The following is a 130,960-nucleotide window of genomic DNA, read 5'->3' as shown; positions in this document are numbered from 1 at the left end:
CACCTAGCGGATAAGGCTTGGGAGAGGGAATGGAGTTTTGATTGGTAGTACCAGTATTTTAATTTGGGTACAGTTTGCGGAGGCAGCAGGGCTATTTAGTCTGTTAGGCCTCTGCTCATATACGTAGCTGTGACGGTTGTTTCCTCCCAACGCTGAGTAACGGAATATAGAGAGATTTTGTTGGATTTTCTGAATAACCGCTGGTGATACACTGGTTTTAGCGAATTTTGGTGCACGAGCTATCAAGTGATCGCCGTCTTGTGGACAGCTTCCGTCGTAAAGTTTGCTGTGGTAAATCCAGCATGAGCCTGGCAGGAGAGAGAAGTAGATTGGTAGGTGCTGAGTTTTTGGGAATCGGTGGAACTCGTATCCTCTCCATGTTGTACGATTAGTGGTCTCGGCTCGCCCAGAGGTAATTGGGTTGTTAGCCGTTTTGTTGAAGTGGTTTGGTAGTGGTTGGTGTGTGTGTTGAAAGCCTCAAACACATATTCCTAGTTGTTGTTTAAATACCACTATGTTACAGCGGACCGAACATTGGCTCGAATAAATACGAGTTGTTTCACTATATTGTGATAGAGTGCACCAGTAATTGAGTGGATAAGCGACGAGAAAATAAAGGAACCATTTTACAAGCAGCACGTACCCAAACAAAAACTTGATTAGCAAAAGTGACGAGTGGCCGAATTCAAGTAGGGAACTTGGCGGGTCGTGTATTGTCTACCCCTGAAGAGGCTCAGCATTGTTTTAAATTGTCACCTTAAGGTGGCGATTGCACTGAGTTTTTGTTTAATTTTTTTATTACTTAATTTCCGTGTTGTGGGGGTGTAGTATTTGATGGCCCTCGCACACTTACATGAATAAAAGTCTATTGAAATACCTAGAGACAATAAGTCAAGTTTTCTTGGGTTAACAAAAACCTTACGTGTACTCAATTAGTATCTGAAGTGTGTAATACATTTTGTGAGAAAAGCATATTGTGAAATTCAGAGATCTTAAAACCACTACGCATGACAAAAGTATGCACCGGTATTTGTAAGGTTACCTGATCAAAAGTTTATTGATTGAGTGGATCCACACTATTGATGTGTCACAAAATGGATAAACACCAGCTAGTGGAAGTCAGTGCGGCTTATTTTACTTTTATGTTACAGAAGGAATCAAGTTAGGAAGAACATTCGAAATTGGGATTTGTGATTGTGTTGTTCTTCAGTTAGGTGCAATTACTCACAAAATTTAACTAGTGAACTATTGCTGGACAGTTAAATACTTGTTCCAGAATTATATGAGACTGTCAGAACACTATTTCGTATCTCATACAAGCAGTTTATCTCCGAATAGCTAAACCTGATACAAATGAAAAGAGTTCAAGGTTTAAATAATGAAAAATTGTACCAGTTACTTATTTTTTCTTGCTAATCACAGTACTTTTCGGGAATTTATTCCCATTTACAAGTGAATTTGTTTACATAAATATTTTTGTGATGTTTGTGTGTATGATTTTCTGCCTCTCTTGCACTGTGACTGCCTTTTTGAGGTCACAAAGTGTAACATCAAATAGACAGCTACAAAACTATAAAAAGGCAGAAAATCATACATACAAACATCACAAACAATATTTATGAAAACAAATGCACTAGAAAACGAGAAATTTTCGAAACACATCACACTAGGCATGAAAAAAATAAGTAAATGTTGCAGCTGTGCATTATGTAAGTCATGAATGACACAGTTGGAAGCTTTCCAAAAGCATTGATTACGATTAACGAAATTATTAGAGTGTGTACCAGTTACAACCAGAACGATGATAGCCCTTTGGAGTTTACCTACTGATGATTTGCATAAAAGATTAATTTAACTCTTTAAACTGCAAAGAAGAGTAATTTAACGCTTTAAAGTTCACCATTCATCAATAACCTCAAGGTATCAGAAAAATGCAGTGCTTTGGTAGAAGGACCACAATATTTCATTAAGATAGATTTGAAATAGGAGTATAATTTTTATTTTTATTCATCAGCACACACCGCTCTGCACACTACCAATTCCTACTTCAGACATGTCTCGAGATCGTATGAAACTGCTGGTACAAAATGCAAACCAAGTGGATGAGCCACCTGCGACTCAACCCTTCCTACCCAACCTTCTCGCCTCGCATGTAGCATATATTCTAAGACTTCGGAATTTTGTTATACGTTTAATCAAGTGTGATTTCCAGCTCATTGCCAACAGCTCGCTGAATGATTTTATAGATTGCCATCTTTGTATACACTGATTTTGATGTCCAGTAGCTCTGGTCATGGAGGAGTTGCATTTGTAAAATTTATAATTCTCTCTTTTGTCAAGTTCTCCATTGCTGTACACAACAAACAACTTCAAAACATGTGGTTACTTACGTTAAAATCTATTATTCAATATGTAAAAACGTATACTGTTTTCTCTCAAACACTTGATTGTAGTTTTGTCAGTAAGAGAAGTAAGATGACAATGAGGGGGAACCTTTTACAGCAAGAACAGATTCCTGCAATACGAAATATTCTCTACCCTTTGTGGGCAACACAGGCAAACCCTCGGCAATACGTCGGGAACTATCTGTAAAATCAGCAATATTGACAAGCCATACAATCAAATAGCCATCTATGCAGCCACATTGCAATAGTGTTGACCACAATGCTATTGTGGCCATGTATTGCCATTTAATATAGTTCACCTAAGGTAAAGTACAGTTAAAATTTCTGCATCTTAAACTAGCAGCAATTACGTTTTTATTCCTCCCTTGTCACAAATACTGACTGTTTAATCATAATATGTCGCGATCTCAGAAAGTGTGGCCTACACTCGCACCAACCAAGAAATGAGATATATGTAGCCATTTTGATCCATCTACAGGCAAACGTTTCTTGTCGGGATGTCGGGTGGCTAGATCCACTCGAAAGCTGAGCATGGGATTAAATGCTATTCTAATATATATGACAGGGCACTAGGTGGAAGAAATTTTAATATTGCTAATGGTTTTGGGACACGTCGTGCGAGGAGCATAGCCACAGTAAAGATGCATGAAGTGAAGAACTTTCTTCATTTTTTTTAATGAATCAATAGTGGTTTCGTGTGGAACATAGAATAAAAGTCCGTCGATCTTCTGTATTTCTGTTTTTAGGTTTTGTTTCCGATACTTACCGAAAATGAAATCTAAAGATCGAATTACAGACATTCAATGGTCATAAACACTTAAAATATATTTCCTTCATTGCTTTCAGTTTTAAGAAATCCAGTCTATATCCAAAACCTCTCCCATGAGGAGGGAAGTGTGGGATATTTTACAATTTTAACAGTTGCTAAAAGCATCATTTCTTATGTGTCTGTTGTATTAGGTGATTTGCACGATCACTGTGTGCAATCTTTCTTCTTCAAATTTGAAATAAGGTTCTTAAACTTATAGGACAGCTTTTATGCTTCTTACACATAAATAGATTAATAACGTTTACTTGAACATATTTTCTTTTATTTATTTTACTTTACCGTGATGTATTTCCTCAGTCAACTATAAATCACATTACATGCTTCAGGAATCGTTTTAGTTAATAATTATGGGATACCAGAGCTCTGAATCTGAAGTCTTCTTAACTTCTGCCACTGGATAGAAATTCACCCTCCCCTTGCAGGTCTCTTGACTGTGTTCTTTTTCTTTAAGAATGGCTTGATGATGTTCAGCATCTCTGAAATACACAATTCATCCATTCTCAGATACTTACGAAAATCATTGGCTCCCAAATGCTTCAGTAATGGAACATACATTAGCCAATTCTTTCTCCAAGCTTTCTCCTGGCTTTTTTACGTTGTTACCTCTAAAACAGCCAAGGCAACAGCCCCATTTTTATTTTGGTGTAAAGGCAAATGTGATTTCATAGAATGCAGACTCAATGAACTTCAGATAAACAAATTACAACAACAGAACAGCCGTGTAATTATTGAGTACAATCGGTCGGGATGTGTGTAGGCTGCCACGAAATTTGTCGGTCGGCCGATATATTGGTGCACGTGTAGCAGCCTTAGGAGTACAGCTTAAAAATAAATTTGCTGTGAGCTTCAAACAGGCAAAACAAAGCGAGAATACGAAGCACGTAATTTAAACTTGCACATGGGTGAAACAGTGTTTTTCGATTGGCCTCCCAGTACTGACTTTTCATTGGTCAGTTGGTTAGAGATCAGACGCACAGAGCACCAACACATCAGGAGCATTTATCACTAAAGAAGCCCTTTCAAGCCAATGACGCATTGAAGATTTATCACAAATGTCATTCTTTGTAGATTTGTTACATATAAATGTCAGGTAACGACACATCAACAGTAAAGAGCATTCAGCAGATTCTAAGATAAACAATAATAAGTCCACCATTTGTATGTGAACGCTGTAGTCTCGTGGTTAGACACAAGTGTTATGGTGTCAGAGAAAGTGCCATTTTTGTGAGGCCCAGTCTAGCAGTACTCCCAATTTCTCTAACAGAGAGAACGATATTGAAATCTTAACAATAGAGCAAAGCAGTTGTAGAGTAACAACTGTGCACAAGCCTCAGTCCTCCATTAAATTTTTTAAATCGCCGCACTCGCTTCGTTGTTGGCGACTTTAACAGCCACAGTAGCCTTTGGGGACACAAGGATGGTGATGTAAATGAAGGGGTGGTACTGGACTGGGCTGACTGCAGAAGATTAACTCTGTTACATGAGTGCAAGGTACCAACTTCATTAACACTGACCGCCGGAAAAGGGGATATAACACTGACCTGCTTTTGGCCAGGACACAGTGTCACATCAGTGTGTGAACACTGTATCATCACCTGCACTTGGCAGCCAACATAGGCTTATCTAGTTTCAAGTATATGCAGCCATCAAACCACAGGTGATCACATTCCACAGGCGGTTCAGCTTGAAGAAGGCCAACTGGAGGGACTTTGTGGGAACTCTGGATGAGGCAATACTAAGCATCAAACTCATACAAGACCTCATAATAGTTTTGTAGACACTATGAAGAGGTCCTCTCGCGCTTTGAGCCCCAGAAGCTGCTGTAAGATGTCCATTCCGATTATGAACAAAGAATTGACGTCAAAACTACTATAATACCTTAGACTATTTGATGAAGATCGATAAAATATGGATACAGCAAAATCAGGACAGACACTATCCCAGGAATTTGCGAAAGCCAAACAAAATTGATGGACTGAAATAGATTACTAACATAGCTAAGAGTAGGAGAGAAGCTTGGCAACTGCTCAAACAGCTCAGTAATTACCCTGTTGTACCAAAAGTAAGATCCAACATTACCCCAAATGAAGTCGCCCACCAGGTGTTGCTGAATGGCAAAACTGAAGGAAGAAAGGAAAAAATAGGGTTGACCCCGCAACATCTAGGGACAAATGTGCTGTCCGCTAAATTTACTTTGGAATACATGAAAGCTGGTATAGTGTAAATTTGGCAAGGCATCAGGATTGACTACTGCAATTCTAGAATGACTAACACAGTAGCATTTTCCCATTATCTGGAGAAGGACAAGGAACAGCGCCATACTGAAATCCAACAAACCAGCTTTGGATGCCAGAACTTTCGCCCTATATTTATTTTGTACCATCTTTATAGAATCCTTGAAATAATGTTGCTTAGTTGTCTGAGCGCTGTTACTAAGCCACTGATCCCGCAACAAGCTGGATTTAGAGCAAATAAAAGTTGAACAGCAAAAATCCTCAATCTGGCACAGAATAATGAGGATGGATTTGAGAGGGTCTTGATTATGTGAGCAGTATTCATGGGTCTCTCTGCAGCTTATGATACTGAGCAGCATAATATCATGTTTCACAAACTACATCAATTAATGAGAGAGAGGTTATGATTTTACCAGCTTCATTGGAACTCTCCTTCAGCACTGTACATTCTATGTCAACTGGATGGCAAGAAAATCAGATGGAGAATGCAAAAAAGCTGTCTGCCCCAATGTAGCGTCCTAACACCAACCTTGTTTAACATCTGTCATAATGATTTGCCACAACCTCTTAACACAAAAGCTTCATCTATGCTAACCATCAGGCCTTAATATCGCAAGCCAAATATTTTGGAACAGCTGAGAGGCATCTAAAAAATGTTTTTCCACTCTTGCAGCATACAACAAAATAATTACCTGAAACGGAATCTGTCTAAATGTCAAATATGCACTTTTCATCTATGAAACAAAGATGCTAACAGCAAATTAAAAGTCATATGAAGTCATATGCGGTGGCATGAAGATGTATCTCTGTCATAATCTAAAATACCTAGGGACACACTGGACCATGTGCTGACACTTAGGAAGCACTGTCTAAAAAAACAAAAATTATCTGTCTGCAATAACTTCATCAGAAAGTTCACAAGTACGAGATGGGGTGCCCAAGTGACAGTATCCAGAACAAGGACACTTGCGTTATGTTTACCGCTGATTATGCCTGCCCTGTCTGCTATAGTTCTGTTCATGCCAGGCATGTGGATGTTGCCCTCAACGAGACTTGTAGGATAAAATCGGGGTCCTTGACAACACCACTACCTACAAACTCTGGTGGAGAAAGCTACAACAGATATAAGACAGGAACTTGCTGCAAACACAGAGAAATATAAAGTGGAATTAAACGCTGCTCACCCATTGCATGGACATCAACGTTCCCTAACTAGGCTGAAATCTAGGAAGAGGTTTCTAAAAACTTTTGTCAATGATAGTGCATCACCATCAATGGCATGACAAAATCTGTGGACAGCCAGAAATGCAGATATCGCATTATTGCCCCCCACCTACGAAGCCGGGTGTGTAGAACAAAGGATAACATGGCCAAATTGAACTATCTAGGGGATTCATCAACTTTTTGGAATGTGGAACCGGGAAACCACCAAGCACCTGTGCAATTGTCGTCAGTGTCTAGCTGCTGGAGGATCTATTGCAGGCCAGGGAGAATGTCATCAAGATTCTTAATTTTGAGTTTGAATATATTTAGTGTTTTTAATATTTTTGTATATATTACTTTATGTCTCTATCTCACATTTGTAGTATTAATGTTGTGTAGTTGGTCTGTTTCTCTTTCTTGTCTATTATGTATGCAATGCTTTTAACATGAATAAAAAAATAGGTGTCGAAGAAAATGAGTTCATTTCCTGCTACATGCAAGTATTCTCCTTCCCATTTTCGCTTTTGTAATAGATTCTGGTTCTTTCTTATTCATGTAACTGTAGTATGCTCTGCACTATTCAATGTTATTTATGTACAGGATGTTCATTTAAACTGCAGTCTTTGAAACATTTCGAAAACTGCACATTGAGTCAAAAAAGCTATAATTCCAATTTGTTTGTTGTGAAGGGGGACATTCAGTGAAGCCACATTCGACATCCCTTCCCACCCTGTGTGTGGGTGGTGGAGGGGCAACTTTGAAATCTTCAATGGGAATCCACCATTTTTTTTATTGCAGATTACGATTCTATGGCAAAATTAACATACGTTTTGTCTGAAGCATTTTCTTCGCTTTGTCACAGGAGGTGCTGTAATTGGAGAAATAGAAATGGGTACACAAACGTAATTTACGACTTGCCACTCAATGGCCCTTGAATATCCAGTGCCACATGGAAGCCCACCTCCATGCTGTGAGGGTTGGACAGGCCAGTATTTCATAACTTCTAATTGGAAACCCCATTCACAATATTGTATCCCTCCCATAAATCGAACAGGGGAGTATTTGTCTCACCACTGTGGCTGTGGCCTGAGGCTAGTGCTACTCTACTTTTCAAATTATAATGTGTTCAAACTTAGTACTGCCAACTTCAGTTTCCTTAATTATCTACTTTTCAAATAACCATAGACAGGACATACCTGTGGGAATGTGAGCACAGGTATTTCTCTTGTGGTTGACCACGTCTTTGTAGCCTGTTGGCACTAGCTGGAACACCTTATCATTTAAATATCCCCAAAGAAAGAAATCCAGTGATATCAAATCAGGTGACCTAGTTGGCCAGTTAATAGGACGACCTCTGCCATTCCAAAGTCTTCAAGGGTCTCTTACCTCCTGTGCTTCAGCTGCATAATGCACTAGGCAAATGTTATGTTGAAACCACATACGTTGTCAAACGTCCAGAACAACATTCTGCAGCAGTACCAGTAGTTCTTGTTCCAAAAATGTTCGATATTTTCAACCAGTCAACGAGCTGTCGATAAAATATAGACCACTGAGTTTCTTCCCCATGATGCTGCACCATACATTATCTGACCAAGGATGTTGATGGCCAGCTTTCCACAATCAGTGGTAATTGTCTACCCTCTAGTATTGCATGCTATGCCAGTTAACGCTACTATGGTTTGTGAATGTAGACTCATCAGAAAATAGTATCTTTCCACATGTGGGTTGTTTGCATTTGTTGATGTCTCCATTTGCAAAACGCTGTCTGGTTATAGAAATTAAGTTCTTGATGCAGTGACATATGGTATGGATGATACTTACAACGATGCAGTATTTTGACAATACTACATATGGACACGTCAGAATCATGGTGTAATTTCCGGGCACTTATCTGTGGGTTGTGGTGCACTACTTCTAGTACGACTATTTCACAAGAACGAACGAGAGCGAGCTTTCTCCAGATAACATTCGGTGTACAAGTCAACGGCAGCCTCAACATTCCTCCTACATTGTTCATAAATGAGGTTCATTTCAATTGATTCTTCTGTGGTTGCAACATTCATCATTCACTTGCACGTCTGCTCTCCAAATGATAGCTGGGCGTCCAGGCAATAAACATTGCACAAGTATTGCTATCTTTAGAGCCTCTGTCTCTTCTATGCCTGCACGAAATGTGAGATACAGTTGCAGTGTACTGTCTGTTATGATACGTTGTAGGTCCCTACACCACATGGTGGTGCGTCGAGTAGCCCCTGTTCGATATATGAGAGGAATTTAGCGTTGTGTATGGGGTTTACAATTAGAAATTGTGTAATACTGGCCTGTCCTACTATAGGAGCATGGAGGTGGAGCCCAACATGTCATTGGATATTCAAGGGCAATTGAATAGCGTTTCGTAAATTACGATTGTGTAACCATTTCTATTCCTCCGATTACAGCACCATCTGTGACGAAAAGAAGAAAATACTTCAGACAAAATGAATGTAGATTTTGCCATAGAATCGTAATCTACAATAAAAAATGGAGCGTTCCGATTGAAAATATCAAAGTTACCCCCCGGCGCCCATGCACAGGGTGGGGTGGCACGTCTAGTGTGGTATCATTGGATGCCCGTCGAAGACAAACAAATTGGAATTATAACTATTTTTTATCCAATGTGTAGTTTTCGAGATATTTCAATATCATCAGCAAAACTGAACACACTGGTAAGAGCATGCTCTTTAAGCAAAGTATTTCTTCGATTTTATGATTTCTGTCTGATTAAAAAACGAAATATGAAACTCCTGCAAGTGAAACGACAAGCAATGATATTTGTATTCTAGCTTGTTATGAATACTTTGATGTATATTCCTAATAAGTCACAATTTCCAAGAGTGCGAACAGGCAGGACTCTATAACGACTTCTTAACCTGCTGTGAGTGAAACAATCAGCAATGACATTTACACTATGTGATCAATAGTATTCGAAGACCTGGCTGAAAATGACTTACAAGCTTATGGCGCCCTCCATCGGTAATGCTGGAATTCAATATGGTGTTGGCTCACCCTTAGCCTTGAAGACAGCTCCCACTCTCACAGGCATATTTTCAATCAGGTGCTGGAATGTTTCTTGGGGAATGGCAGCCAATTCTTCATGGAGTGCTGCACTAAGGAGAGGTATTGAGGTCGTTCGGTGAGGCCTGGCACGAAGTCGGCGTTCCAAAACATCTCAAAGGTGTTCTGTGGGATTCAGGTCAGGACTCTGTGCAGGCCCGTCCATTACAGGGATGTTATTGTCGTGTAATCAATCCACCACAGGCCGTGAATTATGAACAGGTGCTCGATCGTGTTGAAAGATGCAATCGCCATCCCTGAACTACTCTTCAACAGTGGGAAGCAAGAAGGTGCTTAAAACATCAATGTAGGCCTGAACTGTGATAGTGCCACGCAAAATAACAAGAGATGCAAGCCCCCTCCTTGGGAAACACGACTACGCAGTAACAACATCGCCACCGAATTTTACTGTTGGCACTACACACGCTGGCAGATGACGTTCACCGGGCATACGCCATTCCCACACCCTGCCATCGGATCGTGACATTGTGTAGCGTCTTTCGACACTCCACACAACGTTTTTCTACTGTTTAATCGTCCAGTGTTTGCGCTCCTTACACCAAGCGAGGCGTCGTTTGGCATTTACCGGCGTGATGTGTGGCTTATGAGCAGCCGCTTGACCATGAAATCCAAGTTTTCTCACCTCCTGACTAACTGTCACAGCACTTGTAGTGGATCCTGATGCAATTTGGAATTCCTGTGTGATGGTCTGGATAGATGTCTGCCTATTACACATTACCACCCTCTTCAACTGTCAGCGTTCTCTGTCAGTTAACAGACAAGGTCGACCTGTACGCTTTTGTGCTGTACGTGTCCCTTCACTTCACTATCACATCGGAAACAGTGGACCTGGGGATGTTTAGGAGAGTGGAAATCTCGCCTACAGACGTATGACACAAGTGACACTCAATCACCTGACCACGTTCGAAATCCGTGAGTTCTGCAAAGTGCCCCATTCTGCTCTCTCACGATGTCTAATGACTACTGAGGTCGCTGATATGGAGTACCTGGCAGTAGGTAGCAACACAATGCACTTAATATGAAAAACGTATACTTATCACAAATATTTAGTTATGATTGAATCGTTGACAGCACTTCTGAAAATTCAGTGCTCAAGACACACTTTGCCCCACACAGTGAGAGATAATGAACTTTGTGCAATATATCGAATGGACTATGATGTTATGATGTCTGACAGAATTTTACCATACTTTCCATAGTTGATGTTTTGTGTCTCACTAAATGATATTCGAAGACGAAATATACACTTAATTGTATCAAATAACACTGTTTGCCAATTCAATTATTCAATAGAAATTCTGTTAAAAATTACAGATGAGTTTTGATTGGTTGGTTGATTTTGGTGGAGGGAACCAAACAGCGATGTTATCAGTCCCATTGGATTAGGGAAGGATGGGAAGGGAGGTCGGCTATGCCCTTTCAAAGAAACCATCATGACACTTGCCTGGAGCGATTTAGGGAAATCACAGAAAACCTAAATCAGGATGCTGATGCGGATTTGAATTGTTGTCCTCCCGAATGGAAGTTCAGGCAGGTTTTCAATGAATCTTTATAATACATTAGTGTTTCAGAAGCAGAAGCTGGCATCATGAGCACTCATGTATTGAAAACATGGATCAAGTGTTATTTTCCTCCCCTTCTCACAACTGCTGTGACAAAATACACTATTGACAAATTATTCCCACAATGTTTCACATGTAAACATTCAGTTTCGTTATGTCTGCCATGGTGCTCACAGAACCAATTATTCTGGACTAAGATACAATGCACTTACATATGGTCTTTAGTTGTGGTATTGTCTTTGGAACTGTCAAATGGGTTTTTTTTACTTTTTGTTCTGCAAAACTGTCGTTTAACATAATGAATCACATTTTATGGTTTGTCAATAGCATGTATGGCAACAATTAGAATTATTTAGAATACACATTATTACAAAATTACAACTTTTTGGTATTTCTTGTGAACAGTTGCACTGGACATTAATTGTTGGTTATACAACAGCGATGTTTTCTTTGGAGGTTACATTTTGTTATTAGAAAAATTGTGCATTAATAAGTGCCAATGATTACATTGTTACAGTTGAGTACAGTTAGGAATGTAAACATATAAGGGATATTACATTATGTTGGGGTGTGAATTTGTTTACTATTGGGCCACTTTATGGTTAGTAGCAGGTTTACTGTATTATGTAAAGTTTAAGAGTAGTTATGTGCTCAGTTGCAATTGGTCATTTAGAACCAGCTGAGGATTTAGGGCTAAGTCTTTGTTAATTTCAAGTGCTTCTAGTAGTCTGTTTTTTCTGCCTTTATTGGCTTCCATGTTTCTTTTTGTTTCCTAGTTAACAGAAGATGGTTTCAGTCTATTGTGCTTCTAAATACGACTTCCTATGTGTAAATATGTTGCTCATATTCTGACTGAGTTCTGCTGACATGCATAAAATAGGATGGAGTAAATGAGTCCATTTTTGGTTTTGTGTCGTATATAACAGAAGCTGGTTTCGCTACATAGTGCTGTGTCGACTTTTGTGTATTTGTTACTGCTTACAAGTCTGTGTGTCAACAGCATAATATTAAACGTATTGGTTTTATTCTACTTTAGTTTTGTTTGCATCCTCATTCCTTACTTTCTCGCATTTAATGGAGAACTCCATGTTAACAGGTTTTAATAATACCAGTCTTTAGCTTTGTTACATCTTGTCACGGGATGAGCATGTAGAATGGTGTTGCTTCTTGCCACTGAGTGCCATGATTTCACAAAGGCTTACAGAGTGTGGGTTTAGATGTAGATGAGTATGGTTTGTAGTCTTGGTGACTGGAAATTCTTCCTTGGAAATGCTAAGAATGTGAGACATTTATGCAACTGTTTTCACGTGTTACTAACAGGTACTGAAAACATCATGTTATATCTGAAGTCAATTCAAATGTCTGTGACCTCCATTAGATGTGAGAGTGCGAAAAATGGATGGGTACAAAAATAACATTGAATATGGGCAATACACTTACAATGCATTTAAACTGTGCAGTTCAAACATGGATTCATAAGCAGTAACAAACACACGTGAGTCTGCAGAATACCAAGTGACGAAAACAGCTTTGGATCATTTTCCCCACCCAATATTATGGATGAGAGGAAAAATTAAGCAGAATACAAGCAACATATTTACAGTGGTATTAGAAGAGTGCAATAAACACAAGAAGTCGTGGTCAGGAACATAATTTCCATTTGTTCCACATGTTCGAAAATGCAGTATTGTGTTTTGTAAATAAATTCACTTTACCACTAGACTTCCATACCCACCCATAAAGTATAACTGAACAAATTTATCATATAGTATTCGTACGTCACAAAGCAAGTATACAGGTTATTGCGGTATATTTTCCCGAATTAGAAGGCCACTATGTTGGAATTGTGTGAATAATATATTTCGTGTGAAACAGCTTCAAAGTGCATCACGTTGAATATAATAGACCTCTCTGGTACTATTGTACGCTCTGAGTTTTTGCGCATATAATGAATGTTCCTTGGTTGTTGTTTCAATGTATTTTACCTGGAAGTGCAAATATAGTTACTGGCACTCATTGTGTTTTACTCACTATTGCTTATTCACCTGTGTCGACTCCAGTAGGTTATGGGTCCAGCGATGCTTTTGGAATAAGTATATACATAATATAATAGTGAGAAAGTGTTGGAAAATTCCAAGTAGTGCACTTGCGTAATGTACGAGTTATCCTTACAAGACGAACCCAACTCTTTTGTATTATTCTTTTCATCAAGAAAGATCAAAGTTACCATTAAAACGAGCATGGCACAAATTCCATGGATTGAAAGACTAATGGGTCGCGAAAATTATGCAATGTCGAAATTTGCAGTAGAAGCGTATTTACGTTTAGCCTACCTATGGGATATGGAGGGTGGGACAGATCATAATTATTCAAGTAAGGATAGGAAAGCAAAGTCAAAGTTGATATTACTAGTTGACCCAGTGAATTATGTTCACGTTGAAAAGCTGCAAAGGCGAAAGTAATCTGGGACAAATTACGAAGTGCATTTGAGAATTGAGGTCTTACAAGGAAAGTATGATTATTACGTGAGTTAATTACCAATCAGCTGAACAAATGCAAAAGTGTAGACGAATACTTCAGCAAAATAATAGCCACGTCGACCCGACCGAGAAACATTGGGTTTGAGATCGCTGACGAATGGATACGGACACTGCTGTTGGCCGGACTGTCCGTAAGGGATGCACCTATGATTATGGGGTTGGAAAGCTCAGGTGTGCTGATCACGGGTGACAGTGTTAAAGTGAAAATCCTACAGGATGTAAAGAGTACTTTAAGCTGTCATGTATTGAAGAAAGAAACTGCATCTGCTCTTTATTAAAAAAAAGAAGAAGAAATCAGTGAGGTGCTATAGATGTCAGAAGAAGTTGCATATTGCATCTCAGTGTAGAGAAAAAGTAAACCCAAGGTCAGACGCACAGAAAAAGAGGTACATTGCTGATAGCCCAGAGAGGGAGACCAATAATAAAGGTAAGGCACTCTCATGTTTTTATTCTTTTGGAGATGTGGGTAATCATCAACTGGAATGGATTTTAGACTCAGGTGCATCAGTGCATATTGTTAAAGGCAAATCTCTTCTTTGTGATGTTAAAGATCAGACTCATATGCGAATATCTACTGCTGATGGCAGCAAGCTTCAGTGTCATTTGGCTGGAAAACTAGACATACAAATAAGTGTAAATAGTGAACCCAATATGGTTACAGCACATGATGCTCATTAAGTAAAAAAATGTTGTGACTAACCTACTGTCTGTAGCGGAATTTGTCAAGAACGGAAATACAGTCATTTTTGACATGCACGGAGCAAGAGTAATCAACGAAAATGGTGAAGTTATAACTACAGCAAGTAACAAAAGGAGTATTTTTAAATTGGATACGATCGACAGTGAAAATAGAAATGTCATTCAGAATACTCAGCGGAAGGTCTTTTATTGCACCACAGACTTGAGCACCTAAATAGAAAGAGTATATCTTTAATGAGGGATATGGTAAAGGGAATACAGAATTATAGTGTAACCAAGCACCCTTGTGAGATGAACATAAAAGGAAAACAAGCGAGGCTACCTTTTAAGACTAGTAAAAGTAAATCTACACAGGTCTTACAGTTAATCCATACAGATATATGTGGCCAGATTGAGTGCGAATCTATAGGTGGGAGCCATTATTTTCTTAAGTTTATTGATAATTATTCACGATATACTAATGTTTATTTTCTTGGTTCCTAAGACCAAGTGAATGACATTTTTGACGAATATTGTAATATGGTCGAAAGGTGGACATGAAAGAAGATTAAGATCATCAGGTCTGATAATGGGAGAGAATATATTAACCAGAAGTTGAAGACACTTTAGCAAAAATGGGAATCAGGCATCAAACTACCATAAGGTACAGCCCATCTCAAAATGGGTTGCTGAGAGGGTTAGAAGCATGCTAACTGATCCTGGATTACCAAAAGATTTTTGGGCAGAGGCGGTATCAACAGATTTTTGGGCAGAGGCGGTATCAAGAGCCGCATATTTGAACAACAGCTCACCTACAAAAGCATTAAGGAATAAAATACCATACGAGATATGGGTAGAAAGGAAACCTGACATAAGCAACATGAGAGTTTTTGGGTGTGATGCAATGGCGCACATTCCAAAACAGCTAAGAGGAAAATTGGACCCAAAAGCTAAAAAGTATATTTTTGTATGCTATTGTGAGAATTCAGAGGGCTACCGATTAATGGAGCCATTGAATAAAATGATAGTTAGAAGGACATATGTAATATTCTTTGAAAATAAAAAGGAGTCTGAAGAGGGTAAGACTACTAAGTTAACTGCACCTAGTTCCGAGAGTGAAACCTTATGTGACGAAAGAGAAAGTCAAGAATAGGAAGAGGACAGTCGAAGCAAATGTAGACTATTTATGATGACAATGAGTTTGAGGACGATCAAAATGAAGAAAATAATGTAAGGCGTCCTTCTCGCCTACCAAAACCAAAAGAATATCTGGATTTTGATATGTATGCAGTCCACTCATTTAATGATGAGCCAGCAACACCAGAAGAAGCAATGAGCGGCGCGAACACTCAAGAATGGAAAGAAGCGATGGAGAGAGAATTGGATTCTTTATATCAGAACAAAACCTTTGAATGGGTAAATATGCCAGCAGATAAGAAGCCATTACAGGCAAGATGGGTATTCACTTTGAAGAGCTCCGAAAATTCATCACCAAGATATAAAGCACGACTTGTAATAAAAGGATATTCGCAAAAACAAGGGGTAGAGTACAAAGAAACTTTATCACCTGTAGTCGATTATGCCTCACTGAGACATCTTTTAGCCTTTGCAGCAAAACAAAATTTAACAATTAATGATATGGATGTAGAAACAGCATATTTGAATGGGAAATTGGAGGAGGGGATATATGTCTTTCTACCAAGAGAAGCTATGAAAACCAGATCAGAAAGGAAAAAGATTTGGCGTTTGCGAAAAAGTATTTATGGACTTAAACAGAGTGGACATTGCTGGAATCGATGTCTACATAAAACTCTAATATGAAGCAATCTAAGGCAGATCCCAGTATATACTATAAAAGGGAAAGAGAAGGGATAATAATAATGGCAGTATGGGTGGACAACTTCTTTATCCTGGCTGAAAACGAAAGTCAAATGAGAATTTTTAAGAAACAGCTGCAAACCAAGTTAAAGTGCATGATTTGGGGGGAAGTTAAACGTTATTTAGGTATGCAGATCACTAAGGATCAAGAGAGACAAGAATTGAGAATAAATCAATCATCATATACAGAAAAAATCTGAAAAAAATTTTGCATGAGTGATTGTAAACCCATAACTATTTCAATGGAAGTAGGAGTGAAGTTAAATATAAATGGGACAGATATGGAATGTGATAAGAATGTTCCATATTTAGAAGCAGTAGGGAGTCTGTTATATACATCTCAAACGTCACAACCAGGCATTGCTTTTGCCACTAATGCAGTGAGCAGATATTGCAGAGACCCAAAGGAAAAGCACTGGAAAGCTGTGAAAAGGATATTCTGATACCTAAGAGGGACTTCAAACAACGAATTAAGATACCATAGAGGAGGTAACGCAAAACTAGAAGGCTACAGCGATGCAGACTGGGGTAGTGAATTGGGTGATAGGCACTCCACTATTGTCTGCTGCTTTAAATTAATGGGGAGGCTCATTTCATGGTCCTCTCAAAAGCAAAAAACCGTTGCATTGAGTGCTGTAGAGGCCGGGTATATGGTGCTATCTTACACCACACAGAAAGCATTGTAGCTAAAACATTAATATATGAAATGAAACCCAATTTAATAGTGGAACCCATAACGCTCTTCTGTGACAATAAAGGAGCCATTAACCTAGCTAAAAATGATGTCACTAGTGCTAGTACAAAATTTATTGATACGAGGGTAATCCCAAAAGTAAGGTCTCCTATTTTTTTTATAAGTACAGTACTCTGTTTGTGTGGCAGTTGGTCACACTGTTATCAAGAGTGTTTCACATGCTGTGTTTACTCAACTGTCACGCGTAACGAAACCTGGGCATTCTACTTTACACCTGAGACGCAGCAACAATCACGCCAGTGGCGGCATTCTTCTTCGCCAAAGCCACCGAAATTCAAACAAACACAGTCTGCCAGTAAAGTCATGACAACCGTTTTTTGGGATCGGAAATGGGTATTGTAGGTCGACTTTATGCCCACTGGGACCACAATTGACGCTGACTGTACTGTGAGGCTCTGAAAAAACTCAAACAAGCAATTCAGAACCGGAGAAGAGGAATGTTGAGCAAGGGCATACACATTCTCCATGACAACGCTCGCCCACAAATTGCTCGGCAAACCATTGCACTCCTGCAACAGTTTCAGTGGAACATAAACACCCACCTACCCTATAGTCCTGACTTAGCGGCCTGTGACTATCATCTGTGCCCTGGGTCAAAAGAACATTTGGCCAGAAAGTGATTAAGCTCCGACGACGAGGCGAAAGAAGAGGTTCATAACTTTCTGAACAGCATGGCGAATAGCTGGTATGACATGGGCATACAAAAACTGCCACAGCGTCTACAAAAATGCACTGACAGAAATGGTGATTAAGTTGAAAAATAGCTAAATGTTCAAGCTGTAAACTGATGTAAACCATTGTAGAAATAAACAGGTCTATGTACTTATAAAAAATAGGAGACCTTACTTTTGGAATTACCCTCACACAGGGAACGATTTTATTCGGGACCACATAGAGCGACAGAACATCGCCGTGGAATACCTGTGCACAGAAGACATGTTGGCTGACCTTCTGACAAAACCCTTTGACAAAGAGAAGTTTGAAAAGATTGTGGGTCTGTTTGGTTTAGCTTGTGAAGGCAAGCCACAAAATATATGTTCAAAAGGGGGGTGTTGGCACTGTGTGAACAATACATTTCGTTTGAAATATGGAATATAATAGACCTCTTAGGTTCTATTGTACTCTCTGAGTTTTCATGTATGTAATAAATGTTCGTTGGTTGTTGTGTTCAATGTATTTTACCTAGAAGTGCAACTATAGTTACTGGTACTAAAGGTGTTTTACTCGCTATTACGTATTTACCTGTGTCGACTCTGATACACTAGGAGTGCTACGGTCGACCTCTGTTCTGTATCGTAATATGGGCCTCGGACTTCCGATATTTTGGTGTTCTCTGATGATGAGGATGTTGGTAGACCCATATTAATTCCGCACTTCTACTGATGTATTTTGTTATCAACATTGCCAGATCTTCCACTTTGTCGGAAGATCTTCCTATCAGTCGGAAACAAGATTTCCCTCTGAAATCTTCCGTTTTTTAATTTTGCTTTATAAATTAATCTTTAATGACGTAGTACATGGTACTACAGATATGACATAACACCAATACTTGTATGAATCCTCTACTTGTTCTTGGTAATCACTGATGACCAGAAAAAACAAAGCCAGTTGCAGCTGTATACCATTTGTTTTGCGTTGAAAGCATCTCTGTTTAGGTGGCTACGTAGGATGAATGTTAAATAGTTAATTATGGATACAAGTAGTAATTCTGATGCCTTACTGAGGGTGGTAAGACGTAAACAGGCAAAATACAGCATGGAATATAATATAAAATGGGAAAATCAGACTGGCCATGTGGTTCTAGGCGCTACAGTCTGGAACTGCGTGACCGCTACGGTCGCAGTTTCGAATCCTACCTCGTGCATGGGTGTATGTGATGTTCTTAGGTTAGTTACTTTTTAAGTAGTTCTAAGTTCTAGGAGACTGATGGCCTCAGAAGTTAAGTCCCATAGCGCTCAGAGCCATTTGAACCATTTTAGTTGATTTTGAAAATGAGCCTCTTTTCATAGGTGGTTAAGTAAAAGTAACAGGGTTTCTTTTTTTGTTTACAGTATTCTTCCATGTGTGACCAACACTTTAATTTGACATCCGGAAAAAGTGATGTGAAGAAACATATAACAACAAAGAAACATGTAAAACAATGTAGTACTGTTGTGAAAATTTTTATATAATTGAGTGCCTTCTGTGAGCGTTAAATGAAATTAGGTGAAAATATCAAGGAAGGTGATATATGTCTACCAGTAATAACTGTAGTTGAGCACTTACCCAACCTGATAAAGACAGTGTGTCCAGATTCTGAAACTGGAGGGCAGGTCTGGTGTAAGAGATCAAAATTAACAATTCTTATAAATAGTGCTGGAAGTTGGACATCTATGATTCTGCTGTTTGCATACACAATTCTGAATCTGAGATTTTATTATTGCAGGTAGTAGCGAGCAAGCAGTTGTCGATGGGAGTCAGAAATGGTTAGATCCAGGTTGTGGTTGAGAGAAGCCATGTGATATGAGAGATTGCTGCCTACCATGATTGTGCTTGTACTGCCAGAGGAGACTTTAGTATTAATTGAGAATCTGTTGGTAATCTGACTTCTCGCTGCACATTGTTGTTGATTGCTTGTACACTGGAAGGATTTTCTCAGATTTGTGTATGGATACACTCAGGGCAATATCTGTATCTTTGTTGTGACCAAAAATGTGTTTATTGAGTATAGACATTTTGGAATAATTAAAAGTGTGTGTAAAGTTTGCTGGCAGTTATGTCATATATAGTAAATTAAAAGTTTTTATTGATTTCTTTCATTTTTCCTTACATCATTTAAGGTTAGTTGACCAACCCCTCCTGGATCATTCAATTTCTATGTATAAAAGTATGGCAGTAATTGTTGCAATTAGTCTATGCATTGCACTCTGCATGGATCACAGTATTGATTTTTGAAATATAACTGAAGAAACTGCAAAAAGGTGGGAATTTAAGGAGATGGGACCTGGATAAACTGAAAGAACCAGAGGTTGTAGAGAGTTTCAGGGAGAGCATAAGGGAACAATTGACAGGAATGGGGGAAAGAAATACAGTAGAAGAAGAGTGGGTAGCTCTGAGGGATGAAGTAGTGAAGGCAGCAGAGGATCAAGTAGGTAAAAAGACGAGGGCTAATAGAAATCCTTGGGTAACAGAAGAAATATTGAATTTAATTGATGAAAGGAGAAAATATAAAAATGCAGTAAATGAAGCACGCAAAAGGGAATACAAACGTCTCAAAAATGAGATCGACAGAAAGTGCAAAATGGCTAAGCAGGCATGGCTAGAGGACAAATGTAAGGATGTAGAGGCTTGTCTCACTAGGGGTAAGATAGATACTGCCTACAGGAAAATTAAAGAGACCTTTGGAGAGAAGAGAACCACTTGTATGAATATCAAGAGCTCAGATGGCAACCCAGTTCTAAGCAAAGAAGGGAAGGCAGAAAGGTGGAAGGAGTATATAGAGGGTTTATACAAGGGCGATGTACTTGAGGACAGTATTACGGAAATGGAAGAGGATGTAGATGAAGATGAAATGGGAGATAAGATACTGCGTGAAGAGTTTGACAGAGCACTGAAAGACCTGAGTCGAAACAAGGCCCCGGGAGTAGACAACATTCCATTAGAACTACTGATGGCATTGGGAGAGCCAGTCATGACAAAACTCTACCATCTGGTGAGCAAGATGTATGAGACAGGTGAAATACCCACAGACTTCAAGAAGAATATAATAATTCCAATACCAAAGAAAGCAGGTGTTGACAGATGTGAAAATTACCGAACTATCAGTTTAATAAGTCACAGCTGCAAAATACTAACGCGAATTCTTTACAGACGAATGGAAAAACTGGTAGAAGCGGACCTCGGGGAAGATCAGTTTGGATTCCATAGAAATGTTGGAACACGTGAGGCAATACTAACCTTACGACTTATCTTAGAAGAAAGATTAAGAAAAGGCAAACCTACGTTTCTAGCATTTGTAGACTTAGAGAAAGCTTTTGACAACGTTAACTGGAATACTCTCTTTCAAATTCTGAAGGTGGCAGGGGTAAAATACAGGGAGTGAAAGGCTATTTACAATTTGTACAGAAACCAGATGGCAGTTATAAGAGTCGAGGGGCATGAAAGGGAAGCAGTGGTTGAGAAAGGAGTGAGACAGGGTTGTAGCCTCTCCCCGATGTTATTCAATCTGTATATTGAGCAAGCAGTAAAGGAAACAAGAGAAAAATTCGGAGTAGGTATTAAAATTCATGGAGAAGAAGTAAAAACTTTGAGGTTCGCCGATGACATTGTAATTCTGTCAGATACAGCAAAGGACTTGGAAGAGCAGTTAAACGGAATGGACAGTGTCTTGAAAGGAGGATATAAGATGAACATCAACAAAAGCAAAACGAGGATAATGGAATGTAGTCAAATTAAATCGGGTGATGCAGAGGGGATTAGATTAGGAAATGAGACACTTAAAGTAGTAAAGGAGTTTTGCTATTTAGGGAGTAAAATAACTGATGATGGTCGAAGTAGAGAGGATATAAAATGTAGACTGGCAATGGCAAGGAAATCGTTTCTGAAGAAGAGAAATTTGTTAACATCTAGTATAGATTTAAGTGTCAGGAAGTCGTTTCTGAAAGTATTTGTATGGAGTGTAGCCATGTATGGAAGTGAAACATGGACGATAACCAGTTTGGACAAGAAGAGAATAGAAGCTTTCGAAATGTGGTGCTACAGAAGAATGCTGAAGATAAGGTGGGTAGATCACGTAACTAATGAGGAGGTACTGAATAGGATTGGGGAGAAGAGAAGTTTGTGGCACAACTTGACTAGAAGAAGGGATCGGTTGGTAGGACATTTTTTGAGGCATCAAGGGATCACAAATTTAGCATTGGAGGGCAGTGTGGAGGGTAAAAATCGTAGAGGGAGGCCAAGAGATGAATACACTAAGCAGATTCAGAAGGATGTAGGTTGCAGTAGGTACTGGGAGATGAAGAAGCTTGCACAGGATAGAGTAGCATGGAGAGCTGCATCAAACCAGTCTCAGGACTGAAGACCACAACAACAACAACATTAGCATGTTGCTGATCACACAATTACAGTGGTAAAATGAGGTAAGTTGCCTGTTGGTACAGGAGCATTGCAAAAGAGTTGTTAGTAGCCGTTAGAGGATATATTAAAATTCGCAGTCAGATGGTTGGGAATTGGTTTATTTATAATTTGTGGGAGGAGTAATTAATTTTCTGTTCAGATTTATGTTTTTATTTGTTCTCAATCAGAATACTATCATTGTCAGAAACAGAACGTACATGTCTTTAAAAATATAATTTACCCAAAAGAGTTTGAGTGTGACTGGGAATGAAAGTTTGGCTCAACTTGCTGAACTTCTCAAAAGAAACACATTTTTCCTTATTGTAGATGGGTCCATTAACAATGGTTGTATAAAACATCTATGTATGGCAGAGTGTGTAATAACAAATGGCAAACATTAATGACGACTTCCTTTGATTTATTTCTCTGAATTAAGCTACTAGCAACACTTTATATGGAGATATCGTTACTTTTTTTACGACCATGCCGAAACATGGTAGGTTTTGCTGCAGATGGCGCAAATGTAATGATGGGGGCCCACAATTCATTATGTACATTGCTGAAGAAGGAAATAGCACAACGTTTCACAATGAAATGCATATGTCGTTCATTTGCACTTTCTGCTTCCTGTGCATGCCTCAAATTACCTATGGGAATTGAAGATCATGCAACAAATGTTTACAGCTATTTTCAGTCAAGTCCTATTTTTGTAGTTGAGCTGAGGGAATTTCAAGATTTTGTAAATGTATAATGTCACAAGCCACTACATCCATGTCAAACACTCTAGGCTATTCTTAAAAACTTCTGGAGAAATATGACACTTTAAAGCCCTATTTTACCAATGCCATGTTGAGTAATAACTTCTTGCCTGTGAAACTATACTGCAAATACAGAACGATCCAACAACAAAACTGTTTCTTCAATTTTTGGATTTCATACTACCCTGATTAAAAAATTTGAATCTGAAAATGCAGAGTGAATCACTACAAATTCATATTATTTACCATGATGTAGCTTTTACATTGACAACAATTTTTGAGTGAAAGATTAATACCTTTCTAAGATAATGTTGTGAAACGTTCAGTATAAAAATCAAAGTAATTTAAACTAATAGATGATATTTATTTTGGTGCTAAAACTCCTCTCACAGTAACCAAAACCTAAGCAACCAAGAATTGAAAGATTTCGATCTTCAATGCTTAGACTTCTGCATCGAAGGTGTTGAAAAAATATATAAGAGATTTCATTTGGATGACAATCTGTTGAAGGACTTAGAAGCTCTTGATACTGAAATTGTAAAGAACAAATCTATTTCATCATTGTTTGGACCTGCATCACAGTTTCCGAATTTAGTTGGAGACTACGAATTACAACAGCTGGATACAGACTGGAGAAAGCTGCGAAAAACTGACATTCACATAATCAACACAGTTCCAACAGTGGTCTGGATTGTGGCTCGAGGTACAAAGAAGGGGGCCAGAGAGTCAATGTTTTCAAAATTATCTAACTTAATGATCTCATTTTTGTGTATGCCTCATTCATCGGTTAGTTTTGAAATAATATTTTCTTCCATTGACAGAATGAAAACGAAGACAAGAAATCGATTGACAAGTGGAACAGTTTCAGGACTTCTGCATTCCATATGGTCAAGAAAAACCTACGTCTATTAAGGCTTCAGTGTAAGAGCTGAATTTATCAAACTAATGAATAGTGATATGTAGAAAACTGTACCAGAGGAGATAGATAAATAACCGCAACATTAAGCAGGAAGATCAAACTGGGACAAGCTTATATTTTCAAAGCGGGTTTAATTATAAAATATAGATATAAGAGTTGTGTAATAGTGTGAAATCCTCGTAAACAAAATGGTGTTTAATAATCGTTATCTACTGGCTGCTGATGAACGAGCGTTTCAGAGATATTGTGTAAGTTCATTACAGTAATTTAACGGATTTTATTTCCCTACTATTAACATATTTTATATCGTTATTGAAGCATTTTTATAGCACAGTTATAAAATACTATCTTTTCTCCGCGATCTTCCAAATTTTTCTTAATCTGGGATGACATGCACATCTGACGTGGCGCCACAGCTTGTGGCTACTGTACACACAGGACGCCACAAATTCTATGTTGTTACACAGCTTTCAGTATGGCGTCAATTGAAATCATATTGGCGGGTATGGCCTTAGAGCTGCGAGAAAAGTAATACACAAGGAAGAGGAAACCTTAGTGTTGGACACGAAAATATATTTGGAACAGGGATAAATCAGGAGAAAGAAAAGCATTTATGAAAGAAATAAGCCTCCGGTATAGGTATTTCGAATAACTAATTTTTAGTTTAACAGCTGCCACATCACACTTCAGGGCTATTTCCGCACATAATACAAGTTATACAATGTTTGGTCTCACAAGTTACGAAGTTTATACGACTCGCTTTTTTGGTTATATTTATTAAGTTCATTTATTTTTTCATTTGTGGGATGTGCCATGGGTTTGAGCACACACACACACACACACACACACACACACACACACACACTGGTGCAGAAAATCAAACATAAGTTGCTGTTCTTGTGGTTCTAGAAGCTGGGAAAGTGTATATGCCGACCACTATTTTCATTTTTTTCGAAAATAAAATAAAAACACACTGAAATCGAATGGAGTAGGCTGCAGCAGCAATTATTGCACGATAACTGCGACAGAATGCTTGTGTTTCGAAATACTGTCACCAGGGAGCAATGGTGGTAGGAAAGTGGCTCAATAAAATACAATCAAGCTGAACTTTCTGTGACGTGACGAAAGATGTGTCTCGTAAGTTGCGCCACTAAAAACTAACTGGAGTATGCCACTAGCTATGGCGTCACCTTCGTTGCAGGTGTGAACGCGGCTTTATTAAACCTTCGATTTTATTTTTTTGGATCTGGCAACACTGGTTGTTTTGGTACAAGCACAGTACGATAAGTGTTATCTTTGAGATGTGTACACTGCGTGTGAGAGACAGTGGGAACGTGTTGTTTGTGTACGGGCGAGGAGCACTTGTTATTAATGTTATACAGTAACAGGCTCAGTACTTGTTACTGTGTAGGTGTCAACTTGTGTCCAGAGGTATGGTGCATTTACGCTTTGTTGTTTTTGTTCTTTTGGTTGGCAGTAGCACGTGCTAACTTATGCTGACATGATAGATCTCTCAATATTCAGTATAAGCTTAAACCGTGATCCATTTTCTGTACTAGATGAATAAGTTAAAATTTGCACCTGTTGAACGCCTTTTTCATCACTTAAGGCATCAGATTCTATTTGACGTCACAAATTTTGCTTGGTTTGTTTGGCGCCACATTTGAAAGTGTTAAAAGCAAAGTAATTTATGTGCATAGAAATAATTGCTAGCTTACAGAACTTGGTGTTCAGTCCAACAGTTTGTGGTTGCTCTCGGCCACTGGTTATTACCAAGACGGTTAGCGTTACTTAGCCGTTGGCGTAGTAAACATCGTTTTACAAAGGAAATGTGACACGATTACCAATGAACTGCTAACAGCAGATAACTTCATAGTCCAAGATTCGAGAGAAGCATGCTGTCATCATCGGATCTTATGCTTTAAAATATTACTATTACTAAGTGAGCATAGTTTACCCTCCATGGCCGAATACATTACATCACATCTTAGCATTTATATTTTGAAACTACTACCAAAACTAAGATAACGGACAAGAAGCATTACACAACACTGATGTTATAAATAATGGTAGTAAACAACACTGTCCAACTCTTAAATTTTTCCAGTTTGTGGCTTCACACGTGATGGTATCATGTTGACCAGTTTAGAATTCTACTTGTAGAGAAAAATTGATGTACAGAATATAGTGGCTGTTGATTGAGCACACTCATTAGTCTATTTCAAAAAGAATATTGGCATCCTTTAGTGCCTCAGCAGAATTTCTACGCTTAGTCATTAATGTTGTATCATCTGCAAAGAGCAGAGCATGGCTGTCACATCTTAGGTCATTGACAAATATTAAAAAGAGCAGATGGGCAAGTATGGAGCTGTGTGATTCACAGTGTTCAACTGCCTTTTCACAAGACATTGCTCCCTGGATACAGGGACCGATCACCATGCAGTTTGGTCCTTTCCCCCCCTCTTTAAACCAACTAACTTGGATCGAGACACTTTGACACCAGTCTCTTAGGTAAGATGACAGTCTCAAAAGCGCACACCCTTTATACTGTAAGAGTTAATTTTTCTAATAGTATCTTACAAAAAATTCAATCAAATGCCTTGCTTAGATCACAAAGAACTGAAGCCCTGCAGTTCTTTTCTTCAAATGCATCCACTATTTTTGTTATCACACCAAGCATTTTAGTAAATCTACATTTCCCTCTTCAAAATCCTTGTTGGTTGTCCAGGAACAGGCTGTTGTCTTTGGAATAACACAACAGTTGTTTCGTCGTTATAGTTTCAATCACATTCGCTAGTATAAGTATTATGGAAATTGGTCTATATCTGGCTGGACTGTTACGATCACTTTGTTTATATGCTGGTATTGTCTTTGCCGGTTTAAGAAGTCTGCAAAAATACCAACCCCAAGGCACTGGTTAATGGCAGCAACCAAGGTTTCAGCGATGTCAAATACTGTTTTCTTCAGTTCAGCACACATCATGCCATATATAGGGTGGAGAAAAATTGTGTCATGAAATTTCAACCCTGGATAGTTGATGCCAGTGGGAACCAAAATTACTTATATTGTGTTGGCTGACAACACACAATTTTTAAACTATGCAAATTTGGCGCCATGCATTCCAATTGGCTGTGGGATTGACATCTTACCGGATGCTCCGGACAACACATGACTGTGAATGCTTTGCCTGCCGGAGATCGTGATGTATCTGACAAGGGAACCTCCCCATCGCACCCCCCTCAGATTTAGTTATAAGTTGGCACAGTGGATAGGCATTGGAAAACTGAACACAGATCAATCGAGTAAACAGGAAGAAGTTGCGCGGAACTATGAAAAAAATAAGCAAAATATACAAACTGAGTAGTCCATGTGCAGGATAGGCAACATCAAGGATTCTGTGAGCTCCGGAGCGCCGTGGTCCCGTGGTTAGTGTGAGCAGCTGCTGAATCAGAGGTCCTTGGTTCAAGTCTTCCTTCGAGTGAAAAGCTTAATCTTTTTTTTTTTTTTTTTTTTTCAGACAGTTATTATCTGTCTGTCCGATGCGAGGTAACTGCGCCGTAGTATGGGAACATTGCACCTAAACAAACATCGAAACATCCACAAGAAAACCTAAATCGGGCAAGGTAGTGGTTTTTATCCATTTTCCAAGTGTACAAGTTAGGTGGGTCGACAACATGTTCTTGTCATGTGACGCAGATGCCGCCACCAGTGTCGTATAGAATATATCAGACGTGTTTTCCTCTGGAGGAATCGGTTGACCTATGACCTTGCGATCAAATGTTTTCGGTTCCCATTGGAGAGGCACGTCCTTTCGTCTACTGATCGCACTGTTTTGCATTGCGGTCGCAAAACACAGACACTAAACTTATTACAGTGAACAGAGACGTCAATGAACGATCGGACAGATCTTAACTCTGCGAAAATAAAAAAAAAGTAAACTTTTCACTAGAGGGAAGATTTGAACCAAGGACCTCTCGTTCCGCAGTTGCTCGCGCTAACCACGGGACCACGGTGCTCCTTAGGTCACACATGTCCTTGATGTTGCCTATCTTGTGCATGGACTACTCAGTTTGTATATTTTGCTAATTTTTTTCATAGTTCCACACAACTTCTTCCTGTTTTCTCGATTGAACTGTGTTCAGTTTTTCAAGGCCTATCCACTGTGCCAACTTATAACTAAATCTGAGGGGGGTGCATTGGGGAGGTTCCCTTGTGAGATGGCCCCCATGCTCTGTGGTAGTGCACCAGCCTTCCACTCTTGAGGTGAATCTGCCGGGATCCCGACATACCTATTGTAGTGCCATGATAAGACGTACCGGGAACAAACCCATCAACAGCTGTCAGTTCGCATACAGAAAGTCTTTTACAAATTATGTCGGTTCTGAGAAGGGCCTTTTTTGTAGCTAGGACCTTGTTTACTTAAAGCAGGTGCTCGAGCTGGCAATCCTCGGATGCAACACAAGCTTGGTAATGTCGAACAGTGTTTTGAAAAACTCTTTCAAAGATTCCTGGCATAGGTCTGATGTGATTGGTGGCACGTTGAATGCGATCCATTAATTCCTCTTCATTTCTAGGTTGGTCGTGTCCGGGGGGTTGAACTGGAACCTTGAAGAATCCCCGCAGTAAAAGGTCTGGTGGCGTTTAAATATCCGTGCACAGCATGACTGTTATGTGCGGGTGCTGCAACCGCATGCATAGCCCTATGTCCAGGGGAACATCTTCCAGTAGGCCGGGTAGAGTTTCTTGCAAGGAGTGATGGTAATTTGCCCTGGCAAGTCGAGGAGGTAGACGGACTGACCCAATCAAATGGTCACCCACAGTGCCTGCCAAAATGTTGAGCAAAAATCGTTCCTGGTGTCTGTGGACTTATGTGACCAGAGGATTTCCCCTTGCCTAGTAATGAATGTTTTGAGTGTTGTAAAGGCCATCCTGATGGAAGGTGCAATTGTTGGTAAACAACACAATGGCGGGGTAGTTGGGATCTCGTGCAACATGTCGCAGAAACCAATGGCAAAACCCTAGCCTGTGTTCATTGTCCACCACAGGATTTTGGCCTCGGACAGGGTGGAAACTAAATGGATACTGTCCCGTCATTCCTCAAAACAGTCTCTCCAAATCCAATATCCCATTGTGTTCGAGGTCTTCCGGCATCACCATGATATCCTGCAAGCGAGCCTTTTTCGCCAAGTAGCCGGTGAATTGCTATATATGGTTGCAGGTGTGGGTGGTGTCTTTCTGGGTAATGTTCCTCATACAACCGTCAAGCTTCATGCACATTACCATCGGCTAGTCCATTAATAAAAACCGTATCTCATTGTTCTTCAGACTAATACTGTGCTGCCATGCTTACTGTATGAGTAAATCGCACGTTACGTGTGTGCTCCGAAGCGAAGCTTACATGTGAATACCTCTGACATGAGGTGGAGACAAACAGCAAGACCTAATTGACACGTGTGTGTATCATGTTGGGGCATGACGGGGGGAGGGATGCTTGCATGTGTGAACTCAGACAACCATAACACTGCCCGTCAACCGACGAAGGGCAAAAGGGCAATCCCACGGCCAATTGGAGTACGTGGCACCAAGTTTCCGTAGTCTAAAAATTGTATGTTGTCGACATACACAACATTAGTAATTTTGGTTCCTACTGGGCATCAGTTATCCGGGGTTAAAATTTTGTGACACAATTTTCTATGGCCTTTACATCTTTGCAAATGGAGCTTTTAAAATCTTTCGCAATTTTTACTTTGTCCTCTGGGATCTTCCACCTGGTCAAGGCGTAACTGTTGCTAATGCTTATATTGCTTGTAATATCAATTTCTAAAATTTATTACTCCAGCCACATTATTCCCAACAACGTCAATAAAATGTTTGCTAAAATCATCAGGGCTGCAAGCATTTAATGGGGAAACAGGGCTTTTCCTGTGTTCATTAACTGATGCCCCCTTTGCATGGGTTGTGGGCATCAGAAAGGAACCTAACATTATATGGCTGCTTCTGCTTCCTTCCTTTACATTCTTGTATCTTTCAGATAATAAGAATGAAACATATCTTTGGCCCTGGCAGCTGTTGCTGTTTTAGCTTAGTCATATGGCAGCAAAATAATACACTTAATGTTTTCCAGCCTGGGAGTGTACCATGGTTTGTCTCTACCTATTTTTATTTTACTTTGAAGTATATCTCAGGAATTCTTTATCACTACTGATGGGAAACAGTTGTCAAAATTTATTTTGAGGAGCTGGAAAATACATTTGAGAGCATCACTTGGTTCCAATCCTAGAACTTTAGACAATATGTTGTAATTTTTTTAAGCATATGATCCGATAATGACAACATGACTGTTGAAACCCATCAAACAGTAAGAATACTTGTTTTAGCGATGTTGGCTTGTGAAGTTTTCATCGGTTATTGCAGATCACCCCCTACTTACAATTTCAGGAATATATTATAATTAAATGTGTCCTGTACTGCCCATGACATAGCCTGTTTGATTTTTTTGCTGATATTGTAGTTAGTTGAACCTGTGACCATTTCAAAATAAACAAACAGCTATACTTAACTGTCACAACTGAATGTATGCAGTGTTTTATTTATGCCATATGTAATCATTTCATGTTATGATGCATAGTCCTTATTCGCTACTCTTGAGTTAGGGTTCAGTACCATTTTATGATCAGTAGAGTGCAGTCGTGTAAATGCAACCAATGATGATGATTCTGCAAATACACAGTAATATGGTTTTCACTTTTTGTTACGGCTTGGGTGTACTAATACCATTTTCTGTTTTTTTTTTAGACAGACTCTTGTCCAAATACACACTCCAGTCTCAGATCTCATGGATGTAAACCTATGATTTTGTGGTGTTTTAGTGGTGTATGCATTTGCACAATTAATTTTTTGTTTGGGACCATCGTAGGTATGAGTTCTGTAACCTATTCAGCCAATGCAAATTACTGACCCATAAGAAGTACCTAACATATTTTTGAATGTGTTTTGCTTCCCCCTTGAGGCTGCATCCCAGTCATAAACCCTAAGAAGATACTTATCCGTCTCAGAAATATATTCAGTCTTAAGAAATTTCTCATTTTCAGAAATGCTTTTCCCTCTGTTATCAGCCTACATTTTGTATCCTCCCTATTTTGGCAGTTGTAAGTTGTTTTGCTGCCCAGTTAATAAATTTTTCAGAGGATATGTTCTAGAATAGTATCCAACCTGAGGAATAATGATATCTTTTGTACATATAGACCAACATGATTACTCTGCAATGCAAAATTAAGTGCCTAGCAGAGGGATCTGTGAACCACATTCAAGCTATTTCTCTAATGTCCGCTTACCAGATATTAAAAGCATTAAATAACAAAATTGCGCTAGTTGGCATTTTATGTGACGTATGTAAGGCATTTGACTGTGTTAATCACAATATTTTCCTAGATATACCAAGATTTTATGGGCTTGATGGTATAGTGGCACAGTGGTTTGTCATATCTTTCCCTCTTACTGGTTGAGAATAGTGCTGCAATCGCCGGCTGGGGTGGCCAAGCAGTTCTAGGCGCTACATTCTGGAACTGCGTGGCCACTACGGTCGCAGGTTTGAATCCTGCCTCAGGCATGGATGTGTGTGATGTCCTTAGGTTAGTTAGGTTTAAGTAGTTCTAAGTTCTAGGGGACTGTTGACCTCAGAAGTTAAGTCCCATAGTGCTCAGAGCCATTTGTTGCAATCAGTCCAAACATTCATACGGCAACAGATGACATAGCAGGCTAAATAATGTCCAAAAAAGTATTATTTAGTCTTTTCTGCCACCAAAAATTTTGATCACTTATCCAATGATGTATAATGTCTGACAGAAAGCAAAGTAAAATTTGAAAACAGGCTGATAAAGTTTCCTGTTGACAACGCCTGTTCTGTAGTATGAATTCTGTTATTGTAATGTGTAAAAGGCGTGGGTAGGAATTATTAACTCACATATGTATGCTTTAAAAAAAATTGAAAATAAAAACACATGCAAATGATGTACGTGTAACCTTTTTTTACAAAATAATTTGTCATATGAATATAAAATGACTCATTCCACATCATTATGATTTATCTTGCAAGTGATTCATGGAACGTGGAACTAGCCAAACTACTTTTAATGTTTCGTTTGCTGATCTGATTCTTTCAGCAGCACGTATTTTACTACATTCCATTAATGTTGACGATAAAAATGTCAGTGAAACAAACATAGAATATATATATTTTCCAATTATTCCCTTGTAGGAGAGGATGTGAACTTGACAGCTTCACTTGTTTTCTTTTTTTCCTTCTTCCCAAAACCTTATTAATTCTCTGTGTTTTTGCTTCCTTTGGTCTGTCCATTTTTCCCCTATTTCTTTTCTTGAGATTTGTTCAATTTTCCAGTATCTAATTTTATTTTTTTAATTGTTTTTTGTCCGTAATTCCTGCTGAAATTTTCAATCATTCCAGGTTTTCCTGTGTTCTTTTTTTCCATCCAACTGGCCTTTAATTTGCTGTATTAATGATGTTAAAAAATGTTTTAGTGAGTCTGTTTCCACCCATCCAAACACGTGACATCTTTTCCTAAATTAAACTGTTTTCATAGAGTTCCTCTGTAGGTTGACAAACCCAAGTTCCAGCTTGGAGAACAGTACCATAGGTTTTTCTAAGAACTTTTTATTCGTGTTTCTAAATTTCAAGACTTTTTGTCAACCTTCTAATTACTGTGGATTCTGCTGCATACAAGGCTTCTTCTGAAATAATCATTGAGTGAACTGGTGCAGTGGTTAGCACACTGGACTCGCATTCAGGAGGACAATGGTTCAATCCCGCATCTGGCCATCCTGATTTAAGTTTCCCATGATTTCTCTAGATCACTTCAGGCAAATGCTGGGCTGGTTCCTTTGAAAGGGTATGGCCGATTTCCTTCCCCATCCTTCTCTAATCCGAGCTTGTGCTTTGTCTCTAATGACCTCGTTGTCAACGGGACTTGAAACACTAAACTCTTCCTCCTTGTAAAGTAATCATGGTATTGTGTCATAGTTTTACCTTATGAGGTACCATTCTTTTGTGGTAGTGATTCCTTGTCAGATTGATGAAGACCGTGTTCAGTCTGGTGGGTTGGATGGCCTCTCCTAAGTACATGAGGTGAGAGGCCTGTGGGATTTTTCCATCCTGTGCTTCCAGGGATGGTTTTCCTGTTGATTTGGTGTCTGTATCCTGAGATTTGTTTTTTTATAGGAAATTTGGAGACTGGTTTTATAGATTTCATGGTAGTTTGGCTTTATCATTTTTGTTTGTTAATGTAACCATGTCATCTACAAAGGCCAAACGTTACACAGTGGCTCTTTTTCCTTTATGTAATTTGGATACATTTGATGTATTTTTGCCATTCTGTGATTATTTTTTCCAGTGAATAAAAAAATGTGGTATTCGTATTACGACATGCTGGCTAGATACAAGATTTTTTTCTGTAAAAAATACTGTTTGCATTCAAGATTACTTTTAAAATATAGAGAGAGTAGTTAAGGAGAAACATCTTAGCTCTACATTTCAAAACACCTCTGCTATCTGTGAGCCATTTTATTTTAGGTAAATTGTCAACCAGTTTTACAATTGCATATATCACCTTTTTCTGTGTCAAAGATAGATTCACCATGGGGTAATGCAGGACATTTTCCCTTCTAGTGGTGTACGTGTGAATATTTCTGTTATTTTATTTTTAACTCAGATGGGTTTTTGGAAGCAGATTTCATAACTGAATACATGTAGTATGAGAATGTGGCTAATATTCCAAGCTGCTTGGAGACAGGCCTGCAAAATGTATATGAGTGAAACCTGCTCATAACTCTAAAGTGAGAAGTTACCCCTGAACATTATTCCGTAAGACATCAGTGAATGAAAGTATGTTATCTTACAGACTTCTATTGACTACCAACAAAGTTGGCAATTATTCTTATGACAAAAGCAACTGAACCTAAACTTTTTTTCTGCTTTCAAGTTTTTATCAATACGCATACCTAAGAATTTAGAATATTCTACCCTGTTTATTATTTTTTGTTGGCACACTATGTAAATAGGTGGTGAGATGGATAAGCTATGTTTTTTTCCAAAGTTTAAAACTAAACCCTTTGTACAAAATCAAACAGTAATTTTCACAAACATATTGTTTATTATTTTCTATGTTGATGTTTTTTAGCTTGGCTTCAGAAGAATGGTTGTGCCATTTGCAAATGGGACTAATTATGGATCTAATACAAATGAAATGGTGGATCATTAACATAAACCAAGAACAGGATACTGAAGATTGTAGTACCATACATTGACTTTGACTTAGGACATCATCAAGATGGCAGACATACCAGTTTCAAGCTTATACAATATGGCTATCATGATATGACATTACACATGCAGGTAGGCACAAATAATATGCAAACTATTTCATTGCAGAAATAAAGTGAAACTAGCAGAATGACACTGGAATTGAGGGCTTTGGCCTCATGTGATCTGTATAGTGCACACACACACACACACACACACACACACACACACACACACAAAACTCCAAAAACTGGTACCAGATATTTCACTTTATCTGTTTAACTCAAACAAAGTCCACAATACTACAAAATCACACATAACTTTACACATAGGGTATTCAGCACTTCTCTTGATTTATATAGCTGACACAAAGTTTGCATTACCACAACATCAAAATCTATGATACACCTGATACAAAAATGTAACTCCAGCAATTTCGGTGGAACATACTCCATGTTACCTACCAATCACAATCCAACATAATTACCTACCACTAATAACATAACCCAAAAATTTGGGGAAAATTGCCTTAACACCAATTTTGAAATACAAGGAACATACAGTTATGCACATAAATTCACATACTCTACATGCTACAGCTAAAATGAACCGTAAAAATATACTTATTCACCTGTTTGTGTGTGCACATACGTGCTCTCTCTCTCTCTCTCTCTCTCTCTCTCTCTCTCTCTCTCTCTCTCACACACACACACACACACACACACACACACACACACGGACATATACGGATATATATCATATCATCAACATACTGTCTCGAATGGCCAGCCTAGAATTCTCAAACTGGGAACCTCTCCACATAGAATGGTCCGAGATGCAGGAGATTTGCCTAGTCTCACACCTTCTCCACGTACTTTACCATACTGGGCAACAGTAGCTTTGGTTAATCTCATACCTTCCCCACAAATGTACTACTACTACTACTACTACTACTACTCCTTGACACTACTGCCCTTGTTGGGCCTTGGCCTCCCGGACAACCTCCGCCCACGCTTCTCTGGTGGCTGCCTTGGCTCTTCCATCTTCTCACTCCCATCCTTCTCAAGTCCACTTCCATTTTGTCTAGCCATCTGGTCCTTGGTCTGCCCCTTATACGACATCAACCGGGTTTTCCTTTGAAAACTGTCTTGACTGTTCTGTTCTCCAGCATTCTTTCTACATGTCCCAACCAAATCAGTCTTATTACTCTTTATTTCAGTCACGATATCTGGTTTGTTGTACAACTCTCTGATCTCCTTATTATTTCTGATTCTCCAAAAATTCCTATCATTCACTGGCCCATAGATTTTCCTAAGTATCTTCCTTTCCCATCTCAGCAAGACGTGTCATAGTCCAGGTCTCCGAACCATACATCACCACAGGTATAACTACTGTGTGGTACGCTGTCAGCTTCTGATCCCTGCTAAGGCTCCTTGCTTTAAACACTTTAACCAGTGCAAAGTAGCTCCTGTTACCAGCTGCAGTTATTGCATATGTTTCTTCTCTCATATTATTATACTCAGTTACCAGTGACCCAAGATATTTAAAGCTCTTGCACTGTTCATATTCTTTTCCATTCAAAGTCATGCTTTTTTCTCCTTACTGTATCTTTTCCTAGATGTTAACACATACTAAGTCTTTAATTGGTTAATGGTCAGCCCCATCTTCCCACCATATCTTTCTACTTTTTCAAGCTTTTGCTCGAGGTCCTGTTTTCTCCTGGATGACAAATGAATATCATCTGCATATGCAAGCTCTTCAGCCACTGTATTAAACAGTGTTCCTCCAGGGTTGTTGCTTTGTGTATTTCACATTACACTCTCCAAGGCTACATTAAACAGAATAGTGGAGAGCACATCACCCTGCCGCAGTCCTCGGTTAACTTCAAATGCCTTTGATAAAGTGGCCTTGATCTTTACTTTGCATACTGTTCTTCTCAAAGTCATTTGAACCAATCTTATCAGTTTCTTATGGGCTCCTGCCTTTTACATTGCCTTCCAAAGTTGATCCCTTTTGATACTATCATAAGCTTGTTTGAAGTCAATGAACAGCTGGTGGACATTGATGTTGTACTCATAACATTTTTCAAGGATCCGTCTAATAGTGAAAATCTGGTCTGTAGTGGATCTGTTAGTTCTGAAACCATACTGGTAGTCTCCTAGATACTCTCCTACATATGTTCTTAACCGTCCAGCCATTATTTTTCCTAGTATGTTATATACTAGACAGAGTAGTGCAATTCCTCTATAATTCCCACAGTCAGCTTTGTCATGATTCTTGTGTATAGGGCAGAGTATTGCAGTACTCCATTGTTTCAGCATATTTCCACTATAACCTCATGCAAAATCCTTACTAGTTTTTCTCCACCATATTTTATCATATCTGCTGTAATATTATCTTCTTCTGGAGCTTTATTGTTTTTAAGAGTCTTGATACTAACTTTAATTTCTTCCAGTGCAGGTCCTGCTACTGATCCCTGGTGCTCTTCATCCCTGTGTACTCCCTGCTCTACCTCTTTTGCCATACCGGCATCTACCCCACCTTCATTTTCCGATTCTGCAGTTCACTAAAATACTCTACCCGTCTGTCTAAAGTCTGCTCTTTTCCTCCAATCTGATTTCCCTCCTTATTTTTACAGAAGACTGCTCTGGGTTGGAATCCTTTCCTTATATCTCTCTCTTCTAACTCATCAGTCCACTGTTTTTGAGAGTCTCTCCTTTTCCTCCTACATTCCTTACCTGCTTCCCTTCCCTTCTCTTCTCCCGGTACTCTTCTACAGTACCTCTAGTTCTCCTCTGCAGCATTCTTTTTGTTACCTCATTTCTTTCTTCTATCTTGCTCCTATAGTCTTCATCAAACCAGCTCTGGGTTCTCGATTGCTTCTTCCTCCCCAGTACAGTTCCAGCTGTCTCATGCATTATTCCTTTAACTGTTTCCCATCTTTCTTCAATATCCTCTCCTGCCCGGTCTTCGGCTTCATTAAGTCTATTTGTCAAGATAGTTTTATATTGATGTACTGTATTTTCATCATTTTTTAACTTGGTATCATCAAACCTTAGTGTGATAGCTTTCTTGATCTGTCTATAATTGGCTATCCTCTGTCTGTATTTGATTCTTACCAAATCTATCCCCATCTGCACCACGACAGCTATCCACCTCTAATATATCTGAAGCAAGTTGTCTATCTATGAGTATGTGATCAATCTGATTTTCTGTGATCCCATCTGAGGAGCTCCATGTAACTTCCCTTATATCCTTCCTTTGCATTCATGTGCTTTTAATAATCATGTTATTGTTCATGGCAAAATCAATTAGTCTGATACCGTTATCATTAGAGACTTCACGTAGACTCTCCTTACCAGCCATTTTTCTGTATGCGATTTCTTTTCCTACTTGAGCATTATGAAGTGCCCCATGGCCACCTTAACATCATGTTTTGCCAGCCTTGCTGTTTCCTGCTCCAGTTGCTCATAGAATACATCTTTTTCCACCGACTCTGCATCTTCTGTTGGTGTATATGTACATATAAAAGATATATTGAAGAAACGGGCTTTCATTTGTAATACGCAGATTCTTTTGCTAACAGGACTAAAGTTCATTGTGGCAGCCTTTTGAGAATTATCAACCAGAAAACCTGTGCCGCCTTTGCTTCCACAGCTGTAAAACAGTGTGTGTCCCAGATGTTACTATTCACATTATATTCCTTCATTTCCTTTTTCAGATTTTGTAGTCCTCCAGGCTTGTTCTGTGTTCTCACATTCCAGGTCGCTAAATAACAATTTGTGTGCTGTTTCCATTGCCAAGGCTGTTTACCTGTTACATCCACCCGTCTTTCTTTGTCCTTTGGTTCCATAAAAAAATTTTTTCCGGGGTGAGGTTGTTAGCCTCACGAGCAACCCCCATCTTGGAGGACCTGGATTTTTTTTAGGGTTCACTCCTCTAGGAGGGTTGGCTTCCCTACACCTATAGAGGGTTCGTCCCCCCCCCCCCCCGCCCCCCACTCTATGTTGTGGGACACACTTCTCCTGTCTTCTCTGTCGAGACCAATCCAGTGTTTGGGTGACCCTGCCAGTAGCTATGCTACTGCCGGCTCAGCTCTCGGCTTAATCGGTGCACGCAAACACCCCTGCCCACCACTGAAGGTGCCTATGATAAGACAGCGTCCCCTGGTAGGGTCCCCACAAACATGAAAGAATTTAATTGCTGTCAACAAGTCATGACCTGCGGGCGTACAGCAAATTACCTGTGAACTTCACTTTCCTAATCATAACTAACAAAAAACAAAACAAAGATTTAAATCTCCAGACATAAATGCCTCACCACACTAATAATTCCAGATCCTGAAATGAATTTATTCCCATCTACAAACATCAAAATGACTTACCACAAACACTTGTAATATTATTTTTAACAACAGAACTAAAGCAGTCCTGTGTATCATTAACATCATACACAAACAATTTAGAAACATAAACATGCCACACTAGAGAGCATCATCACATCATCTTAACATGCTTTCTGCAGATGCAACCATTTCAAATATGTTGCACCATGATGATGTCACTAAAAGTTGTTGGGGTGGTACTGCAAACTTCAGTTGACCACCAAGAACGGTAGTGGGTCTAGGATTGAACCTTGTGGGACTACCATTGTAATTTATCCCCCAGCAGATGATTTTTACAGCCTAAGATAACTTTCCACATTCTGTTTGTTCAATAAGAAATAAACCAGGCATTTGCAGAACTATATATTCCATAAAAACATAACTTCTCTTGTAGTGTGTTGTGATTGACATAGTCAAATGCCTTCAGTAAGTCACAGACTATCCCAAATGGTAATATTTGATTCAAAGCTTTTGTTATACACTCCGTAAGTGTGTAAATAGCTGTCTCAGTAGAGTGACCCTTTTGAAATTGAAAGAGTAATTGGGTAAATATCTCATTACTACATATGTAGATGACAACCCTTGAGTTAGTTTCATGTTCCATGGATCATTTGTATCATTAATCATAATGATGTGGAACAAGTCATTTTACATTCATATTACACATTCCTATGAAAATGTAGCTACATGCTGATCATCTGCAAATAGTTTTTTTTATGTACTCATTGTTGTCTTTGTCTCCTCTTCATCCAGCACCAGGCTGGGTTGGAACATTTAAGATCCATCTCCATTTTCCCATGTTTTTCCACCATTTTTCTTTTGTGACTGTTTTGTTCTAGTGCAGATTCCATCACCATAAACTGGTCTTTATTGAAGCAGAACAGCTTGCTCTGGATCTCCCTCATGTCCTCGAACTTGACTTCCATCATTCATTTTTATGTATTCCATCTTACATTCTCTTTACAAGTACAAACTATTTAACCTGTTCTTTTCAGTTCTCTTATTCAGCTTTTCTACTGCAGTTTTGTCCCTAAAATCTTCATTTATGACTGTCTCTATCTTTGTTTTTCCTAACATATTTCTTAAGAGTTTCGTTTCTTGGGGTTGGATTCTACTCTTCTTTCTTCTCACTGTTGTCCAGGTCTCCACTGCATGGGTCAACTGTACTGTAAAGTAAAATATGTCTTGAAAATCACTTCCTTAACTTCATTGGTATCTTTCTTCCTCAGACTAAGCCCCTCATACACTGGTAAAATGCATTGCACTGTTATATCCTTTTGCTGATTTCTGCCACCACCCTCGGTCACCATCATCTCACTGCGTTGGTATTTGAAGTTCCCCACAATTTCAGTATCCTGTCCTTTAATATTACTCTGTCCTTACCATTCTGTCTCCCCTCTGGTTCCACGCTGTACCTTTTAATCATTGCAGAATTATAAATTCTTGTATGAAATGGAAGCTTATTTTCCAATGGAACTTCGCCGTCTGTCAGACATTTTATATCATTGGGTAAGTGATCAGAAATTTTGGTAGCAGCATTGTACACCCATTTCTTTTCTTTTCTCTTTTTTTTGTGTTAATGTAAAGTAATGAATATAATTTTTTTCTTCTGGTTTTGTAATTATATGCATCTTTCTTCCTTTTGAACTTGTTGGATCGTTCACAGAGGAAAAAATATACTGTGAAGCAGTAGTCAGAGTGCCTAACTCCTTAAACAGATGTCTACAAAGGGATCATAGATGAAAACCACATACTATTATTACAGCACATTTTTGAACAATGAACACTTACTTCCTTAAAGTTGAGTTACCCCAGAACATTATTCCGTGTGACATTTTTGAATGAAAATATGTAAAATGCGTCAACTTACTGATTTGTCTCTCTCCAGGATTTGCAGTTCAGATGTGTCTGAAATAAGTTTTGGGAGTACCAAAATATGCTGTGTCCAGTTTAAATTCTTATCGGTGTGGACACCTAAAAATTTTGATGTTTCCACCCTAGTTGTTATTTCCTCACCATGTGTTACATCTGTCATTATTTTAGTACCTCTGGATGTACAGAACTGAAAATGTTGTGTCTTTTTGAAATTGAGATTGAGACCATTCACAGAAAACAATTTTACCATTTCTTCTGCTGCTGTTTGTATGTTTGGATTGATTAAAATTGTGGTGCCATCCTTAAAGATATTGAGATACTATAGGGAACCTAAGATTGAGCCTTATGCTTTATTTCCAGTCAGAAGAATGTCCCTTTCTTACATTGCTTGAATTATTAAGTCCAACTTTCTATATCCTTGTAGTTAGATATTACATGATCCGCTTGTTTGCTATACCATCAGTTCAATATACCTCAGTTTATCCAGGAGAATATTATACTCCACACATTCAGGACTTTAGGTAGGCCACAGGAAGAATCAACTGGTGCTATTTTGCTATTTAGTTCTTGTAAAATTTGATGAGTGAATGTGTAAATGACATGCTCGGTTGAGCCAAACTGTGATTTACTGAGGATACTACTGTTCTCAGGTGGGATCTATTCTGGAATATATGACCTTCTCAAAACCTTTGGCTAATATCAATAGAGAAATGGGTTGTTAGTTATCAACTTCTCTCTTATCACCCACCCTTAGTGATGCATTACATATTTCAGAAACGACAGTGCTTATTGTATAGTACTCTGTTGGAATTCGCATTGAATGCAGATTAGTTTTTATTTTTGAGCAAATATATAATTTTCTTAATTTCAGAAGAAAGTTTCTTCTATGTTTAAGAAGTGATTATTAAACATATCTGCTACCTGTGACTGATCATTTATAGGCCTTCCATTTAAATTAATAGTGATGTTATCCTTTTCTATCTCTCATTTTACTACATTCCATGCAGTGTTACGTCTGTTGTCAGAATTATTTATTTCCGATATAATGTGGATGTTCCTTTCTGGAAATACGGAAGCGTCCGATCCCGCCCATCTGCTTTGACCCATGACGTCACAAATATGGCGGAAACGACCATAAACCACGATTCCAATATGGCACATATAAAGTCGTTATGTACACATTGTGAGGACGAAAATACATCGAAAAACACACACACACACACACACACACACACACACACACACACACACACTCTCTTTCCACAAGAAGCCTAATGACACTAACGGGACAAGCGCGGGAAATGGGGTGTTTTGGGTGGGGGGCAAACTAAATATAAACAAATTTAGACGCCTTGCGTAGCTACAACGTGTAAGTGAAGACAGCCATGCATGAATACCCACCCACCTCCCCAGGGGTCGTAACCCCTGCAACCCATAGAAGATAAAGATGCTTCAGTAGCTGATTAGTGTTTTTTGTCTTTTTTAAAAAAAAAATCTCACGAGATAGAACGAACAGATCAGAAAAGTAAATAAAATAAGATAAAACAGAACTGGAGACAGCCACACTCAAACCAAACACCCTGCCGTCATGACGTCACACACGACAACACCCTTACGTCACGGGTCAAAGCCGACGCGTGGGATCGGACGCTTCTGTCGACCCTCCTTTTTTAAATAACTTTTCTTAATAATTTTGAGCAGTTCATGTATTGTGGAAGTACTGCAGGATCTTGACTTGTTCTTGCCAACAAATACAATTGCCTTTTCATTTCAAAAGATATTTTATTTCCTCTACTGATCCATGTTTTTTTAAGTATCTGTCTAATGTCTTTCATGAGCTTATGTGGAAAGCTACTTTGAAGTAATGATATGAATTTATCATGAAATAGATTAAATTTTTTCACCATTTGATTCATTAGAAGTTTCATCCAAGTTTATCTGTTGTAAACTATTCTTAAAAATGTTGTACTGGAATCAAATTATTTTAACTCTTTTCCACTGGGGAGTGTCTGTAATGTATGGCACTATCTTATTTATCCTAACTAACTGTACATTGTGATCAGAGAGAGCATTTTTTGCTGGGTATATAGTAATTTTCTTGTTTTGAGGTTTCTCAATCAGTTAATTGATCAGTTATCAATTAGGCTCCTACTGTCCTTATCCACCTTTGTTGGACATGTAATTACTTATATCAAATTGTAGGATCCAAATAAGGTTTCCTGATCATTTTTCCTATAAGAATCCTATAGAAAATGTACACTCAAATCACCACAAACTGTTAACATCTTGCTGCTGTCAGATAGATAGCATAGTAGGGAGTCTATGTTAGTAATAGACAGTTCAAAATTTTCCATTGGGGATCTATATACAGTTACTACAATTAAAAGTTAACTATTTTTCAGTATTAATTCACAAGCACACACTCCTTTATGCTAATCACTACAAAAGGTTTTTGAATTTGTGTTCTGTCTCAATGTAAGTTACAAATCTTCCTTTTCCTGTGTTAGTTATACATGAGTAAGATGCTGGAGTGTAATCTTTTATATTTAATGTCTCTAACCAAATGGTTATATGGTGCTCAGATACATGATATTAGCTTCTCAAAAATCTTAGCAGATGATATGAGGAGTGGCATTTGGTGGTATTTATTGACATCTGAGGAGTCAGCTTTTTTTTAAAGAGCACCATGTTGTTGTTGTTGTGGTCTTCAGTCCTGAGACTGGTTTGATGCAGCTCTCCATGCTACTCTATCCGGTGCAAGCTTCATCATCTCCCAGTACCTATTGCAACCTACATCCTTCTGAATCTGCTTAGTGTATTCATCTCTTGGTCTCCCTCTACGATTTTTACCTGCCACGCTGCCCTCCAATGCTAAATTTGTGATCCCTTGATGCCTCAAAACATGTCCTACCAACCGATCCCTTCTTCTAGTCAAGTTGTGCCAGAAACTTCTCTTCTCCCCAATCCTATTCAATACCTCCTCATTACTTACGTGATCTACCCACCTTATCTTCAGCATTCTTCTGTAGCACCACATTTTGAAAATATAAATACTTTCAGAAACGACTTCCTGACACTTAAATCTATACTAGATGTTAACAAATTTCTCTTCTTCAGAAACGATTTCCTTGCCATTGCCAGTCTACATTTTATATCCTCTCTACTTCGACCATCGTCAGTTATTTTACTCCCTAAATAGCAAAACTCCTTTACTACTTTAAGTGTCTCATTTCCTAATCTAATTCCCTCAGCATCACCCGATTTAATTTGACTACATTCCATTATCCTCGTTTTGCTTTGGTTGATGTTCATCTTGTATCCTTCTTTCAAGGCACTGTCCATTCCGTTCAACTGCTCTTCCAAGTCCTTTGCTGTATCTGACAGAATTACAATGTCATCGGTGAACCTCAAAGTTTTTACTTCTTCTCCATGAATTTTAATACCTACTCAGAATTTTTCTTTTGTTTCCTTTACCGCTTGCTCAATATACAGATTGAATAACATCGGGGATAGGCTACAACCCTGTCTCACTCCTTTCCCAACCACTGCTTCCCTTTCATGCCCCTCAACTCTTATAACTGCCATCTGGTTTCTGTACAAATTGTAAATAGCCTTTCACTCCCTGTATTTTACCCCTGCCACCTTTAGAATTTGAAAGAGAGTATTCCATTCAACATTGTCAAAAGCTTTCTCTAAGTCTACAAATGCTAGAAACGTAGGTTTGCCTTTCCTTAATCTTTCTTCTAAGATAAGCCGTAAGGTTAGTATTGCCTCACATGTTCCAACATTTCTACGGAATCCAAACTGATCTTCCCCGAGGTCGGCTTCTACCAGTTTTTCCATTCGTCTGTAAACAATTCGCGTTAGTATTTTGCAGCTGTGACTTATTAAACTGATAGTTCGGTAATTTTCACATCTGTCAACACCTGCTTACTTTGGGATTGGAATTATTATATTCTTCTTGAAGTCTGTGGGTATTTCGCCTGTCTCATACATCTTGCTCACCAGATGGTAGAGTTTTGTCATGACTGGCTCTCCCAAGGCCATCAGTAGTTCTAATGGAATGTTGTCTACTCCCGGGGCCTTGTTTCGACTCAGGTCTTTCAGTGCTCTGTCAAACTCTTCACGCAGTATCTTATCTCCCATTTCGTTTTCATCTACATCCTCTTCCATTTCCATAATATTGTTCTCAAGCACATCGCCCTTGTATAAACCCTCTATACACTCCTTCCACCTTTCTGCCTTCCCTTCTTTGCTTAGAACTGGGTTGCCATCTGAGTTCTTGATATTCATACAAGTGGTTCTCTTCTCTCCAAAGGTCTCTTTAATTTTCCTGTAGGCAGTATCTATCTTACCCCTAGTGAGACAAGCCTCTACAACCTTACATTTGTCCTCTAGCCATCCCTTCTTAGCCATTTTGCACTTCCTGTTGATCTCATTTTTGAGACGTTTGTATTCCTTTTTGCCTGCTTCATTTACTGCATTTTTTTATTTTCTCCTTTCATCAATTAAATTCAATATTTCTTCTGCACCATAATGGTGACATATTTTAATCTGTCTGGAAAAACACCTTGAATTAATGATTGATGCATTACATAAGTGACTAAGAACAATATATATTATAGGACTAAAACATTTTAGTGTCTCGCTGGAGATAGTATCCATCCCACCATCCCATATCAACTTTCACTTTTTAGAGTCATGATGAGCTACTTTATTTGTAATGGAAATGGGAGAGTAATTTTTTTCCCCCTAAATGTTCTCTGTATTGCTTCTTCACTGTACTGTATGAGTTTACCTTTTCAACACTTTGAACCAATTTTCTCACCTATTTCTAAAAAGTAATCAGTAGAAATATGTGCTATACATGATTGGTCTTTTACAATGCTCCCATTCTCCCCCTCTGTCTCTTTTAACAATTTTCCAAGTTGTTTTTATTGTTTGATCTGTCAGTTTTTGGCAAGATATGCGTATTCCTGGAAATTTTTCACACCTTTTCTTCATATGTTACAGTACTCTTTGTAATGTGTAAATATTTCCAAATCATTTGGTTTTCTGGCTGTTTTTTACAAGTCCTTTTTTTGTTTTCAGGACTCTACCACCTTTAGTAGCCCAAGTATTTTTTAATGACTTCTCTTTATTACATTTATCATTTTAGAAAAACTACTTCAAAAATGGATACAAACTCTTTAAGAATGACTCATTGTAAACTACACTCCAATCAACATTTTTAAAGCTTTTTTAAAGTCGTCAGTAGTTTTGTCAGTTAACGAGCCTGACTGTTTTATTAGTGTGTATTTGAACTGTACAAAGAGGTGAGTTACATGACTGTACATTGTGATATGACAATTTACATTAAAATCACCACAAATTAATAATCTATTCCTTCTGTCTGTCACATAGCACAACAATCCATCAAAATTTTTCATAAACCATTCCTAATTTCCCAGTGGGGACAATGTATACTTTAACAGTCACAAGTATTAAATTTCGCATTATTAAATCACAATCACATGCATCCATATCCTGAGCTATATAGAATTTATGTATTTCTACATTTTTGCATTTGTATTTATTTTTTATGAAAGTGAAGACTACTTCTTTGCTCCTATTGGACCTATGTGAATATGCTACTATTTTATAACAACATACATTAAGATTCGCTGTCCTTGTGATTACGTAATGTGCAGATAGGCATATAACATGAACTTTTGTTTAGTGAATAAGATCTTGCAAATGAATTAACAACCCATTTACATTATATATTAATAAATTTTCAACATGCAGCTATATTTACAAACTAATTTGTGTTGTGAATGTAAAATGACTCGTACCACATCATTATGATTTCTTGTGCAAACGATCCCTGTAACTTATACCCCCTCCCTCAAATATTTTGACCAAGCAAGTTGATGTCATTTTTCAGTCTATTGTTATAAGATGAACTGGATCTCTCTGTGTGTTTGATTTCCTGTAATTTATCATTCTGAATTTGACCTAAAGCTTGTGTCTCACCTGACCCCAATAAGCTTTGTGTGCTGGTGACCCTTCTTATAACTTCGGTTTGGTTTATGTAAAGTTGCATGTAACATTTTGCCTTCATTCAACTTAGATCTCTCAGTGCTCTGCCAAATTCTTCTTGCAGTACTAAATTCTACATTTCATCTTCATCAACTACTCCTTTCATATTATTGTCTTCAAGGTTCTTTCCTTTATGTAGCCCTTCTATATATTCCTTCAACCTTAGCTTTCCCTTCTCTGTTTAGTGCTTGCTTGGCATCTGCATTCTTCATGTTCATTCAGATGATTCTCTTTTCTCAAATTAGGCCTGTATATTTAATTTTCCTGTCCATAGCACTTATTTTTCTCTAGTCGTGTGTGCCATTCATAGCTTTGCATTTCTCCACCAGCTATGTCTACTGTTCCATTTTGCATTTTTTAATAATCTCATGTGATTTAATTCCTGTTTGCCTATCTCATTTGCTCCACTTTTATGTTTTCTCCTTGCATATTGTTTGTTAATCCAGAGTTCCTAATGGGTCTTGCCTGTTTGATGCTCTACTGTCTTTACTGTTTCAGCTCTCAACATCACTCATTCATCTGTGATTGTATTTATTTCACATATTTCACTTGTTTATTATTTAACGGCCTATTTAAAATTTCTAGACTACCTGTGGTTGTTTTGGTTGTTTAATCTTTTACAAGCCCCAATTCTTCAATTTTGTATCTTTCAGAAATTTCTTCAGCTGTAATCTACGGCTTATAACCAATAAATTGTGATCAGTGTCCACATCTGACCCTGGAAATGTTCTGCTGTATAAAATTTGGGTTCTGAATTTCTCTGACAAACATTCCAGTGTCTCTAGATCTATGATTTTTAATATGCTCTGTTCAAAATTGTACCAGGTGACTTCCGTATTCATTAGTTTATCATCTTCCATAATATACTAAAAGTCTGTTTTATTATTATTATTATAACGATTGTTCCCCTTTAGGAGAGCGATTGAACTTGAATTCATAATTTCATCTTCGGATGTTTTTCTTCTTTGCTTCCCAAAACCTCCTCATCCTCTCAGAATGCTCCTTCTTCCGTTCCTCTGTCCATTTTTTACCAGGCTGACGCGATGTTCTTTCCCCAAACTTCACACTTGTGATTTTATGCTGGCACTCGGTGCGATCTTCGAGATTTTTTATGTTGATCTGCTGTAGATCCCTCTGGACTTCTTTCAGCCATTCCGTGCCACATTTACTCCTTGTTATAATATTGAATAATTTCTTTGCTGTTCTGGAGTCTTCCATCTTGTAGATGTGTGTATAAAATTTGGCTCGGCGCTTTCTGATTTCATCTGTTACTGTGTTGATCTTTCTATAGAGCTCGTTTTGTGGTCTCTTCATCCAAATGCCATTTTTGTTGATTGGACCGTAAATCTTCCTGAGAATTTTTCTTTCCTGCTTTTCTATTTCCTTAATTTTAGAATGACCATCAATCACCATTGTTTCAGCTGCATAGATTGCTTCTGGAAGAATCACTGTTGTATAGTGCCTTAATTTTGCATCTGTCGAAATGCACTTCTTGTTGTAATGCATCCATGTTAGCTTGTAGGCTTTCTGGAGCTTGGTGATTCTTTGTTCATTGGCAATTCGGTTTAATCCTGAGGACTATACAGTTTCACCGAGGTATTTAAAATGGCATACTTGTGCAATTTTACCATATTTTGTTATTAAAGGGGATTTATTTTCTGGCTGCCTTTCCATATATTGGGTTTTTTCATAAGATATCTGTAGTCCGGTTTTTTGTGAAATTTCATGTAGTTTTTCCACTGCGTGAATCGCTTCTGTTCTCTTATTGGTGATAATTGCAATATCGTCACCGAAAGCAAGGCACTTGACTTTAATTCGGTTCTCTTTCTTGATACCAGTTTGGATACCCTTTACGTGAGGTTTTCCCATTCCCTGATTATCTTTTCTAGAACAATATTGAAAAGGATTGGGGATAGTCCGTCCCCCTGTCAGACTCCAGATTTGATTTCGAAGGGTTCTGATACTTCGCCCATGAATTTCACTTTGGCCGTTGTTCCTGTAAGTGTCTGTTCTGTGATTTTTCGTGTCTTTCGGTCGATCCCAAATTCTTCCATGATTTTAAACAGGGTTCCACAGTCCACTGAATCATATGCTTTCCTGAAGTCGATGAATGTAACTACTGTGTTTCTGCATTTCCTCATTTGTAATATTGTCTTTAAGCACCAGATCTGTTCCGCACATGACCGTCCTTTTCTGAATCCGGCCTGGTATTCACCAATTAGTGTATCTGCTTGGGAGTCTATCCTGTTTAAAAGCGCTTTGGAAAGGATTTTGTAAGCGACTGGGAGCAGGGAAATTCCTCTGTAATTGTTCATGTCTGTCTTGTCGCCCTTTTTGTGTAGCGGGTGAATTAGAGCGCATTTCCAGTTCTCTGGTATCTGCTCCGTTATCCATATGTCCGATATTATACGGTGTAATTTCTGCATAAGTATAGGATCGTTTAGTTTCCAGAACTCAGCAATGATCCCATCTTCTCCTGGTGCTTTGTTATTTTTCAACTGCTTGACTATCTCCATAATTTCTTCAAGATCCGGGGCATGTGAGTCTGGGTGTGTGAATACTGGAGAAGAGAAGACAAGTTTTTCTTGGGGTGGTTCGCAGTTGAGGAGGGAACTGAAATATTGGGCTAAGATTTTGCAGTTATTTTTCGTGTTGGTTTCCAAAGAGCCATCGGGTTTCTTGAAGCACAAGCTAGGCGCTTGGTATCCCTGTAAGTTTTCTCTGAAAGTCTTATAAAAATTTATTGTATTATTTTTGATGAAATCCTGCTGGATTTCAGAGAGTCTGTTGTTGTCATATCCCCGTTTTTCTTTTCTAATTATTTTTGAGGTCTGTTTTTGGGTTTTAAGAAAGTTCTCCCAGTTTTCTTCAGTTTTGTGACTGCTAAATTTTTTCCATGCAGTTATTCGGCTGTCAACTGCCTCATCACAGGTTGCATTCCACCAGCGATGTTTCCTGTTGCGAGGGGGTTGTCCTAATTTGAGGGCTTCCTGAATTTTCTCTGTTAGTTTCTTCCAGTCTGTTGATTTTTACTGATTAATTTGCATGATGATTTTTTCTTTGCTCCAGTTGCAGATATTCCGGATCTGGTTTGGTACTTTTGGGTGGCCTTTTTAGCATTCTGTTGGGTTGGAATTTTGTTTTTATTTGGAGATGATGATGATCTGATTCAAAGACACCTTTGCGGATTCCGATGTTTTGAATTTCTTTTATGTTTTCTTTGGAAATTGCGACATGGTCTATTTGGTATTCACCCTGTCTAAGACTGGGTGATCTCCATGTGGTTAATTTATGTGCAGGTTTTTGAAACTGGGTACTCATTATTTTAAGTCCAAAGTTTCTGCAGAAGTCAATTAGTTTTTCACCATTCTTGTTGGTACGTTTGTGTTTGGTGTGGGGTCCAGTGGTATCTCTGAATTTTTTTTCCTTCCCTAATTGTGCATTAAAATCGCCTACTAAGATTTTCACATGGTGCTTAGGTACTTTATTTGTTGTTTCTTCTAGTGTTTCCCAGAAATTGTCCACTGTTTCAGGGTAGATTTTACTGTGGTGATTTGTGGGGGCGTGCACATTGATCAGAGTGTATGCTTTATTAGCTGATTTTACTGATAACAGGGAGACTCTTTCATTGGGAGACGTGAAGTCAATAACTGAGTCGAGTACGGAAGTGTGTACGGGGAATCCTGTTCCGAAAAGTGGTAGTTTGTCTCTTACTTTTATGGCAGGTTTGCCCTTGTAGATCCTGTAATTCTCTGTGTTAAAGTGTCCTTCATCTGTGAATCTTGTCTCTTGCAGTGCAGTGATTTTCAGGTTAAATTTTCCCATTGCGTTGGTGAGTTGCTTTAATTTGCCTGTTTTAGTGAGGGTGTTCACATTAATTGTACCAATAAAATTTTTACGTTTCGTTTTGAGAGTGTGACGAGTTTTTGAGAAGCTCTGATTCTTCTCCACATGGTGTCCATGATCCCCCAGAATCCGATGATCAGGTGAATCCAGTCTATCGACTGGTGCCTGGGGTAGTGACTCTGTGGTCGTCTTTTCCATCATGTGTTCAAGTTGAATTTTAGTTTTTGTGGTGATCTCTGTTGAGACCACAGGTATACGACTCGATTTTTGAGTTCGAGAAGATTTTGTGCAGCCGCCTCAACTAGAGAAACAGACGCTGACCACTGGCCGCCAGATGCTGAACAGACACCACTGGGTTTATTGGTTTTTGGTCTGCCCTGGGTATTTCATTTCCCCAGTACCACCTATATCTAGGAAGCTTTCCCCTATCCGCCACCCGGGGAGGCGCTCGATGGGGGTACCAACAACCCCACACGGGTAAAAGTCTGTTTTATATAATTTCACACATTTTTTTCAGTCTCATCATCTTTATTTATGATATTGTGTTTAAACACAGAGAATTCATAGAAGTGTTCAACTACTGATTGTCTATTCGAATATTACAGGAAATAAAACAATGCATACAGGTAAAAATCAACAGGCTTTCCTTGGAGAATAAAGTAAAATTAGCATAACTGAAGAGTCTATTATAAAAGCAAAGAAATTAACCAACATTACCTTATGAAGTTTTAAGAACTGTATATTTGTGCGATGACTATTGATACTGTTAGTTCAATATTGTATAGCAATATTTTATTTAATAGATTGCATTACTGTAATGTTTCCCTTTTTTTTGAGGGTTCATTTATAGTACACTACATGCTTTTTATTTGTAGAAATGAAGTTAAATGTACAACGAATATTTGTGGGTAACTTACCCACTGTGGTAACTGAAGATGATCTTTCGAAGAGGTTCTCCAAATATGGAAAAGTACAATCAACTGAAATTAAACGACGCTCTGATGACTCAGTGTTTGCTTATGTCAATTTAGAGGCTGACAGGAGTCATATAAATGAATGTGAGTATGTAAAATGTCTTTAGAAAGTACTGAAGTGTGCACTTTGTGTTCCCTATGACTGCAGGTGCAAAAAAAGTGGGATATATATATATATATATATATATATATATATATATATATATGCTTGTGTCTGTATATGTGTGGATGGATATATGTGTGTGTGTGTGTGTGTGCGAGTGTATACCCGTCCTTTTTTCCCCCTAAGGTAAGTCTTTCCGCTCCCAGGATTGGAATGACTCCTTACCCTCTCCCTTAAAACCCACATCCTTTCGTCTTTCCCTCTCCTTCCCTCTTTCCTGATGAGGCAACAGTTTGTTGCGAAAGCTTGAATTTTGTGTGTATGTTTGTGTTTGTTTGTGTGTCTGTCGACCTGCCAGCACTTTCATTTGGTAAGTTACATCATCTTTATATATATATATATATATATATATATATATATATATATATATATATAATCTAAAAAGAAAGATGATGAGACTTACCAAACTAAAGCGCTGGCAGGTCGATAGACACACAAACAAACACAAACATACACACAAAATTCAAGCTTTCGCAACAAACTGTTGCCTCATCAGGAAAGAGGGAAGGAGAGGGAAAGACGAAAGGATGTGGGTTTTAAGGGAGAGGGTAAGGAGTCATTCCAATCCCAGGAGCGGAAAGACTTACCTTAGGGGGAAAAAAGGACAGGTATACACTCGCGCACACACACACACATATCCATCCACACATACAGACACAAGCAGACATATTTAAAGACTATTTAAAGACTTTAAATATGTCTGCTTGTGTCTGTATGTGTGGATGGATATGTGTGTGTGTGCGAGTGTATACCTGTCCTTTTTTCCCCCTAAGGTAAGTCTTTCCGCTCCCGGGATTGGAATGACTCCTTACCCTCTCCCTTAAAACCCACATCCTTTCGTCTTTCCCTCTCCTTCCCTCTTTCCTGATGAGGCAACAGTTTGTTGCGAAAGCTTGAATTTTGTGTGTATATTTGTGTTTGTTTGTGTGTCTATCGACCTGCCAGCGCTTTTGTTTGGTAAGTTTCATCATCTTTCTTTTTATATATATATATATATATATATATATATATATATATATATATATATATATAGCTTACCATTAAGCTTCATTAATATACTGTTCCATCTCCATTTTCATATATAATAGAGCTTTGGTTTTGTCTTATGCTATAAACAGAATCACAGTTAAAAGGACATTGATACACAGTATCTTGCCAGGTTTTTCCTATATGAAAATGTGCCATAGACTAGTTCTTTATTGACAAGATTAACTTAAATTTTTTTGGACCAAGTCCAGGTTGAAATATCATCAACGTTATGAAAAAGATACAGTGCTCTCACCTTAAAGATGACACGTTGAATTGCAGACAGGCACAACAAAAATACTGTTATTCATTGAGCTCTCATCTAAAGTATTCTTCAGAAACAAAATCCCACACACATTCACATAAGCAAACACACTTCACACACATATGGCTACTATCTGTGGCTGTTCCATCCAGAATGCAATGATGTTGATCCCAATTTCTGGTAGAAGGTATGACCTAATCCCCAGTCTCGAATTAAATTTGTTTAGGCGTTTTTTTTTTATCTGGGAAGGTTAAATGTTTGTGATGCCCTTGCTTCTAACTAAGTGTTCTTAATGATTTTGATATATCAAATTGTTACATTGTTTATTTTGTAGACCCATGTGAAATACATCTTCCTGGCGGAACAAGTCAGGTAAAAATAACATAATATAAAATTACAGAAAAAGTCTGGCCAGATGGAGAAATTCCAATACTACTGATAAGATCTTGGTTTTTGTCTTTTTTTATCAGTACTTCTGGTAGAAACATTTAATAGCGAGAAAACAATTTCCTAACTTTTAAAACTATTAGTTTCTTCTTCAGAGATTAAAGATGGATTCGTTTGTTGAAGGTTACACTGGAGGGGCGGGCCACTTAGGCCCCAGGATGAGAGGAACCCACCTGTTGGGGGGATAAGGGAAACAAAGGTTTATGGGCAGACATCAGAAATAATCAAAGATAGTACAGTATGTGACCAAAAGTATCTGGACACTCCCAAAAACATACATTTTTCACATTAGGTGCATTGTGCTGCCACCTACTGCCAGGTACTCCATATCAGCGACCTCAGTAGTCATTAGACACCGTGAGATAGTAGAATGGGGTGGTCCACGGAACTCACAGACTTTAAACGTGTTCCCCAAGAAACCTTCCAGGACCTGTTTGAATGTATGCCTGCGAAAGTGGAAGCTGTCATCAGGGTGAAGGATGGGCCAACACCATATTGAATTCCAGCACTAACGATGGGAGGGCACCACAAACGTGTAAGTCATTTTCAGCCAGGTGTCTGAATACTTTTGATCGCAAAGTGTATACTGGTTAGCACTGATTTAGTTCAGAGATGACATAAGGACAGGTTGAGACATAAATTTGGATGTGTGTGTGAGAGAGAGAGAGAGAGAGAGAGAGCCATTTTTGTTTCAGGATCCAAGCTTTTTTTGCATTTGCATTTTTTTCAATTATTGAGTAATGGGTTACTATAGACCTTTCAAATAAAAAGCAATATTTTCAGCTCACACTGACCTACAAATTAAAACTGTTATTGTCTAACTGAACCCTTAATGTATTTTTAATAGCTCAAAGGTATTGGTCGTCTATTAAAAAAAAAAAAAAACCCTCAATTTTTGAGCAGTAGTTTTCCAAAGGAGGAATAATTTCTCATCTGTAATATTTTTTTATGCTATTGCACTATATAGTATAGTTATTTTCTACTGAATTTCAACTGTGAGAAGCTAACACTTGAGAAAATATGCTGTTTTAAAATGGATTCTTCGAATATTTTTCCTTTAATATCTTTGCTAGGGGACCAGATACAAATCTGATAATTACCCACTTAATAGACCCTTATGATAGCAAACTTTAGGGAAATTTCAACTTTAAGAATCAAATGGAAGTTATGGAAAAAAATTACAAATATCAGTCAACAATGCATTTTATAACATCTAGGCTAATGGAATAAATTATATCAGTTATATAATTTAAGCATATCTACAGTTACTTGTCTTTTTATATTGAAAGAGAGCCAGCTAATTGCATTATGTGGTCTCATCTTATTTGTTTTTGCTATGTTGTGCACTGAGCATCTGAGAATTTTCTTCACTTGTGTTGGGTGTTAGATTAAAAGTTCACCCAGGCACAGTTGTAAATTCCAGGAGTGATAACTTCTTCAATACATTTTTAACTAACATTCAACCTTGAACCTTCTCAACTTTTTTAAACGGGATCCTTGGTCGTGGCGTGTAGTAAAATGTTACATGCACATCTTGGTTTTGACAATCAGTGTTATCAACTTTGGCGGTCAACCACTGTTCATCATAGACACCAGCCACTATGTCTTTGTTTTGAAGTGTCAGTGGTACAAGTTTTACACATTGATAAAATTCACTATCAGGGGATGTAGGTGTGAACCTACACTTGAACACAACTTGACTGGGGGATAAAACAATGAAGAGATCGAGTGCCTTTAATCTTCCGACAGGTGTTGAATCTTTCCTCCAAGACATTGGTGTAGAGTTCTTGTATTTCTTCCCATTTTACAAAAACATAAGTAACACCTTTTACCTATTTTTTTTCAAAATTTAAACATTTCTGAAGATGTCAAGATCTGGTTCTTGTAGGTCTGCAGCAGGCTAGCATTTGTGTCAGCTCACTTTGTTGTACCTCCGACACTATCACAGTTATTCTTCCCATGGCTTGATGTGAAAAAGTACAATTTTACATCAATTCCAAAATGTTCTTTATGAAAGGATATGTTAATATTTGTTTTGTTTTTATATTGGTGTTCAGCACCTTCAGAGAAATAGATTAGTCTGTATGGAAAGGTGGTGGTGTTTTATGTAGTTTGTTAATTGCAGTTGAAAAGCATGCACTGCTGTAGTGTGTGTTCAAGGTGGTCACTGATGACACAAAAACGATGACTCTTTAGTTTATCTTGATCTTTAAAACGAGTACAAATGGATGAAATGTGGCCTGTTTGTTTGCCCATTGGTGCCCTTACCAAGTGAGGTGATGCAATGGTTAGCACACTGGACACGCATTAAGGATGATGATGGTTCAAACCCGTGTCCTGCTATCCTGATTTAGGTTTCCTGTGATTTCCCTAAATCGCTTCAGGCAAATGCTGGAATGTTTCCTTTGAAAGGGCATGGCCGATTTCCTTCCCATCCTTTCCTAATCCGAGCCTGTGCCCAATCTCTAATGACAACAGTAATCTCCTCCCTCCATTGGTCTCTAGTGATTCAACTTGAACAACAAAGGAATAGTTTCCAGAAAAGTCAGCAAGAACTAAGCATTCACCAGCTGCCAATGTTTGCATTTTGTCTTTCAAAAATTTACCTTGACATTTGACAATAAAATGATACATTTTCAGCTTATTGAGATTAGCTGCCAACACATCAGAAAACTCCTCTTGTGGATTTATGATTTTCAACATTTCCATTCTGTCTTGTGTCACGCCTTGTTTGTATTCTATGTTATCAGGCATCAAATCATCTTCTTCCGATTCCTGAAACATGTCATGTAAAGCTTGTTTGCGTAGACAATCGTGACATTTTCCCATGTTTATACAATTGTAACTGTTAATATTGCATACCAAAGTGCCAGAAGGTCTAAGATTAGCCCCCTCTATCATCAAATTTACATTGTGGTGATACAAACAAATGCAAACGTTATGGATACCAGATGCTCCTGCAACTATACACCATTTTGAACTCTACTTGCAAAATTTCGACCTTTCAGTTTTAATGTCATCATTTGGTAGCTCATATAAATCACACAGTATTAACCATTTTTGCCTTTGAACCTTAATACCATTTTGTTTCAGAGGAACTCACACTTTTTTACCAGGCTTCAAATAGCTGTTATTGTCATCTTCATAAAACCTAATAACCTTTTTGGGCATGTTTTCGTCTATCAAATTGCTCACATTCTTCATTTGTAATACAGGTAAAATTTCCCATTTTGTTACTATATGTATTATTAATTTAACCAAACTGTTACAGCTTCAAGTTGAACAAATATATTTCAAGGACGACGCAATACGTGAAAGTCACAGATCAAGTAAACAGAGTAAGATGTGTGTACACTTTAATAGTCAAATCATAACTGAGTCCAAGTCTAGCGGCCGCTGGCTGGCTGGCCGCTTAGGTGGCGCTGCTGCTGCATGGCTGGCAGACAGCGCCATATGTAGAGGACGTGCGTAACTGCGCGGCGGCACTTTGAAAGATCGGCGAGTCACAACACTTTTCCCCCCTTTGAATTTTTTGCACAGGTCTTGATGGAGTTGGCCTGTAGATTGCTAACGTCCATAGGTGTTGTTTGACTGGCTGTAAAGTCTGGAGGAGGAGGCTCCCCGATGATAACGGGTCGAGATGACAGGAGACGTGGGGGTTGAATCTGCTGGGGCCCCGTGCATCAATCTGCCCGTTGCGGCAAGTCCAGTTGTTATAACAGGAGACATGGGCGATTTGTCGGCATCCGTAGAAGAAGGAGGCGAGTAGAGTTGCTCCGACAGATGATGGTCATCTGGTTCCTGCATGGGCACGTCTCCTGGTGGCGTCAGTTCTTGTGCTGGCACCGATATGGTGAGAGGACTGTGTTGTGAGTTATGAGAGATTCCAGTATCCTGAGCGTCGGGTAGAGCCGAAGGTGATGGAGCGGCATCCGGAACAGGCGTTGTCGGCACGCGAGGCCGAAGCTGGTCCGAATGACGCATTGCAACACCCGTGTCCGTCTGGATTTCATACAGGCGTCAGCCACAGTGTCGTAAGATGCGTCCAGGACTCCATTTTGGCCACCTGCCATATCCCCGTACCCATACAAGGTCATTGGCGGTGAACCAGCCTTTGGCGGTGAACCAGCCAAGCGAAGGCACCTGTGGCCGTGAGGTGGAAGGCCGCAGAAGATGAAGTAGCATGCAGGGCTGTTGGCCATGTAAGAGCTCAGCCGGGCAGTGGTCATCCATGAGGGTGAAACGGTAAGAAGCCAGAAATTGGAGAAGTGCATCATCATCAGCAGCAGAAGAAGTCAGGAGTTTCCTCATCTGAGCCTTAAATGTGCGGACCAGTCGTTCAGCCTCACCGTTTGACTGTGGATGGAACGGAGGGGCCGTGACATGCTTGGCGCTGTGACGAGCACAAAAATGCGCAAAATCGGACGAGGCAAATTGCGGACCATTATCAGTTACAAGAGTAGAGGGAAGGCCTTCCAAAGAGAAAATGCGAGCTAGAGCATTGGTGGTTGCCACGATGGTAGGCGACGTGCAACGGACAATGAAAGGAAAGTTAGAGTAGGTGTCAATGACGAGAAGCCAATAAGTACCTAAAAAACGTTCCGCAAAGTCAGCATGAATATGCTCCCAGGGCTTCTCAGGCGAAGGCCACGGTGACAAAGATGACTTCGGGGCGGCGGCCTGTGACGCACAAGGGCCGCTGGCAGCGACCATGTGTGCAATTTCAGAGTCGATGCCGGGCCAGTACACATGTGCGAGAGACACTCCAGTGCCCTTGGTGAAGGAGGCGCAAGACCGAGGCACGCAGAGACACAGGTACCACAACACATGGCAAAACATTTTCGGTGGAAAGGAGGATAACACCATCCCTAGCCGTGAGGCGGTAACGCAAAGTGTAGTAGTTCCACAACGGATCAGAAGTCTTAGTGGATGGACGATCTGGCCAACCCTTCTGAATACAGCCTAAAACACGGGAGAGGGTAGGGTCAGAACCCGTAGCAGCTGCCAGCCAGTCCCCCGTGATGGGGGAACCCGTCCACAACCTGCTGCTCGGCAACATCCAGGTGGAAACGCAAAAGTTCGTCCCTCTCGAATGCCAGATCAGGACCCATGGGAAGGCGAGACAGTGCATCAGCATTCACATGTTGAGCCGTCGGCTGGAAATGAATCTCAAAATTGAAACAAGACAAGTAAAGAGCCCAACGCTGGAGGCGGTGTGCAGCCTTGTCGGAAAGTGACATTGATGGATGAAACAAGGAAACACGTGGTTTGTGATCCATGACAAGATGAAATTTGGATCCATAGAGAAAAACACCAAACTTATGAAGAGCAAAAATAATGGCCAAAGCTTCTTTTTTGATTTGAGAATACTTTTGTTGGGCATCCATGAGCGTTTTGGAGGCATAAGCAATGGGTTGTTCAGAACCGTCAGAAAAACGGTGCGCAAGGAGTGCACCGACCCCATATTGAGAGGCATCCATGGCAAGAACAAGATGTTGGCCAGGTCGATAAGTAGCCAGGCACGGGGCCTGTTTCAGCATAGTCTTCAATTTCTGGAAAGCCGCATCGCATGACACGGACCAGTGAAAAGGCACGTTTTCATGCAATAGGCAATGCAACGGCTGAGCCACCGAAGCAGCAGATGGTAGAAACCTGTGATAGTATGCTATTTTCCCCAAGAAGCCCTGCAGTTCCTTAACGGATGTAGGGCGAGGAAGGGCATCGATCGCAGCGACAGTTTGCTGAAGCGGACGAATACCATTCCGAGAGACTTGAAACCCCAAGTAAGTGATAGATGCCTGAAAAAATTTTGATTTCTGAAGATTACACCTAAGACCGGCAGTCTGTAAGACATGAAAAAGTGTGCGGTGATTTTGAAGATGTGCTTCAGTGGTGGAGCCAGTGACAACAATGTCGTCCATGTAATTTATACACCCAGGGACAGTGAGCAATAATTGTTCCAAGAATCGCTGAAAGAGAGCAGGGACGCTGGCAACCCCGAATGGCAATCATTGGTATTGATAGAGGCCGAAAGGCGTTTTAAGGACCAGAAACTGCCGGGAAGCAGTGTCGAGAGGAAGTTGATAAGCTTCTGACAGGTCAAGTTTAGAAAAATACTGGCCTCCAGGAAGTTTAGTGAACAATTCTTCAGGTCGAGGCATAGGGTAAGTGTCGATAAGGCATTGAGCATTTACAGTGGCTTTGAAATCACTGCAGAGACGAATATCACCATTTGGCTTAGCAACGACAATGACAGGAGAGGACCACTCACTGGAAGTGACAGGAAGCAAGATCCCCGAAGCAGTGAGACGATCCAGCTCCCATTTCACCCGATCACGAAGGGCCACAGGAATGGGCCGAGCCCGAAAAAAGTGAGGCCGAGCAGTGGGTTTGAGCATGATATGAGTTTCAAAGTCGTTTGCACGGCCTAACCCAGGAGAAAAAAAGAGACGAAAATGTCGTCGACAAGGAATCCAATTGAGCATAAGGAATAGCATCAGAGACGATATTGACAGAGTCATCTATGGAGAACCCAAAAACGCGAAAGGCATCGAAACCAAAAAGATTCTCCGCGTTTCTATGGTCAACCACAAATATGGGAACAGTGCGAACGACGGATTTGTAAGATACCTCAGCATCAAATTGTCCCTAGAGAGAAATAGTCTGTTTATTGTAAGTCCATAATTGCCTAGTGACAGGTGACAGGATTGGAGAACCCAACTGAAGATACGTCTGAGAATTGATGATAGTGGCAGCAGAACCAGTATCCACCTGCATGCGAACATCTCAACCAAGTATTTGGACAGTGAGGAATAACTTCCCTGAAAGGGAAGAAGTACAATTGACAGACAACACAGAATCAGAATCAGTGCCATGTTCATGAACATCATGTATGCGGTTGGATTTGCAAACGGATGACGCATGACCCTTTTTTTTTTGCATTTGTGACACACGGCCCAACGTCGTGGACAGTCCTCTCGTGAATGCTTCGTAAAATACCGTGGACATGAAGGAAGTTGCCGTGGGTTTTGCTGCAGTTTCTTAGAGGTTTGTTTACGGTTAGGCCAAGGCTGCGCTTGGGAGCGTACTGCGGCCACGTCGGCCGGCGGGGACACGCCACACGCTTCTTCAACAGCGCACAGAGGTTGTATTTCCCTGACGGCACCCCATGCCTCTATTTGCGCTCCAGCAGTGCGAGAAATTTCAGAAGACTGAGCAATGGATAGGACTTCATCTAGAGTCAGATTTGCCAACTGAAGGGCACATTGCCTAACTTATTTGTTGGGCGCCGACCGGATAATAACATCCCGTACCATGGAATTGACGTAGGATTCTTTGTGAACTTCAGTAACAAATTGACACTTTCGACTGAGGCCGTGAAGTTCAGCAGCCCAAGTGCTATAGGATTGTTTCGGTTGTTTTTGACAATGATAAAAGGCAACACGAGAGGCTACCATATGCGTATGCTTTTGAATATTGACGGACAGAAGTGAGCACATTTTAGCAAATGACAAAGATGCAGGATCTTTCAAAGGAGCCAACTGCGACAACAACCGATACATTTGAGGTGAAATCCATGAAAGGAACAGAGACTTACATGTTTGGTCGTCCGCGACATGAAATACCAAGAAGTGCTGTCGAAGATGTTTTTCGTAATCAGACCAGTCTTCCGCCATCTCGTCGTAAGGAGGAAAAGGAGGTAGAGATGATGACGAGAGACGCCCCGCATTTGATGCCGCGACGAAATCGCGAATCACATTTGTGAGAAGCGTTTGCTGTTCTATGAGACCTTGCAAGAGTTGATCTAAAGAAGCCATGGAAACCTGTGAGTCAACGATGAAAAAGAAAAATTCACTACCTTGTCGCCAATTGTTATACCTTCAAGTTGAACAAATATATTTCAAGGACGACGCAATACATGAAAGTCACAGATCAAGTAAACAGAGTAAGACGTGTGTACACTTTAACAGTCAAATCATAACTGAGTCCAAGTCTAGCGGCCGCTGGCTGGCTGGCTGCTTAGGTGGCGCTGCTGCTGCATGGCTGGCAGACAGCTCCACATGTAGAGGACGCGCGTAACTGCGCGGTGGCACTTTGAAGGATCGGCGAGTCACAACACAAACATTCTGTCAGATTAAATTTATGACTAACATTTGCTCAACTCCAAGAATTTGGCAGGAAACTGAAAATCTTGATTTTATCCCCTGTGTCTGAAACGTTATTCAGTTTTTAGCTGTTCTATCAAATCATCATATTCATGTGGTGAATTTTTAGAACTTTTATGTGGTTTAGTACAACTTTGTTTGTGAAATAAAACTTCAAATTATTTTTGACTGTTGTTACCACTTCCTCAATGTTTGCATTCAAAGCGAAACATTGCTTTTCTTCATTTGGTTTTCTAACTTTATCAGTAGGTGATACACCTAGGATTTCACAAGTTATATTTACTTTTTTATAGTTTGTTATTAGTCAATTTTTTTTATTTTAACTATTAGTATCTGTTATTCAGTTAATTACAAATATCTTAAAGTAAGATTTTGGACACAATGATTTTCCTGTTATTGTATTGATAAAAGAGCTTTTAATTTTAAGAACCATGCTCAAACATTATTTTTCTCAGGCCATTTACACTGATCAGTCAAAACATGACCACTGCCCACCACAACGTTGGCTGCCACCTGGTGGCATTGTGGGCCTTTGATGCAGTAACGGAAGTATGTAAATGGAGCAGATATGGATTGGGGATCCCACTAACAAAGATACAGGCAGCAAAAATGGAGAAATCAATTCAGATAGGCAACTTTGACAAAGGGCAGATTATTATTATGCAGAGCCTGTGAACTAGAATCTTGAAAATGGCAAAGCTGTTGAATGTTCACATGCTACTGTCATGAACATCTGTGGAAAGAGGTATAGGGACAGTGAAACTATTACTAGGCACTAAATGGTTGGACACCCATGCCTCTTCACAGAATGTGGGGTTCAGAGACTTGTCTACTGTGTAAAATAGGATAGCTGGTGCTCTGTGGCGTCTCTGCTGGAAGATCACAATGTTGGTGTACGCACAAGTGCTTCGGAGCACACCTTTCTTTGTACACTATTTAACATGCGTCTTCACAGCAGACCACCCCTATGTATTCACATATTGATGCAACGACATCATCAGTTACGATTGTATTGAGCACAGGACCATCGGGATTCAACTGTTGATCAATGGAAATGCGTCAGCTCTTTGGATGAATCACATTTTCGATGCTAGGTTGATGGTCGTTCCCACAAACACCGTCGTCAAGGTGAATGGCAGCTTGTAACTTGCAGCAACCCACGGACACAGGCTGTTCGGCAGAGGGTTTTATCAACAAATAATCATTGGCTGCTTTAATTTGTTTTATTTAAATTATTTAATTGATATCCTTTATTCCATTTCCCTAGATATCACAGATATTAAAAAAAAACATATTTTTGTCCCAAACAGTGGAAAATCCAAGGTGGAATAATGGCAGTATTGTGAAAAGGATAATTGCTGCTCTCCATATAGGAGAGATGCTGAGTCGCAGATAGGCACAACAAAATGATTGTCTAACAAGTAAACTTTTTGCCAGAAAGGCCTTCATCAGCATTAGACAACATACACTACACACATTCATGAAAACACAACTCACAAACACATGGCCACAGTCTCTGGATGTATATGCCTGGCCTTTATGTGTATGCGTGTGTTGTCTATGTCTCATGAAGGCCTCTTTGGCCAAAAGCTTACTTGTTCAACAGTATTTTTATCGTTCCTATCTGCAGCTCAGCATCTCTAGTATATGGTGAATGGTGAGTGATAGCTATACTTTTCCTAATATTTTTGACTCATATTGGTAGGTCGTAGAGGGAGACCAAGAGATGAATACACTAAGCAGATTCAGAAGGATGTAGGTTGCAGTAAGTACTGGGAGATGAAGAAGCTTCCACAGGATAGAGTAGCATGGAGAGCTGCATCAAACCAGTCTCAGGACTGAAGACAACAACAACATTGGTAGCTTTCTTTCATAGTGCACAGTTGAATCACAAATTTAGATTTATACTTAAGTTTGATATCATAAAGATCTATTAGTCTGTAAGTTTCAAATTTTGTTTGGCCCTTTAACAAAGATACTGACACGAAAAAAATGAAAAAATCTGTTTTTTAAAAATAGTGTAGTTTTTGTTAGTGAAGGCTTCTCACCATTGACACTCTATTATACATAGTGTAAAAGCACAAAAAATATTAAGGCTGAGAAATTACTCCCTTGGAAAAATGCTGTTCAGGAATTGAGCTTCTTTAATTTGCGACCATTATGTTTGAGCTGTCACAACTATATTAAGGAATGCAGTCAGCTAGGTGGCAGTGATTTTAATTTGTTTGCCAATGTGTGCTGAACTAAATGCTTTTTATTTGAAAGGCCTAAGACAGCCCATTACTGAATAATTAAAAAAAAAGCATAGATGCTTGCAAATGCCAAATAAATAAATAAAACCCTCACACCCTAAAGCAAAAATTATAAACAATAAAAAAAATTTCAAAATATAGTTGAGTCCACTAAATGTTAGGAAATTCACCCAGCAAATATCACATTTTTCTAGTATGGTCAAGAAACCAATTATTTTTCTCCTAGACCACTTGGGTCACTGGTATGACCCAGGGATAATGTGGTGGTGGTGGTGGTGGTGGACAGGAGGGAGGGAATGATGGGGGGCTGGCAACAGAGGGCATTCCCAATCATCATATGTGGTGTATAGAGTTTTTATTGATTAATTATAATTGTGTCTCATTAATTCTGTAACCAAACGGTACCAGCTTTTTACGTTTCGTAAAGTGCAGGGCTTTGCATTTATCTACATTAAGAGCTGGTTACCAATCTTTTCCTGAGGCTAATATTAAATGAAGATCTAAATTGACATTACTTCATTTTTTATCATCTATAATTTCTTAATAAAGTGCATCACGTGTCAAAATCCTCAGATTGAAGTCAATTTTCTAAGTCATTAAAGTATAATAACTTTAACATCAACGATCTTTTTACACTTCTCTGGGGCTCTATAGATTAGGCTGTTCAACCCCCAGGTGGACACAGGCACCGTTGAAAAGGGGTGGTCAAATGGCTGACATAGGCAGTGTTACAGCAGGCCATAGCACATGTGATCATACTCTACTTGCTAAGTGTCCATGGGCAGTGTTGGCCAATAAGCTCTTGAATGTGCAGAATGCATGCAATACGGCTGTCTGGCAAGTAGCTTACACTACCTGTGCCTGCCCGCAGATGCAGTGAATGGTGGGCACGGATGCCCTTATTCCATGGTGCAGCGTTGGGAAAGCCTATTCTACATATTACTTCAGTATCAGTAGATGACTCATCATCTAGGATAATGTGTTGCATCAGGAAATTTTTGAGTCAGTCTCATACCTGTTTAGATATTGCATAGCAGTATTCTTTCTTTAGAAAGAATCAAAATCTTTTCAGAGCAGCTGGATATTGTTTCCAGTACATATAGCACTGAGGATATTATGTGTGAAGAGCACTAGTTTAGCTTCAAATGATCAGTTGTTTTGGAACCCATGCTCAGTTCAATGGATAAAGTTATTTTGTTCGAGATACATCATAAAGTTAGAACTCATGTATGTATGTATGTATGTATGTAATGCATTAGTATTCTGCGACATACAGGTATGACTGGTATAGGATGATAGCTCTTTGTATCAGTTCTACTTTGTTTTTGTAGGTGAGTGTGACCTGTGTTCTTTTCCACTCATAGGGAACATATCTCTGCTCAAAAAATCTGTGGGAAATTATGGTAAAGAGTGGAGCTAATTCCCTCACAGATTCTGTATAGAGCTGAGAAGGGACTTAATCTGGCCATCCTGAGGCCTAATTGGGTTTTAGCGATTTGGGCTGCTTCTTAACATAATTCTTAGTGCTGGACCAAGCGAGGTGGCACAGTGGTTAGCACACTGGACTTGCATTTGGGAGAATGACGGTTCAATCCCACGTCCGGCCATCCTGATTTAGGTTTTCTGTGATTTCCCTAAATTGCTTCAGGCAAATGCCGGGATGATTCCTTTCAAAGGGCATGGCCGACTTCCTTCTCCATCCTTCCCTAATCTGATGAGACTGATGACCTCACTGTCTGATCTCTTCCCCCAAAACAACCCAACCCAACCCTCTTAGTGCTGGTGTGGCTATGGAATGATGTCAACATTCCTTCATTTCCGTTTTTGAAGAAAGATTTGAAAGCAGAATTCACCATTTTTGCTCATGTTTCACTACTTTCTGCTTTAGTTCTTTTCTCGTTCACAAGTTCCTGGATTCTTTTTGCATCATTGACAGTCTTTATATACAGCCAGAATTTCTTATGTTATTTTGCTGTGGTGCTTATTGAAGACTTCGTGCATTGCCCTTTCAATTAACATGTGTCTGTCTGGATTTCTGATTCTTTTGTCTGTATTATGCAGTAGGCACTGCTTCTGAAGAAGCTTGCTGATATTTTCTGTGTAGGAACGGGGAATCTATGCCATCTTTAATTATCTTGCTAGGTGCATATTTTTGTACAGCTTGGTTGATCATGTGTTTGAACTTGAATTATAGTTCCTCAAATATTCACTGCCTCAATCCAATGCTTCTAACTCCTGTCTGAGAAGTGGGACAACATCATGTTTAAGATTTTATTGATCAGTGTGCCATTATGTATCAAAATGTTTGCCCTTTATGTGCCATCATTTTTTTTAAATATTTGTTTTGATATTGATTATGAAACACTTGGAGTTTATGACTTTGCCAGCTCACATTGTAGATAAAAATGTCACTGGGTATTTGATGTCTGTCTCTAATTGACTCCTAAACAAAATGAAAACAACTGCTAATGCATTGTAAAATTTGACAGTGGTGTGACTGATTTGATAAAGTTGATGTGGAAGAGAAATAATAATTACAGCATAGTGCATGTAGACAGCTTTGAGCCTATAACTAATGTACTTCATATTGGAGTGAAAAATGCCTCACTTTCCAGATTTTAAAAGGAAACAATATTGATGTGTTAGCTTCAATTCGTATGAAGTAACATGTGACCTAATATACACTGAACATAAATTACCCTATGACCACATTCTTCACACAAACTCCCTGAATTAACTGCAGTAGGTTAAGTAATTTAGAAGTATTGTAATAATTGTAATCAACAATTGAAAGATAGAGAATTCATTATCTGGCTGTACTGTGGGACAATAAGATGAAAAAGAATACATTTTTGACCATCTAGTATACTTAAAATCACTTGATAAAGACTGAATTGCAAATAAAACAGCTGGATGATTTTCAGTATTTTTATTGTAACTAACATTTTTACCAAAAAATTGTTTCAGTAACTGATGTAGCTTTGCTTTATTTACATAAAAATAATTTTTAGAGACACATGAGAGATGATACAAAATCCCCCAGTACTTGGCTCTCACCTGCCCTGTGCAGCCTGCCATATTGACAATGGTCTGCATGTACCTACAAAACAGTGTACACTCCAATAACATGACATCCAAGCAAGAACTGTGTTTTGACATTTTTAACAGTGAATTTTGATGTTGTGTATTTAACCATTTGCATTATTATTTGTTCTTTAAAATCTTGTACTTTATAGGTCTTGAATACATGTCAAAAAGAAAATGGCATGGTCAGCACGTGAAAGTGGAACTTGCAAAAGAAAGCTTTTTGGACCGATTGGCGAGGGAAAGACAACAGCAACAGTCTGTCGTAAAACCAATTCAGATATCTGCAGGGATAAATCCTACAGGAAACTTTATACACAATGGAAGTCAAGATGATGAGTTTGTGCAGACGTGTAATTTCAAAAAGGAAAGTCAGGGAAATGCCAAACAATCAAATGTTGCAAAATTTGAAACTGAAGACTCAGGTATGGGCACTTGTGAAGTGAGCTACAATAAAAAATTACCAATGTTTAAGGGTATACTAAGTTCTTATGCAGAATTCAAACCCAAGTTAGAAGAAACACAAGTACAACCATCTTCACCACTAAAGAATGTATCAGAAAGTATGAGGAAAGAAAGCAAAAAGAAGGGTAATCTGAAAAATAATTTATTTCCTGCCAGTGAAAACATTCTTGGGTATCAAGAATCAAAATTTAATATCTTTAATTACGAACATAAGAAGCAGAAAGTCCAGGATGACCAGATACAATTAAAAGTTATAAAAAATAGGAGAAGTGTTCCAGAAATAAAAAGTTTGAAATCTGAGGAAAAGAGATTAAAATCTATTGAAGAAAAAAGAATGTCATTCAAAAATCAAGTACAAACTGTAAAACGAGCTTTAGCTGCTGTGGTAAGTACTGCAACTTCTTATCTTCAATTTCTATAATAATTTCTGTGCCGGCTGAGGTGGCCGTGCGGTTCTGGCGCTGCAGTCCGGAACCGCGGGACTGCTACGGTCGCAGGTTCGAATCCTGCCTCGGGCATGGGTGTGCGTGATGTCCTTAGGTTAGTTAGGTTTAAGTAGTTCTAAGTTCTAGGGGACTTATGACCTAAGATGTTGAGTCCCATAGTGCTCAGAGCCAATAATTTCTGTTATTATTGTGTTTTTTAGCCAGTTCAGTAATAAAATATTTTTTTAAGATTTTAATGTTCTTAGAGCACAGTTTCAGCAGTTCATTGCCATATAATTGTCGAATCTTCCTGTAACTTGTCTTGTTCTTGTACTCATCTGGTGTGCAATGTGTTCACATATTTCGGTTCTGATAACAAAAAGAATGCCATGTAATGACAGTGGCTATGAAATGCAGAACCAAATCTATAAGAAAAACTTTTTATGTTTACAAGTGCAAATAAGCAGTTACTAAATGTTATCAAAAGTGGAAATGAGGGTGTTGTCTAAAATTTGACACATTTTGAGGGAGTTGTGATCAGAGTTTAATATAATAATCTGCTACTCTCAGGGTAAAAATCTCATACGACATGATGAAGGATGGAAAAAAACTAATTCTGCCTTATGGTTTACATATGGAAAACTGTAATAATGGAGATTGTTACCCTCTTGTTACAGAAATGAATTTCAAGCGACAAACAAGGAAAAGTTAACAGCAACTCATGAATCTGTAAGGAGAGATGTGTGTGTTGCCTCTTCAGTCTTCTACTGACAGACAGTAGTAAATACTGTCTTACAAGGAGAGGTCCCCAATGGTGGGAAAGACTTACTGAAACCATCTGTGTGGTTATGTAGGTTAAGATCCCAGGTATCACACCCTACAGCCATTTGTTGTGGTGGGTCTTCATTTGCAACTAATTGATGGAAAAAAAATCCAGAATTTCTCATGACACTCAATAATATTAAATAAGTCATACACCTTGACTGGCTGTGTGGTGTAATGGATATGATAATAGCTTCACATCCAGGAAGTTGTGGGTTTGAATCTTGTCTGGTGGAGTAGTTTTTATTATTTTTAAATCTTTATTGGAATGACTGTGATCATCATTTTTGTTCAATTAACTGATTTAAATGTAATTTTTTATTTCCATTTATTTGTCATATAACTTGAATCATAATATCAGCGTCTTCATTTACTCTAATTTTTCCTCCTATCATTCTTTTTCTGCTTTAAATCTTTGTCCATGAGTTTTTAATTAATTTTATGTATCCATTTCAATTTAAATTATTTTGTTTTATCACCATGTTTTTTCGTCCACATTATTGTGTTTATTATATCTCTTTCTCATTTTGCTTGAATTTTGTTTTACGTATGAACCCTTCTTTCATTTAAATCTTCGGCTACCATATTTTGTCCATAGTGCAATAGATGTTTATGTTGTGTTTCATTTGTTTATATGAGGAATATCATACAAAAGGAAATTGCACCTCTGTTTGAAAAAAAAAAAAAAAAATTGTTCACTCCATTGCACAGACAGGATAAACAGATTATTTTGTTCTTTGTTTTTTAACTGACAGATAAGAATTTTCAAATAATTGAATATTTAAATAATTAAATTCATATTCACAAAAATCTGATTGGAGAAAGCATGATACAAAGAAAAAATAGAACAAATGAAAAAGTTCATATGGTGATTAAAACGATATGACAAAAGAATAGAAATAAAAGATTACATTTAAACCAGTTAATTGAATAAAATAATGATCAAAGTCACTTTGATAAAGATTTAAAAATAATAAAAACTACTGTACCTGAAGAGTTTCAAACCCATAACTTCCTGCAAGTGAAGTTATTATCCTATCCACCACACCACACAACCAGTCAAGGTGTTTGGACTTCTTTCATGTTACTGAGTATCATGCAAAACTCAGAATCTCTTTTTGTTCCATCAGTTACCAGCAAATGAGGGCTCTCCAGGGCAAATGACTGCTGGGTGTGATATCTGGGAGCTCACCATATATTTGGTTTCAAAAAGTTGATCCCTCTGCTTGGGACCTCTCCTTGTTAGAGAAACTTGGACAGTAGGTTACATTTCTTGCAAAGCATTCCCATGGTGAATACTCCAAACAATCTGGAAAACAATGCATATTCCCCTGTTCATCACAAGGGCAGAACAGGTGCTTTAAATTATAGGTTAGCATTAATAACTTCTGTCATTTGTAGGTTTCTAGGACACATTCAAGTTCCCAGAGAGTGAAAAGCTTAAAATGTACGAGCATACATTGTATATCTGCAAATACTGAGTCAATTGAATTCACACTGGTAGAGCCTAGTAGTTTCTAGATTACTGAGTGTTCATTAGAAACAAAGTCAGTGCCCCAAAGAAGTCTTCGAAGACTGTATTTTTTTCTCAGTGGGAGTAAAAAACAATAAAATTATGATACAGATTTGCTGGTCAATACTTAACTTCAGGAGGTGAAATTTTCTAGTTCTGCATGACCACATATAAATGAACTATCTGGTATCATGAGCTGTACATTTAGGTTGTTTGTTGATATTCTACTTGTCTACTGAAAATTATTATTGTTTAGTACAGCACCTATAAGGAAGTTCAGAATGATATAAACAAAATATCCACTTAGTATGGATGACAGCTTGCCTTAAATAGCTTGGTGCCCATTAGTTGTGAGCATTATTTTTTGCAATTTCATTCATTACATAATTACATATGCAAGCATAATTTTACAAAATTATATGAAAGTAGACAAGCAAAAGCCTAGTGTGATATATTTATTACTGTGTGCTCAAATGTAATTTAAAATTTTCACCCATTCAGATTAAAGGCAGAGACAGAAGATATTCGGTAGTGAGTTGCTAATTTTGTTGCACCACAATGTTCAATCAGTATGAAAATGTTTGTTTTCGGAGGCTTTACATTGAGAATATTTAGATGAAAGATGATGATTCATAAAGTGCTTTGGTCAATTTTAGATCACCAATATCCAGAATAGAATGCAGATGACTACTGTGCCCGGTGTATAGAGGGTGAGTTGGGAGGAAAGATACATGCTTTGTGGGGCGATAGTGTAGGTGATTCAGAACAACAAACTTCATATGAACATATACCCTTTTCTCAACCGTATATGACATACACCTGTTTGCAAATCATGGGTATCAGTCATGCTGAAAGTACATATGATGATGGGTTACCAAAGGAGTATCCTCCAAGTATTCTGGTAACACATTTTGAAGGAAATCAAGATACTGTACTCCATTAAGATGATTTTCTAAAACATTTGGACTGATGAGTTGGTCAGCAACAGTACCACACCACATGTTGACAGAAATATCATTGAAAATTTATTTCCACAGTAGCATGTAGATTTTGACCTGCCCACACATGAGAGTTGTGCATGTTGTTGATGTCATTGCAGATAAATGTTGACTCATCAGTGAACAGAATCTGTGGAATCACAGCATTCCATATGAATGAGCTGACATCAGCAACACAGCAGCTGTGTACAAGAGCTGCAAAATGCATTGCAGTTGCCATTGAACTTTTTTAACATCTTTTGTGAGGAAATGTACACAATGAAACAAAACATGAGATCACACTGTTTCATTACTATCCTCTTCATTTGTGCTGTTCTCCGTTGTTTTCATTAGTTTTCACGTAAACTATTGAGAACAGGACACATGTTCACAAGATGTTTTTTGCTCAGAATCACAAATACTATCAGCCTTCAGAGCTTGTACCTTTTTTCCTGACTCATCTTGTATAATGCATGATGTCTATAAGAACATGATAACAGAGGTTAGTGCACATATAGTGACATAAAGGCAGTTCTGTGGTGTTGAACTTGTTATTGAAACAGAGAAGGTAATGAAATATTGAAAGAGGGAAGGGAATGAAAAATAATGGTACCAAAACCATCCACCATGCACAGTACAGAGGCTGGTAGTGTGTGAATCTAAATAAATAAATAAATAAATAAATCAGTGGAAAATCCAGAATGGAAAAGTGACAGTATTATGTAAAGGATGTATTGCTACTCGCCGTATAGAAGAGATGTTGAATTGCAGACAGATACAACAGAAATACTGATATACGTTTGAGCTTTCTTCCAAAGTAGAAAACACACACACATTCACACAAGCACAACTCACATACAGATGACCACTGTATCTGTCTGCTTGTGCCTGATGGGAAAGCTGACTGTGAGTGTTTGGGGTAAGGAGTAGGGTGGGGTGGGGAGGAGAGGGATAGCAGGTAGAGGTGGGCAAAATGTATTGCTGCTTGGGGTCAGCATGCAAGGATGTAGTGGGGTAGAGTAGGGCTGCTGGGTGCAGTTGGAAGGTTTTTTTTTGGGGGGGGGGGGGGGGGCAGGAGGGTGACGGACGGGAGCAGAAGAGAAGAGGAGAGAAGTAGAGGTGGGCAAAATGTATTGCTGCTTGGGGTCAGCATGCAAGGATGTAGTGGGGTAGAGTAGGGCTGCTGGGTGCAGTTGGAAGGTTTTTTTTTTTGGGGGGGGGGGGGGGGGCAGGAGGGTGACGGACGGGAGCAGAAGAGAAGAGGAGAGAAGTAGAGGAGGGGAATAAAGACTAGTGGGTGCATTGGTGGAATAGAAGATTGTGAAATGCTGGAATGGGACCAGGAAAGGGGATAGATAAGTGGAGGACAGGGACTAGTAAAGTTTGAGGTCAGGGTGTTACAGGAATGTAAGATATATGACAAAAAGAGTTCCTACCTGCGCAGTTCAGAAAAGGTGGTGTTAGTAGGAAGAATCTAGATGGTGTTCGCTGTGAAGCAGTCATTGAAGTGAAGCACATTGTCTATGAAGCATGTTCAGCAACTGGGTGGTCTAGCTGTCTCTTGGCTACAGTTTGACAGTGGTCATTCATATGGGCAGAGAGCTTGATCAATGTCATGCTCTTATAGAAGGCAGCACAATGGTTACAGCTTCCCTTGTAGATCACCTGACTGCTTTTACAGATGGCACTGTCTTTGTTGGGGTTGAAGATGCTTGTGACTAGACTGGAGGTGGTGGTGGTGGTGGTGGTGGTGGTGGTGGTGGGAGGATGTATGGGACAGGTCTTGCATCAAGATCCATTGTAGGGATATGGGCCATAGGGCAAGAGGTTGGGAGCAGGGATGGAGTCGATATGGTCAAGGATATTGTGTATGTTATGGCAGGTGGTGGAATACCTATGTGGGAGGGTTGGGAAACGTCCCAAGTGCAGCCAACAGCCCTACATAGTCCCCACCATGCCCCTGCATGCTTTCACAAGCAGCACTACACCTTCCCACCCCTACCCTGCTATTCATCCCCCTCCCTATCCTAGTCTACTCCTTACCCGTACCCCCAACAGATTGCCTTTCCATCAGGCACAGTTTATTGTATGCAGTCTGGCCTCAGCAGCCAGACAGTGGTCATGTATGTGTGAGTCAGTTGTGCTTTTGTGTGTGTGTGTGTGTGTGTGTGTGTGTGTGTGTGTGTGTTTTCCACTTTAGAAGGAGGCCTTGTGGCTGAAAGCTCAAATGTATGGCAGTCTTTTTTTCGTGCCTGTCTGTAACTCGACATCTCATCAATATGATGAGCAGCATAATATTGTCATTAAATGTAAAAAATATTATACAGAAATAAATACCACTCTTAAATCCATTACTTCTGAAAAAAAGAATTGTTTGTAATTGTACATGGATATCTTTTCCTCTACAGCAATACTGAAGAATTCATTAATAGCAAAATTTGTTTGGTGAAGGTGCTGGTGGATTTGTAAAATGTTGCAGACAAATAACAATAATTAGTATCTTGGTTTGTAAGAAGCAGAATCGAGATGGAATAGGCATGATTTTTAAATCTGCCTGTGGATTTCTGGAAACAACGTCAACTATTTTGCAGAAATAGCTATAAAATTTAAAAGTATTCAAGCCAACAATTTTGGTCTATTTATTTTATGTATTTGATTCTGTTACAAACTGTCAACTGTTTTGTTAACAGTTATAATCTTAATGGTTAATAAATGACAGTTAGTTGCAGTAAAATTATATACAGTGAAACCTCTATATAACATTTTTCAAGGGACCACAAATTCTGAACACTGTATAGAGGAAAACACTATACAGAGGAAGGCTTCCAAATAATAATTATAGGGCATTACTGAAGATCAGGATACCACTAATCAGCTTTGACAAATAGATGACGTTTTAAATTTTCATAACATATGATATTCATTGCAAATTATCAATGTATCAACTGATTAGTTTTTTTAATTAAAACATGGGGCTCGGTAGGTGGATGGGTGAAAGTAAATTGATCAGTTTGTACAGTAAAAAGTTATAACAGATTCTTAAGATTGACATCATTCTCCAAAAGTGGTATCCCATTTTTCAGTTGACCCAGTTATAGAATATGAGCCAAATTTTGTTTATGATATACTGAACATATTACATAAAAACACAGTAAATGGGACAGATTAAAAAAGAATTAGTTACAAAAAAATTACTTCAATAATTGAATTATCAAATGGAACTTAAATTTGCACAAAACTCTAGGAACCTAAGCAATCTGAAAATAACATACCTATGATTTTTTAAAATATTCAAGCAGGCTTGCTTGTTTTCTGTTTCTCCTAGACTCTATGGCAATCATTTCTTGCTCCAAATGAGCAAGTTGAACTACTGTTCTGTCCTCAAGTCTATGGGCCATCATGTACCTCCTGAATGTTTCAAAGGCTTCAGCTGCCTTAGTATATGAGGGCACACGGTCATCTTCCTTGTCACTGTCACTTTCACTACCACTATTACTCTCCAAACTTCTCTCGGCAGTCAGCTCCTCAATACTTTGTACTCCTGTGGTTGCCACGTTGTCATCCACAGCCACAAAGTCCTCAAAAGTGACAGAATCACTGCCTATTAATTGGTGAAACTCTTGCAAATCACTTGCAACTTCTTCCACAGGAGCTGCCATCTCATTCTCACAGAATCCCGCTTTTGTGAAACAGTTTTTAATAGTTTCAGCACTTACTTCCCTCCACGAGTACATAATTAAATTTATTGCCTGTAAAATGTTCAGTTTCAGTTGTGAGCTTTGCTGGCTTCCCGGTTTCCTTTGATCCATCAAATTCAAGGCCTTTTTTACAAGGGCTGTCCTATATTTAACCTTAAGGGCGTGTATTATGCCCAAGTCCAAAGGTTGCAGACGGCTGGTGCAGTTGGGTGGCAGGAAAATTACTTTAACATTTCTCAGAAAGGGTACGTCTGGTGGATGTGCCGCACATCTATCCACAAACAGCAGCACTTTTCTTGCAGCACTCCCCATTTTGGCGTCAAATTCTCTTAGAAAACGTAAAAATATTTTACTCGTCATCCATGCCTTGGCATTGTTTGTATATTTGCACGGAAACGTGGAAATGTTTTTGAAGCACCTCGGATTTTTTGGCTTCCCGATAACCAAAGGTTTCAGTTTTTCACTGCCATCAGCGTTTGTACACAACAAAACGGTAAGACGTTCCTTGCTCTTCTTACCGCCATGGCAATTTTCCCCACGAAAAGTAAATGTCTTATCCGGCATTAAACTGAAAAACATGCCGGTTTCGTCAGCGTTATAAATGTCACACAGTTTGTAGCCCTGTATCAGATTAGGGAGATTATGTATCCACTGAGCTACAGTTGGTTCGTCCACACTTTTACTTTCTCCACATTCCGATTTGTACACAACACCATGACGCTGTCGAAATTTATCAATCCATCCATTCGACGCCTTAAAATTGTCCATTCCTAGCTGAAGTGATATTTGAAGCGCCTTCTCCTTCAAAATAGTTCCGTTTATAGGAATGTTTGCAGCACGTGCTTGCTGAAACCAAGTTAATAAAACTTTATCCATTTCGTCGTAAGTGGATTGTTTCAAACGTATACGTTTCGAATTCCCACAATTCTCAAACCCTTCTATTATCGACGATCTGTTTTTCATGATAGTGTTGAGTGTTGAAGGGGCCAGTCCCAATTGCTTCGCTAGCTCCACGCGACTCACGCCAGGAGATGCCTCCACTTTTTTAATAATAGAAACCTTCTCTTCCAGAGAAATATTCTTCCGCTTTTCACCCATGTCCACTGATGAAAGCTTTAAAAAAACGTTATACCGAAGACACACGCTACTAAGTACTAATACAAAGCATCGACTGAAATGGCGCCAAAAAGATCGCAAGCAGAATATGCGTCACATGTCACGTGACCGGGTTTTGCCGCTGACACATACGCTGAGCGCGGGCTTCCCGAGCCAGTGCAAAAAACCACATAACGGAAAACGATGCGTCTACATCCAGTCACTTAAACGTTATAAAGAGGTAAATAATTGACCAGGGTTCCAAAAATATGAGCGTTACATGGAGGAAACTGTAATATAGAAGAAACGCAGTAAAGAGGAAAATTTAACATTGTTTATATGGGCTTTTAGTCGGGACCGAAAAAAACGGACGTAACATAGAGGAAAACATTATATGGAGGAACGTTATAAAGAGGTTTCACTGTACATTCACTTGCTCCTCATTTCATTTTTATTTCACAAAAAATCCTTATATTTTTCAGGATGCTCCACCAAATAAAAAAATTATTTTCAGTGATAATGAAATGTCTACTGTACATACAGATGATGAAAATGATGATGGTGAAAAGCCAGCTGACAAGCCATCTACACTCTTTGATGATGAATCATCAGATGATGAAATAAATGACTTCAAAATAAAAGCACAGTTTGAAGGAAGAAAAGGTCAGAAGGTAATTTTTTAGTTTGGTTTTCTGCAGTGTAGTTGTTCATTTTTCCATCATTATTTTAGGTGAAATTTTTATAGTTGATGGCTATGCTTGAACTAGAAAACATACAAGAGTAATTAAATTCGAGTTATGAACAGTCATCTCTCACAAGCAAACAACTGCTTTGAACCCAGTGACTAGTGTCTTTTTACAATGAATTTCCAAAAGGTTCTTGGAATAATAGTAATGAACAGACATTATCTACACTTTCAGTTGCAACCTACTACTGTGGTTTTTGTAATGGGAACAGAGATGTGATACACTGGCACGTTGTAGAATTGACGTGTAGATAAACAACGGTGGTGACATAGATGTAAGTGATTAGGACTTGAGTCTCATAGCATGTCAGGTTATTATGCAGATTGTATGTAAAGAATTGGAACAGTATATTGGCTCAGTGTTTGAGACCCCACTCTAGCTTGAGCTAGACATTCCTCCTGTTTGACTAATATGTGGGTGCCAAAAACTGTGCCATGATTTGAGAAATTTAGGATGCAGATATTGTGGAGTATCACTAACTTAAGGCCCAACATAGAGAAGGGAGTGATTCTCAGATCAGTTTTATTCTTTCAAAGCTACTCTGAAAGAGGTGGCCTGTGATTAATATCATACGCTTAGATGTGGGAGAAACAGATACCCATTTCCTGTGATCTTCCTTATTAACATCAGGCAATTAACAGGTTGGTTAGGTCATCAAGGTCATGGCCCATTTCCTATCCCATCTTCCTCCACATGAACTAGCACCTCATTCCTAATGACCTTACTATCAATGGGATATGAGCTGTGGTATTGTAACACTCCTTACTTCATTTTTGTGGTGATGTTATGCTGCAACTGTATAATGTTTATAAGGCACAGTCAAATAAAAATGAGACAGATGGAAAAAAGTAAATAAACAGTTTATTACTTCAAAAGTAATAACCATAACTGATAGTACATTTACCCCACTGTAAGACAAGACAATCAGTTGATACCTTCATGGAAAGATGTTTGCAATTGCCTATGAACCATGATTACCCCAGGTGTGCATCTCTTTGTCTGAAGCAAATCCCTGGCCACAAATGTTTTTCATCAGGGCTCCGAAACTAAGGACATTGTGTGGAGGGAGATCAGGAGGATGTTTAATGGATTCACTTCCAAACTTTCACAGTGTAGTCGAAACAGCCTTGGCAACATGTGGGGCAGGCATTATCCTGCAACAGCATGACACTGTCAATCAATGTTCCTGGGATTTTGGACTTGATGGTGCACTTCAGTTTTTGCAGTGTACTGCTGTGCATTAATTGTGGTGCAGAAAGTCTTGGAGCAATGGCCCCTCACAGTGAAAGAAAATAATAAACAGTTTAAGTAATTAATTTTACATCTGCATCGTTTTCATTTGACTTCCCCTTATGTGTGACTGACGCCCAAACTTCCGGAGGTCTGACACAGAAATGTGCTTTTGGCAGTCTGCTTTCGCATCATTAGTTGAACGTAGCAAACATATAGAGTACATTGATATAGATTGGTGTGGTGTTCTGTAGGACATGTGCGACAGAACTGACACCGCTCATGATGTTGCATAGCGACTGTTGTATCTGTACAACATTGGAAATAACTAAAGATGGAATAAAGTGTACAGCATTCCTACTGGACACAATTGATCAACAGAATGTTTCAAATGTCACAAAAGAGGAAACATAAGATATCGACAAGTGCACACCAGGTGGAGCGGAATCCTTTGTTAGTGGGCAAGTGAATGAACTAGAATCGATGTCTTCCATTTTGTTGCCAGAAGGATCCTCAAGTGATGGAAATGATAAAATACCACAGAAGAAGAAGATGGTAGTGCTTTACTCAAGAAACAAGAAAATCGAAATGCTCAAATATTAGCTTAACATAAAAAAGCAGTGAAAGCCAATGCAAACATTTGCATTATATTGTACAATATCTGCAAGGAAAAACTAGATTTTGCACTTGATGTCCTGCATGGTGTATGTTGTTTGAATGGAAATGGCAGTGGGAAAGTGGAGAGTTAATACCTGTGAAAGACAAGTACAAGCATATTACAACCGTAATGAGTGCATGTGTAGTGTAGCATTATGCTTGTGTCATTAAACTTCTTCTGAATACCATGAAGGGGCACCGAGTGCTGTAATCTGCAGTAATAAGTAAACACTAATCAAATATTACTGCAACTTAACTCCCTGGATTCTTGCACCTACGAAAAATTAATCAGCAAGAGAATAAACAAAGGAGAAGAAATTAAAACTTGGAAGTTCCAGAAGTTCAGCATCCATCTCAGGATGTAGTCGGTGATTTTTCCACAATAATGTGAACAAGTTCAGAGTGTTCAACATGACATAGGCCACAGTAGCACAGATATCCAGAGCAAATGTTTCCAAGTCTTAACACTTACAGACGAGCACTGGTAACAGAGTCCAACTGCTGTGGTAGTACAGTTGAGCAAGATGATGAACTCAGCATAGTACAATGATGCCATATTCTTGAATACAGTGGCAGTTGTGATCAGAAAATTGTCTGCTCTGCACCCAATTGTACTAACTTCTTCATACTGCTCAAGGCAGCCAACTTATGTGGCACATGATCTCTTCTCATGAGCTACTTTGGAATATAGCAGCACAAATGTTGATGAATAGACTAGATTTCCACCTCTCCTCTCCTTGCTAACCACATACTGGCAACAAAAATTTGTACCATTTCCAGGATTGTAACCAGTTATCTGTAAGTCATTTGAAAGTACACAAGCATACATTTTTCACCTTGACTATGAGGACGAATGGTAAGTTGTTACCACCTGGCACTAGTCTGCTGCCAGTTGATTGTACTCTATTCATCGTAAGAATGATCCTGATGTAACCAAACACTTTCACGGTGATTGGTCACTGGCCGTAGTACACAATCATGGGTGGTGTTACGCCAGTGGAATCTAATTGTGTGTTACATATTTTGTGTTATACTACCACTAATTCCCTCCTGTGGGTCCGGGGTTTAGAATAGGCCTGAGGTATTCCTTTCTGTCGTAAGAGGCGACTAAAAGGAGTCTCACATGTTTCATCCTCTATATGATGGTCCCTTGTAGGGTTTGACCTCCATTTCTCAAAATTTTCCCGAAGAGCGAGCCAATTGGGGAAGGGCGCCTTAAATGGTGCATAGTGTCCATCATGTGCGGATACCTCTCGCATCCTTCATCAATGTGTATCTGCATTTCCGGTCATTTTTCAGCTGTTGGATGAGGTCACCCTCCTGGGTGTGTTTTCCTCCATCCTCTGTGAAGTATCGCTTTCTGCGCTGTCGACGATTATGGACTTCTTAGCTCGTGTGCGCCTGACATCCAGCACGGTAGCCAGTCCGTTATGGTGGGGCCTCCATGTACCCTGTCGGTTTTAGCCCCCTGACCACACAGGGATCACTCAGCTGATGCCTAGATCGTTAACTCCCCACTTATGCCAAGGAGTAGATGCCAGTCACTGTGGGGCATCAGGATTCCCCGCAATGGCCTTCCTGCCAGGTGGCCTTTGCAGTGGCTGAGTGGCACCTGTGGAGAGGGCACCTGGTCGGAGTGGGTGGCATCAGGGCAGATGACACGCCATGAAGCATAGTATGCCATCTCATGCTGGTGAAACACCAGCAGTCTCTAAGCGGTCAAGGTCTAACTTCAATGTAAGAAATACGACTCCAAATTGTTTCCCCCCTTGGCCACACTATGGGAGGAATGCCAGGCTAAGGATGGCAGTGAAGCCTATTCACACCCGTACCTCGTATGTACAAGAGTTGATGGGGAATCTTTATTGTCAGTGAAACCTCAGTTTCTTGTAGATCATTTAGAGGACAAGTTTGGGGAGGTGGAAGGCTTGTCCAAAAAGTGCTTGGGGTTGGCCTTGATCAAACTAGCACCCTCTGCCCAGTCAAGGGCACTACTCACCTGTGATAATCTGGGGGATGTTTCTGTTTCCATCACGCCCCATAAGAGCTGAAATATGGTCCAGGGTATCATATTTCTCAGGGACCTTCTTTTGCAGTCTGACGATGAGCTACGTGCCAATTTAGAGCAGCGAGGTGTCCATTTCATCCGGCGTGTCCACCGGGGTCCGAAGGATAATCAGGTTTCCACCGGTGCCTTCATCTTGGCCTTTGAGGGTGATGCATTACCCAAGAAGGTCAAAGTGATGGTATACCGCTGTGATGTAAAGCCCTATATCCATCATCTGATGCAGTGCTTTAAGTGCTGGAAGTACGGCTGTATGTCTTCCCGCTGTACTTCCAGCATTAACTGCCGGGATTGTGGATGTACTTCACATCCAAATACTCCCTGTGCCCCACCTCCCATCTGTGTCAATTGCGGAGAGCACCATTCGCCTTGCTCACCAGACTGCAGGACAATAATGGAATACAAGACCCTGGACCGACTGACCTACACTGAGGCTAAGAGAAAATATGAGAGGCTACATCCTGTGCATATGATGTCAACCTATCAACGTATGCCACCGCTACAACAACAGTTCTACCATCTTCCATTCCACTGCATACAGTTGGCTCTCAGAGTCGTCAGATTCCACCTGCCCCCTTGATGGTAGAGGGCACTTCCTTTCCTGTTGCTCCAGCACAACCTACTTCATGAGCAACACCCCCCCCCTCCCCCTCAACCCCCTTCCCCCCCTCCCCCAACCATCGGGGACATCAGTCCCCACTTCTCACCTGGAGAAGCGTTAAGTCTTCTTCGGCTCCTCTCTCCAGGAAGGGAGCCCTTCGGTCACTCCCTTCCCAGGATCCTACAAGTGGCACAGCTGATGCCCGCCAGTGGCTGAGGCAACCAGAGGTAGCTGGTCGTAGGGCTTTACGGTCCTCCTCAGTCCCAGAGACTGAATCAGTGAATCCCTCCCAGCCGGACAAACCTAAGGAGCAGTGAGAGAAACCTAAAAAGAAAAAGACCCCCAAGAACCAAGGCACTGTGGTGGCATCCACACCACCACTGCCTACAAGGGAAGTCGAAAACTTACTGTCACAACTCGACCTCTACCTCTTAAATACAGGTGCCGCCACACATTTCAGTGTAGCACATGGCACATATTTGGCCATTGATCTCTCGGTTTGCAGTCCTGGCCTTCTCCCATCAATCCACTGGAGAGCACATGATGACCTGTGTGGTAGTGACCACTTCCCCATCTTCTTGTCACTCCCCTGGCGTCATGCCCACGGACGCCTTTCCAGGTGGGCTTTAAACAAGGCAGACTGGGAAGCCTTCACCTCTGCTGTCACCGCTGAATCTCCCCCACATGGTGCCATCGATGTTGTCGTCGAGCAGGTCAGTACAACGATGGTTTCTGCAGCAGAAACGTGATCCCTCATTTTTTTAGGGTGCCCCCAGAGAAAGACAGTCCCTTGGTGGTCGCCAGAAGTCACTGGGGCAACTAAAGAGTGTTAGCGAGCTATACAGTGACATAAGTGGCTCCCTTCCCTAGAGCACCTAATAGCCTTTAAGTGGCTCTGTGCCCGCATTCATCAGCTTATAAAACGACAGAAGTAGGAGTGTTGGGAGAGGTATGTGTCGACCGTTGGTTGCCATACGTCACATTCTCAAGTCTGGACGAAGATCAGATGTCTTTTTAGGTACCAGACCCCGACAGGTGTCCCTGGCATTAACATCAATGGCGTGTTATCCACCGACACAAACATGATTGCTGAGCACTTTGCTGAGCAGTATGTTCGAACCTCTGCATCGGAGAACTACTTCCAAGCCTTTCGCACCCTCAAACTGTGGATAGAAAGGAAAGTTCTCTTGTTCACTACATGCCACAGTGTACCCTATAACGACCCATTTACAGAGTGGGAGCTCCTCAGTGCCCTTGCACATTGCCTCGACACAGCGTCTTTCTATCACAGTGGTGGGAGGGCACCATCATTTTGGTGCTCAAACCTGGTCAAAACCAGCTTGATGTGGATAGTTACCAGCTCATCAGCCTCACCAACTTTCTTAGTAAGCTGCTGGAATGTATGGTGTGTCGGCAGTTGGGTTCTGGAGTCACATGGCCTTCTGGCTCCATGTCAGGGCGGCTTCCGCTGTGCTTGCTCTACCACTGATAATCTCGTGTCCCTCGAGTCTGCCATCCGAACAGCCTTTTCCAGATGCCAACATCTGGTTACTGTCTTTTGTAACTTACATAAAGCATACAACACGACCTGGGGACATCAAATCCTTACCACATTGTATGAGTGGGGTCTCCGGGGCCCACTCCCAATTTTTATCCAAAACTTCCTGTTGCTTCATACTTTCCGTGTTCAAGTCGGTGCCTCCCATAGTCCCCCCCCCCCCCCCCCCCCCCAATTCAGGAGAATGGTGTTCCGCAGGGCTCCGTATTGAGTGTCTCTCTATTTTTAGTGCCTATTAACAGTCTAGCAGCAGCTGCCAGGGCTGTCGGCCTCACCTTTCTCTGTATGCGGATGACTTTGGCATTTCGTACTGCTCCTCCAGTACTGGTGTTGCTGAGCGGCACCTACAGGGGGCCATTCACAAGGCGCAGTCATAGGATCTAGCCCACAGCTTCCAGTTTTCAGCCACAAAGTCATGCGTCATCCTTTTCTGTTGGCGTTGCACTGTTCATCGAGAACCAGAACTTTATGTTAATGATGATCAACTCACTGTAATGGAGACATATCGATTCTTAGGAGTAGTTTTCGATGCCCAGTTGACTTGGCTACCTCACCTTCGTCAGCTTAAGTGAAAGTGCTGGCACCACCTCAATGCCCTCTGCCAGGAGACCAGAGTCCCCCGTGCTACAGCCTGGAACCGCGCGACCGGTACAGTCGCAGGTTTGAATCCTGCCTCGGGCATGGCTGTGTGTGATGTCCTTAGGTTAGTTAGGTTTAAGTAGTTGTAAGTTCTAGGGCGACTGATGACCTTAGAAGTTAAGTCCCATAGTGCTCAGAGCCATTTGAACCAGAGTCTCCCCATTGAAGGTTAGGCGTGCACAACTGCTCGCCAGTTACGTTGCACATGTAAGTTGTTCTCTGCCTGAGCAACATCAACTGGGGTGCAGATCGCTCCATGCTGCTGCAGCTCTACAGAGCCCTTATTCAATCTCACCTTGAGTATGGGAGTCTGGTTTACGGTTCACTCGCCCTAGTGCACTACTTTGGCGTTCGACTAGCGATGGGAGCTTTTAAAGAGTCCGGTGACCAGTGTCCTGGTGGAGGCCAGAGTCCCCCCCCCCCCCTCCCCCCCCCCCCCCCCCCCCCCATTGAAGGTTAGGTGTGCACAACTGCTCGCCAGTTACGTTGCCCCAAGTTGTTCTCTTGCACATCTGAATTACCGTCTCCTTTTCCCAACCTCGGCAGTTTATCACCCGCACCGGCGGCCCAGATCAGGACTTACGATTGCGGTTCACGTCTAGTCCCTTCTGTCGGAATTGGAGTCCTTCCCATTACACCTCTTCTCGATGTCCATTCACATACGCCCCCATGGTGTACACCTAGACCGCAGATTCTTAAGGACCTATCGCATGGCCCTAAGGACTCCGTTAGCCTGTGGCTCTTTGCTATCATTTCCTCTTGATTCTTGACATGTACCGGGGCCATGAAGTGGTTTATATGGACGGCTCGCTGGCTGATGGTCACTTAGGCTTTGCATATGTTCATAGAGGTCAGATTGAACAGCACTCCTTGCCAGATGGCTGCAGTGTTTTCACTGCAGAGCTGGCGGCCAAATCTCGTGCTCTGCTCTGGCGAGTCATTTCTCCTGTGTACTGACTCCGTGAGCAGCCTACAAGCTATTGACCAGTGCTACCCTTACCATCCTTTGGTAGTGTCCATTCAGGGGTTCATCTATGCCCTGGAATGGTCCCGTTGCTTGGTGGTGTTTGTGTGGACCCTAGGACACATTGGAATCCAAGGCAACGAATTTGCTGACAGGCTGGCCAAACAGGGTACGTGGAAATCACTTCTGGGGATGGGCATCTCCGAAAATGACTTGCATTCTGCCTTACACCACAGGGTTTTTTGGCTTTGGGAGAAGGAATGGCATAACAGCATGCATAGCAAACTGTGTGTCATTAAGGAGACTACGAATGTGTAGAAATCTTCCGTGCGGTCCTCTCGCAGGGAATCAGTTGTCCTCTGCTGGCTCTGCATTGGCCAAATGTTGTGAGAACCCACCTCTGTGTCGCTGTGGCTCAAAAATGATGGTCGTTCATCTCTTGCTGGACTGCCCACTTTTAGCCGCTCTGCAGTGAACTTTTAACTTTCAGAGCACCCTACCTTCAGTGTCGGGTGACAATGCCTCAGAAGCAGCTTTCGTTTTACGTTTTATTTGTGAGGGTGGGTTTTATAATTTGATCTAAGTTTTTGCACGTGTCCTTTATCCCTCTGTCCTCCACCCTGGTGCTTTTAGGGGAGAGGTTTTAATGATTTGCAGAGTGCTGGCTTCTCCATTTTATTATCGTGGTTAGCCAGCCATGGTAATCTGCTCTCTTGTTTTGACTTCTTCTACATGTTTCTTGCATCTCTCTGTGGTTTTCTTGCCCAATTTTTGTCCATTTTAGTGTTTGTTGCCCTCCTGTCATTCTTAGGGTTCTCTCCTTTCTTCAAGCTGTGGTTTGTGTGTCTTGATTATTTTACTCCCACCCTTGTGGAATTATTTTAATCGGAATGAGGGACCGATGACCTAGCAGTTTGGTTCTCCCCCCCCCCCCCCCCCTCTTTAAACCAACCAACCAACTACCACTAATTACACTATAAAACATTCCAAAGCCTTAACAGAGAGCAATGGCTTTGCTGATCAGAATGCTAAATGCTTGTGCCATGTATTTCTGAACAATTCTGTGCATGATGTTATGGCTAGTTCTGATCAGTACATGTCAGTTTGCTTTGTACTCTCTCTGTTTCTCCTTTGAACATGATTTGCCAAACTACTTCAGTTTTCACTTTCTTTTTAATAAATTTGAGAAACTTGATATAGTGTCATTATAAAAGTATTGCCAAATCTACACAGTTGTATAGTGGATATAGTAACTGACTTGTATACGCAAGGTTGTGAGTTCGATTCCACTCTAAGTTAATTTTTTTAATGTTTATGGAAATGACATTCTGTGTTGTACACTTGAGAGTAAATGGAGTGTGCAGAGGCAAACCAACTATCACGTGACTATGTACTGCTCACCATTCCTTGGATTGTAAGTGATTATCTTTGTGTACAGGAGCGTTCAGTTATAAACATCGATCTGAAGAAACATCAAATTGGTAGGAGAGTGCGAAGAACCTCTCTCTTCTGAGTACTGATGAAAATGGCAGGAAGTTGTAACCCCCCTGCCCCAACTGCTTCTTGACAGTAATATGGGCAGTCATTGTGGTATTTCTTCTGACACGTTTGTGTTTCACCTGTGTTTGGTGAAAATGGCAGAAATTGCATTGTGTCCTTTTGTGAAACATAGAAGAGGAACACCTTTAAAAAGCTGTGAAAAACTGATAATTCTCAATGTTTTTGAGAAGTTGTCGAAACAACATCCATCGCTACCAGTAAATATATTTGCAGCAATGACATCTGAGTTTACTGAGGTTTCTGTGACAGGTGTAATACATGTGCATAAAGAAAGACACTATACATAACTATTTATTTAAATCATCTTTTCAAAATGGTGACTTGTGTGCACGCTACAAATTATATATCAACACATTGTGAGCTATTTTTCCCTTGTTCTAAAATTCCAGGAGAGTGGAGCGGAACTTCAAGTGGCCATTGTAACAGCTATGTCCAGCTAGGTGCTTACTGCTGTCTCAGGAACTAGAGGCAATGTTCATCTTTGCCAGACATCCCTGAGCTGAGACATGGCCACTACACCAATCTGTTCTTGCCTAAATAGGAGAGAGAGGAGAGGGCATATTGAATGTTTTTGTCCAAAGCAAGTAGCATAAACCAACAGTTGTCATTTATTTGCTAATATAGTCCTTGTAAATAAATACACACACAATTGTGATAACAGTACAGATGAAAAGTGTCAATTTTTCTGTACGTTAAGTTATTCTTAGTTTCCCATACTCATCACATGAGCTGTCATCAGTGAGTGAGCTTTCTTCCCCACAGTATCACTTGGGTGATGATTCATTGTATTGATGGATTTATGGAAAGGCTGTTATGTTAGATATAATAATGGGTTTTCTGTTTTCTAGCTGTTGGAGCTGCAGTCAAAGTATGCAAATGACAAGAGATTTACCTTGGATGAAAGGTTTTATGAAAGTGATGATGATGAAGTGTCAGTGGAGCCTGATAAGGTTGTTGAATTTCAAGATGAAAAGAAACGACAGTTGAACATTCTGCAGGATGTCCTGGGTGACACAGCCCACGTATTACCAGAGAAGAGAGAAAAACCTAGGTAAGGTTACTCTGTAACTCTTCTAGCTGAATGTCACTAAATGACTGAGAGAGGAAGAGCAGAAGATCAGATCAAGGAAAGGGGGGTGGGAAGAGAATACACCTTACAGAACCCTGTTATTGATGTTAGATTGGATCTTACCATTTTTTAAGCTGACCTTGAATGCAAACCACATCCCAGAAATAAGACTCAGAAGAAGAAGGGAAAAAAAGTAAAAAAAGACCCTCATTTCAAACCACATGTAAAAATCAAAACAATTTTCACTTATCACATATTGGATAAAATGGTCCCACTTCTCAGGAATTTGTGAGGATTAATAGTACCTATTTATAGTAAATTGCATGGAATTAAATCTAGCCTTTTGGGCACTTAAAATTACTGTTACATCACAAACACTGACAGCAGTGAGAATCACTATCTCTGTCAAAATATTCCAAGCGGCATTAGGACAGCTGGGGCCACCAAGAATTTTGCAGACTATACCGCAACTCGTGCTTGAGATGTATGTCAGTCTTTCCATATCACATGGGTGTCATCCGAAGTGTCTTTTTCTTTCAGTGAAATATAGCATTTTATCCAGGAAAGTTACATCTTGGCTTGCCAAAGTACAAACTTGATTTGAAGGACTTAAATTTGGCGAAGAACTATCTACATATTCAGGACGCTAATTTGTTACAATATTATGAAAGGGATAGTTGCTACGAGAGATTCTCATGCAAACTCGAAGACTGGGGTCGTGTGTGTGTTTTTTGTCTTTTTCTGACAAAGGACTTGTTAGCCAAAAGATCACTTTGTGACAGTCTTTTTGTTGTACCTATCTGCAGCTCAGCATCTCTCATATATGGTAAGTAGCAACTATCCTTTTCGTTACATCCCAACCGGGCTTTACCATGTTTGGTTTTTGCAAGACACTGATTTGTGTCATCTCTGGTAGAGGTTAAACGGGGTACTTTATTATATCTACACAGTATCATTTCCAGCACAAGCAATACGTACAAAGTGTAAACTGTAAGTATTGCCACCATTGCAGAAAATTTTTCTTCTGCAGCATCTCCTATTTCTGTCTGTGTTGTTTAACATACAAATTAGGGCACAGCTAGGCAGCTATGTACGGGTGGACTGTGAGCTGGAACATCACAGGCAAGTCTCACTGCACCACATAACTGAACAGTTGGGGTTGTTCATGTCTTCTTATATGGCTGGTGTAATGCCAGTATAAAGCCTCCTAAGGAAATCAACCCCTTCCAGCATCTAGAAGGGTACTACTACTACTATTACTACTACTCCTCTCTCTCTCTCTCTCTCTCTCTCTCTCTCTCCCTCTCCCTCTCCCTCTCCCTCTCTCCCCCCCTCCCTCCCTCCCTCCCTCCCCCCTCCCCCTCTCTCTTTCTTTCTCTCTCCTTTTGGGAGGGGGCAGGGAGGGAAGAGACTCACACAGGCTTACTGTAGACCAAAAGATCTGTGCTGTGGAGAAACTCCAGTAATGTTATAAACAATAATACTAATTTACAACACATAAGAGAACAAAAAGATGTAAAAAGGTATCAGATAAACATGAACCTAAGAAAAACACACCATGTCTTCTTATTCTTAGTGGCATATACTCACCAACTGGCTGGATACTGTCTCATATCTACAAAGAAAATGACTTAGAAATGAAAAGTGTAAGTACAAACCAGAAATTTTGTTTAACTATCATAAACACATACGTACTGTTTTTAATCATTACTCAGATGATTCTGAGTCATTGTCACTCGATTCCTTGTTGTTACTCTCTTCGTAGAAAGCATCATCCTCTGTGCCATCAGGCACATTAGAAACTCAACTTTTTTTTTTAATGACGATAGACAGTTTTATTTGGGATACATTTTCTACTTCAGTAAATCTACTCACACACTTGAGACAAGCTTGCACACTGAACACACCTGTAAGCATTAATTGCCCATCTTCTTTCGTTAGCTACTGTGTGTACATATTTTTAAGTTTGCCTGTACTTGGTTTGATTAAACAAACTTCCAATGCCTGTAGATTGACATTATCCCTCCTACAATTACAGTCAAGTGTGCTCTGCCCTCTACTAACTTTCTCTTTACAGCCAGAGTTTTATGACCTGCAAACGTATCTACTACAAGTATGTTTGGCAGACATAGGAAGGCACCAGGACGACATTGCCATGCAGGTTTAATCCACTCTAATCTCATGTCCTCTGTGAACCAGCCACTTATGTTAGCATGTACAATAATGCATTTTGGAAATACCTTGGACATCTTGTGTTTAAAAACAATGAATGGTCGCAGTTTATGCCCTTGGCTGTACAAGCAAGCATGACAGATAGGTGCTGCTTTTCACCACCCGCAGATAGTATCTTGACACACCTTTGTTCCCCTTTGCTTCTACTGTGTAATTTGTTGTCATATCAAAAGACATCGAAGTTTGGTCTGCATTACCTATCTGACCAAGCAGGTAATTATTTTTGCTGCACTACCTGATTATGAAATGCTAAAATACGAGGAGTTTTTGCTCGTAGTTACCTGGAAGCTTCTATTTAGCGGAAGTCCGCCTACCCAGAGAAAATCCCCAATGTTTCATGAAACAGACAACCGAATTGCAGCCTCCTTTCACATTCGTAATTTTCTACCATCGAGCAACTTCATGTGCTGTAACTTGGATAATTTCTGCACTGACAGGTAAGTATTTCTGTTGCTGCTCCCTAACAGAATCATTCAGCACAACTTCTAATGTATAACAATGGCCATGTTTTGACCCAGAAATTGTTTTTGTATTGCTGGAACAAGCTAAAAGTTGTTTATTTTGCTGTCTCCAGTGTCCCACTTTACTCTTATTGATCCCTTATCACTAACCTGCAGCATGTTTTGGTGTTTCCTCAGTGAGTGAAATCACTTCTGTCTTCAACTTAGCAGTATAATGAACACGCTTCACCATGGTAGACTAAAACCTGGCACTTCACAAAAGTACTAAAGTAGACTGACACAAAGGGTGAAATATGAGTGTACCATCCGCAAACATTGTAGCTAGCACTGCTCCCACTGGCTCAGGGATTAGTGGAAGACACATAAATGAAGTTAGGGGAAGGGAGGGGAGGGGGGAGGTCTAGCTTTGGGAAAATTTCAGCCATTGTGTGCAATGCAGATAATTCATATTGATCATCTGCTATAATAGAAATCTCTCACAGAAGTAACAAGATTCCATAAGGACTTTTGTGTCCAAATGTGGAACTTACTTGTAATTGTGAATATGAAATTAAACTAAGTCAGTGAAACATTGTTATGTTGTGAATATTGACAGCATTTAGAAATGGTTTGATGTACATCAATGTGTGCTGATAGGTTCCGAACAGAGTTGGAACTGTCGAAATGTAAAACTGTATTGACCATGCTTGCCAACTTCTGCAAGTTTGTGAAAAACGTTTACTTTGATGGTGAATATGCAAAGAGATTTATTTTTATTGCTGTGAAATTTGAAAAAAACTGCTAAATTAAAATATGAGCTGTATTGAATATCCCCCAACTTAAAAATCAGTAAACATTCAATACTCGAAACACTAACATAATGGCTTCTGTGTAAAAATAACGACTTACGCTGGCTTCTAGTGTCATTTTTCAGAACTTCTTAGGCTTTGTCCCAGGATCTTAAGCCACAGGTGCATTGTTGGACCATGACAATCAGAAAAAAATGTCTGCTTGCATTTGGGTAATATGGTGATCTGGCAATATTAAAAGGATCTGTGTGGATTGAGTGAATTGGATGCATTTCTTTACATTTTATTTACAGAGAACTTGACACCATTTCAACTTTTCATGTTTTCGGAGCTGCTTTTGGAATATGTTAACAGCTCTTTCATTCACACTTAAGAAATTTATAGACAAATTATGTAGTTAATGAGCATCATTATATTGGCCACAAAAAACTGACAGTGATAGAGGATGTAAAATGAAGACTGGCAGTAGGGAGAGAAGCTTTCCTGAAAAAAGTGGTGATTTAATAAAGCCTGATATAAATTTAAGTGTTAGGAATTTTTTTCCAAAAGTATTTCTTTGGAATTTAATGTTGTCTGGAAGTGAAATGTGGAAATAAACAGTGTAGGTGAGATGAGACTAAAAGCTTTTAAACAGTGGTGTTACAGTGGAATGCTGAAAAATATGTGTATTAGATTGATTACAGGTCAGTAGGTGCTGAGTGAAATCTAGGAGAAATGAGCTTTATTATACAACTTGATTAGGAGGAGGGGTAGGCTGGTAGCATACAAGCTGAGGAACCAAGGCATAGTTAATTTGGTAATGGAAGGAAGTGTGGATGGTGAAATTGTAGTGTGTGCGCATAACAACGTGAGCTGTAGATGGGCTATCAGAAAGGCACATGGGGGGGGGAGTGGTAGTGGTTGGGTTCATGGGCAGGCGCAGTAGGGGAAATGCCGAGTGCTGGAGGGGGAAGAACCATTCTAAACTGAGGCCTATGCTCACATTTTTTGTAAATATTAAGTGGAGCCCCTCTATACTGACACTTGCATGGTGACCATTCAAAAAGATCTACTGTCACCACTTCTTTAGTTAGAGTCTAGAAAAAATTCTGCCGAAAATGCAACAAAATGGCTTGTTAACCATTTGTAACTTTCAGAGAAGTGTCATGAGTGGCAAATTTGGGATAAAACCTACATGTTTTTCTTGTTGCCATCTTAAAAATTGCTTCTTTTGCCAAAACACAGTGGAGTTTACGTAGTGTCACCTCACTAATATGTTGTGCAGATGCAGTTGTGAAGGAAGTGTGAAACAGCGATTTAAGTGACAAACTGAGGAAAAGTAAGCTTAGTAACATGAAAAAGCACATGCTCGGTACAAAAATAAACATGTAGTGACTTTACTTATTTTGTTCCAAAACCCATGCATTTCTTGTTTCACCAACTATCTGTGGCACTTAAAAATTACATTCTTTCACTGAAAAAGTATGTAGGTAGGGAAATAACACAGTAGATAATAAAGGTTTGCGTAGTAACCATATGGCAAAATACTCTCCATTGGGCACTATCATTTGCTAACACCTCATTTTGATATCTCATACCATTTATGAAATACGAGGAATGTTGTGCATATTTCACTCTGGCTTTATCGCAACTGCACGCAATTACAAATGTATGTGCTACATCAGATCAATTTTCTCGAGATTGGTGGCAGGTAGAGATGTCCACCCAAGTATTAAAAAAATTCAGTATGTTGGCTAAATTTCATACACATTAACATATTATACAATATCCACCAAACACAAAATCGTAGTGACCCGTAATTTTCATTACAAACTTTTTCAAATTTTGTGCACTGTCTTACTTACATGGAAATATCACAATAACTGAAATCATTAACAAAATGTTGGGCACATCAACATAAAGCTAACATAGAAAGCTATATGTACTGCAAACGTGAATTTTTTTGCTGTATAGTTTCTGTAAAATCATTTGAGAAAGACGGTAGGGAGTGTGTCTTGATTCTATCATTGCCAACTAGCAGAAAGGAGGATGAAACACTGTCGGCCTCCCCTTCTGAACAAACAAATGAACTTGACCAGCACTTTGGTCACTGCGCATAGACCACAGTATCCTGCGTGGACTCTAGAGAGAGATCAAGGCTTTACTACAGTTATCAGGTTCAAGTGAATGCAGATTACAGTAGTTACGCAAAGCTGAAAAATTTGCAAAGGGTGTATGAGTGTGGAGAGCTCCATCAAACTAGTCTTAAAGCTGAAGACCGCCAGAGCAACAATAATAACAACAACAAAACTACTAGTAATTTCACAGCGAGTTATGGAAGCCTATAATCCCAAGTGTAGTGGCAATATATCAAATGATTATTTGAAAGATGTTGAATAATTGTTGATGTAATTGGAAACATTTATCTGAAGTCAGCCATTACCAGTTTTGTATATTCACATTTGTAGCAAAATAAATTGAGCAACATTTTTTCAAAAGATGATAAATACTCAGTTGTTTAAAATTTATATTTTTGTAGTTACAAATCAAGATTGTTGCCTTATGTGACCTGTGGAAATGGTCTTGTCAAAGCTGAAATATGCTGCTGTTATAAGGTGTTGAAAATAAGGGTTTTTGCAAAACTTGATACTTGCTTTTGGCCATTTAAGCCAAAGGTCAATATATGTAAACTGTACTTTTCTTCTGATTATTGCTCAGTTTGTGAAAGCTTTGTGAGGGAGGAGGAACATCAAGAAAGAAGTGAAAAAAGAAGAATACTGTTTCAATAATGTACAGCATGAGGAAAAAATATGGCCAGGCCATACTTGTATGTGCTGCAACATTTCAAGTAACATCAAGGATGTCCAAATACAGAACCTCAAAAAGAATGTGACCTGGAGGAAAAGAATCAATCAATAACAAATCATAGGTTGCATAAACTTTGTGCAGAAAAGTTCTATGCAATAATGGAGGAGGAAAATTCAAATGTGATTAAAGAATCAGCCAATACAAAAGCTCTCTGTAGGTGAAGTATTCTGTTCAAGACAGGTTTGGCTATGCAGTTTGTGCATTATGATTCATTCACAAGTACAGACCAGACAGAGAAGAGGATTGCTTATGATACTTGGCTTGAAACAAGAGGACAAAACATTCAACCATGTAACCTCTGCTCTATTGGATTTTGTCAGAAACCTCAGGCATTCCAACCAAAAAATGGTCCAACTGAAATTCATTTATTTTCTGACTCCTGTACTATTCAAAATAAAAATACAGTAATGATGTGCACACTAATGGCCTTTTTGGAAGAGAGCAGAAAATTTAATAAGCTGGTACATTATGTCCCTATTCGTGGTCACAGCTCTAAACCTATCAGAGTGTTGGATAAAGTGGGTAAAGACTGTCAGAAAAAGGAAGATATTCTTTGACCAACTGAATACTACAAAGTGCTGGAACAATCAAGATACTAAATAAAGATTGGGAAGAAAAGGATCTCAAGTCCAATGCATTAAAAGCCCTATGATCTAAGGTGCACTTCAGAATAATTACTCAGTGAGTGATGGATTATGAAAAGTCTAAGAGGAAGGTATTATTGTCACTATCAGATACTTATAATGGAAATTTTGTAAGAATTGAGGTACAGGAATGCAGAAACTGTAGCCAGGAAGTGAGCCCCTTTGGAAAAGAACAACATGGTCAGCAAGAAAAAGGGAAAGTATGTCTTGAAACTTGAGAGACATTTTGTGTGTCAGAAAGAGCAGAAAAGCGTTACTAGGGCATTGTTGAAAGTGATCAATAGATTTCCAGTGTAATATTATGTACCTGTATTCTGTGTTGTATTATAATGATGTGTATTGGTATTTTGCATTCCTGCTTATCAAACACTTATGAAACTGTGTGATACTGAAGTCTTATACTGTAGTAAATTATTGTATTTTTAAGCAAAATGACCAATAAAGGAGCTTTGTTTGTGATTAATGTTAAAGAAAGAAATAAATGTTAAAAATAGAAAATTTGAATTAACAAACTTTTAACTTCCATCCTTGCATTTATCGACTTTTTAAAGTACTTGGAAGCTTCATCCCTTTATTCGAAATTTTAGAAATATTGAACTCAGTCTGAAATGTGCATACAAAATCTTTGTAAATGGTAAATTACCTTGTTTATATAATTACTCTTTCAGTACAATATTTTAAAAAATGTGTTTCCTCAAAAATTTGCTTTCTTTGTTTATCAAGTTTTGAAAAAATGCTGCTAAATAAATTTCTTTTCATATTTGCCATGTGTTCTGGTCATTTGAACATTTTTACAACACTCTTTACTTCAATTCCCTCATACAACTGATAGTGTACCTCAGCATTTCTGAATCTACATCTATACTCTGCAAAGCACTTTGAAGTCCTTGGCAGAAGGTAATTTCCATTGTTCCAGTTATTGGGGCTTCTTTCCATTCCATTCACATATCAAGTGTGGAAAGAATGACTGTTAAATGCCTTTGTGTGTGCTGTAGTTAATTTAATCCTGCCTTCATGATCCCTGTGGGAGCAATAGGTATATGAGGATTGTAATACATTCCTAGAGTTATCTTTTAAAGCTGGTTCTTGGAATTTTGTAAATAGACTTTCATGGAATAGTTTGCTAATTCACTTTCTTCAGCATCTCTGTGACATTGTCCCACAGGTCAAACAAATATGTAACCATTCATGCTGCCCTTCTCTGTGTATGTTCAATATCCCTTGTTAGTCCTATTTGGTACAGGTTTGTCAAACTTGAGCGGTATTCCAGGATGGATCACATGATTGTTTTGTAAGCAGTATCCTTTGTAGACTGGTTGCATTTCCCCTAGTATTCTACAAATAAATTGAAGTCTGACACATGCTTTACTTAAGACTGAGCTTATGTGATTGTTCCAATTCTTATCTCTTACAAAATGCTACACCCAGGTGTTAATATGAGCTGACCAATCCCAGCTTAATGTCTCATAGTTTTGTGTTGGATGTAACTTATCTTACTCAACAGGGTGCCAAGTATTCCCTTAATTTAGGCCTTATAGTTCTATGCTGTGCTGAACAGTATGTGAGACTGCTTTGTCACAGAATTCATTAAAAAAAGGCCTCAGATACAGAAATTATTATGTGTTTGTGTGCAGTACACATGATGTGTAAGAATCTTTTTAACTGAAATGTGCTCAGGATTAAACTTTTTGCAAAGTACTTTGTTATTAAATGGTGCGAAGTTTTGTGTTGGATGTAACTTATCTTACTTTGACCCGCCATCATGCTGAGTGCAATCAGTTTGAGAGCTACTTATATCTACTTGTATCATCTAATGGTATCAGCTGCAACTCATTACTCCTAAATTATTTACAACCTGCAGGAATATCCCATACCCCAAGTATATTACATTCTGTCATGTCTTACAGAAATTGTGAAGAATTAAAACACTATGGCACTGCATACTACGATGTCTAGCAGACCCTGAATGGCACGTCAGACACATCCAAATTGGCATGCACATGATTGGTGCCTTCAGATCACAGCAAGCTTTATGATTCTTTGTGATATTGCTGTTCTTTGTGCCTATAAATGAGATGTTACACAGAGACCTCATACTTATAAGTAAACCTCCTTTTAGAGTTGTTTTATTTGTTTTACATGAAGCTCACGGACTGCAAAGGAGAAAATGCATGATTAGAGTAAACCGGGGTTTTAGATTGTAATATATTCCTCAACAGGAAAAGTACACTAAGATCTACTGCTATTAAATAAAATAAAATAAGTACAAGGTATATACTCCCTGGGACAACTGAAAAATCTGGGAAAAGCCTGGGAATTTTTTTGACATGGCGAAATCTAGGAAAAACCAGGTAATTTTGTAGAATTTTGAGAAATTTTCATTATTTCAGTTTCCAGTTAATTTTTTATAATTTTGACTGGTAAGAACTAATACAACAAATTTTACTATAGCCTGGCACTGCAGAACGATACTGCAGCAATAAAACATTAATGAGAAAAAAACACCAAAATAAAACTTTAATTGCAAAGAAAATGCACCATTTACATCAACAAAACACAGTGTACATGCAAGTGTCTGCCAACAGCAGAATGTGTCAAAGACTACACAGTACATCGTAACAACAAACTGCTTTCAATGCATCTTTTAGTGGCCTTTGGTTCAATGATCATGACGTCACAACTGTTTCCATTTCTAACAGGTCGCAGGAAAATATTGTGAATGGTGGTTTGAGAAGAGTTACTTTCAAAGCAAATTTTCTTTTAAGCAAGATGAATTATGTTATGTGTGAGAATGTGTGACAAATTTCTTAAATCCAGAGCATTAGACTCTCACCCAGAACTTAACACTGAGGACCAGCTACTTAGAAAAATTTTGGGCCCAGAAGACCTGTCATTTATGCTATTACGTAAAATTTTAGTGGTACATTTGTGTTTGATATATCTTAAATTGTAACACACACCAAAAAAGACCAAGTTTCAAGGTTGGCTTATCATATTTATTTTAATTTTTTCTTAGATTACATATTATGCAATAATGATGGAAAAAATATAATTATTTTTAAAAAGGTGCAGAGTTAGTTCTTGAGCAATTTCAGACAAAATTGGCTTTTCTATGAAAAAGTCAAAGTGCTTGACAGAACATGTATTCAGCCAGGTAATCCATGAAATGATTGGTGCACAGCAGTGAAATTTATAATCGTGCTTGTCAGAAATATCCAGCCGCTGCAATTTATGCTGTGCCCTTAGGATCCTGCTTACATACACCCTTGGAAAGAAACAGCAAAAAATGGTTGACATCCAATATTACATGTGAAAGCTTAGCTTTTCTTGTGACTGTACCATATGTATATTAATTCAAACCATTAACTTTTCCTATTTGTGTGTTCGCACTACTTAACGGTGATATTACTGTTTGTCCTATGCTCTGAATATCTGCTGTCATTTGCCGATGAGATTGCATGACATTAACTATGATTGGCAGACAAAAGCGCATTTTAATCTTTATTTCAGTGCTTCAGAAGCTACCATTCTGTATTGGTGGAATTGATGTTGGAATTCATGTTTAGACTTTGGTAATACGAAAATATGTTGGTGTAAATGTTGTCACACATCAAATATCTTTCCAAAACGCGTTGGTTTTTGCTGGGTTTTGTTTCCTAAAGTACCGGGCAGTTTTATGCCAGTGTATGAAACCTTCATCATTCGAAAGATTGATATGTTTTACAGCTCCGAGGAATAGTATATTGTCACTTAACAAGGAAAAAATGTACGTTCACCTGGGAAAAGTGCATTTTCGGCCAGGAAAAATTACTTTTCTACAGAGAAATCCAGGAGTTTTCTTTCTTGTGTACGTATACACTATGAAATAGTAATAATAGAGGGAAACATTCCACGTAGGAAAAATATATCTAAAAACAAAGATGATGTGACTTACCAAATGAAAGTGCTGGCAGGTCGAAAGACACACAAACAAACACAAACATACACACAAAATTCAAGCTTTCGCAACAAACTGTTGCCTCATCAGGAAAGAGGGAAGGAGAGGGAAAGACGAAAGGATGTGGGTTTTAAGGGAGAGGGTAAGGAGTCATTCCAATCCCAGGAGCGGAAAGACTTACCTTAGGGGGAAAAAAGGACGGGTATACACTCACACACACACACACACATATCCATCCACACATATACAGACACAAGCAGACATAGGTCTTAAATATGTCTGCTTGTGTCTGTATATGTGTGGATGGATATGTGTGTGTGTGTGTGTGTGTGAGTGTATACCCGTCCTTTTTTCCCCCTAAGGTAAGTCTTTCCGCTCCCGGGATTGGAATGACTCCTTACCCTCTCCCTTAAAACCCACATCCTTTCGTCTTTCCCTCTCCTTCCCTCTTTCCTGATGAGGCAACAGTTTGTTGCGAAAGCTTGAATTTTGTGTGTATGTTTGTGTTTGTTTGTGTGTGTCTTTCGACCTGCCAGCACTTTCATTTGGTAAGTCACATCATCTTTGTTTCTATGAAATAGTAATTTACATTTGTAAGCATACACTGTTGACATTTGGCATTAAGAACACTTTCCTGTAAGTAACTGTGTGTGCTGTTATTTGCATTATGTAGGGATATCTATATTGAAAAATTCATGTGAACCTCCAGTGTTACCCTTTGCCATCTTTCTGTTTCAGTAATAGTAGGAGCATGCTAAGGTTTGATCCATTGAAAGCAGATCATAAGAGATTTGAGGTTGCAACAGTTACAACACCTGAGAAAATAGAGAATGAAAGCAAAAAAATGAGTGTAGAGAATGGTCTGAAAATGCAGGACGAGGAAGATCATGAGGTTGAAGATGAGAAGCCTGCAAAAGTGGAAGTTTCCAAAGAAAAATTTTACAGTGTTACAGACAGACTAAAAGAAACCCTAAAGAGCAAAACTCAAAATGATGCCCAGTTCAGTCTGCTTGAAATGTTTGGGTCCACAGAAGATGATAAAGGTTTGTACTAAATTTAAAACATTTCAATGTGTAAACTTGAGTGTATGAATATACTGAAAAGTAACACAGAAGGATTTTGTCACCATGTTATTGTGGTTAGGAAGCCAGGGACTACCAGGAAGTAGACCCATTATTTTTTTCCACGTGTGAGTTAGAGCAGCCCTTGCCCTAATGGCAGCACCATCTGGTGATGAGCAAAAATGGCACTTGCCATAGCATCACCCACACAAAAGGAGCAAACTGTAGTCTCTTTTGTGGTAGTAAAAAGACTTAGCCCAAATGAAATTCAAACTGAAGTGTTTGGAGTGTATGTATGAATCATAGCAATACCTCCATATGGTGCATGGATTATAGCAACATTTCCATGTGGTGCATGCCCTTGTTAGAAGCCATATTGATGAGCCATTATCAGTAAATTTGACAATATTGCTGAATATCTTGGGCACTGAGAAAGCAATTTTAAATGAGTCCCAAGTTTTATCTATGTGTGTTGGAAGAGATATTCCATATTTTGTAAAGAAGAGTGTGTGATACTGTACATGGGTAGCTACACATTTTATGAATTAGTGCCTACTGCTTACCAGGAATCTAATAGGTAACCTGTAGGAACAGAGGCTGGTGGTACATTTTGACCAGTTAGGAGGTTACATGTCTGTGACCAAGGCATTCCAGAAGGGACAGTGACTGAAGGTGAATCTTGGGTACATCATTTTCTGTTTGATTGAAAGCAGGTGTGAAAGCACTCTTTTTCACTATCTCTCAAGAAATTTGAAGAGATACAATCTGGAAATAAAGCCCTTGTTAATGTGGCCTCAATTTGTGCGACTTACATTATTGGCAAGAGTGCACAATTTGCCCAAAATTGCTCCAATTCACATTGGCTTTGTACCAATAGGTTTTGGCTCTGTTGATGTAGTTATGTTTGGAATATCCCCTCTCCCCTTTCCACAAGAGTTTAAGGAGACACATCCTAAAAATTCTTCATGTAAATTTTATGCTAATAAGAAAACCTCAATTCGTGTTATTAAATTGTCTACTTTCAAAAATTTTATTATAATATTACTAAGATATGAGGTGTTGTATTGACAATTCTTTAACATGTCTGTACTGAAGAGTTTAATGTCTGTTCCATGACAGCCTCTCACCTTATAGTCATTTATGCTCGGGAATGGAATTTGAAAATAATTTTGTAGTGTAAGTCAAGAGTTTTCATATACCAGTAAGCTTTTTGTTTTATTCCACTACCATCCAGGGTCTAGAATGAAAATTTGTCCACACACCTTAAAGGTTTTGTCTATATGAATAAAAGTTCCAGAAGAAAGAATATATGTAACAGTATGAAAAGAAGAATTGTTACATTTTTGACACAGCTTCAGAATTGATTGCATGAAAAGTTGAAGTAGTTACTCTTCACCCAAGAGACAGGTGAACAACAGTACTGTCATGCAGATAGTATTAGATAACATTAAATGAAGATTTAGTATTATATTTTGAGTCAGCATTATCATGATTTCTTGACCTCATGGGTACAACAAATAGTGCATTCACAATAGTGTTTGTAGTAAGCCTCTGTTCTTTCACTTGGTAAAGTAACTGTTCATAATTACATGTGTCATGTGAATTATCTGTTAATATGTAAACTCTCTTTGTTTTTGACTCTTCATAGATTATTCAGTTTTTGGCTTTATAGGTGCACAGTCCTCCCAAGAAAAATACAAGAACTCTGAATTAAATAAGAAAAAACAAATTGGCTGGTCACGGAATCCTTTTAAATACGATTCTAGTGATTCTGAAGATGAATATGAGGTGAAAAAATCAACAGAATCAAATCAGAACAGTTATGAAACTATTTCTGAAAAAATGAAGGCCACCAGTTCATTCTTCTTTAAAGAAAATGATGCCCGTCTAAAAGGTAAGCTGGGGGGGAAAAAAATATGAATAATTTGTTACTACAAAAATACTCTGTTGGAACTGGGAAACAGTCACAGACAGAGTTAAACTGTGGAAACTGAGGTACTAACAAAGGAACATATAGACAACACATAACTGAGTATTTACCTAACATTCCCACGTATTTTAGGCTAACTAATAGAGCAATAATATTATGAAAAGTTTAAATTGCTACGCACCATAAAGATGACATTTTGAGTTGCAGACAGGCACAACGAAAAGACAGGTACATATGAGTTTTTGGCCAAAGTGCTCTTCAGAAAACACACACACACACACACACACACACACACACACACACACACACACACAAAATTCACACAAGCAGACGTATCTTATGAACAGATGGCCTCTACCATTGGCAGTGGGACAAGGCTGCTAGGCAAAGTGTCAGGAGGCTGTGGTATGTTATATAAACGAATAAACAATTTTTCACCCCGTAAATCCATTAGAATTGAGTTCATCAATTTTTAGAAAGTGGCGGTTGCAGAACGAAGTCCGATTAGCATTGTTGTGTAAATATAATACACATACAGTCTACTAAAAGCTATAAGTTCTGGGTCCTTTTCATGTAATAACATTTGACAATATTCCTTAGTCAAGTATTGAAAAATATTTTGTGTTGGCCAAACCTTTCAAAATTTCATCGATATGGGGGAGTGGGAAGAGTGTGTTCACAGTTGTGTCATTTTGCTTTCTATAATTGGTTACCATTCTCCAATTATTGTTACGAGATGCATCCAAATTTTTGGAGTGTTATTAATGGAAAGTTCCTGGAGCTAGTTGAAGGCACTATTATATCATCCTGTTACATCTGATTTATCTCCTATTTTAATGCTTATGATATTCTGTAAGGACATGAGCAAATTACTTGTCCCTCAGATTTGGGAATAAATTTTATTTGATACTGAATTGTATCTGTATATTTCAACCTCTTGGCAGATGAAATACATCATTATACGCAGAACACAACTCTGTTATGGGCTGCTTCTGTTCGACATTTAAATGATGTAACCGTAAGTTCTCTTTTAATAAACTAATTCTTAATTTTTTTCCTCACTCGAGACTTTTTTACCATATGCACAGTCTGCTTCAGACTAGTGCTACATTGTGGCACTTCTTCCATTTTAAATGTGAGGCATCTGAATAGAAATCACCTCTTCTTGTGTGTGTAACACTAATTACTCAAGAGTTTTTTAATACTCTCACCAGCATGTCTGTTGCTTCTCAACAGTGCCCTCTCTTAGCTAGAATCTGTAACCTTTATCCTCAAAATCCTCTTCTCATGGGGATGCATCTTTATTTTAGTGTTTACTGTCTCGTTTGAGCAACTCTGGGAACTGTGAACTGTACTGCATTCACAGTTTGCAGTTTCAGAATCTGTTTGTGGCTTTCTAAGCCCCTGTTCCTGTGTACTTGTGCTTCTGTCTCCTTACACAATTCAATTGGCCCGCTGCTGATCCACAGGGTTCCTTTGGTATAATCAGTTAATTCAACATGCTCCGTAAAGAAGTCTCTACCAATTAAACTAGCTTAGGGAATATCCAATTCCCCTCCTACCAAATGAAACTCACGTTTCAAACTTAGTTCCCGATCTATTCCAAGATCTGAAATGGCCGTCCCATACATATGTATCACCAGACTGCTAGTACCCTTAATTTTTATACTTTCATTTGGTCAATAACCAACCTGGCTTTACAGGTACTTCATATTGAATAAGCAAAATGTACTCGGTGCACAAGTCAACTCTATGAACTCATTTATTACTTTCAAAGTTTAATTCAGCTTGAGGAGACTGTAATCTTATATTTCTCTTTCATTTGCCTGCTTTTTATTTTTTCACAGAATATCTTGCATTTTTGTACATTCTCTAGCCATGTCCCCTGCCCTGTGATTTGCAAAACACACAACTGGCTTCGCTGTCTTACAAGGATAGGATATCTATGTCCCAATATTTTTGCAGCTTTTGCATCTGTCTGGCCTTGGAGTCTCTGACTCTAAATGAGCTGGAACCAATTCTACTTTACAAATTCATTTCTCAAGCAGCAGTCTTGCATTAAATGCCCAAATTTGCCACGTGTTTTGCATTTAATATTGCCTTTGCCAATCCATAGATGTGCCGCCCCCTCCCCCTCTCCCCCCACTCCCCCCCCCCACCCTCACCCTCCCTCCACCCCATGAACCATGGACCTTGCCATCGGTGGGGAGGATTGCATGCCTCACGATACAGATAGCTGTACCAAAGGTGCAACCACAATGGAGGGGTATCTGTTGAGAGGCCAGACAAACATGTGGTTCCTGAAGAGGGGCAGCAGCCTTTTCAGTAGTTGCAGGGGCAACAGTCTGGATGATTGACTGATCTGGCCTTGTAACACTAACCAAAACGGCCTTGCTGTGCTGGTACTGCAAATGGCTGAAAGCAAGGGGAAACTGCAGCCGTAATTTTTCCTGAGGGCATGCAGCTTTACTGTATGGTTAAATGATGATGGCATCCTCTTGGGTAAAATATAGTGCAGGTAAAATAGTCCCCCATTCGGATCTCTGGGCGGGGACTACTCAGGACGACGTTGTTATCAGGAGAAAGAAAACTGGTCGGAGCGTGGAATGCCCGATCCCTTAATCGGGCAGGTAGGTTAGAAAATTTAAAAAGGGAAATGGATAAGTTAAAGTTAGATATAGTGGGAATTAGTGAAGTTCGGTGGCAGGAGGAACAAGACTTTTGGTCAGGTGAGTACAGGGTTATAAATACAAAATCAAATAGGGGTAATGCAGGAGTAGGTTTAATAATGAGTAAAAAAATAGGAATGCGGATAAGCTACTACAAACAGCATAGTGAACACATTATTGTGGCCAAGATAGATATGAAGCCCACGCCTACCACAGTAGTACAAGTTTATATGCCGACTAGCTCCGCAGATGACGAAGAGATTGATGAAATGTATGATGAGATAAAAGAAATTATTCAGATAGTGAAGGGAGATGAATATTTAAGTCATGGGTGACTGGAATTTGATAGTAGGAAAAGGAAGAGAAGAAAAAATAGTAGGTGAATATGTAATGGGGGTAAGGAATGAAAGAGGAAGCCGCCTGGTAGAATTTTGCACAGAGCATAACTTAATCATAGCTAACACTTGGTTCAAGAATCATAAAAGAATATTGTATACATGGAAGAAGCCTGGATATACTGACAGGTTTCAGATAGATTATACAATGGTAAGACAGAGATTTAGGAACCAGGTTTTAAATTGTAAGACATTTCCAGGGGCAGATGTGGATTCTGACCACTATCTATTGGTTATGAACTGTAGATTAAAACTGAAGAAACTGCAAAAAGGTGGGAACTTAAGGAGATGGGATCTGGAAAAACTGACAGAACCAGAGGTTGTAGAGTGTTTCAGGGAGAGCTTTAGGGAACAATTGACAAGAATGGGGAAAAGAAATACAGTAGAAGAAGAATGGGTAGTTTTGAGAGATGAAATAGTGAAGGCAGCAGAGGATCAAGTAGGTAAAAAGACGAGGGCTAGTAGAAATCCTTGAGTAACAGAAGAGATACTGAATTTAATTGATGAAAGGAGAAAATACAAAAATGCAGTAAAAGAAGCAGGCAAAAAGGAATACAAATGTCTCAAAAATGAGATTGACGTGATGTGCAAAATGGCTAAGTAGGGATGGCTAGAGGACAAATGTAAGGATGTAGAGGCACATATCACTAGGGGTAAGATAGATACTGCCTACAGGAAAATTAAAGAGACCTTTGGAGAAAGGAGAACCACTTGCATGAATATTAAGAGCTTTGATGGAAACCCAGTTCTAAGCAAAGAAGGGAAAGCTGAAAGGTGGTAGAAGTATATAGAGGGTCTATACAAGGGCAATGTTCTTGAGGGCAATATTATGAAAATGGAAGAGGATGTAGATGAAGATGAAATGGGAGATATGATACTGCGTGAAGAGTTTGACAGAGCACTGAAAGACCTGAGTCGAAACAAGGCCCCTGGAGTAGACAACATTCCATTAGAACTACTGACAGTCATAGGAGAGCCAGCCCTGACAAAACTCTACCATTTGGGGAGCAAGATGTATGAGACAGCCGAAATACCTTCAGACTTCAAGAAGAATATAATAATTCCAATCCCAAAGAAAGCAGGGGTTGACAGATGTGAAAATTACTGAACTATCAGCACGAATTCTTTACAGATGAATGGAAAAACAGGTAGAAGCCGACCTTGGGGAAGATCAGTTTGTGTTCCGTAGAAATGTTGGAACACATGAGGTAATACTGACCCTACGACTTATCTTAGAAAATAGATTAAGGAAAGGCAAACCTATGTTTCTAACATTTGTAGACTTAGAGAAAGTTTTGACAATGTTGACTGGAATACTATCTTTCAAATTCTAAAGGTGGCAGGGGTAAAATACAGGGAGCGAAAGGCTATTTACAATTTGTACAGAAACCAGATGGCAGTTATAAAGACTCGAAACGCACGAAATGGAAGCTGTGGTTGGGAAGGGAGTGAGACAGGGTTGTAGCCTATCCCCGATGTTATTCAATCTGTATATTGAGCAAGCAGTAAGGGAAACAAAAGAAAAATTCGGAGTAGGAATTAAAATCCATGGAGAAGAAATTAAAACTTTGAGGTTCGCCAATGACATTGTAATTCTGTCAGAGACAGCAAAGGACTTGGAAGAGCAGTTGAACGGAATGGACAGTGTCTTGAAAGGAGGGTATATAAAATAGTAAATGAGTTTTGCTATTTGGGGAGCAAAATAACTAATGATGGTTGAAGTAGAGAGGATATAAAATGTAAACTGGCAATGGCAAGGAAAGCGTTTCTGAAGAAGATAAATTTGCTAACATTGAGTATAGATTTAAGTGTCAGGAAGACTTTTCTGAAAGTATTTGTATGGAGTGTAGCTATGTATGGAAGTGAAACGTGGACAATAAATAGTTTAGACAAGAAGAGAATAGAAGCTTTCGAAATGTGGTGCTACAGAAGGATGCTGAAGATTAGATGGGTAGATCACATAACTGATGAGGTGGTACTGAATAGAATTGGGGAGAAGAGAAGTTTCTGGCACAACTTGACTAGAAGAAGGGATTGGTTGGTAGGACATATTCTGAGGCATCAAGGGATCACCAATTTAGTATTGGAGGGCAGCACAGAGGGTAAAAATCGTAGAGGGAGACCAAGATGAATACAGTAATCAGATTCAGAAGGATGTAGGTTGCAGTAGGTACTGGGAGATGAAGAAGCTTGCACAGGATAGAGTAGCATGGAGAGCTGCATCAAACCAGTGTCTGGACTGAAGACCACAAAAACAAGAACAACAGATATGTGCACCCCCACCCCCCCCCACCCCCACCGCACATACACACACACACATGAGAAACACTTAATGGCTACTTTTCCCACTTTGCTCAGAGGATTTTTATCACTAAACCCTTTTTTTTTTTTGGTAGTGATAATTTCCGTTTCTTCTGTCAAAGCTACCTCGACGGCCTCAGTTAGGATGATGTTTTCACCCCTTGCATGCACAACTGTGTGTATGCGCTCATCATAGATTTCCTGAATGAATACTGCTCATCTTTATTTTCGCATTAATGAAAAGATCTTGCCAGTTCTGATGCTGGCATTTGATCGTGGACAGCCTCATGAAATTGATACTCAACTGAATCTACTTTACGGGCCCAATCTGCAATCAGTTCGCCCTTTGATTATCTACTGCAAAACATATTACAGCTGTAGAAATGTAAGCTACACTTACAACTGTAAATTTATAACAAAATATGTCTTACTACTTCCCATATGGAAAATAATCCATGCACGGGAAATTTATTTCATCTAAGACCCAGAATAGGAGTTTTTACAAATTTTAATAACATCAGATGATCTGCTTCACTCACTAGTTCTAAAGCTATGTCCATATTATTTATAAATTCATTTAATCCAAATATCGTACCATCAAAAACCAGCGAATAAGTTTGAGGGTATCACTGATAGTAATGTTAGCTGCTGTTGCTGTTGCTGTTCCTCTTCTGGCACCCGTGTTTCTGGTTGAGGCCATGACTGACCTTGGTTACTAATGAGCTGCGCAGAGACGAGTTACGACAGTGCCGCTGCTGAAGGCACTGCGCAGTGGAACGCTGAGATGGATGGGACGTGATGGCACGATGGTAGCTGTGTTGCACTGTCTTCAGTTTTGTTGTGCTGGGATGTTACCCACTGCTCACAGCCTGCCTGGCTGCTGTTGAAAATTCTTGAAGATGCCCCATGCCATCTGCTACTGGACCATGGTGTCGCCACTGGTCGTTGCCCTGGCAGTCCTCTAAGAACTGCACCCGCTACTCTGCCTCATTTTCACTTTGACCATTCCTGCGATCCCCTCATGTCATGTGAAGACAGGCTGCCATGCCTGCATCTTCTGCTATCTGGCATCGATCTCTGGACCTCTTCTTCTTTCTTTTGTTCTTCTCTCCCTGTCTGATGCCTTTAGAGTACAAGTGCTGCTTCTTATAAGAGGCTCAGAGTCATTAGTCCGCCACGGTGTTCGGTCGAGTTTGTACGAAGTACCTGTCTCAAAAATCTGTAATGAAACCCCACACTTGGCACCAGAAATTGTTTACGTATGTCGTGTTCTAACAAAGGTAGAGGGAGGACCGAATTAGAGATCAGTCTGCATTCTAAAGTAAAGTTATTGAGAGCAGGACTTCAGTGAGAAAAACAGATTTGGCGAAGCTTTCCCGATGAGCAGCACAGCATTGATGTCCTGATGATCTGACTGGGAACTCAAAAAAAAAGGGGGGGGGAGGGGGGGGTTTAAAGGTTGTGGCGGCACACAGCACGCTATTTCTCCATATCTATTATCAGCCCTCAAATCCCTTGGCGCTTTGTAGGTATCAGCCAATCCGATGTGGGGCCATGCGCATCCCTGGTGCTTCTGGCCAACCGTGTTCAGATCCTTTCCCTCCTCCTACTGTGTAGTTGGGGAAGTTGCTGGCCTTTACATAAGCAACTCCAAGTTTGGTAACAACAGTGTTCAGCTGAAAGCTAAACATCACTGCCCTTCATATTATGGCTAGCAACAACAGTGTTCTCCTTCACTTGGCTCCACCCTGAGGCCTTTTGTGAGCGGGATCTGGTGTTCCATCAGGTTTTATCCATTTCCCATCTCACTCTGACCTGTGTAAACGCATTGACATCGCTGTTTTCAGGAGCAAGTATCAAGCTTGCTGACTATCCTAAGACGCGCCTGTTTGTGACCATCTTCTGCTGTAACACCTTACAGCAGCGTCTTAAGTGTTGTTACCAGTTAAATTCTGTGAAGTGAAACTTCTACCCTGGGACAGCTGCCCAAAGTGTCTGCAATTCACAGGGCTCTACCGTTACCATTTATCTTTGGTAACCCAAAAATTGTCAGTTTTGCCTACATGATGTCTTTGTTTCCTAACTTGGAGTGCCCTCACTAGCTTTCAACAGCCTCAACCTTAACAGTGTACAAGCTAGTAAGTGGGACATGGAAATGGACACGAACAAATGTCCCAGGACTGACTGGGGTTCAAACTCCAAACTTTTCTATTTGAAGATTGGCGCTTACTGAGTGAGCTCAGAGCCCCAGTGAAGGCAGTCCTCGTGGTATGAATTATGAGAGTACTCAGAAAAAAGCTAAGTTCAGGGGTAAAACTGTCAAGATGTATGCTGTACAGAACATAAAGAAACTTGTATGATGGAGGGCGTTATAGATAGTGTTGTTATTGTGATGGTATATGCAGGTCAGAAATAGTAAGGATGGTGATCTATCATCAGTCTCCACATGTGCTAAGTACTCTATGGGACTACAATCGTGACAGTGTATCAGTGGATGGGATTTAGATGTTGTACAGTGTGTTTATGCTGCCACATCATTGCTTGTTGCTCACCGGCATGGCCTGGTGATGCAGGAACAAGGCCACAGTCTCACCAGCCCATTTGACCTGCATCATTGCTGCTTGCCACGCTGCTCGTTATGATCCTCGCCAGGTGGTGATATCAAGCACATTTGTGTTTCATATCACAATCATTGCCACATGTCTGGAAACTTGAGCAGTGATGGGCTGCTTCAAGGTCATTCCAGCAGTGCTCTGTTTGACTCTGCTAGCATTCTGTTAGCTATGTGAATAGCTGCAGGGTAATTACTCTCAGCGACCAGCGAGGCTGCAGTGTAAGTGTAACAAGGTTCCTGGCGAGTAGTGAGGTGTGATGTGCAAGCAGCGAGATCTCAGCAGCGAGGCTGCAGCATAAAAGTACTCTTATGTAGTCCTTACAGATGTTTCACAGCTGCTATTATTTTATAGGACATAATACTACTGGAAAATAACATTGTATTGAGTTGTAAACTTTTATTTTTCACATGACAAACATACTAACAGTACTATTTTTATATATAATAAATTTGCATTACTGTAACAGAGTGATTAACTTTTTTTCAGAGGGCCTAGAGTTTATCACAACAGCAAAAAGGATTGGAGAAGAGGAATTTTCAAAAAGGCGTAGGGAATTAAAGCTAATCATTAGAGCAAAAATAAAGAACAACATGAGGAAAAAAAGACCTTGGAAGAAAAAGCTTGGTGGCCAGAAGAAAAAACATGCAGGGAAAAAAAGTAAACATTAAGATAACTAAGGTTACATGTTATGTAAAATGTACCTCATTTGTGTTGTGCAGTTTGGTGCTGATGGATTTGTGATTTTAATTTTGGTGCTTTATCTGTGGAGACAGCTGTTTCTTTATAACGAGTGTGTGAAGAAATCTATTTTGCACAAATCTTTTATAACTTTTATCTCTTCTTTTTACTGAAAAACATAAACTAGAAATTAAAACAAGAGTGCGTATTGAATTTTTGCAAGAAATAGGAAGCTGTTGTCTTTATAAGCCCACATTGAAAAGGGAAGAGACTATGGATAACTGATCACAAGTATATTTTTTTTTATTTAATACTACCTGTAGAAGATCAGTTTGTACATAAACTTTGTATAAAATGAAGAGTATTTTAATGTAACTGAGTTTTAAATGATTAATCTCAACATGGGGAAATAAAGCCGGCGAAACTGAAGGCTAAAATGTGAACATTACGTTTATGAGGGTGTGCTGAAAAAAATAATACCTCCAAATTTTTTATGTTAAATAAAAAAGCTAAATTATCATTCTACATCTTTAAATGAACACATTTCCCCTAATGAGACACCAGTTTGTTGATACCATCACTGTTGACTCTGTTGACAGAGCCACAACCTCATCTCTTCTTGCACTGCTTCATCACTAACAAAGTGAAGCCTTTGAAGGTTTTCTTCAGGTTTTGGAAGTCTGAAAATTGGATTGGGTCAATTCAGTACTGTATGGAGGATGATCAATGACAGTGAACCCAGGGTGCCGGATTGCTACAGATGTAACAGTGCTCATGTGGTATGCCGTTGTCGTGTTGAAGGAGAGGGTGCTCCATATATGTATGAACTCTTCAAATTTGCACTTTTAGTTTTTCTGATGGGTTACAGCATTTTGTTTCTCACACTCTTGTAGTTATGTTACATGCCACCATGTTATATGCTACAATTCTGAGGCCCCCCCCCCCCCCCCCAAGTGGGGACACTCAACTCTTTTGTCAGTATGTCATTGGTTACCAAGGTGCCCCAGCCTTTGAAGCACTACTGCCCTTTCTCCCTTTCTGTGCTACTAGTGCATGCTTCCACTGTCCCTTTCCCCTACTGCCTTTCCATTGGACGGCCTCCCTGGTGCAGACCCCACGTGGACTTGGTACATGACTTAGGACCCTAGCTTTCCATTTCACTTCCATTGCTCTCAGCACCTTTTCATTAATGAATATGTTGTCTCCATTGTTGGATTCAACCTGCCACCAGTTTTCCAAATATTTCAGATGTGCAGATCATGCAAGAAAGGTCAACCAATGTGGTGTATGTTCCACCATTTTGCCATTCCACCTTAGCGTCCGTTCTTTCCATCCGGTTATTGGTGGGTTGCCAAGTAACTGCAAGGTGGTAGCCCCTCTGACTCACACAGGGATCTCACTTTTGGTGCCTGAGGTGGAAACTCCCCATGTATGCCAAAGAGTATGTGCCGATCATGACTGGGGCACAAGGACTCCGAGCAATGGATTACTGGCCACGTAGCCCTTGTTGAGGCTGGGTGGCACCCGTGGGAAGAGCCTCTGTTCGGAGTGGGTCATACTATGGCAGATGAATTTCATATGAAGCTTGCTCACAATGGTGGTTTTACAGCCCCAGCAGCCTCGTAAGAAGGAAATAACTCATTCAATACAGAGAGCTACAACATCAAAATGTCCACTTCCTTCGTGACACTGTGGGAGGCATGTAGGGCTAAGTGACAAGCAGAGGAATACTACTCCCCCCCCTTCCCCAATCCCAATTCGTACAAGGTGAGATGGGGATTCCTTTTTGGCCACAAAGACTTTATTATTTGTATAGAATAACAAGGACAAATTTGGGCAACTTGCACCAGTCTCCAAGATGAAGAGTGGGTCAGTTTTGATTGAAACAGTGTGCCCTGCCCAGTCATGGGTGTTGCTTGCTTCTGACTGGCTGGGAGACTACCACTCCCCATAATAGATTAAATATGGTTCAAGGCATCGTTCTCCACCATGATCTTCTCTTGCATTCGGATGATGAGCTACACGCCAACTTGGAGCCACGGGGCGTACACTGTCTCCGTCATGTCTGTAGGTGGCCAAAGGTTAAAGGGTTGCCACCAGGGCCTTCATCTTGACGTTTGAGGGGGATTCAGGGATTCGTTGCCTGAAACTGTTAAGGTGGTGGTATATTGATGTGATGTGAAACCATATGCATGCGGTGCTTCAGATGCATGAAAGTTGGGCACATGTTCACATTGCAACACCAACCCTGTCTGTAGGGATTGTGGACAACCATTGCATGCAAATCTTTCTCTTGTCCCCCAACCCGTCTGTGTCAGCTGTGATCACCATTCTCCCTGCTAACCAGACAGAGAGAAAAAATACAGGAATATACAGGACTCTGGGACTAACATACCAAGAGGCCAATACAAAGTACTAGTGTCTACATCCTGCACGCACGTCAGTGTCAAATGCTACTGCTATGATGATGTCACCCTCTCTGACAACAGTACTCTCACCCATTATGCCTGATACAGTGGCCCCTCAGGGCTACTTGACACTTCCTGCCCACCTGATGGTTGGGGCTTCCTTCTGCCACTTTCCCCCCACACCTACTTTAGGAGCAATGGCTCCCCACCCACCAGGGATGTCGACCCGCATCCCCCAGCCCAAGATACATCACCCTTGTGTGGCATTTCATGCCAGGAAAGGATCCCATGGTACAGTCCTCTCTGAGGTTTCTGCCAGTCTGCAACAGATACCAGCCAATGTCTGAAGGAGCCACAGGCTGCTGGTTGTAGGACTTTGCGATCTTTCTCAGTGCCTGAAATTAATTCAGGGAAGCCCTCCCAGTCATCTGAAAGCCCTAAGAAGAAGAAAGATAAAAAGAAGGCGTCAAAGATGAAGGAGATTCTGATGGCTCCCACAGCACCTGATCCCACATGTCCCACTCTGTGGCCGAGATGACAATCCATGGTGCCCCTGAGGCTTCAGATTGCACCGCAAGTGACTCAGAATGTATATTTGTTGATACCATAACCTTTCAAACAGTGGCAGCAGGTGACCTTGGGGCATAACCTGCCTCCTTGGTCCCTTCACGCCCTCACATTATACAAGCAACATGATTCTCCCGTGGAAATGTAGCATTTTTTCCACTATCTGGCTGAGCTATGACATAATCTCCTCCTCTACTTTCTGCATTGCTCTTCAGGAAACTTGGTTTCCAGTTACACAAACTCCTGCCTTTCATTGTTACCAGAGATATTTTAAGAATAATGCCGACTATGATAGGGTGTCGGGCAGAGTTTGCACTTATGTTCTGGATTCTACATATAACAAAATTGTGCCTCTTGGTACATGTTGGGAGGCTGTGGCTGTTCGGGTAAGGACATTTCAGGATTTTACCATCTGTAATGTTAATTTCCCTCCTGATGGTCAAGTGCCTCAGAACGTATTGTCTGCATTGGTTTCTCAGCTCCTCCCACCTTCACTAATCTTGGGCGACTTCAATGCCCTCAACCTTTTGTGGGGTGGAACCACAATCACTGGCTGCATTAAAGACTTCGAAAACTTGCTGGCAGATCTTGATCTTTGTCTCTTGAATACTGGTGCCCCCAAACACTTCATTGTGGCACACGGAACTTAACGCACCCATTGATGGGCTCTCAAAACTGTTGATTGGATGCTTTCACTTCCACTACATGGTGATATTGGCACGGCTGACTCGAGTGCAACAGCAGTCATTCTATTGGCAGCCAACTTGGCGATCCCCTATTCTTCGGGATCCCCCCCGCCAAGGTATATAGTACCCAGATGGACCTCTGAAACTGCTGAGGCCATTAGAGACTGCATCCATTGATGCAGCACCTCATTGCCTTTAAATGGCTCCATGGCCGGGTCGGCCACCTCAAGCACGCGCCTGCCACCTCATAAAATAATGGAAGCAAGAATCCGGGCAACTGTATGTTTCAACCATTGGGCCACATACGCCTCCTTTGCATATTTGGATGAAGATCAGATGCCTTTATGGATATCAGCCCCACACAGGTGTACCTGGTATTTCCTTGAACAGAGTTGCCTTACTGACTCGTACGCTGTCACTGAACATTTTGCTCTGCATTATGCTTGAGTCTCTGTGTCTGAGAACTATCAACCTGCCTTTCATGTCCTCAAACAGTGGGTGGAGCAAATGCACCTATTTTTCGTTACATGCCACCTGGAGCCCTATAATGCTCCATTCAGAGAGTGAGAATTCTTCAGTGCCCTAACCCTTCACCCTGTTGTACCCTAGGGCTGTAGCACATCCAAAACCAAATGCTCAAACACCTATTGGCGTATTGTCCATGTCATCTTACCTTACCGTATCTGGAGTGAGAGTGAGTTCCCATCTCAATGGCAAGAAAGCACTGTTTTACCAGTTGCTGAAATTGGGTAAGCAGCCCCTAGAGATGGACAGCTATTGCCCAATTAGTCTCACCAGTGTTCTCTGTAAGTTTCTCGAATACATGCTGAGCTAGCAGCTGTTTTAGCTCTTTGAGTCTTGGAGTCTTTGGGCTCCATCCCAGGGCAGCTTTTGCTAAGCAGTTCCACTGCTGACAATTTGGCTTTCCTGGAGTGTGCCACCTGGACAGCTTTTGACCAATGTCAACACCTTATTGCTGTCTTCTTCGACCTATAAAAGGTTTATGACATCACATGGTGACACCACATCCTCGATACCTTACCTGATCGGGTCTCTGGGCCTGCTTCTGATTTTGTACAGAACTTCTTGTCACACTGTATTTTCTGGGTTTAAGTTGGTGCTTCCCACAGTACCAAGAGAATGGGGTCCCACAGGGCTCTGTATTGAGGGTCTCTCTCTTTCTAGTGGCCATCAATGGACCAGCAGCAGTTGTGTGGTCTTCAGTATGACCCTCCTTGTATGCTGACTAGTTTTGTTTTTACTATTGCTCTTGTAGTGTGGGTGTTGTTGAACATTGACTGCAGGAAACAATTCGAATGGCACAGTTATGGGCCTTCACCCATGGCTTTCAGTTTTTGGCCACCAAGACTCACGTCATGCCGTTCTGTTGACATCCTACTGTTCATACACAACCAGATCATTACTTCGATGACCAATTACTCAGTGCGGTGCCGACTTATCACTTTTTGGGACTGGTCTTCAGTGCCCATTTAATGTGGCTTCCCCAGCTTTGCCGCCAACTTAGGCAAAGATGCTGGCTACACCTTAATACACTTCACTGCCTCAGTAACACCAGCTTGCATGCAGACCACACTACCCTTCTGCAACTTTACGAAGGCCTGCCTCTCCCATCTTGATTATGGGAGTCTAGCATATTGTTCGCTATTGCTCTCAGTACTGCGGTTCCTGGATCTGATACACCACTATGAGATCCGACTTGCAATAGCAGCCTGTCAAACTAGCCCTGTGAACAGCATACTAATGGAGGCTGGGGTCACTCTACTACAGATCAGGTCACCAACAATAGCTACCCAATTACAATATAGTTGTTCATGGCTTCCCTAAGCATCTGAATTGCTGTGTCCTTTTCCTAGTAGGTAGATCCACCTCCCACAACAGAGATCCAGAAGTGAGATCACAGTTGCAGTTCAACTACAGTGTCTCTGCTCTGGACTTCAACTCCAGAGCCCCCCCCTCCCCCCTGTCTTTTCTTGTCAGGGAGCAATAATCGCATGCACCCCCAAGGCAGACCTCTGATCTGTATTTATTTATCCTTTGGAGTGAGAGATTCAATTGACCCCATTGTTTTTCGTCGCCTTTCCTGACAGTCCTCGATGTGTTTCTGTGTTCGGAAGTGGTATACGCTGATGGCTCAATGGCTGATGAATGAATGAACCGGTTTTGCATACACACATGCAAGGTGCAGACCCTGCAGAGTGGATGCAGTGTCATCACTGCAGAATTGGTGGTCTCAAACAAGCCCTTCGCCCATGTAAGATACTTTTAATCTGCAGCGACTCCCTGAGCAGCCTTCAGGCTATACACCAGTGCTACCCTCATCACCCATTGGTCACAACTATCCAGTATCTTCTTTCTGACCTCCATCAAGCTGGACAGGCTGTCATATTTGCTTGGGCCCCTGGAAATGTGGAGATCTCAGGGAATGAACATACCGATCAGTTGGCTACCAAGATGACAATTTTGGAAATTGGGGTCCCAGAATTGGGTATTCAGTTTACTCTATGCCATCAAAAGCTGGAGGTCTGGAACTCCAATTAGTCCACCCTGCGCTCCCCAAAAAAACTGAGGGCAATAAAGGAGACCACAAGCACTTAGCAGTCTTCCTTTATACTTCTCTCTGGGAGTCCACTGTCCTGTGTTGGCTACCACCTTACTGTCGATGTGGTGTCCGCCTGACGGTGGCCGACATCCTACTAGAGTACCGAAATTTGCCTGCTTTGCAGCGATATTGTGAACTTACTGACTCATTACCTCTCGTGCTAGGGGATGATGCCTTGCTTTACATTTCATCTGTGAAGGTGGTTTCTCCTCATCTGTGGGAGGTGGGGCACTTTGGCTTCATTGACTGCCTGAGGGGTTGGAGGGGCATCTCTCACCTGCTCTGGCCCAGGGTGCCTACTGTGACCCTTGCTCATTGATCTGGCCTAGTCCTACCCATCCTACCGTTTTATTCTCCTTATTCTTCTGTATTTCCCATTTTTAATGTTTTGTCTTTCCTAAAATTTTATCATCCGGTCTATGCTATTTGTTTTCCTGGGCTAATGGAGGGTGAGGTAGTGCTTGTCAGGTGCAGAGAGTGCATCTCCCACCACATACCATGCCCCAGGGACCTCCAACTGCATTCTGGGTAGAGTGGCTCACCCACCTTACTCCCACTCACTTCTCTCGAACTTCTCCTTGCTGTTATCTCTGTCTTATATCTTGGTTACAATCAGTCTTCCCAGGATTTGCTTTTTGTATCCTTCTGCTGATGATTATTCTTGGTTTGATGCATATAGCATGAAGGGATGGGTGACCTTGCAGTTTGGTTCCTTTAACTCTATAAAACCAATTGATCAGTTTGGAGCCCTCTGGCGGCAGGGGGCTATAACTTGCATCACCAAAGCAGGAAAGTCGACTGAGTAATACGCAGATATGCATGACGCTTATTACCTCGAACAAAATTTTTTAAAAAATTGAGGTGTTACTTTTCTAGCAGGACCTCGTACTACTTTAATTTCCTGTGTCTGAAATTGTCTGATTGAACATGAGAGGAATTGTGATTAGTGCAGTTATGTATTTTGTTCCCAGATAATAGTTTAAGAATTTTGTGGCACCTGCTTTTATATTTGTAATCCACAAGCCATTTTGCAGTGTGCAGCATAGGGTACTTCGGGCTCTGTTGTTATTTCCCCTTTCCCTGTTTCATGTTCCATTCATTGATATTTTTTCTTTTTTTTGTGTGTGTGTGTGTGTGTGTGTGTGTGTGTGTGTGTGTGTGAGGGAGGGAGGGAGGGAATTGGAACAGTAATCCTCTCCATGGTGCAAAAATGCCTTTCTTTTCGTATCTGCCACTAGAGTTTATTTAGTATCTCTTTAACATTCTGATTGTAAACAAAATCATAACAAACTGCTGATCTCTCTCTCTCTCTCTCTCTCTCTCTCTCTCACACACACACACACACACACACACACACACTCACTCTCTAATCTGACCTCCCAAGGACACTTGACTGATGAGCAGCACTCATGACTTTGGCAACTACTGTTTTGTAAGCACCTCTCATGTGGTTGAATTACATTTCCATGAGATTCTTCCAGTGAATCTGCTTTTTATGTGGTCATTCTGGAAAGATATGCCTAGGTATTTTATGGGTGGTACTGTCTCCAGTTATCACCAATAATTGAACAATAATAGAGCTCCTTGCGTATTGTCACACAATTCATCGCATTTATTTACATTCAGTGTCAACTGATAGTTCCTTCAACAATCTTTAATCTTCTAAAGGTTATCTGCAATCCTCCAATGGTGTTGGCATTACAATATTCCTATAGACAACAGAATTTCTGCAAGCAGTCTCATCGAGCTTCTCATGTTATCCACTAGATCATTCTTGTTTATTGTAAACAGTAACAGCTCCAGAACAGTCCTCTGGGATATCATAAAAATTATCTTTATGTCTGTCAATTTTGTCCTATGAAGAATGATGTGTCTTGCCTGTAAGAAAGTCAAGAGTCCAATCTAAGGTCTGGCTTGACATTCAGTGAGTTTGTGTTTTGTTCATGAAACATCGGTGTGAAGTTTTATCAACAGTCAAGGAACACAGCAAGCTGGATGTCATTGTCTATGGTGTTCTGCATTAAGGGGACAGGCAGAGTGAATTGAGTTTTGCTAGATATTTTTTATGGCATCCGTATCATTTTTATAGAGGAGATTTTTGTTTTCCAAAATGTGTGAACATTGACATTAACGAAAAGCCTGCTAATTATATACATCTGTCTAATAACCCTTCTTCAGACCTGCACTTCCTTTCAATTGTTTAGTGCCTTTTGTTGGTCCAGCAACTCATGATAAAACAGCTATTAAAAGTGGAGCTATTTCTTTTGCATCATCTTTGTAAAATTTTCCAGGTGTCTGATCTACTCCAGATGCCTTTCCATTGTTGGATAATTCATTGTAACTTTTATATGTTTCAGTAGTTGAGATTCTCTCTCTCTCTCGCTCTCTCTCTCTCTCTCTCACACACACACGCGCACACGCGCACACACACACACACACACACACACACACACACACACACACACACACACATTCCGTTAGTGGTGCTGCCTCATTCAGGGAGCTATGTCTGAAGTGAACGGTGGCAGTGTTGAGATTGTTAGGACTTCATCCAGTAGCGAAGCACTTATTTTCTTTTTTTTATGTGCCCGTTGGCTACTAAGCACCACATCTATTTGTTGAGATGTAATCTATTACCTCATGCATATTATCTTCCGTCCTGGATTTCCCATTGTTTTATATATTTCTGAGTGATTTACTTTTGTGATAGAAAAGCAAGTACTGATTTATTTGGTGTATTTTTGCTGGTAGGCTAGAATCTTTAAGGGTATTATAGTGAAGTAGCCTCTACCACTTTGGTTAATGTTTGAACTACGAGGTCCACTTCTTTCCATTGGCATATCTCAGGTAATACAATTTTAGTAAGCCTCTTCAGTCTAGAATGTTGCTAATTCACAAGCGGTCAAGAAGAGTTGGAATAATCTTCAAATGTAAATTTGGGTTTTTAGGTTTAAATTACTGTTATTCCTAGCAAAACATTGTGTATATGAAATACGCAATTTTTGACTGTGTTATGAACTCCACATTAAACTTTAGATCCTCCAGTGTCTAAAGCAATTTAGTGACTCACAGTTTCCCCTAGTTTTGCATTGTAGACTGTAATGTTAAAGGCAATCTTCAAACTGAGGACAATTTTGTTTAGTTATAAAACCATTACCCTTTAAGTGCTTTTGTTTTTGTTAGTTTGAACAGATGCTAACACCCTTTGGACAAATGATGGTTTCAAAAACATGGCTGCATTACTGAGGAATGTGTGGGAGGTTTTACTTTTATTATTATTCTGATGCAAGAACAGATTGTCTCAAAATACTAAGAATATATCACCGTTTAGCAATACCTTTCAATGTAATATATAGTGAACTTTCTACTGCAATTTATAAGATGTGCATGACATATCACTACACTGATTCATTTGTTGACAGACCACTGGATTATTTGCAGCAATATTCAGTGACCACATCTCTAATGCTTGTGTCCATTAACTCTCCTGGTCCCTTCCCTCCTCCACTTTGATAGACAGCCTAGGATATCTAATTTGAACTATTGATCCATACACTGCACGCAGTTACACACTTACAGTGAATTACATGCGAGGTCTGTTCAGAAAATTTTGGAACTTTGTCCACAAAAATTATTCTACGCTTACCTTTTATTTATTGTGCATGGTCTCCTTTGAACCTCCTGAATTGATACACTGCTCCCAATGCTGTTTCCACTTGTGGAAGCAGTCTTGGTATGCCTCTTGCTGGATTGAGCAAAGTGCTATCTGAGAGTTTTCTTTTATCTTGTCTATTACTGCGAGTATGCATCCTTTCAACATTGTTTTCAAAATTGTAAATTTAAAAAAAGTCCTCAGGGACCAGGTGTGGAGGGTATGAAGGATGAGGCAGCAGAGTGATTTAATTTTTTGTGCAGTTGTTCGTGCACCAAAAGGGATGAATGTGCAGGTGTATTTTCATGATGCAAGAGCCTTGAATTGTCTTGCCACATTTCAGGCTGTTTCCTTCTCACATTTTCTCACAGGCATCACAACATGTCCTGATAGTACCATTTATTAACAGTTTGTGCCTGTGGCAAGAATTCATGATGAACTAATCCTTCAAAGCCAAAGAAAATTATCAGCATTGCTTTGACATTTGACCTGACCTGACGAGCTTTTTTTTGTCTTGGGGAAACTTTCCCAACCCATTGTAAAGAGTGAACCTGGGTCTCAGCATCATAAACATAGACCCACATCTCATCACTAGTTATGATTTCTTTTAAGGAATGTCTTGTTCTCATCTGTGCGATCCAAAAGTTCTTCACAGATTGTGAGGTGAAGGTCTTTCTGGTCTTGACTCGTGAGCCGTGGGATGAACTTGGCAGCAACACGATGCATTCCAAGATGCTGTGTCAGGATTTCATGACATGATCCAACTGAAATGTTACATTCTTCTGCAATCTCTTGGACAGCCAGTCTTCAATTGGCAGGCACAATTTCATTAACGTTTCTGACATGAGCAGCATCGATAGATGTCCTGAAAGAGGGTCATCTTTAACTTCCATCTGGCCATTTTTAAACTGTGTGAACCATTCGTAACACCGATTATGGCTTAAACACTCATCACTGTAGGCTTTCTGAATCATTTGGTGTTTCTCTGTAAACATTTTCTTGAGTGTTACACAAAGTTAAAAGCAGATGCGTTGCTCCTCTAACTCGGCCACCCCAAGATTCACAAATTGTGCGACGTAGCATTCTACTCAATACAGCACTGAACACTAACTAACAGATATACAACAATGAAACTTCTGTCAGTTACACATTAAACACAGCTGTGCACAGGGATGCCAACCGCTTTTCGCTTCAACACACCATTGGTGTGAAAAGACGAATTTTCCAAAATTTTTTGAACAGACCTCATATGTTCAGTTGTGTATTTTTGCCCACTCTACAGATAGATCCCTATCACCCTGGGGTCTGAATGATCTACCCTTCATTTTTAACATCCCCAAAATGTCCTTCTGTCATCACTAAGGATGGAACTAACAGTCCCAAAAGCTAGGATAGTGTCATCACATTTATTGTATATGTCTGTATCAAAAATAGTAAATATTTCACCTTCTGAAGGTCAGTAATGGCGAGAATTCTGTCTCATAATTTGTTATATTACGTAAACAATTTATCAACACTTGAAAATAATATAGATTTTCCAAGCAAGAAAATAACCATATTATAATTTTATGTCTGTGCTCTTATGATGACTCTTTTTAACATTTCTTGTTTGTGCTCAGCTGGACATTTATACTACAGTACATACATTGATGGTGCAAAACAGCAACAGAAAAGTTATTTGTTTCTCTTAGAAGATAGAGGAGTTGTGTAAAAAGAAATGAGGCTCGCAGTGTTCACATCTTACTAAACTGGTCTCACAATTAGTAAAACCAAGTGAAAATGATTGTGCTAGTTGACATAAGCAGTAGTTCAAAACTGAAGACAGGCTGACAGAATATTAGCCCACAAGTAAAGAGAACATATATGATTAAAGAAATACGTTTGTTATGATGTGAAGAGTTTGAGGTCACTATTTTCGAAGATCAAAATTACCACCACATACATGTATGACTTACTATGTGGAAGAAAGAGCGGGAGGAGGGGGGGGGGAGGGGGGGGGAGGGGGAGGGGGGGGATTGAGTTGTAAGTCAGGTCAGGGGCCCAAAGTGTAGATTATGGGTGTGGAGGGTGTGACAATAAAAACCAAATAATGTTACTGTTGAATCTAGAGTTTTTTGGATCGTTAGGCTGATTGATGTCAGTTCTAGTGACATTTACTATGGGAGGGGGATTATTGTAGTAAGAGGGAAGTGAAGAGCATTTTCAGCCAATTGGTGTGGTTGTAACTTACTGTCTGGAAAAAAAAGTACTGTTGGTCTAGGACACCATTAGAATTCTATGGGATGGAGTCTGGGAGAAATTTCAGCCAATATTTGTAAACTATGGCTTAGCACCCAGGAAAAATTGTTGTTGGAGTCAGTCACCCTTAGCACCACTAGGGATGATTTGAAAACCAAGTAAAATAATAAAAAATGACCAATATTAATGTTTAAACCATAGTTTTCTGTGGTGCTACATTGATTGATGACAGTCCCTGATGATATTTAAGTATAGAACTCTGTATTAGCAAATCAGTGTGCAAGCCGACATTTTACCATGTCTTTACATTTGGAGAAGTCATTCATCTATATATACGAGTACACTAGACTCTCGCTACTGCTGCCCTCAGTAGTCCTGCCTCTCAGTAATGTGGCGAACATCCAAAAATACATGCACAGTGAATTATTGTGCTCAACAATGCTTAGTTAAACAATGCTTTATGTGCTGTATTTGAAATTGCAGGTTTCTTTACAGTTCAGAATCATGTTTTCCAAAAGGAAACATCTTACGCTAGACCTCAAGCAGAAACTCGAAATTTTAGGTAAGTTAAATCAGGGTTGTTTGCAGTGTTGGACGAGCAACTATTTATGACATCAAAAAGAAAGATGATGTTATTCGACAGTACTCAACACAAATGGGTAGCGAGTTAGGAAAACGGAAAGTTATGCGAAAGAGTGAGATTGAAGAACTGGACATAGCTGTTTATAGATGGTTCATACAGCAACGCAGTAAAGGAATTCCAGTCAGTGGCCCGATTATAAAGGAAAAAGCAGCTGCATTTAACAAACAACTTGGCAGTAGTAACTTGTTTGCAGTGAGCGAAGGTTGGCTATCAAACTAGAAAAACAACATGGCATTCGGCAGCTGACAGTCACCGGGGAAAGTCGCTGAGCTAATGATAAGGATGCTGATGAGTTTGTAAGCAAGATACGGAAGATAATAGAGGAAGAAGATTTAACTGCTGATGAAACAGGACTGTTTTACAAGATACTTCCTTCAAAACATTAGCTGCCAAGAACAAGAAGGAAGCTCGTGGTTACAAGCAACAGAAACAGTGTATAACATTAATGGCATGTTGTAATGCAAATGGGAGTCAAAAACTACCACTTATGGTGATTGGAAAATCCCAACATCCACCTTCTTTTCAACACACTGACATAAATACTCTTCCAGTGCAGTATTGCACTCAGAAGAAAGCGTGGATGGACAGACAGACAGATATTCTGGTTCCATGAAACGGTGCCGATGTAATGCCTGTAAAGCGGTTGCGTTATAAAGCATGCCACCATCGCATATCATCATTGCAACAGTTAAAAATTAAGGACATGTTTCATAGTGTGTAATAAGACTGTATAATTATGTACAGTATATTGTACACTCAAGGACTAAGGTGTAATTGAAAATTAATGTATTTTTGGATTTAATAAAGTATATCCTCTATGTTTTAAAATTGTATCCTTCGGTTTGATAAAATACAGTACACTATATCCCCTATGTTTTCAAAATAAATAAACAAAATAAATGAATAAAATAAATTTCAGACACTCAATGATCCAGCACTTCTGCTAATCTGGCACCCATTTGTACCAGGAATGGCCGATTTAGCGAGAGTCTAGTGTACATACAAACACTGGCACTTACAATAGAGAATGATAACGAGACAAAGGGGAATAAGTATCTGGGCAGTTCTGGTAATTACCAATCAGTTATATTGACAAGAAAAAGTTGTCATTGCATTCCCTGCCACTGATGCTGAAAAGATGAGCCTATCCTTGTCTCGAGGTGGTGCAGTTTAGACAAAATTTGTCATTCCTGCGGTTCCTGTAAAAGAGAGAAAGATATATTACCACTCTTGTTGATTGGTCCTAGCTGGTGTAACCTGAAAAAGAGGAAGAGACACTCTGTTGAGGGATTAGTAAAACTTAATACCTCAGCAGGTCAGGCCAATGCGTGGTTGGCCTGTGATGAGGTTGTTGGCCCAGTGCACGGATGAGCCGGTTGCGGGAGCATCCCGTTTTCTCGTAGAACTTCCTGGCGATGGTGTGAAACCTGTCTCGGAGAGGCATGATCCCGGTGTCCTCGTGGAGTTGGTGCGTCGAGAAGCGCCTCGGAAGATGCATAGCAGTCTTAAGGGTACGGTTCTGTATCCGCTGCAGAGTCACAATGTGAGCATCTGCGGCTTTCCCCCAGACCACGGCTGCATACTCTTAACAGTGGGCGAACCAATGTTAGGTAAAGTGTGATGCCGTGTTGCAGTGGCAATGGTGACTGCGGGTTTAGCAGCAGATACAGGGTGCGAAGGCGTCCTATTGTTCGCCCTTTCACATCACGGATGTGATGCTTCCAGGTGAGCCTGCGGTCTAGGGTAACCCCTAGGTATTTCGCCATCCCACTCCATGGGATAGGTTCTCCCAGGATTTCGACTGGCGTTAGCCCTGGTGGCAGAAGTCTTCGGGTGAAGACGACTGCCTGGCTCTTTGTGGCGTTGAATTTCAGCCCCCACTTTGTTGCCCATGAGCCCAAGGCGTCGCACCCGCGTTGGAGGTGGTTTCTCAGCACTTGGGCATTCATGCTGCGAGTGAACAGGGCTGTATCATCAGCGTACAGCGCCAGTTTGACTCCTGCCACTTTCGGCGCGTCGGCACTGTACAGGGAGTACAGCGAGGGGCCGGGAACCGACCCCTGCACGTATCTGCCGGTCTGTGGACGTACCGTCGTCAGCCCTCACGTGGAGGGTTCGTTCAGACAGGTACGACCGCAGCAGCGTCATGTGGGACGTCGGTATAACTTCTTCAAAAAGTTTGAACTCGAGAACGTCATGCCACACCGAGTCAAACGCTCGGAAGACGTCGAGGAACACTGCCCCAAAGAATTCCCTTGTGTCCAGTGCCCTCATCGCCGGTTCTACCACCCGCAAGAGCTGGTGGGAAGGGGCATGTTCTTCTCGGAACCCGAACTGCTCGTCCGGGGTGATGCCCTCCTGGGTGACGTGTCGCATCAGTCTTCTCGCGTACAGCCTCTCGAAAAAAGGCTGATGGGTCGGTAGCTCGATGCCTGGCGTGGGTCGTTGCCTGATTTCAGAATGGCAACGACCTCCGCGTGTTTCCACGCAGAGGGGTAGACACCTGATCGGAGAATCTCGTTGAAAACATCGGCAAGTTGCCGGTGTAAGCCCGGCGGAAGATTCTTCAGCAGGAGGTTTGTGACGCCATCGCTGCCTCCAGCCTTCTTGGGGTTCAGCGAGCGAAGCTGCACAGCAACTTCCTCCTCCGTTATCGTCTCGATAACGTCGCCTTCCTCCCTTGCGTCGCGGAAGGTTGGTAATTGCTCTTGGACCCGCCGTATGTGGTCGTCGTCGATGACGTCGGCCACCGGTGTGAAGTTCGCTGCAAATGCGTCAGCCAGGACGCTGGCTTTCGCGTCGGGGTCGCTGGCGAAGTCTTTCCCGACCTGTAAAGGCGGTATTCGCTGTCGCCGGCATTGTAAGTGTCGGTCCCCGCGATCATCTTCCGCGGTTTTGCGACGGAGTAGAGCTTCTCTCTGAGCTCGCTATAGCCCTCACTCCACTGGATGGTAATCAGCGGCGGGCGGCGGGGCGGTTTCGTCGCCGTAGTCGGTGTGGTCCCGTCCCCGTCGGTCTCGGCTACTTCCGGCAGATCTGCAAACCGGTTTGCAGCCTCGACCTGTTCCGGCGTCACCGGTCCAAACGACCTGCCTCTCGCTGTGTGGCGCCGGGAGGGCGCGATGAAGCCTTCTTCGTCAGGCTTCCTCGGCGATGCGGTCGTCGTCCTGCGACGTACCCTCCTCTTCTTCCGCCTGGCGCGACCGGAACTAGCCTGGGGGGAGGGAGTGTCCTCTACGGCCGCGGCTGGGCGCTTCCGTGAGGTTTGCTCGACCTCAGCAGGCTCGTCGGGTGTTGCCAGCCTGGACGTTGGTGAGCGCGTGGCGGCTTCTGTAGCCACCACGGCTGGTGCGACTGCTGGCGTGGCAGCTATCGTGGCAACTGCAACAGGTAACTGCCCGTCGCGACCCACAGGTAACAGGGACCGGAGTCTCGTCAGTACCTCCACCCTGTCCGCATCGGTTCCCATGGCCAGGCGTTGCATGCGGTTGCAACTCTCCTCGGGAGTCAGCATGGCGATGGCGGCGGCAAATTACTCCTCTGTCAGGGGGATCGGCGGCTCGATGCGTAGTCTCGGCACAGAGAGTGTGCGGGCGCGGCGCCGTCCGTTCGCAGAAATTTCCGCGTCCGTCCGGCGGCCGCGAGCAACTCTCTCACTCGTCGTCCTCATTGGTGGTGGGGGGCCAGACGCTGCCGTCGTCCGGGAAACTTCCCTTAGACCGCTATCTGCCACACCCTGCGTCTCGCCGGAGCGATCGTCTCGTTCCGGCTCCTCCTCCATGTCGTAACCCCCAACACGACAACTTTGCCTCTTTAGAAAGACTCGACGGTTTTTGCTTTCTCAGGGAGTGGGGTCACGCCACGTGGATTTTGCCGCACGAGTCCCTAAAGGCCCTTGCAGGCTGATGTCAACTCTGAAAGAAAGAGAGAAAACGCTGGTTAGCGGGAACACGCAAGGCGAGCAGCCAAATGCGTGAATCCGCGCAACCGATCGCTACAAAATCACGAGCGAGAGGTTAGCCTCGGCAGCTTCAGCACAGAGCGTCCGCACACTTCGGCAGCCACAGCGCAAGTGCGTGTGCGTGCATTCCCTGCCAATAAAATTATTTTCACGTTTTTCTTTTCATCTTCGCCAACCCCTTGTTCTGACTGTAGACTGCCGGCCACTAAAATCGCAACACCTGGAAAGATAACAAAATTTTACTTATTATGCATATACAGTTTAGTAGGAAGAATGTAAGGTAAAAATTTTAGGTGATTTGGGGTCACAGAGAGTACAAAAATTCGTTACACATAGCTGCTATCTCTAACCTGGCTGGGCACTGCGTCAAACTATCAGATAAAGGTACGCCGTTACATGTTGCTTCACTCCATCAAACATAGTAGCTGGCATTTTCGGTGGACTAGAGATCTGGTGAACATGTTGGCCAGGACTCCTGTTGGACACCCTGTATCAAGCCAGGACAGCATGGGCAATATGTGGTCTTGCGTTATTTTGTTGAAAGATGTCACAGAAATAGTCAAGATAGAGGACAATTATCAGCCTAAAAATTTAGAAATGTAATGGATGCTATCCAAATTAATGGCTACACAAACCAGATGATCATGTTGTGTACCCAATTTCACCTCATTCATCATGTCAAGTGCTGAACGTGATGATGATGATGATGATGATGATTATGATTATGATTATGAGTGCAATCTGGCAATTTTTGTTTTCCTTGGAGCCTGCATATGTGGATACTTCATCATGCTGCTGTGTCCTGAATTTGGAATTGTCTGGAAAGATGACATCGTGCCACTGTGTCAGACATTGCCACAGGTTGCCTCACTGTCAACGTGCCTCTTTTTGCTGCCACATTGAGGCAGCCTGCTAGAATGGTCACTGCACTGACTTTGCGTGTTCCTGTAGATGTCTTCGCACTGTCCTTGTAGTTACTTGTCTTGATGCAAACAGTCACATATCCAAATTGTCATCCGCAGCACATGATCTAGTGGCTAGTATTGTTATCTCTGGATCATGGGGTCCTGGGTTCGATTCCCGGCCGGGTTTGGGATTTTCTCTGCCCGGGGCTGGCTGTTTGTGTTTTGCTCATCATTCAATCATCATTCATGAAAAGTGGCAAGATTGGGCTGTGTTCAGATTTGGAAAGTGTACGGGCACTGATGACCATGCAGTTGAGTGCCCACAAACCAATCATCATCCAAATTGTCCCACTCTTCAAAGGTAATTCTGCATAAGTTGCATTAGGTAAGTGGTCATTGTCGATGTCCAAAAGCAGTGCATTTCAATCAATCCCACACATGTTTGAATGGGTTCATGGCCCTGGAACAGGCAGGCAACTTCATTCTGGTGATCCTAGCATGCTGAGGCAATGTGTTCATGAGAACAGCACAGTGAACGTGCAAATTATCAACCATCTAGATGAGATTGTCACTAAAATGTTGGTGATATGGTACCACTTGTGGTTGCAGACACTCATCCCTGTACATTAGAACAGTGAGATTGCCGTCAACAACCACAAGAGAAGTACAGTGGCCCCATGTAATGCCCCCTCCTCCTACATCACCACTCACCACAAACTGGTTGCATATGTGGTACACATTGTTGGATCTATTAGATATTACCGGCCTGCCCCTAGATATGTTGTCTGTGTTTATCAAGGTGCAAATGGATCAGAGTTTCACCCATTAACACCACCTGACACCAGTCCTGAAGTGTTCATTCTGCATGATTTCTTGCCCATCTGTAAAGGAGCTCATGGTGTTTGGATGTATGACGTGGTGCTCACCATGGCTGTCAGAAATGGAGATTTGCTTCATGCAGCTGTCTCCTAACAGTTAAATGTTACAGGACACCCTTTAGCCTCTGCTACTGGCAAATTCAGGTTTGGAGCACCCAGTCCATGGTTCCTTTTACATAAAAGTTGAAGATATCCAACATCCTGTGCACCAGTCAAATGTTGATGGCCCGAGTGATGGAACTCGTTAACACTGCCTATCAATTGGAACGTATTCCATGCCTGCACCGCATCACTTTGATTCCAGTGCACATGTCGAGCAACTTCCCTTATTAACAAGTGCTCTGCACGCAACATGACAATGCAGACCCGATCACTGGTCATGACTGTCTTTGCTAGTGTGGTGGATGATCATTCCACCATGTCAATAATGTCTTTATTGGTGCTTTACTTTCAACTGAAATGTCTCAGTCCATTAGAGTGCAGTATTCTACCCTTGGGTAGTGCTTATGTAGCTGTGCGCATGTTTACAAATGACATACTCTTTTTAAACGATAGCTCTTTACCTGAACAAGTTATCAAGAGGCTGAGACCACACTGTGCTGTTCCACCACGATTGTATGGGCTGCCCAAGATTCAAAAGGATGGCGTTCCACTACGATTGATAGTAATATTGGTGCTTCTACTTATTCGACTGCAAAACATCTGGCTTGCTTACTCAAACTGTATGTGGGTAAGTGCTGCCACCGCATATGTAATTTCAAGGATCTTATCAATCGTTTGAAGACTATTAAGCTGAGCAGCTCGGATTTATTAGTTGGCTTTGATGTGATCTCACTTTTTACCAAAGTGCCTTTATTTGACTCGCTACATCTTATTGGTAACTTGTTCAGTGATGATTTGACGGCTTTGTTTGAACATACTCTCTCTTCAACTTATTTTTTTTATTTAATAACGAATATTTGAACAAACTGACTGTCTCGCCATGGGAAGTCCCTTGTCCCCTGTGGTGGCCAACCTTTTTATGGAAGACTTTCCGAGGAGAAAGCTTTTGTCATTTTAACTCTTTATATGAGAATATCAAGTTTATTATAGAGACTGAGAAAGATGGGACTTTACCATTTCTAGATGTGTTAGTACGCTGTAAGACTGGTGGGTTTTGGGGACATTCGGTGTACAGAAAACCCACACATACAGATTTATATCTTCAGGCGTCCAGCTGCCATCACCCTGCACAAACCGCCGCTAACGTAGTATTTTAATTCATCGTGCGCATGTAATATCAGATGATGATAGCCTTCACGAAGAATTATGCCTGGAGAAAGTTTTTGAAGAAAATGGTTATACTTCGCGTCAAATACGGAAGGCCAAGCACAATTATAATAACAAGAAGCAATGCTTTGAGGAGACTGATGATGCCTATAAATCAATTGTGTTCCTTTCATATGCCGGGAATGTGTCTTCTAAAAGAGGCAGATTGCTTAGGAAGAATGATATTAATGTCATCTTCCGTCCACCAGCAAAGAGCAAGGCCTTAATCGGATCTGTTAAAGATGATTTACAATTGAGGAAGGTGGGTGTTAATAAAATTCCCTGTGAATGTGGCTCTGCATATACAGGGTGGTCCATTGATCGTGACCGGGCCAAATATCTCACGAAATAAGCGTCAAACGAAAAAACTACAAAGAACGAAACTTGTCTAGCTTGAAGGGAGAAACCAGATGGTGCTATGGTTGGCCCGCTAGATGGCGCTGTCATGGGTCACACGGATATCAACTGCGTTTTTAAAAAATAGGAACCCCCATTTTTATTACATATTCGTGTAGTACGTAAAGAAATATGAATGTTTTAGTTGGACCACTTTTTTTGCTTTGTGCTAGATGGCGCTGTAATAGTCACAAACATATGGCTCACTAATTTTAGACAAACAGTTGGTAACAGGTAGGTTTTGTAAAATTAAAATATAGAACGTAGGTACGTTTGAACATTTTATTTCGGTTGTTCCAATGTGATACATGTACCTTTGTGAACTTATTTCCGAGAACACATGCTGTTACAGCGAGATTACCTGTAAATACCACATTAATGCAATAAATGCTCAAAATGATGTCCGTCAACCTCAATGCATTTGGCATTACGTGTAACGACATTCCTGTCAACAGCGAGTAGTTCGCCTTCCGTTATGTTTGCACATGCATTGACAATGCGCTGACGCATGTTGTCAGGCGTTGTCGGTGGATCACGATAGCAAATATCCTTCAACTTCCCCACAGAAAGAAATCCGGGGACGTCAGATCCGGTGAACGTGCGGGCCATGGTATGGTGCTTCGACAACCAATCCACCTGTCACGAAATATGCTATTCAATACCGCTTCAACCGCACGTGAGCTATGTGCCGGACATCCATCATGTTGGAAGTACATCGCCATTCTGCCATGCAGTGAAACATCTTGTAGCAACATCGGTAGAACATTACGTAGGAAATAAGCATACATTGCACCATTTAGATTGCCACCGATAAAATGGGGGCCAATTATCCTTCCTCCCATAATGCGGCATCATACATTAACCCGCCAAGCTCGCTGATGTTCTACTTGTCGCAGCCATCGTGGATTTTCCGTTGCCCGTTAGTGCATATTATGCCATTTTACGTTACCATTGAAATGAAATGAAATGAAATGATCGTATGGCATTGTTGGCCGGGAGGCCCCATGCGGGGAAGTTCGGCCGCCGTATTGCAAGTCCTTTTTAGTTGACGCCACTTCGGCGACTTGCGAGTCAGTGATGATGAAATGATGATGAACACACAACACCCAGTCATCACGAGGCAGAGAAAAATCCCTGACCCCGCCGGGAATCGAACCCGGGACCCCGTGCGCGGGAAGCGAGAACGCTACCGCAAGACCACGAGCTGCGGA

The 130,960-nt window shown here is 40.3% G+C and overlaps 1 protein-coding gene across 6 annotated transcripts; it reads left to right on the top strand.

Annotated features, from left to right (window-relative positions):
• Positions 1 to 25,207: 25,207 nt before the first annotated feature.
• LOC126262914 (nucleolar protein 8) lies at positions 25,208 to 109,916 on the top strand. Of its 6 annotated transcripts, none has more exons than XM_049959822.1 (9): positions 25,210 to 25,399; positions 34,162 to 34,376; positions 51,345 to 51,527; positions 66,998 to 67,695; positions 76,323 to 76,511; positions 86,709 to 86,911; positions 98,577 to 98,881; positions 100,557 to 100,793; positions 109,296 to 109,862. In XM_049959822.1, exons 3-9 carry the CDS (start codon positions 51,347 to 51,349, stop codon positions 109,475 to 109,477), a joined length of 1,995 nt encoding a protein of 664 aa, XP_049815779.1. In that variant the 5' UTR covers positions 25,210 to 25,399; positions 34,162 to 34,376; positions 51,345 to 51,346; the 3' UTR covers positions 109,478 to 109,862. The 6 variants fall into 6 exon arrangements, with proteins under 6 accessions (XP_049815785.1, XP_049815779.1, XP_049815780.1 ...); XM_049959824.1 differs by having other exon boundaries at positions 25,215 to 25,399; positions 100,572 to 100,793; XM_049959828.1 differs by lacking the exon at positions 100,557 to 100,793 and having other exon boundaries at positions 25,208 to 25,399; positions 109,296 to 109,916.
• The last annotated feature ends 21,044 nt before the right edge of the window (positions 109,917 to 130,960 follow it).

This window comes from Schistocerca nitens, chromosome 6 (assembly GCF_023898315.1).
Source record: "Schistocerca nitens isolate TAMUIC-IGC-003100 chromosome 6, iqSchNite1.1, whole genome shotgun sequence".
NCBI classification, from domain to species: Eukaryota; Metazoa; Arthropoda; class Insecta; order Orthoptera; family Acrididae; genus Schistocerca; species Schistocerca nitens.
Note: the sequence above shows the minus strand (reverse complement) of the source record. Positions and strands in the feature narration are given on the sequence as shown.

Bases quoted from the DNA above. Each gene is read 5' to 3' on its own strand.
- LOC126262914 (XM_049959823.1), top strand. From the start codon at position 51,347: ATGAAGTTAAATGTACAACGAATATTTGTGGGTAACTTACCCACTGTG. The intron at 67,696-76,322 runs GTAAGTACTGCA...TATATTTTTCAG, and splicing joins AACGAGCTTTAGCTGCTGTG to GATGCTCCACCAAATAAAAA. The intron at 76,512-86,708 runs GTAATTTTTTAG...TCTGTTTTCTAG, and splicing joins AAGGAAGAAAAGGTCAGAAG to CTGTTGGAGCTGCAGTCAAA.